The 144179-nt window shown below is 41.7% G+C and overlaps 1 protein-coding gene across 1 annotated transcript; it reads right to left on the bottom strand.

Annotated features, from left to right (window-relative positions):
• Positions 1-24622: 24622 nt before the first annotated feature.
• LOC111978170 (cilia- and flagella-associated protein 46) lies at positions 24623-127975 on the bottom strand. The gene is made up of 60 exons (XM_070448419.1): positions 127714-127975; positions 127519-127622; positions 117276-117407; positions 114883-114947; positions 113695-113859; positions 113391-113514; positions 113105-113199; positions 112019-112180; positions 111647-111746; positions 111027-111128; positions 108894-109084; positions 108569-108797; positions 108052-108172; positions 106704-106833; positions 106057-106181; positions 97237-97376; positions 94327-94439; positions 93532-93744; positions 90965-91190; positions 87639-87788; positions 84336-84446; positions 83840-84021; positions 83227-83358; positions 82846-83011; positions 82561-82627; positions 81902-82049; positions 80877-81060; positions 79992-80145; positions 79818-79880; positions 77665-77888; positions 77272-77409; positions 76859-77023; positions 75900-76048; positions 75166-75264; positions 74960-75035; positions 74222-74374; positions 73830-74030; positions 73613-73719; positions 73178-73360; positions 72913-73045; positions 70641-70838; positions 66880-67068; positions 66595-66717; positions 65087-65269; positions 60431-60604; positions 60004-60101; positions 59558-59634; positions 56780-56949; positions 55390-55496; positions 51986-52071; positions 48779-48946; positions 38854-38933; positions 38425-38485; positions 37986-38018; positions 32293-32395; positions 31992-32104; positions 27349-27430; positions 26979-27115; positions 26714-26815; positions 24623-24982 (listed from the first exon to the last, which is right to left on the bottom strand). The coding sequence occupies exons 1-60, from the start codon at positions 127760-127762 to the stop codon at positions 24855-24857; spliced, it is 7983 nt and encodes a 2660-aa protein (XP_070304520.1). The 5' UTR covers positions 127763-127975; the 3' UTR covers positions 24623-24854.
• Between the last annotated feature and the right edge of the window lie 16204 nt (positions 127976-144179).

The following is a 144179-nucleotide window of genomic DNA, read 5'->3' as shown; positions in this document are numbered from 1 at the left end:
TACCTCTGAACATAGCAAGTAAGGTCCTTGGACGAGGAGTAGGCTATGTTTATACCAGATATAAAGTTGTAAATTCATGCTATACACCACACTCCCAAAATAATGAAGCCATGGACCTCACCTACACTGTAGTTAACCCCTGAACAGCTGTGCTACTAGTGTGCATAAGTCACACAGCGACGGACCAAGGCTAACTCTGATGTGTTTTGGGGCTTCGTCGATGGCTTACTGGATGGATGGTCTCAGGGGACCAACAGAACTGTCTGGAGAGGAGATGTACACCAGCCTACAGGACAGGCTAAGAACCATAGCACCATATATTGTATAATCAGGTGTGACTGCAATACATTGTAAAGGAGATATTCTCCTTTTGGGAAAAAAATGACTTTCTTGATTAGACATTTACTGCAAGTATCCATTCATCTGATATATCTTGAAAACATGAGAACACTTACATTTGCAGATCACATAGAACATTTTCAAGGGAAGTGATGTACAGAGGTACTGTGTCATGTTTTGTCATTTATTTTCATGTCTTGTCCCTGTGCTTCCCTCTGCTGGTCTTATTAGGTTCTTTCCCTCTTTCTCTCTCTCTCTCTCCTCCTCCCTCTCTCCCTCTCCCGCTCTCTCTCTCTATCGTTCCGTTCCTGCTCCCAGCTGTTTCTCATTCTCCTAACGACCTCATTTACTCTTTCACACCTGTCCCCTATTTTGCCCTCTGATTAGAGTCCCTATTTCTCCCTCTGTTTTCCGCTCCTGTCCTTGTCGGATTCTTGTTTGATGTTTGCTGTCCTGCGTCCTTGTTCCGCCCTGTCGTGTTTTTGCCTGGAATAAAGACTCTGTTTCTTTAAGTCGCTTTTGGGTCCGCATTAATCAGCATAACATACTGCTAGTCCCGGCAGCCTGGGCCCAGCTCTTTATAAGTCATGATTTTTTATTGGGGCTTGTTCTTTGACCTGGCCTATCATTCTTGAACCTTTTATTTGTCCTACAATATAACAGTGTTCTGTTCGCAAAGTGGTGGTGATATATTTTTATATATATATACCTGTTTTGACCAGGCTCAGAATATTCTCCTACTTTTCAACATCTGTTTGGAATTTTCTGGCGACCTCCGTAGCCTGCTGACACTCTAGCTCCAGTTCTCTAGCCCTGTCTTGGTGTGAGCGTCGCCCAGCAAAGTCTGTCTCCTTCTGGAGCTCGACACTCCATTTGAGCTGCAACAGAGGCCCCAGCAGTGCCACCACCCAGGCCCATGCTTTATAACCACGTATTTTCAGCAGAGAATCAGCTAGCAGTATCAGTGCAGTGTTGTGCCTTATCGACAGCCAACTCTGTTTCTAAAGGGGCGGGAAGGTCTATAAAATCATTAAGCAACAAGCTTCTGTCAAAAGCTATCCAGCTTAGAGAAAGGTACAGGTAATAGCCAAAATAATGGAAACACCGTCATAAAGTGTCTTAATAGGGCGTTGGCTACCGCAGCTTCAATGCGCCTTCCAGATTCTACACGTGACTGGAACTCTATTGGAGGGATGCAACACCATTCTTCCACAATAAATGCCATCATTTGGTGTTTTGTTGATGGTGGTGGAAAACACTGTCTCAGGCGCCGCTCCAGAATCTCCCATAAGTGTTCAATCAGTTGAGATCTGGTGACTGGCCATTGTATATGGTTAACATCGTTTTCATGCTCATAAAACCATTCGGTAACCACTCATTTTCATCCACTCCCATCAGGATAGAAAAGATTAACCAAAGGTTGAAGGTGATCACTCAAAATGGCTGTGAATTGGTGTTTACCTTGCCCTCTAAGGGGTTGAGTGGACCTAAACTATGCCAGGGAAATGCACCCCACACCATAACAGATCCGCCAGAACCCTCATTTACTCGTGTTTCCAATATTTTGACAGTTACCTGTACATTAACACACTATTTTCAGAACCTCTCTTCAAAATGAGTCCTAAAACAGTGATGAATCCACTCAAATTGAGCCCTTTGATAGTGACACTAGAAGGCAAGGTTATATAGGCTTAATAAAAATAGTGACTACTTAAAGGTCTGTATGATTATCACAATAGATAAGAGTAAAGACTTTAGTCATCTTAATTGAGTTAAACCATCACTGTATCTCACTCTGTATCCAACTGTAGGTTTGGATTTCTGGATCATAACGAATAAGATTACATAGACAGGTGGGACCTGATCCTAGATCAGCACTCCTACTCTGAGACGCTTTATGGAAACAGGCCTGGAGCTGTGAGTAACCTCTCACCCTCTCAGTGTTCAGTACAGTACCTGTTCCAAGTCTTTGGTCGTCTCCTCTACTATTATGCTCTGCTCCAATACATAATTGAAGAGGGCAAAGTTCGGATCCTCTCCTGACAGGGAAAGACAAGAACAAGATACAGACGAACAAACAAGAATGAGTCCCTTCATTGACAAACAGCTGTTTGGCTGTTTATTTCATGCARAGACAATCAAGTCTTTCATTTTTTATAAAAGGTAGAAGTGTTTGTTCTAGTTGTTATTTTTGAAGAAATAAAAATACAGAACTCAACAAATCTCTACTCAGACTGTTATGTTGTTTCTGTCATAACAAACACATTTGGGGTATGGGTGGATAAGGGAATAACAGCCTGTAAATGACTTATATTTTTTGGTCACTATACTGTAGTGTATGATGATTTAACAACAACAAAAAATGTATAACTAAGACAATTTGGGTATATTGTATCTTTATGATCTACACATTTTCATTTTGCCATCTCTGAGGAAACAGAAGCAAGCGAAATCCTGTCTGCAACACTGTGGTTGGTATCTTGAGTACACAATTAATCAAATCTTTTAAGACATCGCCAGAGGAAGTCAGAACTAATAACATATCCATCATCAATTTGGCCTTTAAAAGCTTATCTGTTGCAGTCAAGAAAGCAGCTCTGCTGAATGCTGTTCCTGATTCCATTATATAAATGATACAGTACATTAGGCAGATATGACAGTGGGGTCTTTCTTCCAAAAATGGAAAGGGAATATAGAAAGACTTCAGTAATCTGCCACTTTACATGTATTTATTTATATGAATCTTTTTCAAAGATGGGGTGTTTGGGTGGCTTTGTTTAGTTCAGATGATGCTATAGAGCATCTTTCTCAGCATTTAGACAAGAGCTCAGTGTTGATGCCAGCTGGGTTCCTTCTCTTCCTGACCCCTCTGCTCCTCCAGAGCCTTCCTAGTCAGCTCCCTCAGTCTCTCCTGTTCCTCCGCTAACACTCCAAGCAGCAAGGTGGAGCTTCACCGGTGCTCTGTCAGCCTCCTGCCCCTCCGAAGCTCAGACTCACCTCCCCCATCCCCAGGACCTGCTACAACTGCTCGGAATATGGGCCCCACAAAAGTAGAGCGCCTCCTGCTGAGGAGGTAAAAAACATTTTTCAAACAAAGAGAGACCTAAGATATTATAAACATTATTATAAGACATTATAAAGGCCCATACGCTTATATCAAGCTATCAAGTATTACACTGGCAGGCTTTGATAAGTAAAGTGTTACCAATAACTTAAGTACAATCAGAACACAGAGAGAATAAGTTTGACACCACAAATGGCTAATTATACCTGATGTTGAAAGCTTAGTGAAGCCTTGTTCACACTGCAGGCCTTAATACTCAAATCAGTTTTGTTTTTTCAAATCCATTTTGGAATACTGACTGTCTAAACAGTGTTACAAGTGACCAAATCGGATTTGTACAGTGCATTCGGAAAGTATTCAGACCCCTTCACTTTTTCCACATTTTGTTAATTTACAGCCTTATTCTAAAATTGATCAAATATTTTAAAAATTCCCTCATCAATCTACACACAATACCCCATAATGACAAAGCAARAACAGGTGTTTAGAATTTTTGGCAAATGTATTAAAGATAAACAACTGAAATATCACATTTGCAGAAGTATTCAGATCCTTTACTCAGTACTTTGTCGAAACACCTTTGAAATCGGTTACAGCCTTGTGTCTTCTTGGGTATGATGCTACAAGCTTGGCACACCTGTATTTGGGGAGTTTCTCCCATTCTTCTCAGCAGATCCTCTCAAAGCTCCGTCAGGTTAGATGGGGAGCGTCGCTGCACAACTATTTTCAGGTCACTCCATATATGTTCGATCGGGTTCAACTCCGGGCTCTGGCTGGGCCACTCAAGGCAATTCAGAGACTTGTTCTGAAGCCACTCCTGCATTGTCTTGGCTGTGTGCATAGGGCTGTTGTCCTGTTGGAAGGTGAACCTTCGCCCCAGTCTGAGGTTCTGAGCGCTCTGGAGCAGGTTTTTATCATGCTCTCTCTGTACTTTGCTCAGTTCATCTTTCCCTTGATCCTGATTAGTCTCCCAGTCCCTGTCGCTAAAAAACATCCCCACAACACGATGCTGCCACCACCATGCTTCACCGTAGGGATGGTATTGACCAGGTGATAAGCGGTGTCTGGTTTCCTCCAGACGTGAAACTTGGCATTCAGGCCAAAGAGTTCAATCTTGGTTTCATCAGACCAGATAATCTTGTTTCTCATGGTCTGAGAGTCCTTTAGGTGCCTTTTGGCAAACTCCAAGTGGGCTATCATGTGCCTTTTACTGAGGAGTGGCTTCCGTCTGGCCACTATTTGATGGTTCGCCCTCCGACGAACCATTAAACAGGCAAAGTGTCAATACAGGACTAAGATCAAATCGTCTACACCGGCTCTGACGCTCGTCGGATGTGACAGGACTTGCAAACTATTACAGACTACAAAGGGAAGCACAGCCGAGAGCTGCCCAGTGACACAAGCCTACCAGATGAGCTAAATTACTTCTATGCTAGCTTCGAGGCAAGTAACTCTGAAACATGCATGAGAGCATCAGCTGTTCCGGACGACTGTGTCATCAAGCTATCCGCACCCGATGTGAGTAAGACCTTTAAACAGGTCAACATTCACAAGGCCGCAGGGCCAGACGGATTACCAGGACGTGTACTCCGAGCATGCGCTGACCAACTAGCAAGAGTCTTCACTGATATTTCAACCTCTCCCTGTCTGAGTCTGTAACACCAACATGTTTCAAGCAGACCACCATAGTCTCAGTGCCCAAGAACAGGTAACCTGCCTAAATGACTACAGACCCGTAGCACTTATGTCTGTAGCCATGACGTGCTTTRAAAGGCTGGTCATGGCTCACATCAACACCATTATCCCAGAAACCCTAGACCCACTCCAATTTGCATACCACCCCAACAGATCCATAGATGATGCAATCTCTATTGCACTCCACACTGCCCTTTCACACCTGAACAAAAGGAACACCTATGTGAGAATTCTATTCATTGACTACAGCGCAGCGTTCAACACCATAGTGCCCTCAAAGCTAATCACTAAGCTAAGAACCCTGGGACTAAACACCTCCCTCTGCAACTGGATCCTGGAATCCTGATGGGCCGCCCCCAGGTGGTAAGGGTAGGTAACAACACATCCGCCACTCTGATCCTCAACACTGGGGCCCCTCAGGGGTGCTTGCTCAGTCCCCTCCTGTACTCCCCGTTCACTCATGACTGCATGGGCCAGGCACGACTCCAACACCATCATGAAGTTTGCCGATGACACAACAGTGGTAGGCCTGATCACCGACAATGACGAGACAGCCTATAGGGAGGAGGTCAGAGACCTGACTGTGTGGTGCAAGGACGACAAACCTCTCCCTCAACGTGATCAAAACAACGTAGACGACTGTGGAATAAAGGAAAAGGAGGACCGAGCACGCCCCCATTCTCATCGACGGGGCTGTAGTGGAGCAGGTTGAGATTTTCAAGTTCCTTGGTGTCCAAATCACCAAMAAACTAACATGGTCCAAGCACACCAAGACAGTCGTGAAGAGGGCACGACAAAACCTATTCCCCCTCAGGAGACTGAAAAGATTTGGCATGGGTCCTCAGATCCTCAAAAGGTTCTACGGCTGCACCATCGAGAGCATCCTGACTGGTTGCATCACTGCCTGGTATGGCAACTGTTCGGCCTCCGACCGCAAGGCACTACAGAGGGTAGTGCGTACGGCCCAGTACATCACTGGGGCCAAGCTTCCTGCCATCCAGGACCTCTATACTAGACGGTGTCAGAGGAAGGCCCTAAAAATTGTCAAAGACTCCAGCCACCCTAGTCATAGATTGTTCTCTCACTACCGCATGTTAAGCGGTACCGGAGCGCCAAGTCTAGGTCCAAGAGGCTTCTAAACAGCTTCTTCCCCCAAGCCATAAGACTTCTGAACATCTATTGAAATGGCTACCCAGACTATTTGCATTGCCCCCCCTAATTTACGCTACTGCTACTCTCTGTTATTATGTAAGCATAGTCACTTTAATAACTCTACCTACATGTACCTCGACTAACCGGTGCCCCTGCACATTGACACCTGCACATTGTACCCCCTGTATATAGCCTCGCTGTTCTTATTTTACTGTTACTCTTTAATTATTTGTTCATTTCTTTCTTTTTTTTGTGGTATTTTTCTTAAAACTGCATTGTCGGTTAAGGGCTTGTAAGTAAGCATTTCACGGCAAGGTCTACATCTGTTGTATTCGGCGCATGTGACAAATAACATTTCTACCATAAAGGCTTGATTGGTGGAGTGCTGCAGAGATGGTTGTCATCCTCATCTCCACAGAGGAACTCTGGAGCTCCCTGACTGCTTAGTTTGGCTGGGCGGCCAGCTCTAGGAATCAAATCAAATCAAATCAAATGTATTTATATAGCCCTTCTTACATCAGCTGATATCTCAAAGTGCTGTACAGAAACCCAGAAAAGCACGGTGGCTAGGAAAAACTCCCTAGAAAGGCCAAAACCTAGGAAGAAACCTAGAGAGGAACCAGGCTATGAGGGGTGGCCAGTCCTCTTCTGGCTGTGCCGGGTGGAGATTATAACCGGGTGGCCGGGTGGAGATTATTATATGCTTTATCCGGGTAGCCGGAAAGTAGAGCATTGCAGTAGTCTAACCTAGAAGTAACAAAAGCATGGATTAATTTTTCTGTATCATTTTTGGACAGAAAGTTTCTGATTTTTGCAATGTTACGTAGATGGAAAAAAGCTGTCCTTGAAACAGTCTTGATATGTTCGTCAAAAGAGAGATCAGGGTCCAGAGTAACGCCGAGGTCCTTCACAGTTTTATTTGAGACGACTTTACAACCATCAAGATTAATTGTCAGATTCAACAGAAGATCTCTTTGTTTCTTGGGACCTAGACCAAGCATCTCTGTTTTGTCTGAGTTTAAAAGTAGAAGGTTTGCAGCCATCCACTTCCTTATGTCTGAAACACAGCCTTCTAGCGAGGGCAATTTTGGGGCTTCACCATGTTTCATTGAAATGTACAGCTGTGTGTCATCCGCATAGCAGGGAAAGTTAACATTATGTTTTCGAATGACATCCTCAAGAGGAAAAATATATAGTGAAAACAATAGTGGTACCAAAATGGGAATGCTGCTTTTTAGTTAGCTTTGCGATAGTATCAAAAATACATTTTGGATTGTTCTTATTTTCCTCAATTAAGTTGGAAAAATAGGATGATCGAGCAGCAGTGAGGGCTCTTCGATACGGCACTGTACTGTCACGGTACTGTTTGGTGGTTCCAAAGTTCTTCCAGTTAAAAATGATGTTCTTGGGAACCTTCAATGTTGCAGAAATGTGTTGGTACCCTTCCCCAGATCTGTGATTGACACAATCCTGTCTCGGAGCTCTACCGACAATCCTTCGACCTCATGGCTTGGTTTTTGCTCTGACATGCACTGTCAACTGTGGGACCTTACATAGACAGGTGTGTGCTTTTCCAAATCATGTCAAATCAATTGAATTTACCACAGGTGTACTCCAATCAAGTTGTAGAAACATCTCAAGGATGTTCAATGGAAACAACCTTATTTACATAAGTATTCAGACCCTTTGCTATGAGACTCGAAATTGAGTTCAGATGCATCCTGTTTTTGCTTTGTCATTGTGGGGTTTTGCTAAATACTTTCCCAATGCACTGTATGTGTTCAGACAGCAGTCATTTGCTGGCATGTCTAAGCTAATTGTCATCGTAAGCACGGGTGTGTGCGTACTAGTGTAAGCTGATCGGTTGTGGTGCACTTGTTTCCTTTCACTCAGAAGTTGTGTAGCAAGCTAAGGTGACAACAATGACTGCCATGGATGTTTCCCAGTTGCTTTGAATGTTCAAAATCATACCGTAAGAACACTTTTAAAGCCTCAAAGGATAAGATGATCCAACTTTCAAAACAAGTCCTTTATGGCTAGCCAGGACCTTTTTAGCTAGGTAGCTGTTTAGCTTTGTAGCACATTCACTAATTTGTCTGTAATCAATGAACATGCCAGTTAGCTACCACATGCATAAGGGATAACGTACACCAGGGTTCATCAACTAGATTCAGCCTCAAGCCTAATTTTTTAATGAGTGGGGGGCCCGGAATATAATTACAAATAATTTGTAGACAGCAAATTGACCGCAAGAAGCCCAAACAGATATAATACTTGACTAAAACAATCATTTCAAACCTTGCTTACATTTGTATATGATCATTTATATCTCTCTCTATTACGCGTGGGATTACTTTGGAACAGATCGAATCACTCAGAGCTGACTTGCTGGTGTTTTTACAATATTTATATATTTTTTGCTCAGAGAACTTGGGGGGCCAAATAGAATCCCCCAGGGGCCAAATTCGACCTGCGGGCCATCAGTAGGGGAACCCTGGCGTACACAGACGTTTCGGCTTTGCAGCCTTCTTCAGGGTGTAGATCACCTCAAACTGCCAATGGGAACAAGGCTTAAGTGTGAGATGTGAGGCCTGAAACCTCAAGTGTATTTGCTTTAAATGGCATCCAGGGGATAGAGTGTGAGCAGCTTTGTGTATCCTTACATTTATGTTCAATAGTCTATTGAAATGTCTATTAAAATCTTTGAACATGAGCACAATCCTTCATTTTAAGTTACTATGCATAGAGCACAGCTCCTTCTCAGTCTACCCACTAGAGGCTCATTAGAATAATGCCCTTAATTGACTGAAAGTGAAGTGTTTATTTGTCGACTGATCTAGCCCTTATTCTGTTAAAAGAAAGCTCAGGCAGAGAAAAAAGCAATCTAGTGCGCGTCGCCAGACATCCGGCATTACCGTGAATCGCTGAAAATTCCAAGTAATTTGCTGTGGTGGAAGGTAAAGGGAAAGTGGGAGCATTTAGACACACTGATGCTATCTGCCTACATTTCAAAACACACTGCAGGTGCACAGACAGATGGACGGACATGCAGGTGCACACTCCCTTCTACAGCTGCATTACAGTTACCTCCCACACTTAGCACAGGTCCCCGAGAACAACTTGGGGGGAAAAATGCACAGGTTACATTCACTATGTTAGTTATGAGAATGTACAGTCCATGGTAAATTGAAGGGAAGCACTGGAGAATTTACCCATTGTCCCTGAAATTGACTTTGGCTACATTTAGCTGCTCGGCACTTTGAGCTGTGACACTGAATTCTCCTTTGTAACATTTGTACAGTATCACAGCTCAATTACTCATTTGTTGTCCTTCATACCAATATTCTGTCACTGGTGTATTTCACAGAGGTTTCATGGTGCGAACAGTGAGACCATATATCTCCATAATACCGACCATCTGAACGCTAGCCCACTGGTATCCACCAGCCATGGTTCTGTCTCTGACCTAAATTCACAACTCTCCATAGACCTCCTTTATTCGAAATGCATGTACAGAACCTAGCTGTWTATCTCTCTTGAGTCAGCTATGTCCTTGCAGTGAGGTGATTGGTTAGGAGGAAGGTGGAAGGCTGAGAGGCACCTGGGCCGAGGAACCGTCTGCCTGCCTGCCAGCACCTGGAGTCTGAAGCCCCCGGGGACGCTGCAGGAACATTTATTTGCTTGAGGGACAGTCCMCCATCCAAATCATCCTCATTCTGTCAACCCCAATACGCCAGTGTGCTCCTCCACGGCTCCATGACTGACATGCAGGCCCAGTCAACGCCTGGGGTTGTCACGACAACACTGGCGCAATGCGATCGAGATGACCCCTCTGAATGCTCTCAGTCGCAGCACACTTTATTTGCACCGTATAACTTCATATTAAATACGGTGTGTTGATTTTCTCCACTGTCTCTTGATGTAATCGATGGTGAAGAGGATAATAGGCCTTTAAAATGCAGTTCAGGGAGGATCTCTTTATAATTGGGTATAGAGTGAGAAGCATAATGGAGCCACGAGGTAGTGTAGACAAACAGAGTGTTCGGTACTTATTTCCTTCTCTGTCTCTCCAATTACATTCCAGCTCTGTTTTTTGAAACACTTAGAATGCAGTTGTCGGCGGCTTTCTATCTAACGCATGGCTTTTCTTTACACAGGAAAAACGATGTCTCTTGTCAAGATTGGTCTAGTTATTGAATCCCAAGGCTTTTACATTATAGTGGTTGTCTTTCAATGTTTATCCCCCCCCTTGTGAATTAAAGTGTGTCCGTGTCCAATCTGTCATCTCACAGTTTCTCTACTTCTTCCTCTTGTTCATCAGAGAAAAAGGGCCAATTTTATATTCCCTGAGTGAGCCACAGGAGGCTGCTGAGGGGAGAACGGCTCATAATAATGGCTGGAACAGAGCAAATGAAATGGCATCAAACACATGGAAACCAATTAAGGTGCCACCAACCTCCTGTGCGTTTGGGAGAGCTGTTCTGTCCGACTCATTATTTTTTAATAACAAATGATGACATGTGTAACTGTATTCTGTGGCTATGACTTTGGGCTTACACAAAAAAAACACAGGAAGTGTTTTAATGGTACTGAATAGAATATTTCACTTGTGAGAGAACATTTTAACTAGCTATACTGTACTCACACACCATGTTATTTTTATATCATAATTTTTACATTTTGGTTCCAGAAACTGGTCATTGTTACTGTTAGAGCCATTTTGCATCTATCAAATGGAAGAAGCCATGTAGAGCTTCAGTTTTCTACCGTTTCATTTGGATGTAATTTGCCTGCTTCTTACATTTCTTTGTAACTTTGGATCCTACATTTCTGCTATCTTGTCTATTTAAATAGTTTTCTCACTGATTGAGACAGGTGGGTGTGTCCCCCCAAAAGTGCAGCATGTCATAAGCACGACTCAGAAATCAAGTGCTGCGTTGAAGGACACTCACCTGCCTCAATCAATGAGAAGATATGAAATATACAAGATGTTGGATATTTCATGGAGCAAAACATGGATTTAATTGAATAACGGAGCATTTTCTAAATTCAAACGGACCACCAAACGGACCACGGACCATTGGCATGTATTCGTGGACGCCAAAGGAACCCAGGCTTGCACAAATATTTGACCAATAAACACATTTCAATTATAAAATCATGTATCTTTCGTCTATGTGCGTTCATAATCTTTCTTCAATTTGCAAGTGGCTGAATCTCACCGGAAAATCATCCAAGCGAGGGAAGCGGAACCCCTCTGTCTATGAATGTGTAGCACATGTATCTGATGCTGTCTGCAACTAGTCATGGACGTTTAGAAGGCGTTGTCTTCCAAGTCGGAAATTGAGGATGTATCGCCAAGTAAAGCGGTCGAAAATTCTTTGTTGCTCTGCTTTACACTACTTGAGTAATACTGCCTATCAGCCAGCTGGAACAGTACTGTATTAATGGTCTGACTAGGCAGTCTTTTTAATAGTTACCCTTACTGTATATTTGTGGACAGCAGAGATACATTCATGCACATTTATGCACGTCTTCTATTGACATCCGTAGATTATATATATGAATGTCCAACCATATGTCAGGATATTGGCTGGATGGTACCCTTTTTTATACTATTGTCCCCTCCTGAACATTACTGTGCTGACAATGATATTTTCTTAACATGTTGTCCTTTTCAGCATGGGTCCAGCAACTAACGTGGATGCTTAAGCAGGCCAGTACAGTACAGCTTGGCTCGGTTTGGCTTGGTTCAGATCAGTAGTGTGAAAGGATCTACCTGATTCCCAGAGCCCGTCTCCTTTCCTCCACTCCCAGATCCTCTGTGGGGACGGTTTGGCCTGTAGCTCCTCCCCTTGGCTGGCTCCTCCTCTTGGTGTTATGCTCCACGATGTCACCCATCTTTTCCACGGCAAACTCATACTATTTCAGCTACATCTGCTGCTACACTTTGCTCTCCTTCTTTTGCAGTCCTGTAAAAGGACAGTTCCTTTGGAGTCTGAGGCATAGAAATAGAACGACTAGAATGGGAGAGCCTCTGACCACATCACTGGCTGCACCTTCATAGGTACACTCAGTAATGGCTGACAAGGCATTGTGAAGCATGCAGTTCTATTTCAAATCAAATCAAATCAAATGTTATTTGTCACATACACATGGTTAGCAGATGTTAATGCGAGTGTAGCGAAATGCTTGTGCTTCTAGTTCCGACAATGCAGTAATAACCAACGAGTAATCTAACCTAACAATTCCACAACTACTACCTTATACACACAAGTGTAAAGGGATAAAGAATATGTACATAAAGATATATGAATGAGTGATGGTACAGAACGGCATAGGCAANTTTCAAATCAAATCAAATCAAATTTTATTTGTCACATACACATGGTTAGCAGATGTTAATGCGAGTGTAGCGAAATGCTTGTGCTTCCAGTTCCCACAATGCAGTAATAACCAACAAGTAATCTAACCTAACAATTCCACAACTACTACCTTATACACACAAGTGTAAAGGGATAAAGAATATGTACATAAAGATATATGAATGAGTGATGGTACAGAACGGCATAGGCAAGATGCAGTAGATGGTATTGAGTACAGTATATACATATGAGATGAGTAATGTAGGGTATATAAACATAAAGTGGCATAGTTTAAAGTGGCTAGTGATACATGTATTACATAAAGATGGCAAGATGCAGTAGATGATATAGAGTCTGAGGACTACAACTGTAGCTACCAAAACGGAAGAACCATAGAGATCCTATTAATTATATGGGAAGCACACTGTGCCCTTGAAGCTACTCTCTCTATTCCATTATAGAAATGTTTCGGGCTTGCCTGGTAGGTCCAGGGGCTTGTGGTACAACTTAACAAGGGCCTGAAAAACCTTATCACAGGCCTCCGTGCTCTCTTTTGACTCACAATCGAGGAGGTGAGGAGCAGCAGCACAGTGTAATCTATATTCACACACCAGGCACAGTAACAAGTAACAGTCAGGGACTGTTGTTGAAGAGATACCCAAGCCCAACACCAAACAGATGCCAAGGCATAAGTAGGGCCAGGAGTTTTTCCCGACCACATGACCTGGCCAGAAATAGCTCTGAGCCTTAGTTATAGACTTGTCAGGTCACATGGTAAATAAAAACTCCTGGGCCACATTCATTGGACACCAAATGGAAGAAAGTGTGACTAAAAGAGGGAGGGACTACCTGAACTTGTCCAATAAGAACCATCGTTTTCGTTTTTTTTTGCAAAACAGTTTGTTACATTATGCCCTGATGAACACAACCCTTACCCTGCTTATGCCATCAGCTTTGGTGCTACGCCTAGGCATGTCTAGGTATGATGAATGAATCAACAGGTCACATGGAAAAATAGATAAAGAACAGAAAAGGCAAACAAGTTTGTAGAAAGAAATCKAATTCAAATGTTATTCTATGTTTTTAACGAGAGGTAGAGAAATATCACTTAGTTTTGCCCCTTCAATCAACAGGCTCGTCATTTTCAAATTCCATCAGTAATGACAAAACAGTAGCGAGCTGGAAGCATAGGGTGTCTGAAGGCCACACTGATAATGTTAATCGGGGAACTCTGATTTCAGCCTCTACAAATTTGACTGTGTCAGTTAGTGGCATTCAGACAAAGCATGAAAGACGCTGTTAAAGTAATATACGAGCACTCCATTTGCACTCTATTTACAATGTATGCATTATTTTGTAATGTGGACGAGGTGTATATACTGCCATATGGCATTGTATTGTATCAATGACCTTGTATTAAAGGAACAAAAGCCGGTTTTGCATATGGTGTAAAATGAAATATGAGCTATTTTGCTTTTGGGAGAGAGGGACAATGGCATTCCAAGAAATTACAGATAATGCTTATAGTATCTTTCAAGTAAAACACATMATTTTAACTTAAGTATATGATGTGATTACAGAATTTGAAACAAGTTTCTGGGGGATAGTAGAATTGAGTTAAAGTTAAAGGACGATCACCCCCAAGGATTGGGAACAACATGAATCAGCAGCACACCTCTGTTATCCTCAGCTTTGAGAAAACTCTTGTCATTTCGTCTGACTTTGGTCTTCTCCTGGTGGAACTGTTCTGTTTTGTGAGTGTGGCACAGCGCTCTGTGGAGCTCCCTCTCCTCTCCGCCTCTCCCTGTCCTTTAGCCGCTGATCCTGGGCTCTGAGGAGGCGGATCCAAACTTCCTCCCTGAACGAGGGGACAGAAAGATGTTAAAAAAATAACAAAAATAAATAAAATAAAAACTCCCCTTTCCACAGCAGTGCACCTCAACAACATCAAACATCCCTGTAAGAGGGACCAATATGAGTGATGCTACTTTGACATATTATCCTGATAGGGCCTGATCGGGGCTCTAGAGCACAGCGAGTCTGATGGAAGGAGGAAATGGTATCACATGATATTTCCATTCCCACTGTGGCGGAGCCTGCCCTAAATGACTGTAGGCCTACTTAAAGGCTGAATAAAGCACTACGCACAACTACAGAGAGAGCTGGAGGAAGGATGATTACTGTACCTCATGTTAATGTGTTCAATGGCCTCGTCCAAAACATTTCCCTTTTGCCGACAGGTCTCCGATAGTTTCTGTTGTGTCAAACCCAAACTCAGTAAAATTGTCAAAGAAACTGCATTGCAGACACAACTTTGGAAATCAACTCATGATTTGTAGAATGTAGAACTGTCTCCCTCAGAACTACATATTTCAACTCCTGGACCCCAGACTTGACCAAAAAACACATTTTCTAAATGTTGAAAATAGGTTTCTCCCCTTCCTACCCGTTGCAGCTTTCTGTGTAGCGGTTGAAACTTCTCCTTCTCTCCTATCATGGTCTCAATGTCCTGACGCAGGGTGGAGTTGGTTGATACCAAGGAGCTGAACTTGCCATTCACCTGGTGTATTCAGAGGGCAGAAATAAGGGCCTTGAGCAGATGAATGAATCTCTTTGCTTTGATCAAATCATTAAAAAGCTTGTTTTAAATAATGATGTGTGGGTTTGTGTGTTTGTACACAGTTGCATGTCATATTTTTGGCGATCCGCAAACTGATATGCACTGTGGATTATTGCATTGCTCCTTAATTGGAAAATGCTGTTATTTCAGTTTAACATGCAAGAAGACAGACATGGCCATGCGAAGGAAGCAAACAACATGAACACCATCAAGAGATCTGTAATCCTTTCACTCAATTACTGTGTGCACTGCTCTCCAGCACTAGAGTAAATGTACTATTCTGACTTCCTGCTTCTAAAGACTTGCAGACTGGAACCTGGTCTGAATATAAACTCTTTGGCTATGTTGACTACGCGAGTAAAAGACTATCAGAGTGTTAAAGCATGGCTGCATCTGAAAAGGCACCATATTCCCTATATAGTCCTGGTCAGAAGTAGTGCACTTTGTAGGGAATAGGGTGCCATTTCAGACTAAACCAATCTCTGCTATCCTTGGCTATTGTCTCATTTTAGTGGTTTGAAATATGTAAATAAGATTAAGAGTGCTTCTACTGAGAGTGTTGTTCTCTATTGCCAACCTGTGACACTCACATTGGACCTATTGTCAATGACACATGGAAGGTCGAGAGTGTTAATTGCAATGGAGCACCAATTGCGTCATTGCAATGCCTCAAGTCAAGGATGAGTCAAAGAGAATTGCTCTACTTCCATACTGCCTTGAACAACACAAACACTGCTATTCTACAAAGCCTTTTAGGTGGGATGTTGTTGCAATAGTGTCACCAGGCAAGCTTTAGATACTGGCCCAAACCAGCTCAGGAGATTCGAATCAAGTTTTGTTTCAAAACACTTGTGAAACGGCMGGAAAATGTGTTAGTAATGGATCCYTTTAACAGCCATTCACAAGGCTGCAATCAATGAGCTTTGTATGTGCAGAACGGTGTATTCTACAAAGCCTTTTAAGTGGAATATTGATTAAAGTGTCACCAGACAAGCTTTAGATACCAAACTGAATGGAGAATTCAGGGACATCAATTCAGGTAGAGAATGAGTGTGGGGTAGATTTAGCAAATTTACATTGACAGTTATGTTCCAAAGACTTTCGAAGTGGCTCAAAGTTCTTAAATGTTTTCTTTTTGAATTGATCCATTCAACAACAGTCACTGACAGTAAGCCGCAATCAATTTCCTGAACTACATTCAGTTTAGGACCATGATTCACATACTAGATACAATATGTAAGCAATTAATAAACAATGTCATAACATACTCGTTAAAGAATTAGACAAATATACATTTCTTATTATGTTAACATATTGGGAACAACACTGGAAGTTTGGGAGAAGGGCTGAAGATTAGGAGAAAACATTGAGAGTGAAAATAGTCAATAGAGGCCTGTAACAAAGCAGGCGCCATCACAGCACCGTCACGGCAAAATAGAGTGTGATGGCTTGTTAAGAGGAATCTAATTAAACTATGCAAAATCAATTATCTTATATCTGAAAGTGACGAAATTCCCCAAGCAGAAAACAGGTCACACCGTATAGTTACAGATATGTCACACGTATGAGTTTTGAGTGGGAAATGTTATGGGTTGCCTCTGAGAATAGTATTGACATATAAACTGACTCGGTGACTGAGTTCATCAGGAAGTGCATTTAGGATGGTGTTCCCTCTGTTATGATGAGAACTTATCCAAAACAAAAACCGTGGATAGAGGGCAGAATTCGCGCAAAACTGAAAGTGTGAACCATGGCATTTAACCACAGCAAGGTGGCTGGGAACATGGATGTATTAAACAGACCAGCTATGCCCTTCGTTAGGCAATCAAAGAGGCAAAGCAACAGTACAGGGACAAAGTGGAGTCACAATTCAACGGCGCAGGCAAGGGAAAGCCAGCCACGTGGCGGACACTGACGCTTCGCTCAAAGACAAGCTAAACACCTTCTTCGCCCGCTTCAAGGAAAACAGTGAGCCACAGACACGGGCCACCACCACTTACGAGGACTGTAAGCTCTCGCTCTCTGTGGCCGACTTGAGTAAGACATTTAAGCGTGTTAACCCTCGCTAGGCTACTGGCCTAGACGGCGTCCCAAGCCACGTCCTCAGAGCATGTGCAGACCAGCTTGGTGGAGTGTTTATGTACATATTCAATCTCTTCTTATCCCAGTCTGTTGTCCCCACTTACTTCACGATGTCCACCATTGTTCCTGTACCCAAGGAAGAGAAGTTAACTGAGCTAATGACTATTGTCCCATAGCACTCACTTAAGCCATCATGAAGTGCTTTGAGAGGCTAGTTAAGGATCATATTACCTTCACCTTACCCGACACCCTAGGCCCACTACAATTTGCATACCGCCCCATCGCACTGCACACTGCCCTATCCCATCTGGACAAGGGGAATACCTACAGTTGAAGTTGGAAGTTTACATACAGTTAGGTTGGAGTCATTAAAACTCGTTTTACAACCACTCCACAAATTTCTTGTTAACACACTATAGTTTTGGCAAGTCGGTTAGGACATCTACTTTATGCATGACACAAGTAATTTTTCCAACAATTGTTTACAGACAGATTATTTCACTGATAATTCACTGTATCACAATTCCAGTGGGTCAGAAGTTTACATACACTAAGTTGACTGTGCCTTTAAACAACTTGGAACATTCCAGAAAATGATGTCATGGCTTCAGAAGCTTCTTATAGGCTAATTGACATCATTTTAGTTAATTGGAGGTGTACCTGTGGATGTATTTCAAGGCCTACCATCAAACTCAGTGCCTCTTTGCTTGACATCATGGGAAAATCATAAGAAATCAGCCAAGACCTCAGAAAAACAATTGTAGACCTCCACAAGTCTGGTTCATCCTTGGGATCAATTTCCAAATGCCTGAAGGTATCATGTTCATCTGTACAAACAATAGTACGCAAGTATAAACCCCATGGGACCACGCAGCCGTCACACCGCTCAGGAAGGAGACGCGTTCTGTCTCTTAGAGATGAACGTACTTTGGTGTGAAAAGTGCAAATCAATTGGTGTGAAAAGTGCAAATCAATCCCAGAACAACAGCAAAGGACCTTGTGAAGATGCTGGAGGAAACAGGTACAAAAGTATCTATATCCATAGTAAAATGAGTCTTATATCGACTTAACCTGAAAGGCCGCTTATCAAGGAAGAAGCCACTGTTCCAAAACCGCCATAAAAAAGCCAGACTCCGGTTTGCAACTGCACATGGGGACAAAGATCGTACTTTTTGGAGAAATGTCCTCTGGTCTGATGAAACAAAAATAGAACTGTTTGGCCATAATGACCATCGTTATGTTTGGAGGAAAAAGGGGAGGCTTGCAAGCCGAAGAACACCATCCCAACCGTGAAGGACGGGGGTGGCAGCATCATGTTGTGGGGGTGCTTTGCTGCAGGAGGGACTGGTGCACTTCACAAAATAGATGGGATCATGAGGGAGGAAAATTATGTGGATATATTGAAGCAAAACATCTCAAGACATCAGTCAGGAAGTTAAAGCTTGGTCGCAAATGGGTCTTCAAAATGGACAATGACCCCAAGCATACCTCCAAAGTTGTGCCCAAATGGCTAATGGACAACAAAGTCAAGGTTTTGGAGTGGCCATCACAAAGCCCTGACCTCAATCCTATAGAAAATTTGTGGGCAGAACTGAAAAAGCGTGTGCGAGCAAGGAGGCCTACAAACCTGACTCAGTTATACCAGCTCTGTCAAGTTAAACAATTTAAAGGCAATGCTACCAAATACTAATTGAGTGTATGTAAACTTCTGACCCACTGGGAATGTGATGAAAGAAATAAAAGCTGAAATAAATCATTATCTCTACTATTATTCTGACATTTCACATAATAAGTGGTGACCTAAGACCTAAGACAGGGAATTTTTACTAGGATTAAATGTCAGGAATTTGGAAAAACTGAGTTTAAATGTATTTGGCTAAGGTGTATGTAAACTTCCGACTTCAACTGTATATCCCTTAAACAATGTAAACTATGCTTTGGTCCTATTATTGCTCACACTTTCTATTTGGCACAAAATTTTAAAACAATGTCACTGGGAATCAAAATGGTATGTCCATACTCCAATATTTCCCAATACTGCCTAGTGATCTGGAGGGCAGCCTTTTGCATCCCCCCAATTGTCCAAATGTGGAATCTGTACCCTTGCCGATATCATGGACAGTAATGGTTTTAGAACATTCCAAGATTTGAAAGAAGCATACATATTACCACTCAAATTCTTTTTACTATATTTACAACTGTCCCTTGGGAAACCCAACTACCGAACCATCCAATGATGGAATTTAAAAATAAATGATCTGGGCTCCCGAAAGGACTGATTGCTATAATATATAAACAACTTTTGGAAAGCTCAAATTCTGAGCTAGCCATTAAAAAAACATGATCAACAGAGCTAAGTGAATCTGAACAACACTTTAACTGGAACAGAATATAGAAAAATATGACCGTAATCCATACCATCAATTTATACATTTTCAATTTGTTCACAGACTGTATTTAACACCAAGGAAAAGTTTAACGATGAAATTGGCCCCAACTCCCAACTGTTCAATGTGTTCCCTAAATCAGGTAGGCACATTCCTTCATATGATGTGGAGGTGCCCTGCAGTTAATGCTTCTGRGACWAAGTTACTAAACCCATTTTGAAGCGCAAGAATCTTTAATATTCAATGCATTGCATCTACATACCATGGTACTTAACGATGATAGGTCCTTGAATCTCTCAATCAATCAGAGATGATTGATACTGGCAGGCAGCACTGCTGCAAAAAAATACGTAGGCTCTTAGATGGCAATCACCCCACTCTCTCTCCCATTTCGCCAGTGGATACAGTTACTATTAGAAGTTATGACATTGGAATTATTGAGAAAGAATGGTGCTACTCAAGGAACAATTGAGGAATGGGTAAATATACTTGACTCTGTAAAGAATAATCTCAGCTAAAGCCCAACACATACAAATAAACAAAGACCAACACACACATACAGTGCATTTGGAAAGTATTCAGACCCCTTGACTTTTTCCACTTTGTCACGTTACAGCCTTATTCTAACATTTATTAAATCGTTTCCCCCCTAATCAATCTACACACAATACCCCATAATGACAAAGCAAAATTAGGTTTTCAGATTTTWTTTTWTTTTTTAAATAAAAATGTAATACCATATTAACGTATATATTCAGACCCTTTACTCAGCGATTACAGCTTCGAGTCTTCTTGGGTATGACGCTGCAAGCTTGGCACACCTGGATTTGGGGAGTTTCTCCCATTCTTCTCTGCAGATCCTCTCAAGCTCTGTCAGGTTGGAAGGGGAGCGTCGCTGCACAGCAATTTTACGGTCTCTCCAGAGATGTTCGATCGTGTTCAAGGACATTCAGAGACTTGTCCCGAAGCTACTCCTGCGTTGTCTTGGCTGTGTGCTTAGGGTTGTTGTCCTGTTGGAAGGTGAACTGTCGCCCCGGTCTGAGGTCCTGAGTGCTCTTGAGCAGGTTTTCATCAAGGATCTCTTTGTACTTTGCTCCGTTCATCTTTCCCTCAATCCTAACTAGTCTCCCAGTCCCAACCGCTGAAAAACATCCCCATAGCATGATGCTGCCACCACCATGCTTCACCGTAGGGACGGTGCCAGGTTTCTGGCCAAAGAGTTCAATCTTAGTTTCATCAGACCAAATAATCTTGTTTCTCATGGTCTGAGTCCTTTTGGTGTCTTTTGGCAAACTCCAAGTGGGCTGTCATGTGCCTTACTGAGGAGTGACCATCAGGTTCTCGGTCACCTCCCTGACCAAGGCCCTTCTCCCCCGATTGCTCAGTTTGGCCGGGCAGCCAGCTCTAGGACGTCTTGGTGGTCCCAAACTTCCATTTAAAAATTATGGAGGTCAATGTGTTCTTGGGAACCTTCAGTGCTGCAGAAATGTTTTGGTACCCTTCCCCAGATCTGTGCCTCGATATAATCCTGTCTCGGAGCTCTACGGACAATTCCTTTGACCTCATAGCTTGGTTTTTGCTCTGATATGCACTATCAACTGTGGGACCTTATATAGACAGGTGTGTGCCTTTCCAAATMTTGTCCAATCAAATGAATTTACCACAGGTGGATAGATATAAAAGTATGTGGACATCCCTTCAAATTAGTAGATTTGGCTATTTCAGCCACAGTGGTTTATGACAGGTGTATAAAATCAAGCACACAGCCACGCAATCTCAATTGACAAACATTGGCAGTAGAATGAACATTCAATTCTCTGGCAACAGCTCTGGTGGACATTCCTGCAGTCAGCAATGCAATTGCATGATCCTTCAAAACTTGAGACATCTGTGGCATTGTGTTGTGTTACAAAACTGCACATTTTAGAGGGGCCTTTTATTGTCTCCAGCACAAGGTGCACCTGTGTAATGATCATGCTGTTTAATCAGCTTATTCATATTCCACACTTGTCAAGTGAATGGATTATGTTCGCAAAGGATACATTTTGTGCACAACATTTTTGATAAATAACCTTTTTGTGTGTATGGAAGATTTCTGTGATCTTTTATTTCAGCTCATGAAACATGGTACCAACACTTTATATGTTGCATTCTATTTTTGTTCAATGTATATTAAATGTAGAGTAGTGTAATACTTGCCTGACAACTTTGCATTACACTTTAAATATCTCAAATATAGAATAATTACAGTATTGTCCCCATTCTTCAAACCAAGAAATGCCCTTGATTTGGCATGTACACACATACTGTACTTGCAAAATACTTGACATTCAGTGATATGTTGACAATAGTCTATAGATTGAATGCAGTGCAATCATAAGCATCTGTGTATACTGGAAACTGGGAAGATGAAGAAAGATTGGACCCCTGGTACACAGTGTTTGCCTACAGTTACAGACCTTGAGCTGCTCATCTCAGGGCCTTATCTTAAACAAGGAATGTGTATGGCTCTAAATGTTGGTATGGAATGGGCACGTTTGTATGACCACAGTTACATCAATTGAGAGTTGTCTGATAAGCTAATGAGACAGCTCTTCATTTCACTCTTACCGAACATAGTATCAAAATGTATTACTCCAAACAGAGCTGTTCAGGGGTAATAATCTACAGATACCGGTTTGGGCCTGAGGCCATACAAACCATATACATATACAGTACGCTATATAGGAAGAAAATATGTTGCCTGCCCATTGAACTGATATTATCTGAACAAGGGAAAACAGGGAGAAATGAGAATGCCCATTCATCCCTCTATTGGAACCCAGCCTTTACTGTACCTTCATTATCACTGTACGCCTCCTTCTCTCCCACTTGTCTCCTGGATTCCCAGAACGCTCCTTGGAGTAACCTTCAACCACAATGACACACACACATACACACTCAGTGCTACGACCTAGTAGGGCCTTCTATTTTGATATAAAGTAATTGAGGACAGCTTCACATCCAGAGTTCATGGACCTCTTAAAGTATAAGACCATTATCCACCCAACACAAGACAAAGATGTTTGAGAGTGTCACGGCTTCCACCGAAGTCGGCTCCTCTCCTTGTTTGGGTGGCGACCGGCGGTCGACGTCACCGGCCTTCTAGCCATCGCCGCCCCATTTTTCATTGTTCCATTTGTTTTGTCTTGTTCCCTGCACACCTGGTTTACATTCCCTAATCACACTGCATATATATATTCCTCTGTTCCCCCCATGTCCTTGTGTGGAATTGTTTTTGTTACATGTTCAGTGTGCCGCGCCAGGCTGGTTATTTCCCCCCATGGGTATTCTTGTGTAACCCATAGGAGGTTGGATTATTACGTTTGTTTTGTGACGCTATTTTGCGCATTTCTCTTCTGCTTTTTGGCTGGAGGTTTGACGCTGTTGCGTCCGTTTGTTGTGCTTCCGCCCAAATAAAGAGTGCGCCTGATCACAACTCTCTGCTCTCCTGCACCTGACTTCAACACCAGTAGCGCATATGCTGACAGAGAGAGCAAACATTTTGACCAATTAACAACCATTTTTCAGCAGGATAAAAGTCAGCAGGACATAACAACAAATACTGGGAAACTGAGGATTACAAGCTTATGGTTAATATTCTGGATGCACTGCATAACCACATGTCCCTGAATTAGAATCAATAACCCTCACACAAAAAGCCCCATTTAATTGAAACAGTGAATCATGTTCTCTCAGCCACCATGTGAACTGACAAAGCCTCTGCTTTGTTCACGTCGACAGAATGTTGAATTACCGGTAAGTACAAAATCCCATTTTTATTCAAAGATTCTTGTGTGACATGCATGTTACAGAAATCAGAGAACATCGGAAAGAAAACAATTATCTGAGTTCAAACATCTCTACCGAGGGTGCTTACAGCTAAGACTAACCTTAATGTTAATTCAAAGATGGCTCGTGTTCCCTTTGCCTTGAGATTCAGGTGGTCATACTTAAAAATCCGCCTCGAGGCAAACATTCMCTGAATGTTATTGAAGCCTCTACAATAACACACAACATACCTGCTTTACGAGAAGTGGATTTTCTMGAGTTTTTGGACTTGCCCATGGCTCCTCTCAATTATGTTTGGTCAGATCAGTTTTTAACGCATTGATCATTCAGTCCTTTATGTTAATCTGAGTGATCTCCAAGAGATGGATAGAAAGCGACATAGAAATATGGATCGAAGAGTTTTACAGTGACTCTTGGATACCAGATAACAGCCAACATCCCACTTATCATCTAGAGTAGACTGTTAAGGTATATCTTGAGTAAACACACAACCAAAAGACAACACGGAAGCAAGCACTATAAACGACATGGTTGCTAACAAAGGTGTGATGTATCGACAGGGTGAAAGATCTCAAGAGCAACACACACAACTACTTCAGTTGCATCTGCTGGAACGTCAAGTGGCACAAATGTTATTTGTGACCAGGGGCCGTATATATATCAAGCGTGTCAAGAGTGCTAATTTAGGATAAGATTAGACTTTTAGATTACAATGAATAAGGTCACACAGACAGCATGGGGGGGGGGCCTGATCCTAGATCAACCCTTCTACTCTGAGACGCTTTATACATACAGCCCCAGGTGGTCCTGTGGCCTACTGTAGATCTAGTCCTCTCACAACCAACTCATGTGGTCCAAGTATTATGTACTATACATCCCTATGTTTTCATAGAGTTTTATTACATTATTGGTTTTGATAACAGTGTAATTCCAAAGCATGGCAGAGCTCCATAGGGGCGAACGCTTGGGGAGTGGACGATAATGCTTTAGAGATTTCCCTCTTACCCAACCCTGTCTATCCCACCACTGGCACCAGGTGCATTAGATGGCTTATTTCTGCTCGGCGCAATAAAACAGATGAAACAAGTGGAGGCAAACAAGATATTTATTTATTCACTGAGGCCAAGAAATGAACGGTGAACTGTCTCAGAGAAACTGAGGATTACTCTTGGCTAATGCATTTTTGGGATCTGTTTGTAATTGTACAGCCTTAGGAATAACTGTGTTATTAGATGACATTGTGTTGATGTTTTCTTTTAATAAAACAATTTTAATATTATCCTTAAATTTGAAGGAATGTCATGAGGGACTGAAGYGGCTCATGTAATAACTAAGTTAGGCAGTCCATAGATGACACAATTGAAGGCTGATGGTGAAGTGGTCAATCTTGGTTSAGCCTCATGTGCATTCCCATCTCTATTTACCGAATCCTCATGGCATATGGCATCTGTAGAGAAAAGAGAGAGGGAGTATGAGAGAGAGAGAGAGATGACTCATGAGGACTAAAAGGGAGTGAGAGTGACACAGGTAGCAATGTGCTCCGTCTTTTAAATCCTAATAATTGACAGAGTATTCAGTTTTAGGAACATTTTAATTCTAGGAATTGTGTCATGAATGGGATAAGCAAAAAAAAATCGAATTTTGCTTGGTGGCAAGACTAATTGACATCTGAATACATGCACTTAACCCTTTACACTCGTACCCGTATACGGGTTGAAAATGGCAGAWTCTGGGCACTAATAAGCACCTACATTGGAACGCAGTGGCTCTACAGTAACATGCTATACATGATGTAGAGTGCAGGTTCTCCGGTTCACAGTGCTGTATGAGTTTTGACTGAAAGCCGTACTGAACTTGAGCATCATGAACTTGAGCATCATGTGACAAAAAGTTGCCCTCGTCTATCCCGGTTAATTGGGCAACTTTTGTAAATGTTTTGTTATCTGACTTGGGGAAATGCTGTAAATGAAGAYGACTCGGTGTATTCTGAAAGATGAGACGTTGAGGATTATAATAAATACTGCTTTGATGCCATAAARGCAAGCCAAACACYCGTGAGTCCAAATGTGCACTTCAMATTTCCAAACTCATGTCATATACAGTGTCAATGTTCATGATCACTATGTTTGATGTACAGTTACAAGATTACACGGCGTCATACCCTGGGTTGTTCTGAACAYGAGCCTGTTTGTTAATTGTGAAGAAAATCCACAGCGTCATACGCACCTGAATAYACTCATGACTCATTTCTATTTTAATTGCCTTGTGAAAGCCTAACACTGTAAAATTACATGTTATATCGTCATATTAGCAATAGAACAAGCTTTCAAGTCATGCCGACCTGACCCAGATTGTGATTTATAATTGACCGTTTTTGGATTGTGTAAACAACAACAGTAAGTGTCTGATGGCAGGGAAGCAGGATTGTGTTCCAAATTAAACGACTACAAGTATGCTTACTCTAGTTCCTCGACGGCAGTTACGAAAGCTAAAAAAAAAGTACCTTATAGTTGAAATTGCTTAGGAACTGTGCACACTTTGGAGGTGTATTGCCACTTGGGGACACCAGTTAGTCAGTCTCACTCAAACCCTTGTAATTTCTATTGCACCTACCCCACGTTTTCCAGGAATATTCTTATTTTGTTACTGAATGTATCCAGAACATTTTCAGATTTCGTTATCAACAAATACGGCAAAAAAGTACAGCCAAAGTCAAATGCACATAAAATCAACAGYGTAATATTTGGATTCAGTCTTGTGTCAGGTGAACTGTTGTGTACTCACCTTTGGTCTAATAATTTCCCCATAATCTCCAAACTGTTCCCTTTCAATTGCTACCATGGTTATGCATATGCCATTCATATTTATTCTGTAAGAAACATTTCAATTTAGCCCTATCCATWTAGGCCAWTTCCCRCTAGTGTRAAGGATTAAAGGCTCACTTGATGAATGGCATTATTCCCGCATAGTGCCACCAACAAAAATGTAAACAACGGCGCAAATGCATCCCATGGSATTTTTGTAATGCAAAAAGCACTCAACATTCTTCCAAATGGGTATATTAAATTACATATCAATTTCAACATATTTGCTCACTTCCTTCACAGAATACTACCAGAYATGATTGAATATGGCCCAGCCCCAGAGTTGTAGTGATGGTATACAGTATATAGCCTACCATCTGATCCTGCAGTGTTTGTGTCTTTCTCTGTCCTCTGGACTTCTCCCTTCCTCAGTGCATGGACAGTCTGGCCAGAGGTCAGGCCCACCCTCAGGAGATCTACAACACATGAAAACACACAGTACACAACACATARTACGGCTATTCTTAGACTTCATATCACACCTTAAATTAAAGCCGTCATGTCCCAGTTTAGTTTTATATGAAACTGTGTTTAATTTACATACAGTAATGTGCATCAGTAACAGTGTATTGAACTCACTCTCCATGACGGAGTCCATGTTATTTATGTTCCTCTGGGGGCTGCTGTGCCACTGGTTGAGCAGAACACAACGGACGCCACTCAGAGTGAGTAGCAGGACTGTTTCCAGGGGCCTCTCCAGGGCCAGGTGCCCATCACTATAAGAGTGGGAGAAAGCGAGAGATAGAGAGTGAGAAAGAGAGAGAAAAAGAGATGGATAGAAAGAGAGAGAAATAGAGATAAAGGGGAGCGAGAGAGGGGGAGATAGAGAATATATAGATAAGAGGAAGAAAGAAGGATAGAAAGAGAGACGGAGACACATGAGGTCTAAAAAGGAACTGTCCAGCGTCTTCATTGGATAAAGTCATAGGAAGCACATGCAATGCTTTACCTCTTTTGCACATCTAGCTTGGATTGCCGTAGCATGCTGGCGCTGTTCTGGACGAGGTCGAAAAGGACAGCCATCTGGCACTCTGAGGACAAATAACAACACATTATCATCATCTGATCATGGGTCGTTCCACAAATAGTGACTTTTGTGTCCCTTTGATATTTTATGTAAAAATGGTGCACCAMTATTGCATTTTAAAAGCCTGTTATATTAAATGAAGTRCCCCTAACATAAACCACATGGACAATTCAATAAACTCYSATTTTTTATATGAATAAAGACTTGCTAAAGTGCATGTTTTTCCGACTTCTAGGAAGATTTCAACCCACTTCACCCCAAAATTCGGAAGATTATTATTTATTTCACATTATTAGTGATTCATTTACATTTTTCCCTTATTTGAAGTTAAGCCCTGTTTCTACTGAACTCTCATTTTAATATTGTCAAACTATTCCTTTAAGTTATATTTTCAAAAGATAATGTAAATCATAGTGTAAAAGCATGTCAGCTGGTTTTACTCTTTTTGACCTTTTTCTGGTGTTTTGTGGTGGAAMACTGAACGGGTCGAGCATAACACAYCAACCCTKTTACGCATTGATAGATAGGCTAGAAATGTTKAACTTTATRTATATWTTTTTAACTTACATTCAATTTAAGTAAATCATTCCATTCCCTGTCACAAGGGGAGTTATGGCTGATTTAAGATGAAATCGTCAGCCTTATTACGTCAATCCTGTTACTTTAAATGGCACTTCATTCTTAATTTAATCCTTTTGAGATGTGAAAACATGCTTTTTATCAAATAAAATGTTATTGGTCACATACACATATTTAGGAGATTGCGGGTGTAGCGAAATTCTTGACTACGTGCTCTTTATGACAACATTTAGAAATTAGGTGAAATAAATTGTTTTTTGGGACCAAATTACACTACCCAAAAAGCACTCTATGGGTGGAATGATACACTACTGTTCAAAAGTTTGGGGTCACTTAGAAAGGTCCTTATTTTTGAAAGAAAAGCAAATTTTTGGTCCATTAAAATAACATCAAACACCAGTCTCAACGTCAACAGTGAAGAGGTGACTCCGGGATGCTGGCCTTCTAGGCAAAGTTGTAAAAAAAAAGCCATATCTCAGACTGGCCAATTAAAAGAAAAGATTAAGATGGACAAAAGAACACAGACACTGGACAGAGGAACTCGACTCCGGCTCGTCACTGTTGACGTTGAGACTGGTGTTTTGAGGGTACTATTTAATGAAGCTGCCAGTTGAGGACTTGTGAGGCGTCTGTTTCTCAAACTATACACTCTAATGCACTTGTCCTCTTGCTCAGTTGTGCACCGGGGCCTCCCAGTCCTATTTCTATTCTGGTTAGAGCCAGTTTGCGCAGTTCTGTGAAGGGAGTAGCAAACAGCGTTGTACAAGATCTTCAGTTTCTTGGCAATTTCTCGCATGGAATAACCTTCATTTCTCAGAACAAGAATAGACTGACGAGCTTCAGAAGAAAGGTATTTTTTTCTGGCCATTTTGAGCCTGTAATCGAACCCACAAATGCTGATGCTCCAAATACTCAACTAGTCTAAAGAAGGCCAGTTTGATTGCTTCTTTAATCAGAACAGTTTTCAGCTGTGCTAACATAATTGCAAAATACTTTTCTAATGATCAATTAGCCTTTTAAAATGATAAACTTGGGTTAGTTAACGCAACGTGCCATTGGAACACAGGAGTGATGGTTGCTGATAATGGGCCTCTGTACGCCTATGTAGATACCCAGTTAAAAAAATCTACCGTTTCCGGATACAATAGTCATTTACAACATTAACAATGTCTACACTGTATTTCTGATCAATTTTATGTTATTTTAATGGACAACAAATGAGCTTTTCTTAAAAAAAAGAAGACATTTCTAAGTGACCGAAACCTTTGAACGGTAGTGTATCTATACTTGGAATTATTTATTTATGGGATTTATTTGACAGGGACCGTGCACATTAATGCACATTTCCTTGTTTACATCAATGTAAATGCACCAGAGTTTGTAAAAGGTCTAATTCTCGTCTGTAGCCCCTAGATAGGTTATGAAGGAAGGTCAATGAATTTAGGCCAGTGTGTGTAAACGAAAGGAAAAAGAGAAGAGAGCTGTTGATTCATGTTCATGACTCCAACAAGCACAGTTTGTCATGGTCAAAACTCTCTTCAGGCATTAGATTGAGTRCAGGAAGTAGAATATAACTCATCCTCCCTCCCTCTGCTCTAGATCAGTTCTGAACATCTCGGTCTGATGCAAGAAAATAAATTTCCCTGTACTTGTACTTGTGCATGACATTAMAACTCGAAACTATCTATAACATCTGCAAACACCTTGTACCTGCTGGCTTGTTAACTGGGTGGGGTTGGCTTGTTAGAGTAACAGCTGTTATTCAGACGAGGCAACATAGTCTGAACATTCCTCACCACTTTGTTGGGTTAGAAGTGCCAAAGCCCAGCCTGTCTGTGATAGTGGATGGTATTGTGAGGCCCAGGGTGATGTGTAAGGTCATCCTGACTTCCCCTGTCAATCAGATCAAATACACCCAGTGTCATCCACACCCAAAACGTGGAAGTAAAAAACGTTTTTAAAAAATCAAGCAAGGCCAAGAGCCATGCCTGTGAAAAGGGTTTGATTGTTGTGAAAAGGGTTTGAAAGGTGTGAAAAGTAAGTAGGCTTTTTGGGGTGTGTGATCAGTTATTTAAGGAAGATTAGTGAAAAAGTATCGTAATAAAGGAATCAAGACAGCAGCCACTGAGGAAAGAGTGGAGTCTCTGTCTGCAAAATACCAAAGGCATGCAATACGAACATGATGAGAATCAACCCCCCGACCCCCAAAAAACATTTGTTACTTCTATGAAGAGTGCCTTGTTCCTCCTTTCTTTTTGATGACCAATTTACCCCTTTTACCAAAGAGCACCTACCAAAGAGCACCTTGCCTTGTTCCTCCTTTCTTTTTGATGACCAATTTACCCCTTTTACCAAAGAGCACCTTCTGTCTACCAAAATCTACTATCGTRTACCTTAGCAGCGCTTCTCTTCCTCGTTGTTTTATACAGGCTGCTTTATGCTCTATTTAGACACCGGTATTTAATTTCACATAATGCAAATGAGAAGAAAAAACATGGCTATTCTTTTCACAACATACTGTACGTTCGACAAAAACATGCTATTATTTTTTGTCAATGAATGTGTTCGTCAAGTGTCTATTTCCATCTACTTCGTAGTACTACAGCACTACGACCTCAAAACAGATTTTTGAGTGGCAATTGGTGTAATCARTGTTTATAGACAAGGCCCCTAGTCAATATCAATTGCGGAGAGGTTTGTCAATGGATCTGCCAAAGTGTGACACACCCGGGTTAGGCCACAGGTGGGGCACTGTCAGCTCCAGACTCTGATCTGCTGGATTGGGAACGCCAGTGTTCCTGTCCAGGGAACAGTTCAATGTGAGATTAACGTTAATTGACAGCTTGCTCTCTAGTGCCTATAATAACTACTTCAACTCCGGGCGACAGATTCAGAACACTACATCTGATGAACATCTCCAATGCACACATTAAACCTACATCAAACAATCACTAGGCCTATATCATGTTAATAAATCATCTAAGCCTAGTGATTATCCCTAATCCATTCATTCTGAATCTCTGTATAATTTCTACAAGTGCTTGGTGAAACTTGGAAAATGTAACAGCAAAGGGCCTATAATGAAATCTAATTGATGTTACATTGCTGTCTTTCTAAATATAACCACTAGGAGAATTAAAGATTGATGTGTTTAAAGAGATTAAGTCTACTGCTCCATTTACGTACATAAGCTACACACAGTACTATTTAAAATGTATATCTGGGTTTTTGTTTCTCCATCACTGACTTTGGAAAATCCTTAATTTGATTAAATAAATCATATTATCATCACATAATATCCAAAGCCCCTCAGATCTTTGACATAACGTGGACATTTTTATATAATTCTTTACAAATATTCCCCGTCATAACGGAAGAGTTATGTTCTGTGTTCTGAACTTATAGCCTAATGCCTTTGAATACCAGTCTTTTGAGTTGGAGTTGGAGTTGAATGATGTTGTTTTCTACTAAGTTTCCTTAATTTTTTTTTTACATTCCAGTGGAATAGTAGATGGCAGACAATAAATCTCTGACACACAGGGTGCATCCTAAATGRCACCGTATTCCCTAAAGGTAGTGCTCTACTTTTAACAAGAGGCCCTGGTCAAAAGTAGTGCACTACATAGGGAATAGGGTGCCATTTGGGACGCCTTTTCAGCCGAATGGGTCACTTCAAAAGGTATGTTGTGCTATTTCTGCAGTGATGGCATATATACAACAGCAGCTTACTGGCAGGGAGGCATAGTTGGAATGTGGCAGGTTCTGGTTATTTATTTGTGTTCTGGTATTTGAGCTTTGGCTTTGGTTAAGGGCATGCTTGTTTTCTGATCAAAAAATTGAAACGGTCGGTATTCGATGGAAAAAGCTGATACTACAAAATAAAATCTACCTCAAAATCGTCCAACATCTTCACAAGAAGGTTCTTGAAACTCAGATCAAACAAACTCAAACCACAAAAAAATGTAGGTAGATATTGGATACAGTACCAGAAAGGTTGAGGGCAGCCAGCTTGRATGGTGGGATGTTAGCGAGAAAGCGCTCCATTCCATGGAAGATGAAAGCACTGCAGTTTGTCAGCAGCTGCTCCAGCTCTGCGAGACTGACACACACACATCAGTGTTAGTGGCTTAAGAGTGCAGCATGCCATGAAAAAACATCACGTAAAAACACATCTGCCATCAGATTGGTATGCCAGCGGACAGGAATACATGACATACATATGTGACTCTACTGGAGAACTTGTGTCATTACTGCTAATGAGTGTGTTGAGTGAAAGTGACTTCTGACCTGGGAGTGTGTTCACTTCCCAAAAAGCCCTCCCACAGTGGGGTGAACTGCTGGCTGTATGCCTCCAAAGTCCTCTTCATCCTCTCTGTCAGGCTGCTGCCTTCTGAAACATACCCCCCCGCAACGTACACACACGCACACGACACACACACACAGAATAAACAACAGTAAGAATTGCACTGACAAAATGTACAGTGTGAAGGGAGTTTGGGGACCCGATGGTGGAGGGAGGAGGACACGTCAAGGCCAGTCAATAGTCCATTGGATTTTGGCAAACAGCACATTAATCATTGCAAAATTCTCCTTGCTGAGAAGGAGTCTTAGTTCTAAACACAGAGGCTGTGTCCGAATACCCATACTAGCGTACTACATACTGTACTTAAACCGCATACTATGTATGCATCGTTGCATAGTATTTAGCACGTACTGTACTGTTTATTAAAAAGTATGCAGTATGCCATGGCCGCAACGCAGGCAGTGTGTGGGTGGATTTTTCCAAATTTAACAGGCATGCACCACATGAACCAGTCTGATAATAGCTCATTTTAATTTGATTAATTGCTCAAAACTCTGAATAGAATAGGAATGGAGTAATAGGCCTACTGAGGCTGGTTATAGGAACACTATCACATTCGACTTATACCATAGTAGACCATATAGCCCATCTATCCTATTTAAAAAGGACTGAAGACAGAAATGTATAATCTGGTTCCATTTCAACATATTTATTAGTGAAACCTAAGTGCTGTAACATATATACATTAAATCAAATAGCCTAGTACACACACCAAAACCTTTCAAATGCTCAAATCAAAAGGCTATTGCACAGAACAATTTGGACAGTTGGGTGCATCGCAAATTCAGAACCGTTGGACAGCAACGTAATAAACTAAAGCACTGATCATTGGGAACGAGATGAAAGTGACTGCTAAGGCTTGATCCATACATGTAATAATTCAATAGGTAACCTAGCCTACAAACTATAACAATCCATATGTTCAAATCATAAGGCCTGACTAACATGACATCAATAACGTAGCCACATCCCAAGTCCCCTGTGTCGACACGTTCAGAAATCAAAAGATGGTTTAATATTTCGTTTAAAAGCTCTGACGAAGGCCAAGAGAACAAGAAACACTTTTCAATGAGAAAGCAGAAATCCATCTTCCTAATTAACCTCTACGGCAGGGGTGTCAAACATACGGCCCGCGGGCCGGAACCGGCCCCCAAGGAGGTTCGATCAGGCCCGCAGGATAATTTGAAAGTGGAAAAAATGCATAAAAGACATGGAATTAATATTTWTAATTCGCTGCAATTCATGGATTATCCGCTAAGGGGCGCACTCTTTCCATCAGAGTAGAAGACAAGCTGCATCACTGAGACAGACTGAAAACAGCAGACGGTATCAATGCGCCATCTGCTGCTTGTTACGACGTTGTTAATACCTTGGTCTCTACCTCTCCGCTACACCCTCATTAGCCAAAATGTCGTTATCCAAACGGAGAAAAGTAGAAAGGAGTGTAGAATTTTTCAAAGAAAAATGGACCACGTCCTATTTATTTACAGAGATGCACGGAAAACCTTCGTGCTTGGAGTGTTTTGCAACAAGTTTCGGTATTGAAGGAATATAATATTCGACGCCACTACGAGACTCATCACAGCGAAAAATATGACGGCTTGCAAGGACAACTGAAGAGAGAATAAGATTAACGAATTGCTGGCGGTCTGAGGAAACAGCAGTCAACTTTCATCCAGAGCCGAGAAGTCAGTGAAGCAGCGGTAAAAGCCAGCTACCTAATTGCTAGCGAAATAGCATTAGCATCGAAGCCGTATTCCGACGGTGACTTTGTAAACGATGCATGATGAAGGCGGCTGAACTTGTATGTGCCGAGAAGCGACAAGCTTTGCCAATATTAGCCTGACGAGGAATACTATAGCAGAGAGGATTTCGGAACTATCGGCAGATTTAGACAGTCAATTGAAACAGAGAGTCAAGTCATTTATTGCATTTCCGTGGCAATTGACGGAGACACTGACATCACAGACGTGGCCCAACTGGCCATATTATTCGAGGAGTTGATGAGACATTGACTGTTACTGAAGAGTTTCTTGAGTTGGTGCCAAGATGGACACCACACAACAGCCGTGGACATTTTCGGCTCTGTCGTTGCTGCATTGGACAGAGTTGGAGTGGACTGGTCCCGCGCTGTCAGCCTGGCTACAGACGGCGCGCCATCCATGGTCGGAAAGAAAGCATGTGTTCGCGACAAAGTTCAAAGACAAAGTACAAGCCCTTAATGGAGGAGATCGTTTCTGGACATTTCACTGTATTTTGCACCAGGAGGCATTGTGTTGCAAGTCGCTGAAAATGGACCACGTCATGGAGTGGTTGTTCGCACTGTAAATTTATCCGGTCCAGAGGTCTGAACCATCGTCAGTTTGACAAACTTCTCAGCGACAGCAACATTACCCACAGCCTGCCATACCACACTAAGTGAGATGGTTAAGCCGAGGCGCTGTGCTGAGGCATTTCTTTGATCTACGAGAGGAAATCGGACATTCATGGAGAAAAAAGGAAAACCGGGGTTGGAATTACAATCTCAGGAATGGCTACGGGACCTTGCATTCTTGGTTGATATTACTGAACACTTGAACAATCTGAACAAAATGTTGCAAGGCCGCAAAAAAGTTGTCACACAGTTTTCTGACAACATACATGCATTTAAGTTGAAGCGACTTTGTGGGAGATGCAACTGGCAAATGGCAACCCTGCTCATTTCCCCTGTCTGAGAGATGTGTGGTGACCAGACCTGATGCGGACATGAAACGGTACAAAGACAAAATTGCAGGACTACTGCGGGAGTTTGAGAAACGTTTTCAGGTATTTGGTGAACTTGAGACAGAATTTTCAGTTTTTCGCTCACCTTTCACAGTTAAAGCTTCTGATCTGCCGGGTCGAAATTCAGCTAGAGATAATTGATTTGCAGTGGTGATGCAGATTTGAAGGGCAAATTGCCTCTGTAGGTCTGGACAGATTTTATCAGTATCTACTACCAGGGTACCCCAAATTAACAGCCCTGGCTGCTAAAATTTTGTGCATGTTTGGGACAACCTACCTTTGTGAACAAATTTTCTCAGTGATGAATATCAATAAAACAAAAATGCGTTCAAGGCTCACAAACAAGCACTTAAATGACATTCTGAAAGTGACAGCTAGTCAGGACATGACACCTGGTGTTGATGCACTTGTACAGGCCAAAAGATGCCAAGTTTCAGAACAAATACAAGTCCAGACTAGACTAACACCTTTAAAATGCTGCCTTAGATACTGTTTGCATTGAAAGAATACAGCTCTGTGAAGATGAATCCTTACTGTGGTGATTTAAAAAAATGTGCACTTTAATGTTAGTCAGCAGCTTCAAAAACAAAAGTTGTGGATGGAATTCTACTGTTCATACAACTCCATACATTTTCAGTATGTATTGTATGTGTATGTATGTTTCATGTATGAAGTTTACAGATTTACAGGACAGGCGAACACTTTCTTCATTACACATTTAAAATCACTCTCCTTAGTTTGTAAGGGTACGCAGGGATTACATTTAGATTTTATATGCGTATGTGTAAGTGGTTTAAAAATTCCTTTCTTTAAAAGTCTAATTTAATCTTAAAGTTCATACTATATTTTTCAGTACCAATTAAAGTTTTGTGCCTTTGTACAATCAGTGGGATCAGTTGCAATGCATTTTGTGGAGATGATAAAAGTAAATTGCACATTTGTCTAAGGAAATATGAGGTGTTTCATGAAATGTTTTGTAAAAGGATAGTTCATTAAATTTCAATATTTTCCTAATGTTCTTGTGCTTCTTTACACCAAAACAAAGGAAAGACATGATATTTTGGTTATTTATAGCAGAGTATGGTATAATTTTAATGGTCCGGCCCACTTGACATCTCCCTAGGCCGTATGTGGCCCACGATGCGAAATGAGTTTGACRCCCCTGCTCTACGGGATCGGTGCCCCCTTAAACTTGCACATACACTGAAGCCAGCTAGTGGCCAAAATCTAAATTGCGCCTGGGCTGGAATAATACATTTTGGCCTAACTCTTGCATTTCAAAGACGATGGTACAAAAAGAAAAACACGCTTTTTCTTTGTATTATCTTTTACCAGATCTAATGTGTTATATTCTCCTACATTCATTTCACATTTCCACAAACTTCAAAGTGTTTCCTTTCAAATGGTATCAAGAATATGCATATCCTTGCTTCAGGTCCTGAGCTACAGGCAGTTCGATTTGGGTATGTCATTTTAGGCGAAAATTGAAAAAAGGGGTCGGATCCTTTGCTTCTAATGCATTTTGGAAAAGTGTGCATCGAATTCTACTAGATGAAAATCAGAAATGAGTATAACATCCTGGCATTTAAACCATACTCGATTTTTTGAAAATGTACATACTATAAAGAGTTCTATTTTTGCATACTGAGAATGCGTCATGCACGATTGTGTTGTTTTGTGTTATTGTTTAATTTTGGTAGCACATCCCCATATCCATATCTGATTAACAGCTGTTGTAAAAGCCGAAATGAGAATGACATCCAGGCATTTAAAGCATACTATATTTTCATAATTTCACATACTATAAAACGTTCTTATTTCGCATCCTCAAACAGCCTACTATCTACGATGCAAGTATGGGTATTTGGACTGGTTAGTATGGGTATTTGGACACAGTAGGCCGTTTGAGTATGCGAAAAAATKACCTTTTATAGTATGTGAAATTTTGAAAATCAAGTATACTTTAAATGCCCGGATGTCATACTCATTTTGGCTTTTCATCTAGTAGAATTCGCTTCACAGAACTGAATAGTTTTTTCACACTCAAGTGTGTTCGACACCAGCTGATAATCAAAATAGGGGACGTGTTCTACAAAGATGTATGAACGTCGGGGGAAAAGCGCGATTGCGCATTCAATGAGGCCATCTCAATAAAGATGAGTAGTATATTGATATTTGTTGCTTACTGCATAGGATTTTACTAAACAGTACGTTCTATGTAGTATTTGGTATGATTAGTACACAGTATGCGGTTTAAGTAAGTAGCAGGCAAGACAGATTTCGTAAAACGGCCACTCACATACTTCACCCGCGCGTAGGGACATCAACATAAAAGTCGGCTAAAGGCTAAAAACTCTGACCATTACAACCACGTCTATTTGGCGCTGGCAACATTTTCATGCTTATTAAAACAAAATATCAAATCAATAAATGGGATTGGAAAACAGTGCTATCTTGAATCAACTACTTTTTGGGGGCATATTCTACACTAGATTGGATGCACCTCTTTATGGTATTCTTGGATGTTTCGTTCAGGAGAGCCATGCCCCTAGGTTCCTACTGCAACAAAACCCATCATAGCACAGCTTACAAAGATATCAGTCGAGATCAGGGTCTATACTCATAAAGTGTCTCAGAGTAGAAGTGCTGATAGGATCAGGTACCCCCTGTCCATATAATCTTATACATTATGATATAAAGTCAAATCTGATCCTAGACACCCATGAATATGGGCCGGGGCTGTCAGAACAACATAGCTTATCGTCTGGGGCCGTATCGTGATCAACGATTCTCTTAGGAAATTATTAGCAAAATCAGAAACATCATAATGACAACTGAGATCATGCTTACTTACCATATTCCTCTTCGTTGTAAGGGTCTATGATATCTTAGATGAGGTGTATTAAGGACAATTTTCTCCACATTATGTCACTGGTCTGGCATTACAAACAATCTTATTTCCTAAATCAAATTTCATAAAGCCATTTCTACATAAGCAGTTGTCACAAAGTGCTTTACAGATGCCCAGGGTTAAACCCCAAAGAGCAAGCAATACATAGATAGAAGCACAGTGGCGAGGAAAAACTCTAGAAAGCAGGGATATAGGAAAAAACCTAGAGAGGAACCAGGCACTGAGGGGTGGCCAGTCCTCTTCTGGCTGTACCGGGAAGATATTTAAGAAATACCTATCTAGGAAATTCCTAGAAATATAGATTATCTCACCACTGAAAATCAGTGAAATACTTATTGGAGGTGTTAAAGGTCATTATTAAAGTCAAACAAGTAAAATATACATTTGAAGTTGTGTGTGTCTACTGGGAGGGTGTTGGGAGGCAAGACACGACTGACCGGCACCTGGGTAACAAGAAACACAGATTAAATCCAGGTAGACTAATATTGGATAGAGACATCCAAACAAACATCTGTGACAGCAAGAGCGGAAGAGATAAATTTGACTTKGGAGTGAGAGAGTGGAGTAGTGAAAGGGAGATAGAGAGCGCGAGAGAGAGGGGGAGAAAGAGAGGCAGAGGAAGAGAGAGAGAGAAAGAGAGCAAGAGTGAAAGGGTGACAGGGAATAAATATGGTTTAGAAGCCAGACACAGGATCATTACAGAAACATTATGTAATTGATTGAGAAGTCACAAGCGGGCCAGGGGACTTAAATAATTTCCTGTGCTGAAGGCAGGTAAAAAGGCAGGCCTATATTTATTTACTGAACTCACCATTTTGATGGCTTTGCTTTGATCTACCTTCCCCTTGGCTCCCTTTCCACCTTTGGTCTCCTTTTTGTTGTCACTTTCAACTGCCACAAAGAGGATGCAGAAATAATAAAGGAAGCAGTTGTCTGGCGGTTTAAATTACACAGCATTTTGACAAATCCCTAATGACTTTACTTTACTTTCAGGTTTATTGTCAAAGCCAATGACATCATTGAAGACGCTGAAAGAATACAGAAACTCTGAAAGTTTTCCTACGACCCATAAATACTTCCTTCTGCAGTGACCACTAGCAAACTAGTAATCTCTAGCGGACAGACTACGTCTGACCAAATTAAGCAAGATTATAGTTCCATGTTAACCGAGATAGCAAACTAGAGAACTGCAAAGCATTGAACCTTTAAACGTCAGGCCTTGAAGAATTCCTTTTCAGTAAATGTACCCTATAATTAAATCCAGAAACAACAGACAGACACCTAAACAAAATAACCATTGCTTTCCCAAAGGAATTCTTTTGTATGCTCAAATTCATCCTGTGCATGTTTCATGCAAACTACTGCGTAGAATAACACATATCGCTTTCCAAAAGGTGCTTCAGGCACTACATCTTCTTGACACAGTGGTAAACTATAGATGTCAAAATGATGGTAATGTTTGTCCTAGGTGTGGAAAGTAAATGTCACTTTTTTTATATATACTCCAGCCAACCTCATCCACATACAATCTCTGCTCAGTACGACATGTGTGTGCCCGACACACACACACACACACACACACACACACACACACACACACAACACCACCAGATTCCAAATGCCCTAGTACGTCTCTGCTCATTTAAGTCTGTAACCTTTGAGCACCCACTGGTGTTATGCAAATTATTTAACCTTTTTAAAGTTAATTAAGCTTGCCCAAACATTACATGAACTACTTTTTCTTTTGTAAATTACAAATGTGCATATTTTCAGAAAGGTTAAGAAAACATCATCTTCAAAAGAACTACAATAAAACATTTAAATACAATTTACTTACTGTAATTTTACATGTGAAGACTATTTCAGAGGTTCAAAATGTTGAATGCATGTCTGATGTTTGTTACACTTGTTTACACCAGACAGGCTGCGGAGATACACTGCAAATGTTCATGTATAAATAAAACACAAAAATAAAACACAAGTCTTAAAATCCTTCTTTTACCTGTCTCCCCTTTATCTATACTCATTGAAGTGGATTTAACAAGTGACATCAATAAGGGATCATAGCTTTCAACTAGATTCACCTGGTCAATCTATGTCATGGAAAGAGCAGGTGTTCTTAATGTTTTGTATACTCAGTGTATGCCAAATATTCAGTCAGACAATAATCTAGTTTTGTATATGGCTAATTTATGTGGTAACAGGAACTTGCAGCTCGCTGGCGCTTCAATACCCCCTCTTTACAAAATAAGAGCTTCAAACATCAATTTGCATAAGATCTCAAAGAATTCATTAGCATTAATGAAGGATCGGTTGACGATCCAAGCATACTTCGGATGCAATTCAAGGCTTTATTAGAAGCAATGCAACTTTATTCTCTTCTAATTTACACAAGGCAAATATTAATGAAGCAAAACGATTGGAGGCAAAGTTAAATGTTTTACAACAGAGTGCAATCTGTCACCTCTTCAAAATATTTACACGACATAGAACTTGGTTAAGAAAGAACTGAATGTTTTATACAGATGTGCGGAATTTCTTATGTACAAAGCTCGTCAGAATTATTACTTCAACAGTGCAAGGCCCAGCCGGTTATTGGCTATGAAACTAAGGACCAATGAGGGCTTTGCAAATAATATTACAGTCAAATCAACAGAGGGGATAGTGCATACAGACCAAAAGTTAATTAACAATACTTTTCGCTCTTTTTATTCTAAATTGTAGGTTAAACATGACGATAATGATGGCACCAGTATTCTATCGCCCCATATCATTGTTCAATTTAGATGTTAAATGATATGCAAAAATTATTGGCTTACAGACTTGAACCTTGCATGACAAATTTAGTTCATCATGATCAAACTGGTTTTATAAAAACTTGTTTGGCCTCTGACAACATCTGCCGTCTGCTACACGTCATTTCTGCAGCTGCAGATGTGGAACTAGCTGATGCTGTTCATTTCACTTCATGCCGAAAAGGCCTTTGATCACTTTGAATGGCAGTACCTCTAAACAATTCCTCATTGTCAAAAGGACAAGGCAAGGATGTGCTCTCAGCAGCTTACTCTTTGTTTTATCACTAGAACCCCTGGCTCAGGCAGTCTGTCAGTCCACACATGTTCCTACCACTGCTCACATCTCTGACCACCATATGCAGATGATATATTACYATAGGTTGGAGACGTCCCTCGTTCTCTACCTGTCCTTCTCAATATCTTTAAAAACTTTAGTTAAATCTCAGGTTACACAATTAATTGGACCAAATCCACACTATTACCGCTTAATGAAGCGATACCTACATGTCCCCTGACATCCCAATAGTAAGCCATTTCAAATACCTAGGCATTGACATCTATCCGTCCTTACAGATCACTACCAAWTTTAATAGTGTTCATAAACAAGTAGAGTCAGACCTACAAAGATGGTCTCAATGCACAAATTCAAACTCTTTTCAAACTTGCATGTACATCATTAAGCTGAACATACTTCCTCGRATAAACTTTTACAGCTCTATGATTCCCCTTTCACAGCCACTGGGATATTGKAAGAAACTGCACCCTTTGATTTCCAAATGTATATGGAGGGGAAAGTGCCCTTGGATCAAAATGTCCACTTTACAAAGACGGAAGTGTTCTGGAGGCCAAAATCTCCCCAATCTTAAATTATATTTCTGGGTCTTTATTCTGTGCCCACAATGTGTGGTTTAATGCCAAAGTACAGTGGTTCCTCCTTTAAAAATTGTGAGCTTACACCACGGGATAATTTGTGGTTTAGTACGGTACCCTGCGTCACCACTTCATTGCTCCAGACCAGCGCAAGGGGGAGTTAGAACACTGATTATGCTTTTGGGTCCAAATGGGTCTCTGACAATGAATGGGYGACATAAACCTAAATAGAAACTGATAATTGTGCACGACTTCAGTATTACTTACTAAAACTGTTGTTACACTAAGGTTTTTATTATTTTATTTTGGTCTTACTGTAGTAGTGTAGKCCACTCCCGACCGGTCACATTATACAGCGCCTGAGTGGYGCAACAGTCTAAGACACTGCATAGCAGTGCAAGCTGTGTTGCTACAGATGCTGGTTCAATACCTGTGMCKSCCTCGACTGGGAGACCCATGAGATGATTGTAGGTTTTTGGTTTCTCTCCCTCTAAAAACAGAAATAAATCATTCTAAATAACAAATTGGAACRATGTCTCACCCCATGTTCAAGAATGGCCTTTTTCCTCGCTCATTTTACGTTATTTGAAAAWAGAATCTCCAAAATATTGTTATTTTTTAAACAAAGCGATTATTGTTAATATTAMTTTAGAATTATATAAAAGCCCGTTGGACATTCTCACAGTTATATTATTAACCCTGTTATTGGGGCGGCAAGTTCGAATCCCCGAGCTGAGGTACAAATCTGTCGTTCTTCCCCTGAACAAGGCAGTTAACCCACTGTTCCTAGGCTGTCATAGAAAATAAGAATTTGTTCTTAACTGAATTGCCTAGTTAAATAAAGGTAAAATAAAAAATWAAATAATTAGCAGGACAATATATATTGGTCACATTTTTTAATATGGTCTGGGAGTGCCCAGAGGTTCACTCCTTTTGGCAATCTGTGGCTTCATCAATGTCAGGCATTTTGTCTAAACCCATCCCATGTCTGGCCAATTGCATATTGTTTAACGATGAGTCTTCACCGAACTTAACATACAGGCAGAGAAGGATTTGGCTTGCCGGCCTAACAACAGCCAAGAGAATGGTTGCCTTACAATGCCAAGCCCCACTGTCACGTTCCTGACCTGTTTCTGTTGTTTTGTGTTGTGTTTAGTCGGTCAGGGCGTGAGTGGGTGGCATTCTATGTTATGTGTATCTATGTTGGTTAATGGGTTACCTTATATGGTTCTCAATTAGAGGCAGGTGGTTTACATTTCCTCTGATTGAGAACCAATTAAGGTAGGTTGTTTCACATTTGTTTGTGTGGTTGTCTTCCGTGTCTGTGTCTGTTTGCACCACACGGACTGTTTCGTTTGTTCGTCGTTTTTGGTAGTCTATTTTCCTGTTCGTGCGTTCTTCGTGTTATGTAAGTTCGTTTGTTCAGGTCTGTTGACTCCGTTATATATTTTGTAAATTCTCAAGTGTTTTTCGTGTTCGTCTATTCTTTAATAAACATCGTTATGTCAAATTACCACGCTGCATATTGGTCATCTGATCCTTCTCGCCTCTCCTCGTCCGAGGAGGAGGAAGACGACAGACGTTACACCCACACACTCTGCCACATTAGCAATGGATTTATTTATTCATGGGCATAGCTCAATTTGAACTGTCAATCTCTCTACTGCAAGTGCAAAACTACAACACTTGGCAGTATAAAATCATTACTGTAAATACATGTACTTAAGTAAGCAAGTCCTGTGAGTGAGATGGGAAGTTGGGTGGGGGGATAAATGTGTAATGTCTGTTGTGTGTTGTGTTTGTGTTTTATAGTTTGTCTTGTCAACCAATAAATTATAAAACCTCATGAAAAAAGTATTAAAAAAGTGTAATTACATTCAACAAGTCATTAGGCCTACACTCTTGTAGCCTGAAATAATTAATGAGTCTTGCTGACAAATGGACCTTTACATTTTTTTTTTTAAGTAAAAGTTATTTATACTTAAATAAGTATTTTCTTGTCCGTTATTACATTTTCGTGGTGAGTTGTGGATGCTTCAGGCTACAGTAAACATTGTCCTTCACTAAACAATGGCTGTCATTCAGGATCTATTTGTTCAAAATGCCTCTAAAACATTTCTTATTCCATTGAATTATTATACTCAAATCAATGACGTTAGAACGAAGCATCCACAGCTCAGTCTATGAATTTGAAATTGTTACATTTTTCCAGACAATCCCTTAGCTGTTTACCAAAAAAGTGGTGGGTGTAAGACATCATGATCTATAAGAGCATCATGATCTACAGAACCAATCAAAAGTTTAGACACACCTACTCATTCAAGGGTTTTTCTTTATTTTTACTATTTTCTACATTGTAGAATAATATTGAAGACCTCAAAAACGAGAAATAACACATATGTAATCATATAGTAACCAAATATTTTATATTTAGATTCTTCCAAGTAGCCACCCTTTGCCTTGATAACAGCTTTGCACACTCTTGGCATTATCTCAACCAACATCACGAGGTAGTCACCTGAATGCATTTCAATTAACAGGTGTGCCTTGTTAAAAGTGAATTTGTGGAATTTCTTTTCCTTCTAATGCGTTTGAGACAATCAGTTGTGTTGTGACAAAGGTAGGGTGGTATACAGAAAATGTATTTTACCAAATAGGGCTAATCCATATTATGGCAAAAACAGCTCAAATAAGCTAAGAGAAATGACAGATCATTACTTTAACAAATGAAGTCAGTCAATCTGGAAAATTTCAAGAACTTTGAAAGTTTCTTCAAGTGCAATCGTAAAAACATCAAGCACTACGATGAAACTGGCTCTCATGAGGGCTGCCACAGGAAAGGAAGACCTAGAGTTACCTATGCTGCAGAGGATAAGTTCATTAGAGTTACCAGCCTCAGAAATTGCAGCCCAAATAAGTACTTCACAGAGTTCAAGTAACAGACACATTTCAACATCAACTGTTCAGAGGAGACTACGTGAATCACTACTAAAGGACACCAATAAGAAGAAGAGACTTGCTTGGGCCAAGAAACACGCAATGGACATTAGACCGTGGAAATCTGTCCTTGGGTCTAATGAGTCCAAATTTGAGATTTTTGGTTCCAACCCCCGTGTCTTTGTGAGACGCAGAGTAGCTGAACAGATGATCTCCGCATGTGTGGTTCCCACCGTGAAGCATGGAGGAGGAGGTTGATGGTGTTTTGCTGGTGACACTGTCTGTGATTATTTAGAATTTAAAAGCACACTTAACCAGCATGGCTACCACAGCATTCTGCAGCGATACGCCAACCCATCAGGTTTAAGGGCTATTTGACCAGAAGGAAAGTGATGGACTGCTGCATCAGATGACCTGCCCCCACATCACCTAACCTCAACCCAATTGAATAGTTTGGAGATGATTGACCACAAGAGTGAACGAAAAGCAGCCAAGAAGTGCTCAGCATATGTGGGAACTCCTTCAAGACTGTTGGAAAATCATTCCTCATGAAGCTGGTTGAGAGAATCTGAAGAGTGTGCAAAGCTGTCATCAAGGCAAAGGGTGGCTACTTTGAAGAATCTCAAATATGTAATATAKTTGGATTTGTTTAGTACTTCTTTGGTTACAACATMGTTTTGATGTCTTCACTATTATTCTACAATGTAGAAAATAGTAAAAATAAAGAAAACCCTTGAATGAGTAGGTGTGTCTAAACTTTTGATTGGTACTCTATGTAAGAGCATCATGATCTATGTGCAGTACATAACTTATTGGATAGCAGCTTACTAATAAAATATATTGATTGAACACTATCTGAYACTTATTTTATTGTATCCTCAAGAATGTGAGGCTCACATTTCTCCGYGTCATTATCAGAATTACCTTCCCAGATATAAATGTAAAGTTCACTTGTCATGTGAATTTTACAACCAAATTACAAATTAATKTGGATACGCAGACCATATTGGGAAAGAATAGAGCAGAGGTACTCAAATRCTTTTTGAGAAGGTCCGGTSACACAAATTTCCTAGGCGACAAAGGTCCGGATGGATATTGTAATTTATCGACATCGTAACAATGACTACTGCCCTGTAGCACTCACATCTGTAATGTAGTGCTTTGAAAGGCTGGTCATGGCACACATAATCCTGGACCCACTCCAACTTGCATACCACCCCAACAGATCCACAGACGACGCAATCTCAACGGCACTCCACTCTGCCCTCTCCCACCAACAAAAGTGAGAGTGAGAAAGTTACAGACGCACACATATATCATAGCCCCCCCCAAAAATGCTAATCTCCCCTGTTATTGTAATGGTGAGAGGTTAGCATATCTTGGGGGTATGATATTTGTGCTTCYAACTTTGTCACTCATCATTATTCACGATTCAGTCAGAACTAAACGTAACCATGGTAGTATCCACAATAATGGAACAATAATGTAGAACGTTATTTACCATTCATTTCTATTGAGCACAAAATAATCTGAAACACAACCAAAACAAACAGCAAATGCATCCAACAAGTTTGTAGAGTCACAAGCTTGATGTAATCATTGCRCGCTAGGAATATGGGACCAAATACTAAACTTTGTACTACTTTAATACACATACAGTGCATTCGGAAAGTATTCAGACCCCTTGACTTTTTCCACATTTTGTTACGTTATAGCCTTATTCTAAAATGTATTGAAAAAAAAAATACAAAATACCTTATTTAGATAATATTCAGACCCTTTGCGATGAGACTCGAAATTGAGCTCAGGTGCATCCTGTTTCCATTGATCATCCTTGAGATGTTACTACAACTTGATTGGAGTCCACCTGTCGTGAATTCATTTGATTGGACATGATTTGGAAAGGCACACAGCTGTCTAAATAAGGTCCAACAGTTGACAGTGCATGTCAGATCAAAAACCAAGCCGCGAGGTCGAAGGAATTGTCCTTGGAGCTCCGAGACAGGATTGTGTCAAGGCACAGATCTGGGGAAGGGTACCGAAACATGAAGGTCCCCAAGAACACAGTGACCTCCATCATTCTTAAATGGAAGAAGTTTGGAACCACCAAGACTCTTCCAAGAGCAGGCCACCCGGCCAAACTGAGTAATCGGGGGAGAAGGGCCTCGGTCAGGGAGGTGACCAAGAACCCGAAAGTCACTCTGACAGAGCTCCAGAGTTCCTCTGTGGAGATGGGACAACCATATCTGCAGCACTCCACCGATCAGGCCTTTATGCTAGAGTGGCCAGACAGAAGCCACTCCTCAGTAAAAGGCACATGACAGCCCGTTTAGAGTTAGCAAAAAAACACCTAGAGGACTCTCAGACCATGAGAAACAAGATTCTCTGTTCTAATAAAACCAAGTTTGAAYTCTTTGGCCTCAATGCCAAGCGTCACGACTAGCRSAAACCTGGCACCATCCCTATGGTGAAGCATGGAGGTGCAGCATCATGCTGTGGGGATGTTTTTCAGAGACAGGGACTGGGAGACTAGTCAGGATCGAGGCAAAGATGAACGAAGCAAAGTACAGAGAGATCCTTGATGAAAACCTGCTGCAGAGCGCTCAGGACCTCAGACTGGGGCGAAGGTTCACCTTCCAACAGGACCACGACCCTAAGCACACAGCCAAGACAAYGCAGGAGTGGCTTCGGGGACAAGTCTCTGAATGTCCTTCTGTGGCCCAGCCAGAGCCCGGACTTAAACCCGATCGAACATCTCTAGAGAGACCTGAAAATAGCTGTGCAGCGATGCTCCACGTCCAACCTGACAGCACTTGAGTGGATCTGCAGAGAAGAATGGAAAAAACTCCCCAAATACAGGTGTGCCAAGCTTGTAGCGTTATACCCAAGAAGACTCAAGGCTGTAATCGCTGCCAAAGATGCTTCAACAAAGTACTGAGTAAGGGGTCTGAATACTTATGTAAATGTATATTTTTTTAACTAAAATGTCCCACCCTTAAGTTGCTGCCATACTGTTTACTATTATTGATCCTGCTACCCGCCACTTTCGCCTAATATTTATTTGTATTTGTATTAGTTATACTATTTTGACATTGATTACTGCACTTTGGGTAAAGTTTGCAAGGCATTTCACTGTACTTGTGCATGCGATAAAACTTCAACTTGACACATTGTTCACAACCCTCTTTTTGGCGGAGAGAACATTTTGCCRCTTTAAAGATTATTTCCTGCAATTCTACACATTTTGCCATGTCAATATGATATCTGAGTGACTCCGACATTACAACCAAATCAAATAGGGTCCTCAGGAGAGAATCTGGCCATGATAACTACAAGGTTTAGATAGCTGGTTAGCTTAACTAACCTAGCTAAAGAAATGGGCTAGTTGATTTCAAGAATTGCTTATTTTGCATTCTTTTATTACAGTAAGTTTCCCTCAACAGTAAGTTTAAAGCCCAACTGCGTTTATTAACACATTGTAGGTCTGGATCGGGACTATTATATTCTGCCTATTGAGTATGGCTGGAATGGAGTGTTGTAGCTATGCAAACACTGTCAAAGTCATTCCAACTGAGGTTTAAAGCGATTACAGTGTGGGCGAGGGTGTTAAATCCTGCCTGAACAAATTATGTCATGAAAACATCATTAGTATTCCAAAAAGTTTAATGAAGCTTTGCCAATTGGATGGAGGGGTAAGAATAGATTAAATGCTTGTAAAGTACAAAACCCTCTGGACGGACTTARACGCTAATTTGCACTTGCAAAGTTTGCAAGTTGCCTAATTTATGCATGTGTGATGAACTACCTTAAATAATGTTTTTGTTAAAGGTAGACTCAGCTAAATGACGTTGCCACGAGCAGCACCGGAGATATTGAAATGAGCTAGAGGCAACACGTCGCTCGCACACCGTCACACACAGTATCTGCGCATGTGCACAGATTTGTGTCACTCTGTTAACAGTGTGGAAGCCAGGGCACCAAAACTGCGGACAAGTTGAGCCTCGCGCTTCAATGCTCTCAGTTGTTGCAGAAACTGACTGACTATGCTGTTTACTTTCTGCCTCCACGTCATATTGCTGAGTCTTCCTTTAATACTACTAGTGTGGGCATGCTAATGTGTGTGTAACCCCTCACCTGGTTCCTCTCTCTGCAGGCGAGTGTGGAGGAGTTGCAGTGAGAAGTCACGAGATACAGAGCTCAGCCCCTCTTCTTGCAGGATTGCCAACGCTTCCAGTGGTAGTTCCATGAGCATCCAGTCAGCCAGGAGCACGACATACTCCCCGAGCTCTGCAGGAGACCCCACTGTTCATACAAACAGACACAGATAAATGTGAGCACACACACMCGCACACACAGTCTACACACGTCAATACAATATGCTAAGCTTGCTGTGAAAATGTTTATATTAGTGTATATATAGTCATTTTGTTGCCATTCACAAACTCTGATTAGGTAAACAGTGAAAATAAAATGTGATCACAAAAGCCATACAACATACTTTATACAGAGTACAAAACATTAGAAACACTTGCTCTTTCCATGACATAGACTGACCAGGTGAAACTATGTGAAAGCTATGATCCCTTATTGATGTCACTTGTTAAGTTCACTTCAAATCAGTGTAGATGAAGGGGAGGAGACGGGTTAAAGAAGTATTTTTAAGCCCTGAGACATTTGATTGTGTATGTGTGCCATTCAGAGGGTGAATGGGCAAGACAAAAAATGCAAGTGCCTTTGGACAGGTTATGGTAGTAGGTGCCAGGCGCATGGGTTTGAGTGTGTCAAGAACTGCAACGCTGCTGGGCTTTTCACACTCAACCGTTTCCCTTGTGTATCAAGAATGGTCCACCACCCGAAGGACATCCAGCCAACTTGGCACAACTGTGGGAAGCACTGGCGTCAACATGGGCCAGCATCCCTGTGGAACGCTTTCAACACCTTGTAGATGAATYGAGGCTGTTCTGAGGGCAAAAGGGGGTGCAACTARGGCTGCTACGGTGACTGTATTACCTCCAGACCGGCAGTCACGAGCCATGAAGGAAGTCAAATTCCATGTGACCATTTAGTCACTGTAATTAGGCTTCTCCAAGCACTGATGCTGCTGATGGTCGTTAGTAGCCTACCAAACTTGCTAACTCACTTGTGAATAATATAATTTATCACTTGTGAATCATGCCCAGGTTGTGTGCAGTAAGGCAAGAAACAGAGCATGCCTTTTTTTGCGAATTTTTCAAATTATAGTCACATACCTCATGTAGCCTAGCCCAAGGTTTATATCACAACAAAAGCGGCCAAATAACTTCTTAAATTTAAGCACATTAATCCACTTTACAACGGGTGTAGAGCCTAACTGGCATATATAAGCAGCGCATGAGTTTCAAGTTTGGGGAAGATAATTTTCACCATAAAAATGCACCTTTTTAATAAAAGCCTGACATGCATAATTACATTTGCGGTCACTTTTGAGAATGGTGTTTTTCCCGCTAATTGATTGCATTTTGGAACATTTGTGCTTGAGTCAGTTTCTGCCGTGTGCACATTCCTGTGCTTATAATGTGACGAAAAAGTCTAATAGTTTATCAACATTTTAAGCGAAACGTTCTGATCTGTTGCGTCAGCCTCATTGCTTAATAATTTTTTGGGGGATGCTAGTGGTTATACTGTATTCATTTGGGATCTATCGCATCCCACAACTGTCCCAGACTATGTTTGGAATATTTCTTTCTCGAACAGAATAGGTAAACTTTTGTACTATGAGGCATTGTAGATTGACATAGCAGCCTATGTCAATCTACTATCCCCCATAGTACAAAAGTTGATAGCCTAGTGCTTTTGCTGTTCGYTAGACCTACTCATCATGCTGGCCTCCGAAAAGCCTGAGAGAAAGACCTGATCACGTGACGGGCATTGGCTAATAAGAATTGAGCTGAGAGACCCATGTGAGTGAGAGGTGCTTCTTCGGAGCACGTAGCCGGGAGAAGGGAATTATAATTATTATATTCAGCCCAAGGGCATAACRACCCATTGGCCGCAAAAGGCATGGATTTATTTAGGGGGCATTACGGCCACACACAGGGGATGCCGTCGGGAAAATCGAGGCAATATCAAGTGTTGTGAATAAGAGACTGATGAAATGTGTACAACCTGCGCAAATAACAACAGAGCTCATGCCTTTCATGCGACTTTTTTCAAATCATCATTAGAGTCGTATCACGCAGCCTTAGAACGTTGGGCTATATGTTTTGATCACAASTAAAGTTGCCTAAATAACTCTAAATGAAGCATATAGGAGGACCTGTTTCTTTGTTAACCGCTCAACACAGAATAGCCACATGTGCGCACTCCCTCAGAAATAGCTGAGAAAATATCCTAACTATTTTATTCAGCTATGTTCAATTGTATTCTTCATTCTATAAAATAATGCCATGGAATTCTAAGCAAATCTTGTCTGCTAAATAAACTAGTGTAKCCCACACCCATATGGCATWGCCAGATCAGGATCTAACATAAGGGCAAGGAGTATGCTATTCTGTTCTTCTGAAATATACAACATTTTCTTCAAATCATGTTTCTTTAGACCTGTCTAAAATACATAATGGATTTATTGTGATTGTGTAAGGTATGGATTTATTAGACTTTTTTAAATGTAGCTGTCCCAAAAAGTCTGCATCAGTGGCTTGTAGTCTATACGTGGAAGCCAGGAGATGCTAAAATGTGTTTATGTTAATTAACAGTCAATTACCGTGAGACCGGCAGTTATTTGCTTGACAATCACCGGCTGATAAAATGTCATGACCGCCACAGCCCTAGGTGCAACTCAATATTAGGAAGGCGATCCCAATGTTTTCTACACTCAGCGTATACTTATTCATGTAATGGCGCGAGGGAAAATCCAAAGTACAAATCACCWTCTGAAATGGGTCTCTTAAGCCCTGGTCCAGTTAGCTATTTGGTAAGTTATATGTTCCATTACATACACTATAGCTGTACTGTATCTCGCACTAGAGTAAATATTTGAACAACATATATATTTCAGGTAGTATTGTGTTTAGGGAATTAAATACCATTTGCCTTTTGTGTAAAAACATGCTGATGTGGCTTCACTGTACATCGTTTGGTCAATAAACAAACTGGTATAACAAAAATCTAAAGAAATGGGAGATGGAGGGGGAATTAGTAAACTTAATCTAATCTAAGTAGATCCAGCTGTGGGGCTAATCACAAGCAATGAGCAGGTATAGTACAATACATTACAACACATCAAGCACTCTCCAGATTCTGAACATCAGTCCCCTGATCCATACACTGTATATATCAGTTATTGGGAAAAGCAATACGTACCCGCTAGACCTTTATCTAGGCCTGCTTTCTCCTCCTTTTCTTTGGGCCGGATGGACTCCGGGATGGAAATTGATGGCGTCTGGTGTCTAAGTGAAGTAGATAAGGACAGGGAGGATCAGGAGGGATACAGTGGGGACCTGGTCCAGACATGAGAAAATGAATGTACAAGGCCCAGAGAAGCTCGAGGAGGAGGAGAACACAGAGGAACGTCACAGCTGACACCTAACTCGACAAATAGACAGACTGATGCATACGGACACATACAGTTGAAGTCGGAAGTTTACATACACTTAGGTTGGAGTAATAAAAACTTGTTTTCAACCACTCCACAAATGTCTTGTTAACAAAATATAGTTTTGGCAAGTCGGTTAGGACATTTACTTTGTGCATGACACAAGTCATTTTTCCAACAAATGTTTACAGACAGATAATTTCACTAATAATTCACTGTATCACAATTCCAGTGGGTCAGACGTTTACATACACTAAGTTGACTGTGCCTTTAAACAGCTTGGAAAATTCCAGAAAATTATGTCATGGCTTTAGAAGCTTCTGATAGGCTAATTGACATCATTTGAGTCAATTGGAGGTGTGCCTGTGGATGTATTTCAAGGCCTACCTTCAAACTCAGTGCCTCTTTGCTTGACATCATGGTTAAATCAAAAAGAAATCATCCAAGACCTCAGAAAAAAAATAGTAGATTCCCACAAGTCTGGTTCATCTTTGGGATTTCCAAACACCTGAAGGTACCACGTTCATCTGTACAAACAATAGTACGCAAGTATAAACACCATGGGACCACGCAGCCGTCATACCGCTCAGGAGGRACTGGTGCACTTCACAAAATAGATGGCATCATGAGGCAGGAAAATTGTGGATATATTGAAGTAACATCTCAAGACATCAGTCAGGAATTTAAAGCTTGGTCGGAAATGGGTCTTCCAAATGGACAATGACTCCAAGCATACTTCCAAAGTTGTAGCAAAATGGCTTAAGAACAACAAAGTCAAGCTATTGGAGTGCCATCACAAAGCCCTGACCTCAATCCCACAGAGAATTTGTGGGCAGAACTGAAAAAGCGTGTGCGAGCAAGGAGGCCTACAAACCTGACTCAGTTACAACAGCTCTGTCAGGAGGAATGGGCCAAAATTCACTCAACTTATTGTGGGAAGCTTGTGGGAGGCTACCCGAAATGTTTGACCCAAGTTAAACAATTTAAAAGCAATGCTACCAAATACAAATTGAGTATATGTAAACTTCTGACCCACTGGGAATGTGATGAAAGAAATAAAAGCTGAAATAAATCATTCTCTCTACTATTATTCTGACATTTCACATTCTTAAAATAAAGTGGTGATCCTAACTGACCTAAAATGGGATTTTTACTAGGATTAAATGTCAGGAATTGTGAAAAACTGAGTTGAAATATATTTGGCTAAGGTGTATGTAAACTTCCGACTTCAACTGCACATGCACAAAGAAACCCACTCCCACGCACGCACAAACATACACACCAGTGGAGGCTGGTAGGAGGAGCTATAGGAGAGCTATAGTCCTTCCCCGGGTTAGGGTTTGTCCGGGGTAGGCCGTCATTGTAAATAAGAATTTGTTCTTAACCGACTTGCCTAGTTAAATAAAGGTTAAATAAAAATGTAATTAAATAAATACCTCAAGTGCGCCACACAAGACACTCGCAGATAGAAATAGAACGCTATGGACTCACCAGCTCCTGCTTTCTCCTGTTGTGCAATTTACAAACAAACACGTGACTGGCTCAACTGTTCTGGGGAACTACGGTAAGCTTCATAATGTCAAATAATGTGACAGGTGAAATTAAGAACGCAATCTGCTGTATCTCCTAACGCATTGCACAAGTTGAMTCCAGGTATTAACTTAAAGGTAAGTCCAGGTATTAATATAAAAATGTATTGAAAAACTTAAAATAAATAGTTTTGATGGTATTGAAAAACCATCCCRTGGCTTTTTCCAAATACCCTGGTATACGGTATACAGTTAAGCAATAAGACCCGGGGGGGTGTGGTATATGGCCAATATATCACGGCTAAGGGCTTGTTCTTTYGCACGACGCAACGCGGAGTGCCTGGATACAGCCCTTAGCCGTGGTATATTGGCCATATACCACAAACCCCCGAGGTGCCTTATTGCTAATGTAAACTGGTTACCAACGTAATTAGAGCAGTAAAAATAAATGCTWTGTCATACCCGTGGCATACGGTCTGATATACAATGGCTGTCAGCYTATCAGCATTCAGGGCTCGAACCACCCAGTTTATAATATACGATATACCGCCCCAGTCTAACCATTAACCTAACCCTATCCTTAACCCTAAACCCAACCCTAATTTTTTTAAATTACAATTTTGCATTTTTTCTCCACAATTTCGTAATAACGATCTTGTCTCATTGCTGCCACTCCCCAAACKGGCTCGGGAGATGCGAAGGTCGAGTCAAGCGTCCTCYGAAACATTACCCGCCAAGAAGCGCTTCTTAACACCAGCTCGCTTAACCCGGAAGCCTGCTGCACCAACGTGTCGGATGAAACACAGAATGTCCCTTGTTTTACTATCCTTGTGAGGACTTCTGGTCCCCACAAGGATAATAAAACCAAACAAACACAGAGAGAGAGAGAGAGAAAAAGATCACAGGCCACACTGACACAAAGTCTTGCAATGTGAATGTCTAGCTGATACAACACATGAATAAGTGAATGCACCAATTTGTAAGTCGCTCTGGATAAGAGCGTCTGCTAAATGACTTAAATGTAAATGTAAATAAGTCAGACATGATGAACTAGACCTGGGAAGGTAAACAGAAAATAATCAACACTGACCATACCGATCATAGCCTATACTAGAGAAGTTTGAAATGAAATAAGTTTGCTAATATGGGTGATGTTAATGGGAGAATTGAWGGCTACAACCATCGAATTGCTCGTAGTAGTTTAAAGGATAAACATTTAAAAAAATAAATGTGTTGCACATTAATGTTATAGTCTTATCATTCTATTTATTGTTAATGCATCAATTCAGGCAATTTATTGCAATATGGCTTTTTGCCCATATCTATGAGCAAAAAATCAACTGCATTGGAGTTTTCCTTATTCAATCTTTCCTTATTCAAGCTCTGCTTCAAGGGCAGAAACAATGTGATTGGTTGAGTGGTTCAGCCAAAAAAATAGGCTGGTCATGTTTAGGTCCAGTAAGTTCCCAATTGGTTAAGGTTAGTGTAAGGGGCTGGGTTTAGTTTAAGTTCTGCAATAAACAGAACTCAGTAGCAGAATGTTTTTGACCTCCCAGTACAGCTAAGAAAACGGTATAAAATTGTTTTACCCTAAAATGACCATTGTACAATACAGGACAATATCCGGACCTGTACTGACTTACCCGAAGCATGAGAAGTCAAACTGAGAGAGGATTGGACACAAATAGTCCTCCATTTCTTGTACAATGGCTTTGAAATGAGATTCCAATTTCTCTTCTGAGTTCGATTTCTATACAGGGACAAAAAGAAAAAGCCTAGCTGACATGTAAAATCAACACTTGTCTCGAGCACTGACAACGATTACACAGACCGACATTAAAATCCGATATCGTCAGGAAGTGAGGGARGAGAGAAATTCAGCTCCGGGATATTGTTGTAGACTGGTTTATTTATGAGGCCAGTCGATCATTTTAATAGAGAAAAAGAGAAGAAGGGGTTGTAGAGGGTTTGTGGAGGGGTAATAGAGCAGGGCCACTAACATTTTCAGTTGGTGGCACCAGGTCATGATTTGTTCGCACCATGTTGTTGAGGCGTCATGCAATATATATATTTTTTGCAATCATCTCATAAAGTAATTCACAGTGCTACCTAGATGGTATGTTTCAAGAAATACGTTGAATTGAACATGTCCAAGCAGGAATGCATGATCAAGATATTTTGTGTGCAATCTGAAAAAGTGATTGTCATGAATTTTGGGTTGACAATTAGGCTATTGTTGCTATATTTTACTCTCAAAATAGGGCTCCAGAATTGCAGATTCCTTTTGTTCAATAGAGATTMATTTGGTAAWTTTTTTGTGTACCAATATCATTATTCATTTGGTGCTAATTCACCATTGTGTAATTAATCAAACTAACAGTACATGTAATGTATTAAAAAAAGCAACAAAAAAAGAGAAAGAAAAGAGAAGCGCGCAAACTTCTCTTGCTCGTGTCACTGATTAAAGCTCAAAGCTCTGACGAAGACCAAGAGGCCGACACAAAAGCTTTAATAAAATGTATGATGCGGGTTTCTCTTTTCATTGAACCTGTTTCTAGATACAGTAACTCAGCTTTTTTGAATTAAGCATACTAGCCAATGAAATCACTGAAAATGGCAGATGCACACTTCCCGCGCTCCATATTTCTCAAACCCATATAGACGGTTAAAAAAGGTGCTAATACAGTCAATATTGAGAGACGAGAAATAAACGTAATACCTACAGGAAGCTGAGACCCTCCTCTCTCTAACAGTCACAACAGTATGTGTGTTCAAACCATTCATTCCCTGCGATTGCATTTTGAATGTTGTTCCAAAATCCAAAAGCACATCTGAGTTATCTTGTTTGAGCTACTGTTCGACCAAATCATGGTTTTAGCCACCCCCCAAATATGTTTTGACTGAAGTGACCAGCTAGAATATGCAGGTCGCATTGATGCGACCAATTAAAAATGTTACTTGCACAGCAAAGTCAAAGGGTCGCAAAGGGTCGTAGTGGCTTCATAAAGGGGTTGTAGAGGGTTCGTGACCTACTAGGTGAACGTGACGCTCGCTCCCCGCCCTGCCCTCATTGCCAAGCCAATGCGCCTCTTTCAATAAGTTGTGTTTGGTCTCGCGTTTGAAGGCTTGTGTTCTGTCCTGGAGATCAAGCAGAGCCCTGGGCTGGACAGCAACCTTGGCGACCCTGGTACAGACCAGCATACCTGCAACAAAAGAACAGCACAGCCTCTGTAACTGGTTCCCCCAAACCCACATCCTCCTTCTCTGCTCAGTACCTCCCATCTCTCTTTCCTTCTCCCTTCTATGTCTCTCCCTCCCTCTCTCTCTCCATACACATTTTGAAAGATAGAATTCCATGACTTTTCAATGAGTTCTCTGTGACTTTTAACCAAATTTCCATGACCAACAATTGGCAGCGTCTCTCTATGTACGTATAGAAAAGTAAGCATAATGTGGTATCGACACCATGGGTGGTACCATCTTCTGTCGTTGAGCAAGGCACTTAACCCCCCATAAAGTAGAATACCTGTTAGGCAACTGTATAAAACACGTGGTCAACCCTCAGTCTGGAGAGCTACTGGTTGTGCAAGCTTTTGATCAAGCCCTGCTCAAACACACCAGAGCTAGTTTATCAAGGTCCGATTGACCAGCTCATTTTTAAAATGTAGTTTGTTAGAGGGGGACTGGAACAAAAGCCTGCACACCCATTAGCTCTCCTGGAGGATGGTTGACCACCCTTGATGTAAAACATTGCAACAATACAATCAAATATGTTTAATGCCTTTTTAAATAATGTGCTCATTCAATATATCAAAGATCAAACGGCTCTGGTAAGCTACAAATCTTTTTATTCTGCTGAAGCAGGCACACACATTTTCTTCAGGAAATAAACCTTTTATTGTTTAGTCATGTTTATCTTAGACTATAGCCTGATGAAGACATATTGGCTGTCAAAACATTGTTATTGTTATGTGCCTCCTAAGAAGAGGTAGGCGCAGGAGTCAGGAGCAGGAGAGCAAGGAAGTCCCAGTAGCACAATGTTGATTTGAAAGTCCCAACACAACAACAACAGGTGGGGAAACACACTCAACGAAGTCGCCACACACAGGGAAGTAACGTCACACACGGAGGAGAAACCTCTACTCCTAATTACAGTCCAAACGGTACAACGACCGTGAGGGGAAAAAAACCCTGTGGCGCAAATACGCACCCCTAACAGAGCAAACAACAGCAAATAATCCCGCACAAAGCATAGCAGGCAGCGGAGGTTAATAAACCCACTAATAGGACACAGGTGTAAACAAAACAGACAGACACAAACGAAAAAGAAAAATGGATCGGTGGCAGCTAGTAGGCCGGCGACGACGACCGCCGAGCACCGCCCGAACAGGGAGGGGAGCCACCTTCGGTGGAAGTCGTGACAATTATAAAATGTTTGTATCTGAGCTCCTTACCTTTTCTTTTTCAAATATGTATCTTAGCTACTTTAGAAGTATTTACTTTGCAGGCTGACTAGCATCTATTGAGTTGCAATGTCCCATACATTGGATGCCCAATAAACCAGATAATCTAAAAGAAAGGCTAAATCTAATATTTTTCCCGAAAATTTATGTTCACGATTCCTTTTTATTATTTTGATTCACATGATTCGATTCACCACGATTGAACTGGATCCCAACTAATACAATGGTGAAGTGAATCATTTGTTTCATCAAGAATAATCATTTAAAATAATCAAATGAATCTTTCAAAAAATGTAATAAATTTTGTATGGGCTTATTCGCAAATGTCGGTGGAAAGTTTTTTAGGACATGACGAAAACATGAATACATGCTATCAATCGCTAAACAGTTAACCAGAGGGTACAAGTTTTGTTTTGAATTGCTGCCTAGCTAGTCTGTTCTCTATCATATTTTATAGGCTAGGCCTACCTGCTGCTGCATGTCCGACTGTCTCTCTCTCCTTGAGCAATGGCCCACTTGTCTCGCACACACGCAGGTGATGCTCGCAAACACAGTGTCGTTCCGATCCCGATTGATATGTTGATTTTTATTTGATTGATAAAATATTTAAAAACTGTGCCTAAATAAATTGAATTTAACAGAAATTATTAAATTAATTTCCATTACTTTTCCAGGCTTGGAAAACACAATTTTAAAATTCCATTACTTTTCCAGGATTTTCAAGACCGTACGAACTCTGTCTCTCCATCCCTTCCCCTCTCTTCTTTGTGATGAATGTATTTGATCTCAATCTCCCGAAACAAGCCCAGATGCTAGCCTGTGCCTTTTCGAACAGCAGAGTCTACAGAAAGGTAATTTGAGGAGGCAATATGCAAACGTTCCTTTGTTTTTTGGAATTAGAAAATCTGCTATTCCCATGCTTGGCTAGCAGCTGCAGACAAAAGGTGAAAGGGTCCGTGTCCAGGTATCTTACTATTCAGTGTTAATCTTTGCATGTGTCTCTGTCTAAATTAGCTCTCAACTTTTCATTGGCACTGTTGTTAGGGAGAGACCCGGCATACTAAATGTTACGCTGGAATGATTTATTTCTTTATAGTTTAATTCTGAATGCTGATAACACTTAAGTGCATTGCTGCTGCATATCAATGGAATATTTGCCTAGTCTTAAAAAACGAATTGCATATCATAGCAATGAAAATCCCACCCATACACAAAAATAAATAAAATAAATAATACAACTTTAAAGGTTGGCATCCATCTTCTTATTCCATAAATGCAAGCGTGCTACTGGTTACCACCTACTGAACATGTACTACATGAAAATATCCCAAAGTTTGAGAAGCCTCACCAGAAACCTGCATGGCCTTCCCTCTCTGACTCTCTGTAAGTTTGCTCCTCTCATAGAAAGCTCCATAGAGAGTTGACCTAAAAAAGAACACACATTTCACCTATTTGCCATGCAAACCGTGTCATGACAGAACTTTATATGTATGTTTGGCATTTCCAGTAAAGTATGTTTGGCATTTCCAGTAAAGTATGTTAAATGGTGTAGCAGGAGCCTGACTGTGCTGATTCTACAGAGGACATAGGATGAGACTATCCCTCTTGTGGCGTCATCAGATATTGCACCCAGCTCCAGAAAATGTATGTAAACTAACCCAATGTGAAATGTGACCACGCGGTCATAAAATGACAGACCGCGAGCCAGTGTAACAGATGGGGCCAGAGGAGACTCGTGGGCTTGTGTGTGTCTGACACACGGTAGACAGACTAAAAGCCCGCGTTGACATGTACCTGTCTTGTGTGTGCTGAAGCAGCAGGATCTTCAGGTTAGAGGGCAGCTCTCCCAGGAGACTCAGGTGACTTGGGTTGATGGTCAGGTGGCTGTAGGTCTGGGCACAGATTTGCTACATGTTGATACATTTTTTTTACCCATTTATACCGAGCACATTATTTATGTTGATACATAATTGAAATGGCAACTGCAAATAAATACTCTTTATCCAAAGCTTGTAATGAACACTCTCTAAAGGGCAATTAGCCAGCTAAGAAAGATAGACACACCACAGAGAGACCACATGGCGTTCAATGTGTGAAACAAAACAAGGCATAATTAATCTATTGCAATACATTCATGGGGAACCAGTAATGGGTGCTCAAGTGAATCTCTATGGTGCCTAGAAAACATCTGTTGTATTGAGGGTGTTTTGTGGGACAGTACCTTGGAGAGGCCATTGAGTGAGTCCTCTACTCCCTTCAGCAGACTAGTGGGGGTCTCCTCCTGTGAGGGGAGCAGGTTGCTGTGTAAGTTGAGTAGCGCAGAGAGCTGGGACACACCAGTGTCAGTGCAAGCAGATCTTAGAATGTCAGCCATCATAGCCGTGCAGGAGCAGCTCTGGGAATAGAGATTAACAGAGATTAGCAAAAGCACACAATATCTAAAATAAGAGGAGTAGGGACAGTAACACACAAACATTTAGACTGTGACACAATATCTTACAGTGACCAAGACAGTCTCTAACTACGCACACTTGCACAGCAAACATGCAAACATACACATGCATGTACACATGTACACAAACACCCCTCCCTACACACATACAGTTAAGGTCGGAAGTTTACATACACCTTAGCCAAATAAATTTAAACTCAGTTTTTCACAATTCCTGACATTTAATCCTAGTAAAAATTCCATGTCTTAGGTCAGTTAGGATCATCACTTTATTTTAAGAATGTGAAATGTCAGAATAATAGTGAGTGATTTATTTCAGCTTTTATTTCTTTCATCACATTCCCAGTGGGTCAGAAGTTTACATAAACTCAATTAGCCCATTCCTCCTGACAGCTGGTGTAACCGAGTCAGGTTTGTAGGCCTCCTGGCTCGCACACACTTTTTCAGTTCTGGCAAGAAATTTTCGATAGGATTGAGGTCAGGGCTTTTTGATGGCCACTCCAATACCTTGACTTTGTTGTCCTTAAGCCATTTTGCTACAACTTTGGAAGTATGCTTGGGGTCATTGTCCATATGGAAGACCCATTTGTGACCAAGCTTTAACTTCCTGACTGATGTCTTGAGATGTTGCTTCAATATATCCACATAATTTTCCTGCCTCATGATGCCATCTATTTTGTGAAGTGCACCAGTGCTGCCACCCCCGTGCTTCACGGTTGGGATGGTGTTCTACCCCCTTTTTCCTCCAAACATAACGATGGTCATTATGGCCAAACAGTTCTATTTTTGTTTCATCAGACCAGAGGACATTTCTCCAAAAAGTACAAGCTTTGTCCCCATGTGCAGTTGCAAACCGTAGTCTGGCTTTTTTATGGCGGATTTGGAGCAGTGGCTTCTTCCTTGGTGAGCGGCCTTTCAGGTTATGACAATATAGGACTCGTTTTACTGTGGATATAGATACTTTTGTACCTGTTTCCTCCAGCATCTTCACAAGATCCTTTGCTGTTGTTCTGGGATTGATTTGTATTTTTCGTACCAAAGTACGTTCCTTCCTGAAACGTATGACGGCTGTGTGGTCCCATGGTGTTTATACTTGCGTACTATTGTTTGTACAGATGAACGTGGTACCTTCAGGCATTTGGAAATTGCTCCCAAGGAAGAACCAGACTTGTGGAGGTCTACAATTTTTTTCTGTGGTCTTGGCTGATTTCTTTAAATTTTTCCATGATGTCAAGCAAAGAGGCACTGAGTTTCAAGGTAGGCCTTGAAATACATCCACAGGTATACCTCCAATTGACTCAAACTATGTCAATTAGCCTATCAGAAGCTTCTAAAGCCATGACATCGTTTTCTGGAATTTTCCAAGCTGTTTAAAGGCACAGTCAACTTAGTGTCATGACGTTGGCCTGTGGGTAAGGTTTATGACCCCCCCATAAATACCTTTCTCCCTTCCCTCTCTCTTGACTCTACAGAGGGACTCTTGAATAGCCTTTGTTAAACATAGAGAGTCTGGGAACATCAAACAAGTGGAGGGAAAGGAACCATATTTCGGTAATAGAACCAGTTGCAAATATGCGTTGGTACTTAACTTCTTATGGCTGGGGGCAGTATTGAGTAGCTTGGATGAATAAGGTGCCCAGAGTAAACTGCCTGCTACTCAGTCCCAGAAGCTAAGATATGCATATTATTAGATTTGGATAGAAAACACTCTGAAGTTTCTAAAACTGTTTGAATGATGTCTGTGAGTATAACAGAACTCATATGGCAGGCAAAAATCTGAGAAGAAATCCAACCAGGAAGTGGGAAATCTGAGGTTTGTAGGTTTGCCTATCCAATATACAGTGTCTATGGGGTCATATTGCACTTCCTAAGGCTTCCACTAGATGTCAACAGTCTTTAGAACCTTGTTTGATGCTTCTACTGTGAAGGATGAGGGAATAAGAGCTGATTGAGCCAGGGCTCTGGCAGAGTGCCACGAGCTCACTCAGGTGCGCCCCCGTGAGAGTTAGCTGCGTTCCATCACATTTCTACAGACAAAGGAATTCTCCAATTGAAACATTATTGAAGATTTATGTTAAAAACATCCTGAAGATTGATTCTATACATCGTTTGACATGTTTCTACGAACTGTAATGGATTTTTTTTACTTTTCGTCTGGTCTGCGCGTCATCAATTTGGATTTTGGAACTAAACGTGCGAACAAACAGGAGGTATTTGGACATAAATTATGGACATTATCGAACAAAACAAACATTTATTGTGGAACTGGGATTCCTGGGAGTGCATTCTGAGGAAGATCATCAAAGGTAAGAAATATTTATAATACTATTTCTGACTTCTGTTGACTCCACAACATGGCGGATATCTGTATGGCTTGTTTTGGTCTCTGAGCGCTGTACTCAGATTATAGCATGGTGTGCTTTTTCCGTAAAGTTTTTTTGAAATCTGACACGGTGGTTGCATTAAGGAGAAGTTTATCTAAAGTTCCATGTATAATACTTGTAACTTTTATCAATGTTTATTATTAAGATATTTGGATATAAATATGAACTTTATCGAACAAAACATACATGTATTGTGTAACATGAAGTCCTATGAGTGTCATCTGATGAAGATCATCAAAGGTTAGTGATTAATTTTATCTCTATTTCTGATTTTTGTGACTCCTCTCTTTGGCTGGAAAAATGGCTGTGTTTTTCTGTGACTAGGTACTGACCTAACATAATCAGATGGTGTGCTTTCGTCGTAAAGCCTTTTTGAAATCGGACACTGTGGTGGGATTAACAACAAGTTATCTTTAAAATGGTGTAAAATACTTGTCTGTTTGAGGAATTTTAATTATGAGATTTCTGTTGATGAATTTGACGCCCTGCACTTTCACTGGCTGTTGTCAAGTCCGTTAACGGGATCTCAGCCGTAAGAAGTTAATGAATATGATGTCAGTCCGGTTGTCATCTGAGACATTATGACTGATGACAGGACGACMTAAACTGTATCTGGGAAAGTCTACACATTATAGTTATCAGATTCACATGGAATTGTTGTGCAATTCAAATGTTTAAATATAAAATTATTTGTGAAAAGATTAAATGTCATTTTTGCTTCCAAATGAGAGATTTGGGTTTTCATAAGGTTAGGGCTCTGCTCAATCAGTGGCCCGCCCCTGTGAAGAGACATGAGTTATAAACTATGAAACACACCCTTCTCCCTCCACTATATAAGCCCTTGAAGAAAATGTAACCTCCTGTTCCGGGTACATTAGGATCACGGTCCGATGTCAGAAGAATTCAGATAATAACTACAGAACGAAGCCAACCTCAGCGTGAGCTTTGGTTGCGAATGGTATGTACTTTGAACTCTTATTCGCTACAGAAGTGATACCTCCTAGCCGTTGAGTTAGCAGGGGCCGCTGTACACATGGGCAAGGAGAGGACAGACAGAGTATCCCGTCTACCACACAACGACGACACTACAACGTATCCCGTTCACCACCACAGACACTCTTCAAAGGACCAAGGACTCTGTTGGGCAACACGGCCTTCCATCTACCACCAACCTATTGAAGCGCAGCTCAGAGTAAATATTTATTGCATTTTCCTTTTCCAAATGGGCGGTAATTTAGAATGCATAAGATTCTGTATTTACGATAGAGTAGCTGCCTACGGCCCGATAGAGACACAGCTTCTCCCTTTGTTCTTCAGTCTTCCCGCTCTTTCACTCAAACCCAACCCCCGTTCTATGTGTAACCAGCTGTCATATCTGTTCCGTCCTCTAGGGACATTTTCCTTTATGACATAATTTGTAATCAAGGTATGATTCATTCTGTGTATATGTAATTCTGTGTGATTAGTTAGGTATTTAGTAAATAAATAATTAAATCCAATTTTGTATTGCTGATTCAACTTGTTAGCCAGGGTTTGTGAAGATAACCAAGAATTTACAACTTTCAGATGAGACTGAAATAAGGTGACGATTAATATTGACTGCTATTGATGTAAAATATTACGAGGTCTTTAAGAGTTTATTCGGAAGATAACTACACTATAAATATTATTTTGTGGTGCCCCGACTTTCTAGTTAATTACATTTACATGATTAGCTCAATCAGGTAATATTAATTACAGAGAAAGGATTTTATAGAATAGCATGTCATATCACTTAATACGGCATAGCCAAAGACACGACATTGGTGTATGTAAACTTCTGACCCACTGGAATTGTGATACAGTGAATTATAAGTGAAATAATCTGTCTGTAAACAATAGTTGGAAAAATGACTTGTGTCATGCACAAAGTAGATGTCCTAACTGACTTGCCAAAACTATAGTTTGTTAACAAGAAATTTGTGGAGTGGTTGAAAAACAAGTTTTAATTTTTCCAACCTAAGTGTATGTAAACTTCCGACTTCAACTGTACATACTGTACCTGGAGCAGGGCCAGGTATTGACCAGTGGCACAGGGGTCAAACTGTCCGTGACACTCCAGCATATTGAGACAGGCTTCTGAGAGGATGGAGCTGGGGAGTTTGTGTTGGAGGCAGAGGCTGACGGCCTGTGCTAAAGTCTCACTGGCCTGAGCCAGAAGCTGCTGGGCAGAACGTCTTCTTCTCTGGAATACACACGCACACACAAACAGAGAGAGAAAACAAGTAGCTACAAGTTGTGCATGCCACCATGCTATCATAATGCCACCTGTTGCTATTAATCTATTGCACCAACTTCAGAGTAACATTTCTGGATGGACTTGACCTTCTTAGGTTACTTTTAATATACTCTCGTGGACAGATGAAATGGCAAGAATCTGTCAAAGCGCACATAGAATTTTGTGATTACGAGCAACAGTAGTTCCTGGTTTTGGGTTTTCGTCATTGATTATTTGGATGAATCAGGATTGGACGAAGGCGGTGCTTAAACTAGTGCGGTGATTTTCAAGCCTGTGTGCGGATGATAAACGGTTTCCACAGCCACAAAGTCAAAATCGGCTGTATCGTAAATATTCATTAAACAAAAACATTTCCTTTTTGGCCATGATAAACATGGGTGAAATTAGCGGAAGGGAGGGATTTGGCCGAGAGTTTTCTTTTGCGAGGGAGGAGACTTCGCTTCCTTCCTTTGCACGAGTGGTGTAAAGTACTTAAGTATAAATACTTTAACGTACTACTTAAGTAGTTTTTTAGGGTATCTGTACTTTACTATTTATATTACTTTTACTCCACTACGTTCCTAGAGAAAATAATGTACTTTTTAATCCTAAAACATTTTCCCTGAAACCCAAAAGTACTTGTTACATTTTGAATGCTTAGCAGGACAGGAAAATGTTCTAATTCACGCACTTATCAAGAAAACATCCCTGGTCATCCCTACTGCCTCTCATCTGGCGGACTCACTAAACAGAAATGCTTCCTTTGTAAATTATGTCTGAATGTTGAAGTGTGCACCTGGCTATCCGTGAATTTAAAAAAATTATAATAATTGTGCTGTCTGGTTTGCTTTAATATAAGGAAGTTGAAATGATTTATACTTTTACTTTTTCTTTTGATACTTAAGTATATTTTAGCGATTACATTTACTTTTCATACTTAAGTACATTTAAAAGCAAATACTTTTAGACTTTAACTGAAGTAGTATTTTACTGGGTAACTTTCTTTACTTTTACGCAAGTATGACAATTTGGTACATTTTCCATCACTGCTTTGCACAAAGATAATCACAATTGCTAATGGCATTCCCCCAGAAGTAAAACAGGAAACGACAAACTTTCACGAGAGAATTTTACTTCTGGGTAACCAAGATTACTTTAAAAATAAAGACGGCCTTTTACAGTATATCAAGACTAGCCAAGAAAGTGACTTCCGTTGAAGATAAGAACAATTCGATTTGTCTAAAGACACCAGATTAAAGTGGAGGAAAGGTTCCAGGTAGACTATACAGTACCTGCAACTCAGCATATTTGGCTGCGTACTGTCTGGGCTCCGTTCTGCTTGACTCTAGGCCATTCTCTCCAGTTAACTCCTCCTCCTCCTCAGGGCTGGCTTTAGACTCTGACCGGTCCTCCTCCTGTTCATAGAATCAAGATTAGTTTACAATCTGGTCATGAACGCTGACAATTTTTGAGCTCTTAGATTTTTATGAAGAGCAATGACATCTCTAAAAGAGCCCCCCTAAAAGTTATTTTAGTCCATGTTTTATGTTTTTGGTATTGTCTGTCAGTGTCTGTACCAGGTTGTGTCCATCCCAGAGGGTGAAGGGGTAGAGCGGGTCTCTCTGCATGGCTAGCAGCCTCAGGCATTTCCCCATCAGGCTCAGAGAGCTGGCTCTGGTCTCCAAACAGTCAAGGGACAGGGAGTTGACTGTGGCCAGCTGGCTCAAAGCCACCTGCCCCAGGGTCCTCCCTGTAGTTATCCACTCCTACAAAGGGAACAAAGGGGATGGGGTGGTTAATGGGGGACACAGAGGAAATGGAGGGATGTATAAAGGAAGAAGGGAGGGAGATGGAATACAAAATTCTGCAGCACACCTAAAATGTCCCTATTCATTTTTTTTTGTGGTAATGACCATCTCATCTGATCCAACACTGCAAATCATCTATTTTCTGTGACTAAAGTTTAGACATTAAATAGGGTTTATTTGAAATATTTTCATCGTTTTGATAGTTTGATAGTTCCTTACTCATGTTAATTTGTGTGTACCCCTGTAAGCGCGTTCCGCGAATCTGCACCAGGAAGAAAATGTAGCTCTGGTAAAATAGGTCTTTAGTTTTGAACAGTTTGAGCTACAGACGAGCGGTTTTAGGCATTATAAAGGCGCAACCGCAGACACAATGGCATGCTCCGTTTGTTTCTATGGCAGAGGCTGTGGTAGAGCTAAGCCCAGAGCCATGTATTAAGAAATAAATGACTGACTAAACCTAAATCAGATTTGCCTTTGCTAATGGTTTTCACAGATGAAGAAAAATTCTTCAAATTACTGCACTCCACTCAAATGATAGCCTGAGCGCACTGGACTTGAAACAATGATACAGTTGGAACCATGTGCCATTTAATGTATTATCTGACCGGCACTAATGCCCCCAAGTCAAAATTCATTTACATTACATTTACATTTAAGTCATTTAGCAGACGCTCTTATCCAGAGCGACTTACAAATTGGTGCATTCACCTTATGACATCCAGTGGAACAGCCACTTTACAATAGTGCATCTAAATCTTTTAAGGGGGGGGGGGGTGAGAAGGATTACTTTATCCTATCCTAGGTATTCCTTAAAGAGGTGGGGTTTCAGGTGTCTCCGGAAGGTGGTGATTGACTCCGCTGTCCTGGCGTCGTGAGGGAGTTTGTTCCACCATTGGGGGGCCAGAGCGGCGAACAGTTTTGACTGGGCTGAGCGGGAACTGTACTTCCTCAGTGGTAGGGAGGCGAGCAGGCCAGAGGTGGATGAACGCAGTGCCCTTGTTTGGGTGTAGGGCCTGATCAGAGCCTGGAGGTACTGAGGTGCCGTTCCCCTCACAGCTCCGTAGGCAAGCACCATGGTCTTGTAGCGGATGCGAGCTTCAACTGGAAGCCAGTGGAGAGAGCGGAGGAGCGGGGTGACGTGAGAGAACTTGGGAAGGTTGAACACCAGACGGGCTGCGGCGTTCTGGATGAGTTGTAGGGGTTTAATGGCACAGGCAGGGAGCCCAGCCAACAGCGAGTTGCAGTAATCCAGACGGGAGATGACAAGTGCCTGGATTAGGACCTGCGCCGCTTCCTGTGTGAGGCAGGGTCGTACTCTGCGGATGTTGTAGAGCATGAACCTACAGGAACGGGCCACCGCCTTGATGTTAGTTGAGAACGACAGGGTGTTGTCCAGGATCACGCCAAGGTTCTTAGCGCTCTGGGAGGAGGACACAATGGAGTTGTCAACCGTGATGGCGAGATCATGGAACGGGCAGTCCTTCCCCGGGAGGAAGAGCAGCTCCGTCTTGCCGAGGTTCAGCTTGAGGTGGTGATGGTGAAATTGGTGAAATTCCATGTGCATTCCACAGGTCACTTTTATAAGTGAGTGTACACTGGTTGGAAACCACTGCACTATGCTCCAGCTCTTCCCCCCTGGCACTCGAGGGCGCCAGGCTCCCCAGCATTGCACACTCCTGCCATCATCATTACGCACACCTGCCTTCCCCCCGTCACGCGCATCAGCAATTATTGGACTGACCTGGACTCAATCACCTCTGTCCTTACCTTCCCTATATCTATCTGGTTCCCCGCTCTGTTCCCAGCTTCAACATGAATGTTCGTATGTCTTTGTATACCCGTGTGCTGACGCTGTTCCTGTCCTGTTACCTGTCTGTTCCGCATTAAATGTTCAACTCCCCGTACCTGCTTCTCATCCCCGGCGTCGGTCATTACCCAATAGGTAGGCCTAATCCTTATTCCAAAACCAACTTGGACTTCCTCTAATAGAGGAGGTTCTCCCTCCCGTGTACCAACTTCGGGAATTTCAAGACAAACACAAACTTCTCCAAATCGAAAGCACATTGGTTTAATGAATCGTCTTGGTTGCAGAAGACGGGCCATTTCTCAACAAAGAAAAACCCTTAAAGGTTGTAGCTACAGACCAGATCTTACTAATAGTGAGATCTCACTTAGTTTTTTTCATGCGGGAGCTGATATGACGGGGAGCAGCAACAGAGAGAAACAACATGAAGCGAGTCATCAAGCAATAAGCTTAATCACTGCCAGTATTGATCAGATCAGACCATTATAGCGGTGGAGATTTCACTTTGGGAGAAAAGCCCTTTACTATCAGACAGACATGATTGCGGTCCTCTCACAGAACTACTGAAGATTGACCAGAGGAGTGCGTGTGCTCTGCAGTCTGCATGCCCATATCCTACGAGCCCATCCCTGTCTGAGCCTAATCATTAGCTTCACACATAAATATTAGATAGACCATTTGCAACTCAAAGCGCTAGTTGATGAAATCGGCAATCTCCTCTCCCGCTCTCACAAGTCGGGCATTGACTTGTAATAAGCCTCCCAGAATTGAGGAAATAGTTTTGTTTGTAACTTGTCCAATAACTGTGTAGGCTAGTAGTTTTCTTTCGCTATGTCTATCCACCAGTCTCAAATGTCTCCCTATCCCTCCCCCTTGGCACTAATCCCTTGATGTTAGCATGTCTGAAGAGGCTGTATAGGTGTAAGAAGTGTAGTGGTAAAGCTTCCACCATATTGCTTTCACCGTACAGATCTGCAAACATTGAAGGGGTAATTAGGGCCAAGGGGAGGGGTACCGATCACATTGGAACTGGCTTAATCCCCGTTTCCATTGGGACTTTGAAGTCAACCCAGGTTGGGATGGCCTTGGTGGACTAACACAAATTGTGTTTACACTGCCTCCAGAAATGATGTCATGTTGCTAGGCAGCCAATATATAACTGCAGCTAGCTTTGCTAATGTTGCTAGCTAGCAAGATGTTGAAGAATTGAATTCACCCTCACCATGCTGTAACTAACGTTACCCCATACTCCTGCCAGTGCCAGCCAGACTCAGAGCTATGTATTTAGCTTGTTGACGTTAGTTAGCTAAACGGTAAGCGTCGTCGCTAGCATAATAGGCTAGCTAGCTAGCTAGCTTAGATCCTATCTTGCTTGCCATGGCATTGACTACTAGCTAGCTAGCTATCCAAGCAAACCAAACAGGTTTGAAAATCACGCTTGTTCGCTGCTATTCGTAAAAAAAAAAATGAGGGCATCCCCTATTCTGATTATCAACTGTTGTCAAACAGTCAAAAAGTGTGAAAATATGATTCTCTTCCTCAACAGTGTGCAGCGAATTCTACTTGATGAAAAGCGAAATGAGTATGACATCCTGGTATTTAAAGCATAAAACATTTCAGAAATGTCACATACTATAAAACGTTCAATTTCTTCGCATACCCAAAAAGCCTACTATTTAGAACGCAAGTATGTGTATTTGGACACGACCTCTGTCTATGCCCTTACCTGCTCTACAGAGCCGAGGTCTGGTGTAATGCGTACAAACTCCTCCACGGTTCTCTCCACAGAGGCTTTCCTGTCCTGGGCCAGGGCAAGTCTGTTCTCCTCAGCACACACCTGTTCCAGCATGGCTAAGGACAGCTCAGCCAGAGCCAGTCTGACCCGCAACAGCCTCCTCGTGGCTGGGAGAGACAAGGGCTGACACTGTGGAAGGTACAGAGGGCAGAAAGAGAGAGTGAGAAAAAGACAAAGATTATGACAGACACATTACAACAAGAACACACGCACAGACACCACTGTAAATGCAAATGCAGGAAGTTAAAATGTCTTATCGTGCCCAGCTCCTTTTTCAACCCAGTGCAAGATAGCTTTAAAAGGCTTAGATCTGAATTTGATTTCCTTTGTAATGGAAAAGTTCATGAAGAAGATAAACGTATATCGACGTACATCTTCAGACTGAACAAAAGTGACACCTTCATTTACAACGTAACGAAAGGGAAGTAACCAAGAAACAAAACGTAGATTGGGTCAAATAAACTCAAATCTTGCGTGACAGACTTCATATGCAATTTTCAGACACTCGTCTGGTTCCATGAGAGTAAGTGAATTCATATACACTGCTGTTTTCATATTTGGTATGTCATTTCAATGTAACTTATTGGGGCAGCAGTACCATCTGCTGAAAGCACAGGGCTATAGACTGTTAATCCTAAATGCAGAATTGGACCGTCAAAGTAGATTGTATCTAGCTAACTGGATTCTTCCGGATTTCAGCAGGTGGTTTAATAATGAAGCAAGATGCAATTTCAATGTCCTTTCATGATTAGATCAAGATGCACTTCAAAATGGCAGTGTGCAAGTCGTGTCTGCTCCATATTTGACATTGACTTTTGGAATGCTTTTTCTACATAAGGCAGTTTGGATGTTGGCCTGTTTGAAAGTTGGCTTTTAACCATCAGGTGTTTCTGAAAAAAACAACTCAAAACGGGTGTGTGTCTGTTTGTCTGTTTACTCTGTAGGCTATATCGGATATTAACTGAGGTCTGGAGCAAATAGGTGGATCCACCAGAGTCCACACACATTCAGTAATGATTTGGCTGAGATATCATGTTCAGTAAAAAAAAATGATTATGCCATTTTTATTGAGCGAGTATTAACAGGCAGGTCAGGTTTATCTTGTTTATAGGTATATTTATCTGCTTTATAATGGATGGTTCTCTCCTTTTCAGGAATTCCTTGTTCTATAATTAAATCATCCATTTGGAAAATGTAACAATGTAGATCCCTAGTGAAACAAAGGGCAAAATGAATTCAATAAATAATTTAGCAGCACTGGCTTGGACTTGGCAGCCCTGAGTCGACTTGAGTCCAAGCAGCGAATCAGGCTTTCTGACAAGCCATATATGGACTTTTCACAAGCAAATCTAATATCTCAACCCTGTCAACATGTTCAGTTACTCTCTAAATAGAGTGTAATTTGTTTGCAAATGCTTTCAGTTCCAGGACAGACAGCCAGAACTCTGTTTTGAGGAACTGTAACAGCTGAGCAAAATAGGATTTGCACGCTTATTAAGACAAATTCCTTCACAATGAAGAACACTGCTGAGATATGGTTCCAATAAATGCGTTCTGGCCTCCCGAGTGGCGCAGCGGTCTAAGGTACTGCATCGCAGTGTTGCGGCGTCACTACAGCCTGGGGTTCGATCCCAGGAGTCCCATTCGTGACCAGGAGTCCCATAGGGCGTCGCACAATTGGTCCAGTGTCGTCTGGGTTAGGAGAGGGTTTGGCCGGGGTGGCTTTACTTGGCTCATCGCGCTCTAGCGCATCCTTGTGGCGGGCCAGGCACCTGCAGGCTGACTTTGGTCATCAGTTGAACGGTGTTTCCTCCGACACATTGGTGCAGCCGGCTTCCGTGTTAAGTGAGCGGGTAATAAAAAGCGCAGTTTGGCAGGTCATGTTTCAGAGGACGCATGACTCGACCTTCGCCTCTCCCAAGCCCGTTGGGGAGTTGCAGCAATGAGACAAGATCGTAATCCCGAAATTGGGGAGAAAAAGGGGGTAAAAATGATAAAATAAATGTGTTCTGTTTTCTGTTTCATACACACGTCATCCTTAGATCAGAATCTAACCGAATAACTTGACTCAACCTGGTGGTGATGATTAGTAAAATTACAACATGTTTTAAAATAGGTCCAAATTATTACCTAAGAGTTTGAACTGTATGGTATGTTCTGACTTGAAGGCTGATATTGGGAAGGTATACAGTATGTGCTTTACCTCTTGTGATGGGAACAGGCTTTGGGCGTTCAGAACCACATGTTCCTGTACGGAGACGGCCTGCTGCATGAAGGAGTAGGCATCCAGCAGGTGGCGCAGTTTTCCCTCATCATCAGTGTGTTTAGCCAGTATCCTGCAAAGTAGAACATGCTGTGAATGATTTGAAGCGGACCAACAGAGGAATTGTAGACAAAAGTGAATGAATGAACGTTATTGATCCCAAATTGGATAGATCATACTATGATGTGTTGTGTTGATGTCTGACCTCAATGCCTGTGCGTGCTCCAGGAGAGCTTCAGCAGCTTGCTCTCTGTGGCCCAGTCGGAGGAACTCACTGGTGCTCGCTCTCAGGGAGTCACAGGCAGCCATGAGATTCTGTACTGACTGGGTGGACAGAGCCTCACCTGGCTCGACAGGGCTGGCTGCATGCAGACGCTCCACCGCCCCTCTGAAAGACAGACTCACAGTGAGTCAATGACATCTAGAGGTCTGTTTTGGTCACAGAACAGGGGAGAACACTGTACACCAGGGCTTTTGATCCAACCCTGCAGTACCACACCTGATTCAAATATCAAACTAATCAAGGTGGTGAGTCTGACTCTGGACCATAAGGTGATTTACAGCGGGGCTGGATCGACAGCCTGCACAACCCAGCTTTCCAGGACTGAATTTGGAGAACACAGACATCAAAGAGCCTTACCTGCTCTCCAGAGACGTGATCAGGAACCTGAGCACGGGAGCTCGGTTCCGCCTCTTTTCCAGCATCGATTTCAGGGCTACACAGCCTTGCTTTACTATTTGATCTGTCTGTAACGGGAGAGAGTGGTCACATTGAAAAGGACAACATTTGCTTCAGAGGAGACAATTGAGCAGAGGCTTGTAGGAGCTTCAATAGAATAAAATAGAATAGTTTTGACCTTGGTGTCTGTATCCTGGCCCCTCTGGGTCACCGTAGCTGTCAGCAGGGCCAGGGTGAGCTTGTACCAGAAGTCCTCATCACCTCCCATGTCTTGGGCCTTCTCCAGCAGTGCCAAGGCCTGAGAGTGGTTCTGTTCCTTATTGGCCAGGACGGCAAGAGAGAGCAGACTCCTCCCTGCTGCAGCCTGATCTCCCAGCTCCTGAGCACACAATAGAAGAGACCACAAAAATATAATACAAGTGAATTGCTAAACTGTTATGACTTCACATACACATACATAGGAGTCACATTTCAACCAAAACAGAGAAACACTTCACAAATATGCAGTGGACTACTTAAGAGAAATATTGAAAACCAAACTATTGACAAAATTACTCAAAATGAAATAACCTTAGCCACCAGATGGGCTTCTGCCAGTAGCTGTCTGGTGGGTTGGTACAGTCCCATACCAAGGCATATCTCAGCCTTATCAAGCCAGATATCCTGACTCCACAGATCCCCACACTGCTTCCCAGACAGACAGATGTGGTCAACCTTAGACTTCTGTAAACAGAGAAATGGATAAAGGCAGCAATGTCAGAATTCTGATCCCTAAATTCTATTCAATCCTCTGGCCCTGCACCAGCTGGAAAATATGGAATTATGGAATGAACTCAGTAGGTTAAATCTGAACATACTGTAAATCTAAAGGATTGTTCACGGGCTGCAGAACTCTGGGTAAGGCAATGAAAAAGTACAACCATTAATAATGCTCGTTAAAAAAAAAATGTGGATAATCGTCATGCCAGATTGACATGAGCGACGGCCATTTGAAATTTAACAAGCAACTAATTAAACTCTCATGAACCTGTGATAATGATGTGTTATGGGTTTCACATTATGAAAAGTGCAGTTTGGACTTATATCCCTGTCTCTGCGTTTGACTGTAATCAACCTGTGCTGCTTGCCAATCAGGCTTTAAACTATAATAAAAGTAGAATCAAACTAATAACTACAGGAGTACAGTTATTCATTTCAGGGGTCATTTCGCTTTCTTTCTCTTCAATTCTAGGTCTATAAACCCTTACGGTGATAATACACCTTGTATGGTATGCTTGTTCATTTCAGCTATGACACTTTGAAACTAACCTCATTGTCCGTTTTGCCATTATAATCCATATACAGGCTGTTTCTCTCTCTTTGTAAAGCTATAGCTTTGCGACACCTGCAATGAAATAATGCATGGACAGGAGATCAAAACACCAGTAACAGAATCAGGGCAAACACTACAAATCCAATACAAATGAGTATTCAGTATGTACAGGAGCTGATGGAAAAGAGTGAGGCACACATACTCCATTTGTTCCTGCTCATGGATACCAGTCAGGCTCAGGAGCTTCTCGTGGTACACTGTAGAAGTCTCCATATCCAGCTGAGAACAGCTCCTCACAATTCTAAAACGTTAGGAAGGAAATAAACGGGAAAGGAAATAAACGGGAAAACTATTAGGTAATATTTCACAATAAATCAATGATTCTGAAATGGGCAAGACTTTGGACCACACATGTGGAAAACCTACACTGTTTTTCAATAATTGACAAGCCAAAAGTAAAAGCAGTAGCCTTAACTAACATACCCTGAGTATACCAAACATTAGGACCACCTTCCTAATATTGAGTTGAACATTTTTTTGTCTTGCCCATTCACCCTCTGAATGGCACACATACTGTACACAATCCATGCCTCAATTGTCTCAAGGCTTAGAAATCCTTCTTTAACCCGTCTCCTCCCCTTCATCTACAATGATTGAAGTGGATTTAACAAATAACATCAATAAGGGATCATAGCTTTCGCCTGGATTCACCTGGTCAGTCTGTCAAGGAAAGAGCATGACAGACTGTGTTCTTCATGGTTTTGTATACTCAGTGTATATGCACAATTTCCCGGACACATTAAGTCTAGCAAGATAAATGGAGAATCTCCATTGAAAATGCTTTTTAGTCCCGTATTAGCCTGGTGTCTGGTAAAATGCCCCATAGACTATTTCCAGTGAAAGTAGCAGTGTTGCACAGAAAGAATAAACTCTCACCTGAGACGGTAGAGGTCAGAGAGGCTCCTTCTGTCCAGCAGGTCATGGGCAATGACCTCCGCCAGGTGCAGAATGGGAAGAGTCAGGTGGGTGAGAGAAAGAGACTGCAGCTCTTTCACCAGCAGGTCCAGGAAGAACAAGCTCTGAGTCTGTAGCCCCCCAGACACAGGGAGAAAAGGAAGTAAATACATGACTTGATCATTACTATTTTGTTTCATTAACATCCTGCGTTTGTAATTAGTCATTTAATAAGTAGTTCAGGACAGTGGTTAAATTGTGCAGGACAGTGGTTCAATTTGATGTGTAGAACGTGTAAACTTTGAGCCATAGACAATAAGACTTTATCCACCTGTATCATGTGTTGATACAGCTTGTGGAACAGGACAGAGAAGAAAAAAAAACACTACAGTACAGCCTGATATCATGAAGTGTTGGACTGGTCATCGATCAGCATATTTTTGACACTGTGTAGGACTGCACCATCTGAGCATGTTCTCATTTAACTTGTATGATTACCAAGCATAATTGTGTCACCTAATACTGTCACACTGGAGTGGCATAAGATAAATTAATCACTACACGTCTTTAATTTAAAATAAGCTTCTTTTTTTTCTCTCTCCGCCAACATTCTGATTTGCTCCCAAAATCAATGAGTAGACATCCTCTTCCAACAAACAAATTATGACTTGTCAAGACGAGGATCAATATCGAGTCAATGTTTCCGGCTTTCAAGCCTTCGACCCTGAGCCGCCACGGCCAATTGAAACAGTCCCTGTTCCGATAATGACTCAATAATTTATATTCACTAGGGACCAAAAGGACGAAAACAGACTGAAATAGGGAGACTACCTGAACTTGTCAACTATTGTTGCAAAACATTTGCCATGGTGTGCCCTAATGAACATGACCCTATCGGGCTCTATAACAGAGGCAGTCAGAGAGAGCGTAGTGGTGCCTGCCTGTTTGCTGAGGCTGTGTCTGTTGATGCAGTGGGGGCTGGTGTCATATCTGAAGGCCTGGCGGACATCCTCGGGACAGTCGTACTGTGCCCACTCCTCTGGGCTGGAGGGCAACACGTCATCCTGTGGCCTCCGGGCTTTGGGCTTCTCCTCAGTAGGGGGTGGCTGTTTAAACACAGAAGAGCTCTGGTATTCCTTGGCCAAATATTCATTCCTAATTGCTTTCAGCTGGCAAAAGTGTACAATTGAACTGTACAAATACTCTAAACTGCACATTGGCAAGAATGTACAATGGTAAAATAACATATCGTATCATTCATTACTTGTCATTTGCAATGCTATACAATGGGAAAACAACAAAAAATAGCCATGGACTTCTCTGAAGGTGATCAGGCCTGGGTGGTCAGGTCTACCTCTTTAGATTTTTTGCCTTTGTCCTTCTCCTTATCTTTGTCTTTTTGGGCTGTTGCAGAGGGACATGGCCGGGACGGTGGGACTAGAGGATTCTTCATCATCTCCCTGATTACCTCACGTGCAGTTGCCATGGACACCTGCAATGGGAGTGCACTGCTATCACTCGTCTTTTTGTTACCCGTAAATCAATTTTGTTTTTAAATGGAGAAACCGTTTTGTGGCTTATACTGTATGCATCTGCTGGTATAAAACATTGTGAAATTACTGGGTCATGTTCAGTAGACATGAAACGTAAAGGTACTATCTGAACCTGTTGTCCATTACAAAATGTTTTGCTACGGTGTGCCCTCATGAACACAACTTAGGTGTGGTAGTTTTAAAGGAGTCCCTACCTGCCAGATCTGCAGCACTAGGCTATAGGCCCTGAGTAGGTTCTGTTGGTGCTGGGGGGATGCCCTGTCCCCCATGGCAGCCAGCAGAGTGTGTGCTCTGACCAGGCTGTCCAGACGCCTCACCTCCCTGAGGTCAGAGAGACAAGGCCCAGACACTGCCCCCTGCACCCCGATGTGGGACTGAACCTTCACTGGTATCAGCCCTGTCCCTTCTCCCGACTCATCTGTAAGGGAGGAGGAAAAACACATAGGGCCTGTTTCAGACTTAAGAAATGTACGCCGCCTTGCGCACGCCTTTCCTACGCACTAGTCAGTAGTTGGTATTCAGACTTACCTTATGCAGATGCGTAAAGGGCTTTGCAGGCGTGGTTCTCTTGCACGCGCTGAATAAAAGTAATTCAACTGCTGAAAACCCTCCCACTTGCTAACAGATTTTCTGGTGGAGTTTTCATTCAATAGAGGTTTCAGTACATTTATCTGAAGCAACCCCTTTAAATGTGGGTACCTTTAGTTTGAATTTTCTCGACAGACTCACTAGAATATATGGAGAGAACGGTTCAGAATATTAGGGATCAATTCAAGAAAGCCATGTAGGCCTAAATACACACATATTTGTCTCCTTTTCAGCATCAATTGGTAGATTTAAAAATATTCTGATCTTGTATATTATTTAGGGTTAGAAGGTATTCATGAATGATTAAAAATATATATTTGGAGAGCTTTTACACACTAAATATATTGGCGATATTCATCCTGAAGTTGCCATATTCAATTGTTCAATAGTTGAAATATTGGAAGGTGAGTGTACAACAGGTGAGTGAACAGTAGTCATATGAATCTACCCTAATAATACTCACTCACCATGGATCTGTGATGACAACGGTCATCGTGAACCATGCGCTATGCTCCAGGTTTAAACTGCTACGTATGGCCTGCGTTCCATAATGACACAAATAGGCTACCCGTCCCCTATTATTGCACAACTTGTAATAAGTTAGCCTAATATGATCCACTATTGCTAGCAATCCTAAGGAACAACCACACAAACGTGACAGAGGAAATAAAGGTAAGCTAACGATATAATGGAATCCAGCAAAAAATAATAATAATAAAATAACAAAAGTGACAGTAATACATGAATGTAGGGATAATTGACAATGGCTACCGATAGTGGCTAATATTTAACACCATACCATTTTTTGTTGTTGTTAGATACAGTGAAAAGTCTGGGCATAATTAAAACATTTTAGAAATCATAAATCAACTCGGTAGGTTTGGCGCTATAGGCCTGTCATTTGCGCTATAGGCCTGTCATTTGCGCTATAGGCCTGTCATTTGCGCTATAGGCCTGTCATTTGCGCATGGCTACAGAAGCCTATATATAGCGTTGATCTCCAAATGTCATCCTTACATGTTATAAGGCCAGCATTTCATAAACGTCACTGTGGTGATAAAAGGTGACCTGTTGACATGCGTCAGTTTGCTGCCATATGACTGGTTTCACATTTGTCTACAAGCGATCCTAAGATCGAAAACGATTGTCATTTATATTTACAATCCCCTTACCCAAACGGCTTACTCCATTTACCTAGCTCTTATCAATTTGTAAATTACAGTGCACGGAGAACGGTGTTATTTCAGAAAAATTAAGTAGATGTTGTTCCACTTGGGACCGACAGGTTGCTCGACCTTAATCATAATTTCATTGTGAGTAAAGGTGGTGGAATTATGAGGGAATTAAGTCAGAATGCGGCTTATCTGTAGACACACCTCTTAGATCTCAAATGGTGAATAGGATGCTGTTCTCATGCTTAAGTTCAAGGTCAGAATACGCATAGAGAGAAAACTGCATAAAAAGGGAATTGCGTTCCAGTTACGCGTGCTTAACTCTGGTCGGATTTCCCCACATACTGTCCACCTGGGTTTAAATCTTTAAAATACTTTCCCATTCGCTCTGGCCTGTCTGTAGTGCTAGTTGCAGGGTTGCAGTTTTGAAAATATTCTCTTGGGTCCAGGCAAGCTCAATCAACCCCTGCTAAAATATTTGAAAACATCTGAAATAGTATTCGAACCCAAGGCTGGCGTACATGTACAAGCACACACGCACAGCATTCAACATAAATGAGTAGACTCATCCCAAGAGAAAGCAGTACCTCCTTGGGAATTTTCTCTCCTCTCCAGTTCTTTCAGTTTGCTTCCCTTGGAACCGGTCTTCTCTACTAATTAAAATGAAAAGAAAAAAAGGAAATGGTTTACGATTCTTCAGTAACTAAACAGACCTTTACATAGCAATCACACAAAACACATAGCAATGACAAGAAACATACCATTGCTCTCTTCCTGGTCAGTGATCATGTGCAGGAGGATGTCGATAGCCCACTGTATCTGGTGCTGGGCATCAGCAAGGGGAAAGTTCTGACAGTACAGCCACTCCCCAAACTCCAACAGGAAATCCGCCTTCTGCCACTGACTCTTCACACTCTACACAAACACAACAAACTCATAAGGTTCACCCATACAAAGCTACAACGTAAGCGATGCACAGAGCCTGGCTGCAATAGCACTAAGCTTCCACTAGATGCTGCTAGAGTCCCTTAGCTCAATAGGGCCACTTGGATTCAGACCTGGCAAGGAACTGCGGCAATATAAGAGCACACTGAAGAACTGTATGTATGTAAAGTAATCAAAAGTGAAAATGCAAAAGTGTATGTGTATGTGTGTGGTGTAGGTGTGTGTGTGTGTGTGTTTGCTCAAGAATGTGTCTTCGTGTGTATATGTTTGTGCATGTGCAGTGGTATAAAGTACTTAAGTGAAAATACTTAAGTCGTTTTTTTTGGTATCTTTACTTACTTTACTCATTTATATTTTTGACAACTTTTACTCCACTACATTCCTAAAGAAAATAATGTACTTTTTACTCCATACAGTTTCCCTGACACCCAAAAGTACTCATTCGATTTTGAATACTTAGCAGGACAGGAAAATTGTCCAATTCACGCACTTATCAAGAGAACAAGCCTGGTCATCCCTACTACATGATCTGTTGGATTCACTAAACACAAACGCTCTACGCCCACGCCGATGACGTGGACGTAGATTAAGGCAGCCCTCCGCACCTCTCTGATTCAGAGGGGTTGGGTTAAATGCGGAAGACACATTTCGGGTTGAATGTATTCAGTTGTACAACTGACTGGGTGTCCCCCTTTCCTTACCAGTAAAGAAGTAATGGCATTCTGGTAGCAGGCCAACTGCTGTAGCATCTCCCCAGAACACAGCGCCACTCGGTGCCACATGTGGGAGCAGTAGAGCTCCCCTTCATCCCGGAACTTCTGCATGTCTATCACCACACTCTCCCCCAGCCGAGCTTTCACCAGCACCCGGTGCTTGAACAGGAGCCTAGGGCACAGTAAAGGGGAAGACAACACAGTTTCACATTCTCATGCCCTTTTCCCACCATCGTGCCAACCCAAACCATCCTGTGCTGGCTCAGACATTTTCTTTTCATATTGTCATTTCCAGCAACTATGTGGATGTGTAACCAGGCCAGCACAGTACGGCTTATCTTGGCTCAGTAGTGTGAAAAGGGTATCACGTTCTCACACATGGGTAACACCACAGAAATATGATTGTGATAATCGCCATGAAAAAGTTACGTTTTATATATGTCCTTTTCAAACACTGAAAAACGTGTGTGATGCTTTATTAAGGGCATAATTTCCTCCGGCTAAACTATCAAGACCTAATGTTTTCATTACTAAGGATTTGACACTCTGAAAAGCCCTCGCAAAAGCTGAACCCCCCCCCCCAAAAAACGAATTCTTTAAGCAAAAGATTTTACAAATCAAACATATTTTATGCTTATTCACCCAATAAGGGTCAGGCTTTTTTGCTGAGGCCTCCATAATGATGGAATTTCCCATATCCAAAATATGACATTTCATAAAACACACATACTTATTTATAGCGTCATATTCATATCGAGGCATATTAACATGCGTACAAATAAGCACACAGAAATGTGATGACGCCAGTGATAGGAGTCCGCAGTCCTGTATTCCCTCTCTCTCTCCCTCCCCCTCTCCTCTCCTTTCACCATTTCTATCCCCCGTTTTCTCCTAGTGTCAGTGTAGTACTCATGGCCTTTAAAACCTCTTCCATCTCTCTCCTCTCTCCCTTTCCTCCTGGCCTTCCCCATTATTTCCCCTTATTCCCCGCATCATTTCTCTCCAGCACTCACAGCCTGTGTCTGGTGCGGGGCATGTCTCTGATAGCCTGCTCCAGCAACGTCAGAGCTCCTGTCCAATCTGAGCTGTCCGCGTGGATGTGGAACAGCAGGCCGTACATGGCTGCTCTCAGGGTCAGGTCATCCTCAGGGCTCCCCATGCCTACACACGCACACACAGACAGAGGCGCACACACAAAAATGTATAGATAAACACACGCACGCACACACGCAAACACAAATGCAGAGACACAAACAGACACAGAAAGAAAGGAATAGAGAATGAGAATCACAAATATTTTGGATTCGCACACCAGTAGGCTATTAGATCTGTTGCATCCTGAAGTTCTCTGTAGAGAGTGAATAGGTTGGGTGACGGACCTTAACAGAACTTCAGGAAAAAGCACTACTCTATGTGACTGCTTGGATGTAAATGCCACAGATCTAATGGCCTACTGGTGTGCGTGGGAATGTGACTTCATCGATCACGTCTACTAGTGGTGTTTGAGAACGATACAGCACAAGACAGGCCGTTTTGGAAATAAATAAACAAGCAGGCTTATGGAATTAAAGTCATAAACAAGATTATAGAATAAAAAAGTAGTAGTTAGCTGTGAAACAGCAGTCAAAAGGTTTGTGCGGTATGAACATTTGAAGTTTGTGTGGGGACTCACTTGAGGCTTCCAGCGATGAGGTCACAGAGGGCATCAGAGTCAGGGAAGCCCCTCCCTTCTCCTCCCCCTGCTTAAACCACCAGAGAAAATGAATCATACACATGAACACTTCAAACCCCACTTGATTGAATAGGAGTATTTTTTACAGTGACAGCACCAATGATACACATACTGTACAGAAGCCAATGTGGGGAAGGGCTCGTACCAGAGAAACATGACAAATACGACAGGAGTTCGCTATAAAACTAGATCTGCGACCAGGCAAGTTCGAGATGGGGTTCTTACAGTTGGGTATTTCTTGCTGGTGTGGACCAGGGCTTTCAGGATCTTCTCCAGAGGCTGTCGGAGCTGCTGTCTCTCCAGTGAGGTCTCAGTCAAGGGCAGGCAGTTGTTCCAGTAGTGGCGCGCTGTAGCCATACACAGGACAGAGTTACCTGCCCGCTCCGCATAGCTGAAGAAGAGAGAAAGCATTGGTTGCTATGGCACGGATGGATATGAAGATGGTTGAAATGGAGAGAGAAAATTAAGACAGATCGAAAACGAGAGAGAGAAAGAGACAGAGAGAAAAAGAGAGAGATACTGTAGTCAAAGCAACAAAGTGAAATAAAGGTAGAACAAAGTAATGAGCAGTCTATTGTTTAGGAATGACAGAAAACAGAAACTAACCTGACACTGGACTGGAGCATCTGCAAGGCATCTCTGTAACTGTGAGGATGTCCATTTGACTTGTGGACCATGCTCAATCCTCTTAGACATGCAGCATTGCTCAACATCTCCTGCACGGCCGACTGGCTATAACTTGAAAAGGTCCAATTTTTTTTTTTAAATAAGCGGACAAATATGCCGTTCAGAGAATCAATTCAGCCAGTCAGGAATTTGACAAAATGTCACTGCTACAGTAACGTAGATACTGACAGTCACCATTTTTTAGAATGACTGACTGTCAGAATCCTACAAAGAGTGGGACCTTAAAGCCTTGAAGATAACCCTTAACTGAAGTCATTCGATGATAGTATATTGCACATTGTTGTAACATAAAAGTATTACTGCATATATGGCCCTGAGTATATTGTAATGTTCTCTTGTGGACACTACTGTAGGTGTCATTTGCACCTCAACGTCCTATGTAAAAAAAACACTTGATCACATCCCATATTTTGATTTAAAGGCAAATTGACCAAAATGGGTATATATCAGGTAAAACATACAGGGAAGATCTGACCATTTCAGCCTTGGTAAAACAGATGGAATCAAAGTCACCATAGTGACCAACACCTACAGAGCATAGGCCATGACCTTCAACCTCTGAGCTGCAGCGGCCTCCAGCTGCAGTGCATTGTGGCTGCAGGTCATGACCAGGTTGTGGTCCTGGGCCTGGAGAGAGAAGCAAGCCAGGTGTGTCCACACCTGCAGCTCGACCACAGGGTCACTCCACTTGCAGTCTGACGTCATGCGGACCAGCTAGAGGAGAGGATGGAGAGAGGAGAGGAAAATAGTAGGGAAGGAGGAGAAGAGGAGGGAGATGAGGGAGAAAGAGGCAATGAGTGCTCTGTCCTCTGGATCCATAGAACTGGGGTTTAATGATGGAATAATGCAGGGCGGAAATGCATACAGTCCTACAGGGCTAGGAAATGAAAACAAACAAATCAAATAAGATGTTCATTTGAGGAAGCATTTTTTGACCAAATTCACAGACATAGACATGAACAAACGCTCTGATTACCAGTACGGTCTCAAAGCATCTGTTGCCTCCTGGCTAAGAAAGCAAGACCTACCGTAGAGAGACTAGGGACAGAGAACTCTATCTGCCTGGGGTGACTGTTGCATAACAGCATTTCCACTCCTACCAGCACACGTGTCATGGCTGACACTGCCTCATTCTTACACTGGAAAGACAAAAAGAGATAAAGATAAAGAAACTGAATATTTCATCACAATGGTACCGTGGCTTACCAGTCAAAACAATAGAGATGAATTAACAACTCTATCTCTGACAGGCACAATCATACATGTACAGTATATCAATGAGACTGACATTTGCAATTAATAAATGACTCACTATCCCCTTGTGATACTGTACAGTCGTGGCCAAAAGTTTTGAGAATGACACAAATATTAATTTTCACAAAGTCTGCTGCCTCAGTTTGTATGATGGCAATTTGCATATACTCCAGAATGTTAAGAAGAGTGATCAGATGAATTGCAATTAATTGCAAAATCCCTCTTTGCCATGCAAATGAACTGAATCCCCAAAAAACATTTCCACTGCATTTCAGCCCTGCCACAAAAGGACCAGCTGACACCATGTCAGTGATTCTCTCGTTAATACAGGTGTGAGTGTTGACGAGTACATGGCTGGAGATCACGCTGTCATGCTGATTGAGTTCAAATAACAGACTGGAAGCTTCAAAAGGAGGGTGGTGCTTGGAAACATTGTTCTTCCTCGGTCAATCATGGTTACCTGCAAGGAAACACGTGCTGTCATCATTGCTTTGCACAAAAAGGGCTTCACAGGCAAGGATATTGCTGCCAGTAAGATTGCACCTAAATCAACCATTTATCGGATCATCAAGAACTTCAAGGAGAGCGGTTTAATTGTTGTGAAGAAGGCTTCAGGGCGCCCAAGAAAGTCCAGGAAGCGCCAGGACCGTCTCCTAAATTTGATTCAGCTGCGGGATCGGGGCACCACCAGTAAAGAGCTTGCTCAGGAATGGCAGCAGGCAGGTGTGAGTGCATCTGCACGCACAGTGAGGCAAAGACTTTTGGAGGATGGCCTGGTGTCAAGAAGGGCAGCAAAGAAGCCACTTCTCTCCAGGAAAAACATCAGGGACAGACTGATATTCTGCAAAAGGTACAGGGATTGGACTGCTGAGGACTGGGGTAAAGTCATTTTCTCTGATGAATCCCCTTTCCGATTGTTTGGGACATCCGGAAAAAAGCTTGTCCGGAGAAGACAAGGTGAGCACTATCATCAGTCCTGTGTCATGCCAACAGTAAAGCATCCTGAGACAATTCATGTGTTTTTGGTTGCTTCTCAGACAAGGGAGTGGGCTCACTCACAATTTTGCCTTAGAACACAGCCACGAATATAGAATGGTACCAACACATCCTCTGAGAGCAACATCTCCCAACGATCCAGGAACAGTTTGGTGACGAACAATGACTTTTCCAGCATGATGGAGCACCTTGTCATAAGGCAAAAGTGATAACTAAGTGGCTCGGGGAACAAAACATCAATATTTTGGGTCCATGGCCAGGAAACTCCCCAGACCTTAATCCAATTGAGAACTTGTGGTCAATCCTCAAGGGGCGGTTGGACAAACAAACCCCCACAAATTCTGACAAACTCCAAGCATAGATTATGCAAGAATGGGCTGCCATCAGTCAGGATGTGGCCCAGAATTTAATTGACAGCATGCCAGGGCGGATTGCAGAGGTCTTGAAAAAGAAGGGTCAACACGGCAAATATTGACTCTTTGCATCAACTTCATGTAATTGTCAATAAAAGCATTTGACACTTATGAAATGCTTGTAATTATACTTCAGTATTCCATAGTAACATCTGACAAAAATATCTAAAGACACTGAGGCAGCAGACTTTGTGAAAATTAATATTTGTGTCATTCTCAAAACTTTTGGCCACGACTGTAATTTGAGCTAAAACAATGATTTACTATATACAGACGGTTGGGTGATGGATCATATTTCTTCTCACATTAACACTGCACTGACTCAGAGTCTGGGGGAATAACCACATTTTGTAATTTAGTCATTTAGCAGACGCGCTTATCCAGAGCGACTTACAGTTAGTGCATTCATCTTAAGATAGCTAGGTGAGACAACTACATCTCAGTTATAGTTTCCTCAAAGTAGCTATTAACAAAGCCAGTGCTAGTAGAAAAAAGTAAAGTACAAGTTTTAGTTTACAAAAGGCAAGGGTGTTAGTTAGTTGTGGGTTTTTGGGGGGGGGGGGTTCAGACGTTTTCAAAAGATGGGCAGGTACTCTGTCCTTCAGATTCAGATCAACTTTATTATCCCACCAGGGGAAATTAATTTGGTAATGTGCTTAAAAAGACAGTACATAAAACAGGAAACACAGAAACTACACAATAGAATTCATTCAAAGTGCTATAGCTACACATTTAAAGTGAAAACGCAATTTGCTGTATACTCGATGGAACAACAAACTATCTATTATACAGCCTAATGGCTGTTGGAATAAAAGAGTCCCCATACTTGAAGAAGTCCCCTTGTCTGGCAGCTGCTGTGACTGACTTTTGAGTGAAGGGGATGAGAGTCAGGGGGAAGCTAGTTCCTCCATTGGGGTGCCGGGACAGAGAAAAGCTTTGACTGGGCTAAGCAGGAGCTGGCCTCCCGTAGGGGTGGGAGGGCAAAGAGACCTGAGGTTGCAGAACGGAGTGCTTGGGTTGAGGTGTAGGGTTTGAGCATAGCCTGAAGTTAGGGAGGGGCAGTTCCCCTTGCTGCTCCGTAGGTAAGCACCAGGGTCTTGAAGCAGATGCGAGCTTCAACTGGAAGCCAGTGGCGTGTGCGGAGAACTGGGGTGAGATGTGATAACTTGGGAAGGTTGAACACCAGGCGGGCTGCACCGTTGTAGGGGTTTGATGGCACAAGCGGGGAGCCCAGCCAACAGAGAGTTGCAGTAGTCCAGAAGGGAGATGACAAGTGCCTGGATTAGGACATGTGCCGCTTCCTGTGCGAGGTAGGGTTGTACTCTGGATGTTGTAGAGCATGAACCTGGAGAACGACAGGGCTGTCCAGGGTAAGGCAAGGTTATTTGCACTCTGGGAGGGAGACACCATGGAGTTGTCAACCGTGATGGAGGTCTTGGAACGGGCAGGCCTTCCACAGGAGGAAGAGCAGCTCCGTCTTGTCGAGGTTGAGCTTGAGGTGCTGGGCTGACAGCCAGGCAGATTCATGAACAGCTCATCATACTGACTAACTTGACTGGGTGAGCATGTTTTTATTTGATTTTATCTAACCTATATTTAACCAGAAAGTCCCATTGAGGTCAGAAAACATATTTCCCAAGGGAGACTTGGACTGTTATGTTACTGTACCTCATCATCAATGTCCAGCTTCTGTCCAATCTGCTGCTGGAGGAGCCTCTTGGTCCACACCCACGTAGAAATGACCTGTTTCCTCGCTGCGATAGGGACGCTCTCTCCCGGCACATTGCCATTAGACAGGTGCAGTGCATAGTCACACAGCTAAAAGTTCATAAAGTGGGGGAAATAAAAGTTAGCATAGTAACCATAGCAGCATAAGGATTACATTTACATTTTAGTCATTTAGCAGACGCTATTATCCAGAGCGACTTAGAGCAGCAATTAGGTTTACGTGCCTTGCTGAAGGACACAGACAGATTTTTCACTTAGTCGGCTCGGGGATTCGAACTAGCGACCTTTCGGTTACTGGCACGACACTCTTAACAGCTAGGCTGTCTGCTTTGCAAAAGCGTTAAAACTGTTTGCATAACCATAGCAGTTAGCAAAGTAACTAGCCTAACCAGGTGAATCTGCACAATACTCTTTTCGAATCCACATACACTCATAACCTTGGGACTCCATAGTGGGGGCTTTGCAGCTCTGAGTTCCACATATGACAGTATTTAGAGAAAATCCATTGCGTAATCTGAGTTTGTTTAAGTCAGCTATCTAACTTATCTGATATATAGGCCTATATGTTGAAAATGGAGAACCATTATTATCTTCAGTTCTGAAAGAGAACGCTTAGTTAATAATTCACTAATAAAGTTACTTCTATCCAGAGTATGTGCTGACGATACAGCAGACCCTTTGGAGAATAGCAGAATAGGAACAAATGCACTTCATTCACATGAAATAGTTCAAACAAAGCAGTCTTTAGAACCTTGTCTGATACTTCTACTGTGAAGTGGGGCCGAATGAGAGGGGAGTGAGTCAGAGGTCTGGCACAATGCTTTGAGCTCGTGACGCTCGTTCACGTGAGAGCGAGCTCTGTTCCATAGCTTTTCTACAGACAAAGGAATTCTCCGGTTGGAACATTATTGAAGATTTATGTTAAAAACATCCTAAAGATTGATTATATACTTCGTTTGACATGTTTCTACGGACTGTAATATGACTTTTCGTCTGAACTTTTGCCTGGACCTGCCCGCGTCGTGAGTTTAGATTGTACTGAATGCGCGAACAACAAGGAGGAATTTGGACATAAATGATCGACTTTATGGAACAAATCAAACATTTATTGTGGAACTGGGATTCCTGGGAGTGCATTCTGACGAAGATCAAAGGTAAGTGAATATTTATAATGCTATTTCTGACTTATGTTGACTCCAACATGGCAGATATCTTCTTGGGTTGTGTTGGTCTCTGAGCGCCGTACTCAGATTATTGCATGGTTTGCTTTTTCCGTAAAGTTTTTTTGAAATCTGACACAGCGGTTGCATTAAGGAGAAGTATATCTTTAAATCTGTGAATAACACTTGTATCTATTATTAATGTTTATTATGAGTATTTCTGTGATTTCATGTGGCTCTGTGCAAATTCACGGGATGTTTTGGAGGCAAAGCCAAATGTAAACTGAGGTTTTTGGATATAAATATGAACTTGATCGAACAAAACATACATRTATTGTGTAACATGTTGTCCCRGGAGTGTCATCTGATGARGAATATCAAAGGTTAGTGATTCATTTGATCAATATTTCAGCTTTTTGTGACTCCTCTCTTTGGTTGGAAAATCGCTGTATGCTTTCTGTGACTAGTTGCTGACCTAACATAATGATATGTTCTGCTTTCGCCGAAAAGCTTTTTTGAAATCGGACACTGTGGTTAGATTAACGAGAATTGTATCTTTAAAATGGTGTCTAATACTTGTATGTTTGAGAAAATTGAATTATGAGATTTCTGTTGATTGAATTTGCCGCCCTGCAATTTCATTGGCTGTTGGCGAGGACCCCAGTCCTAGACAGGTAAAAAAAAAAAAAAAAAAAAATGTATATGTCCATATGCCCATCATGGAACGAAAGATTTGAATATGTCGGTGACCCTCATATTTAGAAATATTTAAGTTATTTTCCTGTCCAATTCCTTGTTTTCGATTTTATTTGATTAAAAACCAAGCCCGCAGTAGGCTACCCTACTATAAGTCTTGTTCAACAGCAATGTGTCTTCGCATCTTTTTTGTTTATTCTGGCCATACATTAGCCAAGTAGCCTATCAATGAAATGTTACAAAATATTCTACTCGTGAGAGTGCCTTGAAATATTTGAGGTTTTTGCCCTCATGCTTTTGCTTAATTCACAATGTTTGGGGGCTAATATTTTTTTCTTTCTGGAGAAGTGAATATGTGATGCGTAAAGACACTTAGGCCTACATGTTGAAGCCAAATAGAACAATGTAGACCGCAAATATGCCAAACATTAAACAAAGCAATGTATTTTACTGTTACTGCTATTATTTGTGGCTGTACACTATTTAATAAACAGTATCAATCCACAAAGGACTAGGACGAGAATATTACATTCCCATTCCCTCCAGACGAATTGGAGCTGATGATATCGCAAAGACTGCCAATAGCCTAAACAACTTGAGACAACCACATGCAGTATTAAGCCATGGAGAACATTTATTAGCCAGTGAGTGGTCAAGCCCTCGCCACACCTACAACTTATTTATTCATCAAAACCCAGCCTTTCCTTGCCACCGCCAGCTATTGCGCCCATGATTCCCGCTGTGAAAATATAATAAATATTTCAAAACAACCACAACTCAACAGCGGCTGCGCTAAGATTTACCATAGCGCTAGGTTAGAAATATTGATTTGTTAAAATAGAGCCCTAGTTGTAGAAAAATGTATTTGTTAAAATTGAGCCCTAGTTGTATTTAGAGTATTTCTGAAAAGCATAATGTATCAAAGTGCCTTGATTCTTTCATTTTTTGTGCCCCCCCCCCCCTTTTCAACAAAATAAAATATAGGAGAAAGATACTGGAGATACTAAGATGTAAGACATAAAGAGTTTCAACAGCCCTCCGGGAACTTATTTAGAGATCACTTATTCAGAGAAACTTGTGAAACCTGAAGACCAGAGGCTGCCCTTCAGGAATACACAGGCACAGCTCTCTGATCCCTCAAACTGCCCAGCAGTAATACAGTCCAGGTCTCTATGCAGGTCCACCTCTGCCCTCTGCCTATCCCAATAAGCTCAGAGTGGGAGAGAGGGTGTTTGTTTTTGCAGAGCCCAAATTTAGACCTCTTCAGGGGAGGGAGTACCCTTGACAGCACATTGAAGGATAATAGAACCTGACTCTCTGCCAAACCTAATTAGCAAGTCACCTTTAAAATCTCCCATGGCCCCGTCTCCTGGCTAGCTCACTACTTGACCCACACACACACTTACACACCTCCAGAGCCTTCCGCATGTCCTGGAGGGCCGCATGGTCGAGGGGGAGGCTGTGGATGCTGCCTGTCCTCTCGGCTCCCTTCCCGGCTCCTTTCTTCCTCAGCTCCCCCCTGCCTCCGCTGTCCTCCCTTCCCTGGCCAGTTCCCGACCCAGCAGCCGACACAAACCAGGGCTGGATCAGCCCCTGGGCCACCGCATCACACAGCATAACCAACAGCACCGGCTCCCTGGAAACACAGAAGAGCGTCATACTCTGTACATACAATCTGATGTGTGGAGACATTTCACTGCAGCTAATGTAGAAGGAAAAGCTGTGTACATTTACAAATACTGTGCCAAATCATATGTGAAGAATGCAACAAAGATGCAGAATCATCTGGCCAAGTGCATAAAGTTCCCTCAGTGCTCACAACAAGCAACCTCTGACAAAAGTTCCTCTACGTCTATTCAAGGTGAAAGTGATGAATCAGACACCCTATCGATAGCAACAGCTTCTTTTGACCCAAATGGAGGAACATACTGAGAGAAATGCTGATGAATGTCTTGCCCGAGCAGTGTATGCAACTGGTTCACCTCTGATGTTCACAGGCAATGTGTATTGGAAGAGATTTCTAAATGTTCTTCGCCCAGCATACACCCCTCCAACCAGACATGCTTTATCTATTAATTTGCTGGATGCAGAGTTCAACAGAGTTCAAGTGAAGGTCAAGCAAATCATAGAGAAAGCAGACTGTATTGCAATCATCTCTGATGGGTGGTCGAATGTTCGTGGGCAAGGAATAATTAACGACATCATCTCCACCCCTCAACCAGTATTCTATAAGAGCACAGACACAAGGGACAACAGACACACTGGTCTCTACATTGCAGATGAGCTGAAGGCAGGCATCAATGACCTTGAACCACAGAAGGTATTTGCACTGGTGACAAACAATGCTGCGAATATGAAGGCTGCTAAAGTGGAGGAGTCCTACCCTCACATCACACCTATTGGCTGCGCTGCTCATGCATTGAATCTGCTCCTCAGGGACTTCATGGCACTGAAAACAATGGATACACTCTACAAGAGAGCCAAGGAAATGGTTAGGTATGTGAAGGGCCATCAAGCTATAGCAGCAATCTACCTCACCAAGCAGTGAGAAGAATAAGAGCACCACATTGAAGCTGCCCAGCAACACCCGTTGGGGTAGTGTTGTCATCATGTTTGACAGTCTCCTGGAGGGGAAGCAGTCTCTCCAAGAAATGGCCATATCGCAGTCTGCCGATATGGACAGCCCCATCAAGAGGATCCTCCTGGATTATGTATTTTGGGAGAGAGTGGTCTGCTTGCAGATGTAAGAGAAGAAATCCATACTGCCCTGCCCACTACATTGTTGCTCCAAGCAGAGGAAACTTCAGTTCTGAAATCAATTAAAAAGCGTGAAGACTTCTGCCTGAAGCCCATACACACCGCAGTGTACATGTTGGACCCCAAGTGTGCTGGCAAGAGCATCCTGTTAGGTGCAGAGTTCAACAAGGCCTATGGTGCCAACATATCTCATCAGCCACCTGGTGGAAGGGACTTTGTGGATCTGAGGCTCTTTCCCCTGTTGCTTCCATCATCCTCCAAATCCCACCAACATCAGCCGCCTCAGAGCGCAACTGGTCCTTGTTTGGGAACACACACACCAAGCACACAACAGGCTGACCAAGCACACAACAATAAAAGGGTTGAAAAATTGGTGGCCATCCGGGAAAATGTCAGTTTTTTTGAGCCTGACAATGAGCCATTGTCCACAAGGTTGGAAAGTGACAGTGAAGATGAGGCCTCAGAGTCTGATGTTCAAGAGGTGGACATTGAGGAGGTCCAGGGAGAAGACATGGAAGCTTGAGAAGAAGACAACCAAAGCTTTAGTTTCTAGACTATCATTTTACAGATGTATGCTGAAAACAGTTTTGGGAGATGCGATGGATCATTGGGGATCATTCAATATTCACTTTCTTTTGTTGTTCAGTGAAATCATCCCATGTGAAGAGTCAACTAATTTAATTAAAGTTCAATTCATAACTAAATAGTTTTTTTGTATTTCTATTGAAAGAATTGAATAATTTGCAATTATGTCTACTGTACTTATGATAAGGTAAAAGGTTATGTCTCCATATGATATGGTAAATATATCCAATGCAAAAAACATCTACATTTAAATGGTATTAATATTAATTTGCATATATTTCCGTTAATTACCATATATTCCCGTTATTTCCCACGGAAAGTTTCCACCTCTGAATATTACCCAAATTGTGCAACCCTACATGCAAGTTTGATATTAAGGCAGATGAAAGTTCACATGTTCGAGAAGGCATTTCTGCTAAAAAATGCATTTTGATAAAAAAATATTTTTTTACGTTCAAACAGCTCTCCTGTGAAGTTGTGACTTGCGACATACGCCTAGTTTCCTGAATCGGGTCACATATGTACTATGTCACGAAAAGGCTGATGAGCATGAAGTGCGTGACAGCAACAAGCAAATGTTACAATATGTAGTGTTTAAGTGTTACCGTCCAGTGAGATGTTCCTCTTAAACTTACCCAGCGTGTCCGGTCTGTCTCAGCAGCTCCACGGCTCTCTGGAAGGTGGGCAGGAGGCGTCGCTGCTCCCCAGCTTCCACCAGGTGGCTGTTGTAGTTCCATAAGTACACGGCTGCGTTGACCACCACCCAGGCCTCGCGAATCTCTACTCCCAGCTCGGCTGCCCGCAGGAAGTTGGAGGTGGCGTAGGCAGATAAGTCCTGGATCCAATCTCTGGGAGTGGGAAGGAGGGGAACAATAGTTATGTTGTCTGCAGCGCATAATATATGAGATAACAAAGGAAGTCACACTATATTTTTAATATACAGTATAACACACTACATATTACATATAACAACCTGGTGAACCAAGCTCCGTAACTACACATACACACTTGACTGGTCATATTGAGAACCACAAATAAGTTATAATAGTGTTTAAATTTCATGTAAAATGATATGCTGTGCTTTGTCCGTTTATCTGCATGTTTTGTTTGTGTTTGTGTGTGTGCGTGTGCGTGTGTGTTGATTCATCCAGCCTTGTGGGGACCTAAAATCCCCCAAAGTCCCCACAAGGATAGGAAAACAAGGAAAATGTTCCACATACCCATGAGGACAAAAGCAATTGTAAGCTTAGGGGTTAGGTTTAGAGTTACAATTAGGGTTATGGTTCGAATTGGGGTTAAGGTAAGGGTTTAATGGTTAGGTTTAGGGTTTGGGTTAAAGGTTAAGCTTAGGGTAAGAAAAATAGGATTTTGAATGGAAATACATTTTAGGACAGAAGAAAAAAAACATGAGTGTGTGCATGTGTCCTCACCTGTAGACAGCCCACTGTGGATTGTCCTCAGGGAGGCGGAGTCCTCTCTCCTCAGGAGGGGCGGCTGGGGTGTTGAGCTGTACCCCCTCAGAGCGGAGCTTGTGTATGGTGGCCTGTAAGGGACAACCTCGAATGATATTGATGATGACTTGCCCTCCCCATAACTCTGCCTCAAAAGGAGCAAATAACACCACTCAGCAAATAGCAAAGAGACAAACGGGCAGCCACACAGCCATAGTCATCGAAGGCAGCAAATATAACTGGTGAACTCAGAGAACAATGATTTTAACTCCTGTGGCTGTCTGACAACTGAGTTGAAACTCTTAAAACGTTTTGTGTAACGTCACTTGGGGCACCTTTTTTTGTCTCTAAGAACAAAGTAAAATAAGACAGATCCTGCTTCTGTTGTGTGTTTGAGTGTTTGGGTGATAGCCGACTGATTCCGTGAGCACCAAGCCTCCTTCTACAGACTCTCTGGTACACTTATCATTTATTTTGTGTAGTTTACATTGTTCCAAACTGTTAGAAAAATTATATTGTAATTTAACAGCACCTCTTTGGTACACATAGGCCTACTATGCACACAGCGCTTGCTCCATACCTTATTTTCCACAACTAGTGAAATTTATTCCACACACCCGACTTCCCCTTTACCTCATGCGCAACCAATAAAGCTTCCCCCGTTTCGAGTTTATTTGTCACGTCCTCTGCATCCATTTTGCTGTCACATGTGTTACAGTGTTCATAGTTTGATATAACCAGTTTATTGATGTGATCATGCTATAGGTCAGGCCCTATTGGTCACGTGCATGCAAAGAATACACGTGTCACGTAAAGAGAGCAAGGGTTGAGGGAATATGTCATCTATTTCCTAAACAAATGAGGGATTTTGGTAACATAACTTTTCAGTCAGAAATGGATGTAATTATGTTGCAGCTTCAGCAACACAGACAGCGCTAAACACACACTGATGTTCTGTGGTGGTTGCTGCAGCAGGGAGGAGAGAGAGGCAACGGGTGCTAGTCAGCGCATCAAGTCTGAGCCAGGCGGCACAATCATATCAACTGCGGTCGGACTCCCTCTAGTCATGTGTGTCTTAATTATTTCATCAAACAGGTCGCGTAAAACATCAGAAAAGCTCAGTGCATATAGTTGATTTGATTAAAACATGTGTCTATGTATGGAAATATACAAATTTAAAAAAATTGACCAATAGATTTTTGGGGGTCGGGGACAGCCCTAATCATTACACAGGTCCACCTTGTGCTGGAGATAATAACAGTTTTGTCACACAACACAACGCCACAGATGTCTCAAGTTTTGAGGGAGAGTGCAATTGGCATGCTGACTGCAGGAATGTCCACCAGAGCTGTTGCCAGAGAATTGAATGTTCCGGCATAAGCTACGGACAATGAGCACAATTGCATTTTATCGATGCCAATTTGTATGCACAGAAATACCGTGACGAGATCCTGAGGCCCATTGTGAGGTCATTTTTTGAAGGTATCTGCGACCAAAAGATGCATATTTGTACATTTGTATTTAACCTTTATTTAACTAGGCAAGTCAGTTAAGAACAAATTGTTATTTACAATGACGGCCTACCCCAGCCGAACCCTAACCCTGGCGATGCTGGGCCAATTGTGCACCGTTCTACGGGACTCCCAATCACAGCCGGTTGTGATACAGCCAGGAATATCTATATTCCCAGTCATGTGAAATTCATAGATTAGGGCCTAATTTATTTAAATTGACTGATTTCCTTATATGAAATGTAACTCAATAAAATATTTTAAATTGTTGCATGTTGCGTTTATATTTCTGTTAAATAAACATCATATTGCTGACTCTACATTTACTCAGTTGTTTTCCTCAAATGAAGGGGATGATGACGCCATCTTCGCGAGAGGGGGAGAATCTGATTTCATTCAGGATAAGTGGAGTTGGCCTTGAGTTAGTCTGCACCCGGAGCAGGTAAGTTCTGAAGGATTCGTTGCAATAAAAGGTGAGCCACTTTCTTGTGCCCGGTTATCCCGAGTTGAACTCAGAGTTGACCAAAGTTAGCTCACTAACTGTTCTATCTCGCATCATCTCTGTACCTCTGGGCTCAATCTGATTAAATCTCACAGCGCCACTCTAATATTGGTCTTTCATCTTTACTTTGCATTAATTGCATCAATAGAATCAATCAATGTCTATAAAGAAAAGTCACAGTGACTATAGTGTGTGGTCAGGAGAACTGAGGATTGGGGGGGGGGTTCTACTAAGCTAACATATATAATTGTTTTAAGATGGTCATACCAACAATAATTTAGCAATTTGATTTTGGATTTTAGAATTAACATTATTTGATGAAACACTGTATTTGGCCTTACTGCTATTAGCCAATAGAAACGCATTAACTAACAGATTCATAAATAAAAAAACAGTCAAAAAATAAATCAAAATTAAGTTTGTTTTAAAGTGTCTGTCCAATATCAGAGATATAAGATCATGAAATTATTTATATTTTTTGGGATCCATATTTACCCCCCAAAAATTGGCCACTAAACTACTTCCGAATACACTTCCATTCATTTTTTTAAGTGGTACCGGGCAACCTCCAGATGAGCCTTAAGGCTTGTGGGTGTCCTAGAGAAAAACAACCGACATGTATGTGTTCGTGTGTAGCCAAAACTGTTTGGACGCTACGGACAGAACTTGGCAGATCGGCGGTACCGACATCAGATGAGTCCCGTGATGCTTGTCGAGAAAAACGGAGAACAACATCGTGTTCGTTAGTCTTACCATGGAGTGGTCATAGTAGTTTGTAGGCCAAACCGTTCGAATACTACAGACGTTTTCGTGAGAAGACCGATTTTCTAAGCATATTAAGGGACAGGGGTCAAGGGTCAAAGGTGGTCATCTGACCTCAGCATTGATGAAGCAGACTTCAGCCAGCAGACGGAGCAGGTCCTTCTCCGCACTCTGGGCCAGTCGTCCTGCCGATGGACGCCGGTCACCATGGAGTCCACCCTCCACTGGGCTCTCATCCCCCGCCTTGCGCTCACCTGGGGACCAGAGGGTATCGAGCGAGCCAGAGTGAGCATGTGCAGTTATGCGTCAGTGGTTCTGTTAAAACCCAGTCTCTCCTCCCTCCTACACTAATCTCCATTACTGCTGGCACTAACCAGTGAGCCACATGCTAGTTATCAATATAATTGGTTGATAACTAACTAATTTGCACCCAAATAAATATTTAAGATGATTTAATGATTTCAATGAAGTAGTTGAGCGCTGTGGATAGACTGACTTAGTGAAATCAATTAGGCTGTGAAAACATTTTTTACATGTAAATGTAAACTCAAAGAGTATCGGACACTACAATCCTCCAGAGATACCCGCAACTTAAGTTTCAATCAGTTACTAGTCTAGGAGTCATAATCAATTCCTCTTGATACAATTAGTTAATATTTAAATATATTGATATATATATATATATATATATATTGATATATATATATATATATATATATATATATATATATATATATATATATATATATACACACACACACACACACACCACACACAATATAATATACACACACACACATGTTCAAAAGTTTGTCCTTGTTTTTGAAATAAACTACTTTTTTTCATTAAAATAACATAATATTGAACAGAAATACAGTGTAGACATTGTTAATGTTGTAAATGACTATGTAGCGGAAATGGCAGATTTTTTTATGGAAAATCTACATAGGCGTACAGAGGCTCATTATCAGGACTTCCGCCGAAGTTGGCTCCCCTGCCTGTTCGGGCGGTGCTCGGCGGTCGTCGTCACCGTCCTACTAGCCGCCACCGATCCCTTTTTCGTTTGTCTGTTTGTTTTGTCTTATTAGTTTCACCTGTGATTCTGTTTTCGGTTAATGAGCTTCCCTATATTTAGTAGGTAGACCCGCCCTTGTTTTGTGCGGGATTGTCTTTATGTTACGTGTGTGTGTTTTAGGTAGAGGTATATTATTTTGCTATTTACTTGGCACCCTGTGTTTTGGGTTGTCAAGTTATTCTCTACGCCCTGTATGTTTGGGCTTATCATTTTTTGTGTGCAATAGTAAAAGGAGCACTTTTCCCAAGTGGAACTCTCTGCGTCTGATTCCTTCACCCACCTAGTCCCGCGTGACACAGCAACCATCACTCCTGTGTTCCAATGGCACGTTGTGTTAGCTAATCCAAGTTTATCATTTTAAAAGAATTTGATCATTAGAAAACCCTATTGCAATTATGTTAGCACAGCTGAAAACTGTCGTCCTGATTAAAGAAGCAATAAAACTGGCCTTCTTTAGACTAGTTGAGTATCTGGAGCATCAGCATTTGTGGGTTCGATTACAGGCTCAAAATGGCCAGAAACAAAGAACTTCCTTCTGAAACTCAGTCTATTACTGTTCTGGGAAATGAAGGCTATTCCATGCGAGAAATTGCCAAGAAACTGAAGATCTCGTACAACGCTGTGTACTAATCCCTTCACAGTACAGCGCAAACTGGCTCTAACCAGAATAGAAAGAGGAGTGGGAGGCCCTGGTGCACAACTGAGCAAGAGGACAAGTACATTAGAGTGTCTAGTTTGAGAAACAGATGCCTCACAAGTCCTCAACTGGCAACTTCAGTAAATACTACCCGCAAAACACCAGTCTCAAAATCAACAGTGAAGAGGTGACTCCGGGATGCTGGCCTTCTAGGCAGAGTTGCAAAGAAAAGTCATATCTCATATCATATTTCTCAGTGAGGCCAAACTTTTGAACGGTGATGTTTATAAACTCAGCAACAACAAAAAAACATCCCTTTTCATGATCCTGTCTTTCAAAGACCATTCGTAAAAATCCAAATAACTTCACAAATCTTCATTGTAAAGGGTTTAAACACTGTTTCCCATGCTTGTTCAATGAACCATAAACAATTCATGAGCATGCACCTGTGGAACAGTCGTTAAGACACTAACAGCTTACAGATGGTAGGCAATTAAGGTCACAGTTATGAAAACTTAGGACACTAAAGAGGCCTTTCTTTGTAAAACACCAAAAGAAAAACACCAAAAGAAAGAAGCCCAGGGTCCCTGCTCATCTGCGTGAAAGTGCCTTAGGCATGCTGCAAGGAGGCTTGAGGACTGCAGATGTGGCCAGGGCAATAAATTGCAATGTCCGTACTGTGAGATGCCTAAGACAGCGCTACAGGGAGACAGGACGGACAGCTGATCATCTTCGCAGTGGTAGACCACGTGTAACAACACCTGCACAGGATCTGTGCATTCGAACATCACACCTGCGGGACAGGTACAGGATGGCAACAACAACTGCCCGAGTTACACCAGGAACGCAAAATCCCTCCATCAGTGCTCAGACTGTCCGCAATAGGCTGAGAGAGGCTGGACTGAGGGCTTGTAGGCCTGTTGTAAGGTAGGTCCTCACCAGACATCACCGGCAACAACATCGCCTATGGGCACAAACCCACCGTCGTTGGACCAGACAGGACTGGCAAAAAGTGATCTTCACTGACGAGTCGCGGTTTTGTCTCACATGGGGTGATGGTCGGATTCGCGTTTGTCGTCGAAGGAATGAGCGTTACACTGAGGCCTGTACTCTGGAGCAGGATCAATTTGGAAGAGGAGGGTCTGTCATGGTCTGGGGCGGTGTGTCACAGCATCATCGGACTGAGCTTGTTGTCATTGCAGTCAATCTCAACGCTGTGCGTTACAGGGAAGACATCCTCTTCCCTCATGTGGAACCCTTCCTGCAGGCTTATCCTGACATTACCCTCCAGCATGACAATGCCACCAGCCATACTGCTCGTTCTGTGCGTGATTTCCTGCAAGACAGGAATGTCAGTGTTCTGCCATGGCCGGCGAAGAGCCCGGATCTCAATCCCATTGAGCACGTCTGGGATCTGTTGGATCGGAGGGTGAGGGCTAGGGCCATTCCCCCCAGAAATGTCTGGGAACTTGAAGGTGCCTTGGTGGAAGAGTGGGGTATCTCACATCAAGAACTGGCAAATCTGGTGCAGTCCATGAGGAGGAGATGCACTACAGTACTTAAAGCAGCTGGTGGCCACACCAGATCTGTGGGACTTGCTCCGTTTATGTCTCAGTTGTTGAATCTTGTTATGTTCATACAAATATTTACACATGTTAAGTTTGCTGAAAATAAACACAGTTGACAGTGAGAGAACGTTTATTTTTTTGCTGAATTTATATCATACACACACACACACACACACACGCACACACGCACACTACCAGTCAAAAGTTTGGACACACCTACTCACTCAAGGGGTTTTCTTTATATTTTCTACATTATAGAATAATGGTGAAGACATCAAAACTATGAAATAACACATATGGAATCATGTAGAAACCCCAAAAAGTGTTAAACAAAACAAAATATTTTTTTATTTGAGATTCTTCAAAGTAGCCACCCTTTGCCTTGATGACAGCTTTGCACACTCTTGGCATTTTCTCAACCAGCTTCATGAGGTAGTCACCTGGAATGCATTTCAATTAACAGAAGTGCCTTTTAAAAAGTTAAATTGTGTAATTTTTCCAACATTTGTTTACAGACAGCTTATTTCACTTATAATTCACTTTATCACAATTCCAGTGGGTCAGAAGTTTACATACACTATGTACTATAGTTTTGCCCAACCTGTACAACCTAGGTTGGGCAAAACTAAACATGGCGGTGTTCGCCTTAGCAATCTCACTAGAATAAAGACGTCCTCCATTCCTGCCATTTTTGAAAGAGATCGTGATACATCACATCTCAAAATAGGGCTACTTAATGTTCGATCCCTCACTTCAAAGGCAGTTATAGTCAATGAACTTATCACTGATCATAATCTTGATGTGATTGGCCTGACTGAAACATGGCTTAAGCCTGATGAATAAATGAGGCCTAACCCCTGTGTTAAATGAGGCCTAACCCCTGGTTACACTAGTGACCATATCCCCCGTGCATCCCGCAAAGGCGGAGGTGTTGCTAACATTTACGATAGCAAATTTCAATTTCCCCAAAAAATTAAATACGTTTTCGTCTTTGAGCTTCTAGTCATGAAATCTATGCAACCTACTCAATCACTTTTTATAGCTACTGTTTACAGTAGCTCTGCATCTGTCCTCGTGCTCCTAGACCTTAGTGCTGCTTTTGATACCATCGATCACCACATTCTTTTGGAGAGATTGGAAACCCAAATTGGTCTACACGGACAAGTTCTGGCCTGGTTTAGATCTTATCTGTCGGAAAGATATCAGTTTGTCTCTGTGAATGGTTTGTCCTCTGACAAATCAACTGTACATTTCGGTGTTCCTCAAGGTTCCGTTTTAGGACCACTATTGTTTTCACTATATATTTTACCTCTTGGGGATGTCATTCGAAAATATAATGTTAACTTTCACTGCTATGCGGATGACACACAGCTGTACATTTCAATGAAACATGTTGAAGCCATAAAATTGCCCTCGCTAGAAGCCTGTGTTTCAGACATAAGGAAGTGGATGGCTGCAAACGTTCTACTTTTAAACTCGGACAAAACAGAGATGCTTGTTCTAGGTCCCAAGAAACAAAGAGATCTTCTGTTGAATCTGACAATTAATCTTGATGGTTGTACAGTCGTCTCAAATAAAACTGTGAAGGACCTCAGCGTTACTCTGGACCCTGATCTCTCTTTTGACGAACATATCAAGACTGTTTCAAGGACAGCTTTTTTCAATCTACGTAACATTGCAAAAATCAGAAACTTTCTGTCCAAAAATTATGCAGAAAAATGTATCCATGCTTTTGTTACTTCTAGGTTAGACTACTGCAATGCTCTACTTTCCGGCTACCCGGATAAAGCACTAAATAAACTTCAGTTAGTGCTAAATACGGCTGCTAGAATCCTGACTAGAACCCCAAAATTTGATCATATTACTCCAGTGCTAGCCTCCCTACACTGGCTTCCTGTTAAGGCAAGGGCTGATTTCAAGGTTTTACTGCTAATCTAAAAAGCATTACATGGGCTTGCTCCTACCTATCTTTCGCGATTTGGTCCTGCCGTACATACCTACACGTACGCTACGGTCACAAGACGCAGGCCTCCTAATTGTCCCTAGAATTTCTAAGCAAACAGCTGGAGGCATGGCTTTCTCCTATAGAGCTCCATTTTTATGAATGGTCTGCCTACCCATGTGAGAGACGCAGACTCGTCTCAACCTTTAAGTCTTACTGAAGACTCATCTCTTCAGTAGTCATATGATTGAGTGTAGTCTGGCCCAGGAGTGTGAAGGTGAACGGAAAGGCTCTGGAGCAACGAACCGCCCTTGCTGTTCTGCCTGGCGGTTCCCTCTCTCCACTGGGATTCTCTGCCTCTAACCCTATTACATGGCTGAGTCACTGGCTTACTGGTGCTCTTCCATGCAGTCCCTAGGGGGGTGCGTCACTTGAGTGGGTTGAGTCATGACGTAATCTTCCTGTCTGGTGTTGGCGCCCCCTCTTGGGTTGTGCCGTGGCGGAGATCTTTCTCTCTCTCGGAAGACCTGAGCCCTAGGACCATGCCTCAGGACTACCTGGCATGATGACTCCTTGCTGTCCCCAGTCCACCTGGCCGTGCTGCTGCTCCAGTTTCAACTGTTCTGCCTGCGGCTATGGAACCCGACCTGTTCACCGGACGTGCTACCTGTCCCAGACCTGCTGTTTTCAATCTCTAGAGACAGCAGGAGCGGTAGAGATACTCTTAATGATCGGCTACGAAAAGCCAACTGACATTGACTCCTGAGGTGCTGACTTGTTGCACCCTCGACAACTACTGTGATTATTATTATTTGACCATGCTGGTCATTTATGAACTTTTGAACATCTTGGCCATGTTCTGTTATAATTCTCCACCCGGCACAGCAGGAGGACTGGCCACCCCTCATAGCCTGGTTCCTCTCTAGGTTTCTTCCTAGGTTTGGCCTTTCTAGGGAGTTTTTCCTGCACTGTGCTTCTACACCTGCATTGCTTGCTGTTTGGGGTTTAAGGCTGGGTTTCTGTACAGCACTTTGAGATATCAGCTGATGTAAGAAGGGCTATATAAATAAATGTGATTTGATTTGATTTGTAAAGACTGTGCCTTTAAACAGCTTGAAAAATTCCAGAAAATGATGTCATGGCTTCAGAAGCTTCTGAAAGGCTAATTGACATCATTTGAGTCAATTGGAGGTGTAACTGTGGATGTATTTCAAGGTCTACCTTCAAACTCAGTGCCACTTTGCTTGACATCATGGGAAATTCAAAAGAATAGCCAAGACATCATAAAAAAATTGTAGACCTCCACAAGTCTGGTTCATCCTTGGGAGCAATTCCAAACGCCTGAAGGTACCACATTCATCTGTACAAACAATAGTACGCAAGTATAAACACCATGGAACCACGCAGCCGTCATATCGCTCAGGAAGGAGACGCGTTCTGTCTCCTAGAGATGAACGTACTTTGGTGTGAAAAGTCCAAATCAATCCCAGAACAACAGCAAAGGCCCTTCTGAAGATGCTGGAGGAAACAGGTACAAAAGTATCTACATCCACAGTAAAACGAGTCCTATATCGACATAACCTGAAAGGCCGCTCAGCAAGGAAGAAGCTCCTGCTCCAAAACCGCCATAAAAAAGTCAGACTACAGTTTGCAACTGCACATGGGGACAAAAATCGTACTTTTTGGAGAAATGTCCTCTGGTCTGATGAAACAAAAATAGAACTGTTTGGCCATAATGAGCATCGTTATGTTTGGAGGAAAAAGGGGGAGGCTTGCAAGCCAAAGAACACCATCCCAACTTTGAAGCACGGGGGTGGCAGCATCATGTTGTGGGGGTGCTTTCCTGCAGGAGGGACTAGTGCACTAGTTCACAAAATAAATGGCATCATGAGGTAGGACAATTATGTGGATATATTGAAGTAACATCTCAAGACATCAGTCAGGAAGTTAAAGCTTGGTCAGAAATGGGTCTTCCAAATGGACAATGACCCCAAGCATACTTCCAAAGTTGTGGGAAAATGGCTTAAGGACAACAAAGTCAAGGTATTGGAGTGGCCATCACAAAGCCCTGACCTCAATCCTATAGAAAATGTGTGGGCATAACTGAAAAAGCGTGTGAGAGCAAGGATAACTTACAAACCTGACTCAGTTACACCAGCTCTGTCAGGAGGAATGGGCCAAAATTCACCCAACTTTATTGTGGGAAGCTTGTGGAAGGCTACCCGAAACGTTTCACCCAAGTAAAAAAATGTAAAGGCAATGCTACCAAATACTAATTGAGTGTATGTACACTTCTGACCCACTGGGAATGTGATGAAAGAAATAAAAGCTGAAATAAATCATTATCTGGTGATCCTAACTGACCTAAGACAGGGAATTTTTACTAGGATTAAATGTATTTGGCTAAGGTGTATATAAACTTCCGACTTCAACTGTAATGGTAAGAACAGCCCAAATAAGCAAAGAGAAACGACAGTTCATCATCAAGTTTCTTCAAGTGCAGGCAACAACTGTTGGCGCAATTATTAGAAAATTGAAGAAATTCAAGATGACGGTCAATCACCCTCGGTCTGGGGCTCCATGCAAGATCTCACCTCGTGGGGCATCAATRATCATGAGGAAGGTGAGGGATCAGCCCAGAACTACACGGCAGGACCTGGTCAATGACCTGAAGAGAGCTGGGACCAYAGTCTCAAAGAAAACCATTAGTAACACACTACGCCGTCATGGATTAAAATCCTGCAGCGCACGCAAGGTCCCCTGCTCAGCCAGCGCATGTCAGGCCGTCTGAAGTTTGCCAATGACCATCTGGATGATCCAGAGGAGGAATGAGAGAAGGTCATGTGGTTCGATGAGACAAAAATAGAGCTTTTGGTCTAACTCCACTCGCCGTGTTTGGAGGAAGAAGAAGGATGAGTACAACCCCAAAAACACCATCCCAACCGTGAAACATGGAGGTGGAAACATAATTCTTTGGGGATGCTTTTCTGCAAAGGGACAAGACGACTGCACCGTATTGAGGGAGGATGGATAGGGCCATGTATCGCGAGATCTTGGCCAACAACCTCCTTCCCTCAGTAAGAGCATTGAAGATGGGTCGTGGCTGGTTCTTCCAGCATGACAACGACCCGAAACACACAGCCAGGGCAACTAAGGAGTGGCTCCGTAAGAAGCATCTCAAGGTCCTGGAGTGGCCTAGCCAGTCTCCAGAACTGAACCCAATAGAAAATCTTTGGAGGGAGCTGAAAGTCTGTATTGCCCAGCGACAGCCCCGAAACCTGAAGGATCTGGAGAAGGTCTGTATGGAGGAGTGGGCCAAAATCCCTGCTGCAGTGTGTGCAACATGTGTCAGAACTACAGGAAAGTAATGATTCTCTGTAATTGCAAACAAAGGTTTCTGTACCAAATATTAAGTTCTGCTTTTCTGATGTATCAAATACTATGTCATGCAATAAAATGCAAATTAATTACTTAAAATCATACAATGTGATTTTCTGGATTTTTGTTTTAGATTCCGTCTCTCAAAGTTGAGTACCTATGATAAAAAATTACAGACCTACATGCCTTTGTAAGTAGGAAAACCTGCAAAATCGGCAGTGTATCAAATACTTGTTCTCCCCACTGTTTATATATATATATATATATATATATATATATATATATATATATATATATATATATCCCTTCTGTGGTCAAATGGAAATTTCCTCACAGTCTGATTTAGGAGCTTTCCATCGTCCATCCTCGTAGAGCAGACAGAAACGACAGGCAGCTCGACACACATCCCAAACCTCCTGCTCCCTAGCTGTCTTTGCCAGGGCTGCCCACAATTTCACCCTGAAAAAAATGTATACAATTATCCACACTTTGTTTGGGGATGGTTAAATAATAAATGTTTCCTTTGGCTAGTTTGACCGCCCTGGTTGTATGTTCTTCCCCCACTGTGATTCCAGATCTTTTTTATGTGTTTATTCTTCAGGGTGTTACTGAAGCCTGGTGGAAGGCTGGCTGTGCTGCTACACATTATCCCATATCCTCACCCTGAAAAACCTCCTACTATTGATATTCAGTACCAGTAGTATGCACAAAAACTAAATAAGCCACATAGTTCAGCTTGGCCTCACAGTGTCCTAGCACATAGAAAAGTACTTAAAGTTGCTAGCTACCAAATGGTTCATGTTCGTTAAATGTTGATTACGCACCATGTGCATTCATTTGTGTTAACGCCGGTTAAGATATCAAGACAAGAGCACATGTTTGTAGAAAACCTTGATATATTCTCTCTCACTCACTCACTCACTTACTCACTCACAAACACGCATGCACACACACATTCACTCATATTTACATGATACACACCTCTCCCTGTCATTCTTGCCAGCTCCCTGTCTGGTCAGGTGTCCCTGTACCTTCTCAACACATGCAGAGTGGTGCTGAGCCTTAGCAGAGAGATGAGCCACACCGCCAGGTCCACTGGTGCCTGAGGGGACTAAACACATTTGAATACACATTTACATGAAGAAACCAACTGCATTGGAATAGTGATAAATAGTCCATCATATTGGTGCCGTACACACAAACAAATACAAAAATACGTCATATGACAATGATGGACAATCACTTTGAAATTGGAACGAATCCAAGGAGCCTGCAATTTGCCACAGACTCTTCCCAGCCCTGACAAACAGCGTCGTGTTTGGCATAAAATATATATTTTTAAAGCTATCGGCTGCTAAAGAGAAAATGAACTCCGATAATCCAGGAATCGGTGATTAATCAGAAATCAAGAAATGACATCCCTGAACAAAGGATCCACACAACTGTGTCTGCAACAGCGAGAGGCACATAGTGTTCCTGCTTGAATAATGTAAATGAGGCCTGTGCCTCCATCTGATTGCAGCGTTTTAAAAAGGCAGAGTGCTCCAAGGTTAGGCCCTTGCTCTCGCTTACGGAGTTCGCAGACAGCCAGACACGTCTCACTACAGCACATTGCTGATGACAGTCTGGGGACCAATAACAGCATGGTACAAACACTACATCCTATTATTCATTGGTTCATCTTCAGCACATGCTCAGCATATTTCTCCAATCTCCGGGGTCACTCGGGTTGCTTGGATGTTCAAACGGCTTCATCATCCGGTTTCTTTGTCTTATGCCTCGAAAGCCAGCTGGTGCTTGAGGTGTTAGTGTTGTAACACAGGAGGTATCGCTAGGTAAAAGTAGTCATGACCTGCACACCTGACCCGTGTCTGTATAAGCAGCTAGTCTGCTCCAGTCTCATGGCCTGGCTGTCAGATGTAGGGCCCTGGCTGGGTCGTTAGGCAACTGAGGGTTCATTTGATCCTGGGCACAAGGGGGCCAAAGAGGGGAGATATCAAAGTGCCAGCCCCTTAGCCCCAGGGCTCCATAGGCTCTATGATCCAGTGCATAGGAGCTATAGGGTTTTTGTCATGCAGACGTATCGAACCAAGGAGTCAGTCAAATCCTCCAAGAAATGGTTCTAGTACTTGGATGCTGGGCTGTGAAGTAAGTAAGCCTCTCTTTCCAACTAAGCCCCCTCGAAACTCGGTCTTAATTTTGAGGGTACCTTTATCACCAATAGTGAGCTTTACATAGCAGGATTAGGCAATCTTATAGATGGCTGGTGAAAGACACTACACCAAAGTCATTCTAAAATGAAATGGTTATTCAAAAAGATAGTTTGTACTTTTTGCAGTGCTATCCGCGTCGAGCACCACCTGGAAAGCGTCGGGGGCCAGGGTGAGGCCTGCGTTGACCAGCATGGGCCGTCTTTTTCTCACCTCCTCCTGCGGCTGACCATTCTTAGCCTTTAACGAAGAGAGAGAGAGAGAGAGAGAGACGAAGAGAGAGAGAGAGAGAGAGAGAGAGAGAGACGAAGAGAGAGAGACAGACAGAGAAATACAGAGAGAAAGACAGAGACTGACACCCATGCTGTTTTCACCTACTATGATCTCTCTTCTCTGCAGGCCGACTGATGTCTACTCAAAGCATTTTACCAATTGACTGACCATCTCACAGTTTGACATATCATCACAGTTTGACTTTTCATCACACAGTCGGGCAACAACAAACATGCCTATCAGGAACATCACAAACTATATTTCACCCTACTGCCGGGTTTCATCTTACAGTAGGATAAGTCAGGCCAAGTCTCCCCAGTCTCCCCAGTCCTGCTTTGTATTTAGTGTAAGGGGTCCACAGACCTGCTGGATGAGCATGGCAGCCTGGTCCTCTGTGCTGCTGGGGGTCTGATATAGGGTGCCGCGAAGCTGCAGGAGGTTAAGGGCTGAGGTGAGCCGCTCGTGGTGCACCCCCCTCTCGTCCAGCAGCAGGGCCTTCTGAAGGTGAAGCAGAGCGGGCTCCAGCCTCCCCTCTTCCTCCTCGATCACTGCCAGCTCACTGTGGACCTGACAGCGCATCTCCAGCTGCACACTGAGAGAGAACAAAGTTAACACTTTAGATTGGACACACATGCAGGCATGAAAGTGCACAAACACACATAATGGCCTCTGTGTGTGTGTTAGTCACCTGTATGTGTCCTCCAGGACTTGGGCCACTTTGAGGAGCGCTCCCTTGACATTCCTCCTGAGGTTGTGCTGAAGGAGGGGCAGACAGGTGTTCCACTGTGAGGCACACACCGCCTGCATCACTTTGGCATCCCCCTCTCTTACTGCACTCTGCAGCACCTTGTCCAGTCTGCCTATCACCTTCAGCTGGGCCTAAGGGACCAGGCAACAACTACAGCAAGGACTGCCTAATGCATCAACAGATTCTACAAAGTATGGTGGCAACACTGTTGCGCAGGACAAGCAAATATATTAAATCGCGCTAACAGTATAATAATTAGATAATACTGTAACATCATGATACTACTACTAGAGGTCGACCGATTAATCGGAATGACCGATTTCAAGTTTTCATAACAATCGGAAATCGGTATTTTTGCACATCGATTTATTTATTTTTATACACCTTTATTTAACTAGGCAAGTCAGTTAAGAACACGTTCTTATTTTCAATGACGGCCTAGGAACGGTGGGTTAACTGCCTTGTTCAGGGGCAGAACAACAGATTTTTACCTTGTCAGCTCGGGGATTCAATCTTGCAACCTTACAGTTAACTAGTCCAACGCTCTAACCACCTGCCTCTCATTGCACTCCACGAGGAGCCTGCCTGTTACGCGAATGCAGTAAGAAGCCAAGGTAAGTTGCTAGCTAGCATTAAACTTATCTCATAAAAAACAATCAATCAATCAATCATAATCACTAGTTAACTACACATGGTTGATGATATTACTAGTTTTTCTAGCATGTCCTGCGTTGCATATAATCGATGCGGTGCGCATTCGCGGAAAAAGGACTGTCGTTGCTCCAACATGTACCTAACCATAAACATCAATGCCTTTCTTAAAATCAATACACAGAAGTATATATTTTTAAACCTGCATATTTAGCTAAAAGAAATTCAGGTTAGCAGGCAATATTAACCAGGTGAAATTGTGTCACTTCTCTTGCATTCATTGCACGCAGTGTCAGGGTATATGCGATAATAATAAACGTTTTGTTTTCGAGATGATAGTTTCCGGATTCGACCATATTAATGACCAAAGGCTCGTATTTCTGTGTGTTATTATGTTATAATTAAGTCTATGATTTGATATTTGATAGAGCAGTCCGACTGAGCGATGGTAGGCACCAGCAGGCTCATAAGCATTCATTCAAACAGCACTTTCGTGCATTTTGCCAGCAGCTCTTCACTGTGCTTCAAGCATTGCGCTGTTTATGACTTCAAGCCTATCAACTCCCGAGATTAGGCTGGTGTAACCGATGTGAAATGGCTAGCGCGCTAATAGCGTTTCAAACGTCACTCGCTCTGAGACTTGGAGTAGTTGTTCCCCTTGCTCTGCATGGGTAACGCTGCTTCGAGGGTGGCTGTTGTCGATGTGTTCCTCGTTCGAGCCCAGGTAGGAGCGAGGAGAGGGACGGAAGCTATACTGTTACACTGGCAATACTAAAGTGCCTATAAGAACATCCAATAGTCAAAGGTATATGGAATACAAATGGTATAGAGAGAAATAGTCCTATAAATACTATATTAACTACAACCTAAAACCTCTTACCTTGGAATATTGAAGTCTCATGTTAAAAGGAACCACCAGCTTTCATATGTTCTCATGTTCTGAGCAAGGAACTTAAACGTTAGCTTTTTTACATGGCACATATTGCACTTTTACTTTCTTCTCCAACACTTTGTTTTTGCATTATTTAAACCAAATTGTACATGTTTCATTATTATTTTTGAGGCTAAATAGATTTTTATTTATGTATTATATTAAGTTAAAATAAGTGTTCATTCAGTATTGTTGTAATTGTCATTATCACAAATAAATTTTTTAAATCGTCCAATTAATCGGTATCGGCTTTTTTTGGGCCTCCAATAATCGGTATCGGTATCGGCGTTGAAAAATCATAATCGGTCAACCTCTAACTACAACACACATTCCCAATGACATCCACAGCTTGGTTTGCAGTAAAAAGAACGAATGCGTAAAAGGCGCTAGGCTCTTCTGAGCTCAGTTAACACTGTATTGATGTACTGTAATGTGTTCTGGGTGGCAAACTGGCACATTAACGCTGCTAACTCATGCACAGGAGAGGGCACCTCCACATTGGCTTTGGAGTAGTCCTTCATCCCCCCCTCCTGCTTCTTCTGGAGGTCCAGGTCACACTGGACACACTCCATCATGATGCACTGGCCAACACTCTACAAATAGAGAATTTCAAAACATGTAAGGAGCATGGCATTTCTACTGCTAAATTATAGTGAGACCAGCCATGTGTATCCACCGTGTCTCAGAGTAGAGCGCTGATTCAGGATCAGGCCCCCCCATGTCCATAATCGTATTCATTATGATACATTTTTTATAATAATGATCCTTGATCAGCATTATTTCTTTGAGATGCTCTGTGAAAAGGGGCCCTGATGGCTCAAGTTGAATCACAGTATAGAAGTGAGAGTGTAGATGACGTTGTACGTCTAACTTTTATCTTTACCCAATACCCATTTCCACCCACACATGTAATGTAGAATTATTGAGTGCATTAGAAATACAACTGATGGTAAAGGGAATATGTGGGCCTCTTCTAGCTAATCAAGTCTCTTGTCGAGACCTCGACTGAGAAATTGGGTCAATTTGCGTGCATGTGTTTGCATAATTGCATCACTCTATATGGAATATAGAGACATGATAATAGAGTTATCTGTGATTGGCCGCCACTCACAGTGACTCCCGCTGTCTTCAGCTCTCTCAGACAGTCCGCTGCCATCTGGTGATGTTTCAACTGCAAGGCCAGAAAGGCTAGCTCCAGGAGGAAGGCAACTCTTTAGAAACAATGTATAAGATTAACATGGTTAGTGAGACAATCATAAGATATTCACAATACTTTGATCATCTGTAAGAGTAAAAACTATTTAGCCATGTAATATTCAGACTGATGCTACTGAGATGTGAAGCCACTGTATTGGTGTTGAAGATAGACTATCAATTCACATGAATTCAACGACAGGTGAATAGAGTCCAACGAAATATGGGCAATTACTAGGCCAATTGTAGTGATGATAGTAAGTATTGCAACAGGAGAGGAGATGTCGACCTGTCAGCTGGAGGGATGGGTGAGGGGCTCTCTGCAAGACAAGGGCTGGAGCCACGCGCTATAACAGGGGATTGGGCTGCAGCAGAATGCATAAGGAGCAGGAAAATCTCCTTAATCCTGGCAGCGTCCTCTTTTCTGGCCTCGCAAACGTCATCAACCTTACTGTGGAACGCAGAATGAACACACACATGCACATTAGTGCGCGCAAACACACGCATGCACACACACACACACACACACACTGAACCCAGGGCATGTTAACCTACTGTTTATAATTCTCATGATGATGGTAGGGTCTGGGTGATGGTATGAGTCATGCTGCCCATGTCTATAGCTCAGCTTGTTAACCGTGAGATAGTCTGACATGTAGAGTACACGCCTGCGGGGAGGGCGCTGGTCTTCCTCTCAGTAGTACCAAAAGCCATACTAACGGGCAATAAATATCAGTGGTCTAATAACCTTGTCACCTCTGAGATGCTCCGGGTCTAGCTGAGAGACAGCATATCACTAACCCAATGACCTAGGTCCAGCGGGTACAGAGGGTCCAAATCAACTTGAGCAATGTGATCTTTAGAACCACTAATAAAGAACTGCCCACTCTCAACTCATTAAACCATGGCAAACAAATAAACAGACATACCACAGCAAACAATAACCTTTTAGTCTTTAAAAAGCACAATGTGTATGGCTGCAAAAAACGAGATCAAAGCCTTTTGCTTCTTGCAAAAAACTTTGGGAAAAAATAACAATGGCTGCAGTATGATTCTTCAGATGGATTTTCAAAGGGAAAGATTATCAATATGCACATCACAACCTAATCCCAAAAGCACTTTCAAAATATTTCGCTTCAACTTGTTAACGGTTATTGTGGTTACTGCTTTACAGTCTCATAAATGAAGATACAGAATACATCCATAGGTGGAAAAGAAACATACTCTGATGCGTAATCTCTTGGGATGTCTTGCCGCAAAAAAACATTGAGCCTACGAAGACGCTCAACGGGGCATGGAAAAGTTAAGTGACAAAGAACTCTTAAGTTGATTAAACAAAATAATATCATGTTAGACAAAGGGGGGAAACACTTACTGTTTGAGCTTCTGCATTTTGTAGATGACTGATAAAACAGGACTTGCTTCAGTTTTTTGGGGGGTTTTAGTGAAGTCAAACAGCTTGTGTCGTACCTAGGAGTAACGTAATTGTATTAGTAGATAAATAGAACGACCCAGTTTAACCCCACATGTAACCATGCTCTACCCAAAGACAGTCAAAACAAGGGAGACGCTAGTTGTGTCTTTCCAGACCCTGACACCACATCCGAAAAGGAGTTCATGACTTTAGTCAGCACATAACAACAACAAAAAAGAGGCTTTACCTGTAGGGAAAATATCTTTGGATACAGGTCAGGGATATGTGACTCTATGAAGTCTGAGGTGGCCTTGGCAAAACTAGAAGCTTCTTTCCCTTTCCCAGCATCCACAAGGCATTCAACAAGGTGTCTGCATGTAGAGACAATGGATACAACAATCACTTTACTCTGCACCTCAATACAAATCGTTGTACTGAAATATATATTTTAATCTTGATTCATAAATGTTCAGTGTCATAATTGAGGGACATTTGGCATTACTGATTGTTACTGTATGATGAGACAAAGCATGACAGTTAGAGCCACCTACAGCATGAGCTGAGCCCTCCAACTGTAGTCTTGTTCCCCAACCTCCTCCAGTGCCTTGACCACCTGAGTGAGGGTGGGCACCAGGTGCTGGCGTGGCCCGGACCGCAGGAGCGGCCGGACCATCTGGAAGTAGAGCACTGAAGCATTGAACACCAAAAAGTGGTATCTACCCGAAAGTAAAGAGTATGAGAGAAAGAAGAAAACCTGTTGTTGAGATCAATCATTTACACAGCAGAAAAACACTATCTGATCTTTTTAGTGCAGTTATACAGTACATTTTAATTTAGGCCAAGTGTTGACTTTGGGATGAAAATTCCTATAAATTGAAAATGTATGTACACAGTACAGTATAACAGTCTTTCAATGAGTGACTGGAGACTTTAGCCCTATGGTAAATCTCCATTTGGAGTACAGCCATTACTGACTTACAGGCTACGAGGGTGGAATTTATCAACTAAAAAGGATGCAGAGATTACTGCAGTTTTTCTAACATAATTGAAACTAATTTATCCTCCAGGGATGAAGGAGTACTTTAGTCTGGACTGTGTTAAAGTCATTCCCTTTGGTCTTAATTGGGATTGTTCCGGCAGCCCTTCATTGACACATATATTTTACATATTAGATCTGTAATTTAATAAGATCTCTGTGGGCCCTATATGATGACTTAATAATGCACCTCTTACTGTCTGTAGAGCATTTTTGCATAAATCTCATAACATATCTGTGTACAGTCACAAGGCATATAAGCCAGTAGATAATTACGTTTGATATTCTTATTGCTTTGCTATTTGCTTATGGCTAGCCTTTTCACCCTTAAGGTGAAACAAATATGAATCTTAAGAGCAACTTCATATTTGTATCATATGTTTGTGCAACAAGAGATTAATTATATTGAAAAAAGGCCTACATTTTCACTAAGTCTCCCACTCCTGGATATTTCTGTGCCCCAGCAACAGAGTAAACCTTCATCCCCCATACTTCCCACCTAAGCCTGTCGTCATCCTGTGAATATTTCCCCTCTATGATCTATTTTAACATAGACTGACATGATGCAACTTTGTGCTAGACAATATGAAAGACGGACCACATATCAAATAAATAATTCAACTTTTCTGTCACAAAGAGTGTGGGTACGGCCGACTTTGGTCAACGATGAAGACAGGAAAATGACTCATGTTAGATTGCATACCTTGGTTTGACCTTTGAAATCTCAATAGCCTTCAGAAAATAAATCACAGCCTTTTCAATCTCCTCCTAAGAGTGAAATAATGAGTATGAAAGAGGGGGGTCACAATAACAGACAGGTAGAGGAGGAATAACATAATAAACACTATAGATGTATGTTATATGAGTCATTCATCGTATTTATATCAAGGCTTGGGATCTGGGCCTGGTTGCATAACATATTTTAAGTTAATTTCCCCCTTAAAGTTGCACAAAACATTTCAAGGTGCATTTCCCCCTTAAATGAAGTGAATAAGTTAAGGGTGCCCATGAGGTAGGTCCCTTACGTGCTTCATTCATTACGGATCTCAATGTAAACACCTTTGTGGAGGTGAATGTTGCTTCCCTTTGCCCTGGTTTCAAAAGGAAAACATTCACCAGCTAAATAGATATCTAGCTAGCTACATAGCTAAACAATGGAAGGTGCACAATCCACGGCTACAAAGCTAGCTGGCTAGCTAGCTACCTACTCTGTAAATTAGCTTTGCTTGCTAGAAAGTCATAGAAACAAGTTGAGAAAATGCGTTATTATTATCATCATCTGAATCAATTTGTTTCTCCTGTCTTGAACGTAGAACTTCTATTTTGCAATCATCCAAAATAAATGTGATCTCTTTCAAGAGACATTCAGTCAGTGAATTAGGTCGTCTCTATGGTAACCAGATACTCTTTCTGCTTTACTACGTGCCTTCAAACTACCGTAAAACCCGTAAAAAATAATGCCCTTGCGTGAGGAAATGTTTGAGGGGCTTTATGCAACACCCTTACACAATTCCCTTAGGTAAGGGAAAATTATTTATTAAAGGTAAACCCTGAAGAGAAACACTTTTGTGTAAGGGTGTTGCATAGAGGCACACAAACATTTCCTTAAGGGCATAATTTAAGGGGGAAATTTGCCTTAAAATGTTTTGTGCAACTGACTTAAAGTTAATGAAACTTTTTAGGGAAAAGATGATGGAAAAATAACCTAAGATGTTTTATGATGTTGCACAATGTTCCCTTACCTAAGGGAATTGCTTAAGGGCGTTGCATAGAGCCCCTCAAATATTTCCTTAGTCAAGGGCATATTTAAGGGGTTTTATGGTAGTTTGAAGGCATGTATGGCAGAAAGAGTTTCTGTTTTCCATGGAGACGGCCTGATTTCACGGACTAAACTTCTCTCAAATAGATTGCTTTCATTTTGTTAGCTAGCAAAATAGAACTTCTACAATCAAGACAGGATAACCAAATTGATTCAGACAATAATAAACCACGTTTCTTGTAGTTACTTTTTTCTCAACTTGTTTATATTACTTTCTAGTACCTCAAGCTAGCTTACAGAGTAGCTATAGCGAACTAGCCAGCTACAGTAGCTTTGTAGCCATGCACCTTCCATTGTTTAGCTAAGTAGGTAGCTGGTTGATGTTTTCCTTTTGCAACCAGAGCAAATGAAAGCAACATTCACCTCAACAAATGCTGTTAACTAGTGGTGGAAAGTGGTGGGAAAAGTACCCAATTGTCATACTTGAGTAAAAGTAAAGAAAAATGACTCAAGTAAAAGTGAAATTCACCCAGTAAAATTCTATTTGAGTAAAAGTCAAAAAGTATTTGGTTTTAAATATACTTAAGTATCAAAAGTAAATGTAAATGATCAAATATACATAAGTATCAAAAGTAAAAATAATTTCAAATGTCTTATATTAAGCAAACCAGATGGCACAATTGTTCTTGTTTTTTAAATTTACGGATAGCCAGGGGGGCACCCTCCAACACTCACATAATTTACAAAAAAAGCATTTGTGTATAGTGAGTCCGCCAGATCAGAGGCAGTAGGGATGACCAGGCATGTTCTCTTGATAAGTGTGTGAATTGGACCATTTTCCTGTCCTGCTAAGCATTCAAAATGTAATGAGTACTTTTGGTGTCAGGGAAACATGTATGGAGTAAAAAAGTGTGCCAGGACTGTCAGTATTTTCCCATAGAACCAGCAGCTTAGCACTGGTTCCTCTGCTCTGACCTCTGCATACTTCCATATGAGGCACTGGGCCCTCTAGAAATTCACCTTAAAATGTTTTGTGCAACGGACTTAAAGTTAGGGAAACTTTAAGGAAAAGATAAGGGGGATATTAACTTCAGGTGTTTTATGCAACCGAGCCCAGAGCCTCATATGGAAGTATGCAGAGGTCAGAGCAGAGGAACCAGTGCTAAGCTGCTGGTTCTATGGGGAAATAATGACAGTCCTGCTAGAGTCACAAAGGTTGTCTCTGTTCATCCATTATAAAATGTCAAACCAATGGTAATCAGACAAGATACGCTTAGACGATCAAACATCGCTGAACAACCACAAACTAGTAGACTTTTAGTCGTGTTTGTCCTCACCACACTCCCAAAGCTCTGTGGAGACTCCAGCTGGCCCTGACAGAGGTACGCTCGGCACAGGAATTGATTGGCTGGGGGTTTCCCTTCAAAGTACATCATTAGGCAGTCTCGGCTGATATCTGCACATCCCAGCTAAAAACACAAAACAGACCCTGAAATACGCTGTTTTCAAACAGTATTCTACTTTTAATCTGTAATTCAACAAGTTGACTGAAATCGGAGTTCGATGTTGATTTATTTCGTTGTATGCATGTGTTTTCCCATTAAACAAAGTTGACTGTGCAATGGAAGCCAGTGTTTCACTGGCTAAAGCTATGTAGACCAGCCATACTCAACAGGCTGACCGCAATCCAGATCCAGAACAGGGTCAAATTAAATATAAAGTGCATTCAGAAAGTATTCAGACCCCTTTCCACATGTTGTTACGTTACAGCCAGATTCAAAAATGAATTAATAATGACAAAGTGGAGATTGGAAAACCTTCCAAAACCTTCCCACCATCTCTGCAGCACTCCATCAATCAGGCCTTTATGGTAGAGTGGCCAGACAGAAGCCAATCTTCAGTAAAAGGCACATGACAGCCCGCTTGGACTTTGCCAAAAGTCCCCTAAAGGACTCTCAGACGATGAGAAACAAGATTCTCTGGTCTGGTGAAGCCAAGATTGAACTCTTGGCATCACGTCTGGAGGAAACCTAGTCAGGATCGAGGGAAAGATGAACGGAGCAAAGTACAGAGATCCTTGATGAAAACCTGCTCCAGAGCGCTCAGGACCTCAGACTGGGGGCGAAGGTTAACCTTCGAACAGGACAACAACCCTAAGCACACAGCCAAGACAATGCAGGGGTGGTTTCGGGACAAGTCTCTGAATGTCCTTGAGTGGCTCAGCCAGAGACCGGACCAGAACCCGATCGAACATCTCTGGAGAGACCTGAAAATGGCTGTGCAGCAACGCTCCCCCTCCAACCTGTCAGAGCTTAAGAGGATCTGCAGAGAATAATGGGAGAAACTCCCCAAATACAGGTGTGCCAAGCTCATACCCAAGAAGACTTGATGCTGTAATAGCTGTCAAATGTGCTTCTATAGTACTGAGTAAAGGGTCTGAATACTTGTGTAAATGTCATCGTTTTTTTCAATTTTTATTATAAATTAGCAAAAATATTTTTTTTTATACATTTTGCTTTGTCATTATGGGGTATTGTTTGTAGATTGAGGAGGACAAAAAAACGTTTAATCCATTTTAGAATAAGGCTGTGATGTAACAAAATGTGGAAAAAGTCAAGGGGTCTGAATACTTTCCGAAGGTACTGTAAATATTCAGTTTGGTATTTTCAACAATTCTTATGGCACGTGTTACTCTGGGGAAAAGCATACAATCATGATGAGTCTTTGTTGGGATTTCCCGTAAGTCTTCTGAAAGGGTTCATATGAATAATGCTTAATCTTGTGAAGCATGTAGGCTACATGCCTAAGATTTGCCCCATGTGAGCTCATATTGCTGCCGGCAAGAATTAAGCATTATTCAACCATTCTTTATGGCCCATGGATCTCTGAGCAAAAGACAAATGTGCTTCTTACTCACACTGACTTCTTCTGTGCTATCCACCCTGACCCATATATAAACAACATACATCTCAGCTCATTTTAACCACAACATATTTGTCATTAGCCTGAGTCTCTAATTGCTGTAAACAAGGATGGCTCATTAGGAATTAAACAGTATTTTGATGTGTTAACTTTTTATTTACTAAACAACATAGGCTATTCCCTTCTGCATCATATAACACTCTAATGGCTGTTGTTGAGATTACGTAAGAGAGGAATGGGGCTTGGTAGAAACTAAAGGCACATTAAGATCTGCCAGGCAGGATTAGTTTACAGGCTAGGATGAAAATATACAGATTAAGACAAGAGGATTGTAATATCCCGTAAACATTTGCATAAATGTGGAATAATTAGAAACAATAGGACTAGCAATGCGAGCAAAAATTATTGGAAGTGAATGTTAGCAGTACAGAAATTTCGCCATCGAAGTGGAAAATAAACATAATTGTAGTGAATTTCAGTCAATTACTCAGCAAACTGTGATTCTATTCATTTAAACGTTTTTCAAATTATGTACAGCCACTTCATTACTCAGTCCCTCGGGAGATTCATGAAATGGGTTTCCATGGCCCAGCAGCCGCACACAAGCCTAAGATCACCATGCGCAATGCCAAGCTGGAGTGTAAAGATTGCCGTCATTGGACTCTGGAGCAGTGGAAACAGGTTCTCTGGAGTGATGACTCACGCTTCACCATCTGGCAGTCTAACGGACTAATCTGCGTTTGGCGGATGCCAGGAGAACGCCAACTACCTCAATGCATAGTACCAACTATAACATTTTGGTGGAGGAATAATGGTCTGGAGCAGTTTATGGTTCGAGCTAGGCCCCTTAGTTCCAGTGAAGGGAAATCTTAAAACTACAGCATACAATGAAATTCTAGACGATTCTGTGCTTCCAACTTTGTGGCAACAGTTTGGGGAAGGCCATTTTCTATTTCAGAATGACAATGCCCTCGTGCACAAAGCGAGGTCCATACAGAAATGGTTTGTCGAGATTGGTGTGGAAGAACTTGACTGGCCTGCACAGAGCCCTGACCTCAATCCCATCTAACACCTTGGGGTGAATTGGAACGCCGACTGCGAGCCAGGCCTAATCACCCAACATCAGTGCCCGACTTCACTAATGCTTGTGGCTGAATAGAAGCAAGCCCCTGCAGCAATGTTCCAACATCTAGTAGAAAGCCTTCCCAGAAGAGTGGTGACTATTATAGCAACATGGGTGGGACCAACTCCATATTAATGCAGATGACTTTGGAATGATATGTACGACGAGCAGGTGTCCAAATACTTTTGGTCATGTAGTGTATTTCTCACCTGATTTACCTACTCGGTCAGTGTAAGAACACAGTCAGATCAAATAAAATCTGATGTTTTGAACACTTCAATGTCCTATTTCGGGTATACCAGGACTGTACACAGTAAGTGCGATATTCAGAGACTTGACATCTGACAAGTCTCCCTTTGACATCAATGAATGATTCACTTGAAAGTCTGAGTTACGCTCAAAGTCAAGTCGGAATACTGCCCTAAATAATGTGGACATGGTTATTTCTGGACCAACAATACACTCCTGTGAACCAAAGGAAATGGCTAGTAGAGTAGCCTAAATGTAGGGTAGAGAGTAGAGGGATATTGTTATCCACGTTGGCACCAACGGTGTTAGGATGAAACAGTCAGAGGTCACCAAGCGCAACATAGCTTCAGTGTGTAAATCAGCTAGAAAGATGTCGGCATCGAGTAATTGTCTCTGGCACCCTCCCAGTTAGGGGAGTGATGAGCTCTACAGCAGTCTCAAAACTCAATCGCTGGTTGAAAACTGTTTTCTGCACCTCCCAAAAGATAGAATTTGTAGATAATTGGCCCTCTTTCTGGGACTCACCCACAAACAGGACCAAGCCTGGCCTGCTGAGGTGTGATGGACTCCATCCTAGCTGGAGGGGTGCTCTCATCTTCTCTACAAACATTGACAGAGCTCTAACTCCCCTAGCTCCACAATGAGATAGCCAGCCTGCAAGCTTAGTGGAGTCTGCAACTAGCACAGTCAGTGTAGTCAGCTCAGCTATCCCCATTGAGACAGTGTCTGTGCCTCGACCTAGGTTGGGCAAAACGAAACATGGCAGTGTTTGCCTTTGCAATCTCACTGGAATAAAGACCTCCTCCATTCCTGTCATTATTGAAAGAGATTGTGATATCTCACATCTGGCTACTTAATGTTAGATGCCTCACTCCCAAAGCAGTTAACTAATTAACTAATCACTGATCATAATCTTGATGTGATTGGCCTGACTGAAACATGGGTTAAGCCTGATAAATTTAGTGTGTTAAATGAGGCCTCACCTCCTGGTTACACTAGTGACCATATCCACCGCGCATCCTGCAAAAGCGGAGGTGTTGCTAACATTCACGATAGCAAATTTCAATTTACAATTTTCGTCTTTTGAGCTTCTAGTCATGAAATCTATGCAGCCTACTCAATCACTTTTTATAGCTACTGTTTACAGGCCTCCTGGGCCATATACAGCATTCCTCACTGAGTTCCCTGAATTCCTATCGGACCTTGTAGTCATGGCAGATAATATTCACATTTTTGGTGACTTTAATATTCACATGGAAAAGTCCACAGACCCACTCCAAAAGGCTTTCGGAGCGATCATCGACTCAGTGGGTTTTGTTCAACATGTCTCCAGACCTACTCACTGCCACAGTCATACTCTGGACCTAGTTTTGTCCCGTGGAATAAATGTTGTGGATCTTAATGTTTTTCCTCATAATCTTGGACAATCGGACCACCATTTTATTAAATTTGCAATCGCAACAAATAATCTGCTCAGACCCCAACCAAGGATCATCAAAAGCTGTGCTATAAATTCTCAGACAACCCAAAGATTCCAAGATGCCCTTCCAGACTCCCTCCACCTACCCAAGGACGTCAGAGTACAAAAATCAGTTAACCACCTAACTGAGGAACTCAATTTAACCTTGCGTAATACCCTAGAAACTAGCTCCCTGGTATACAGAAAATACCCGAGCTCTGAAGCAAGCTTACAGAAAATTGGAATGGAAATGGTGCTACAGTCTTCCGACTAGCTTGGAAAGACAGTACCGTGATGTATCGAAGAGCCCTCACTGTTGCTCGATCATCTTATTTTTCCAACTTAATTGAGAAAAGAAAAAAAAATCCAAAATGTATTTTTGATATTGTCGCAAAGTTAACTAAAAAGCAGCATTCCCCAAGAGAGGATGGCTTTCACTTCAGCAGTGAAAAATTCATGAACTTCTTTGACGAAAAGATCATGATCATTAGAAAGCATATTACGGACTCCTCTTTAAATCTGCGTATTCCTCCAAAGCTCAGTTGTTCTGAGTCTGCACAACACTGCCAGGACCTAGGATCAAGGGAGACACTCAACTTTTTTTTTTTTATATATATATCTCTTGCCACATTGATGAAAATAATCATGGCCTCTAAACCTTCAAGCTGCATACTGGACCCTATTCCAACTAAACTACTGAAAGAGCTTGGCCCTCCTATGTTGAACATAATAAACGTCTCTCTATCCACCGGATGTGTACCAAACTCACTAAAAGTGGCAGTAATAAAGCCTCTCTTGAAAAAGCCAAACCTTGACCCAGAAAATATAAAAAACTCATCGGCCTATATCGAATCTCCCATTCCTTTAAAAAAAATGAAAAAGCTGTTGTGCAGCAACTCACTGCCTTCCTGAAAACAAACAATGTATACAAAACGCTTCAGTCTGGTTTCAGACCCCATCATAGCACTGAGACTGCACTTGTGAAGGTGGTAAATTACCTTTTAATGGCGTCAGACCGAGGCTATGCATCTGTCCTCGTGCTCCTAGACCTTAGTGCTGCTTTTGATACCATCGATCACCACATTCTTTTGGAGAGATTGGAAACCCAAATTGGTTTACACGGACAAGTTCTGGCCTGGTTTAGATCTTATCTGTCGGAAAGATATCAGTTTGTCTCTGTGAATGGTTTGTCCTCTGACAAATCAACTGTAAATTTCGGTGTTCCTCAAGGTTCCATTTTAGGACCACTATTGTTTTCACTATATATTTCGAAAATATAATGTTAACTTTCACTGCTATGCGGATGACACACAGCTGTACATTTCAATTCCCTCACCAACTTTAAACATCTGCTATCTGAGCAGCTAACCGATCGCTGCAGCTGTACATAGTCCATCTGTAAACAGCCCACCCAATTTACCGACCTCATCCCCTTACTGTTTTTATTTATTTACTTTTCTGCTCTTTTGCACACCAGTATCTCTACTGCACATGATCATCTGATGATTTATCACCCCAGTGTTAATCTGCTAAATTGTAATTATTCGCTCCTATGGCCTATTTATTGCCTACCTCCTCATGCCTTTTGCACACAATGTATATAGACTCATTTTTTTTTTTCTTACTGTGTTATTGACTTGTTTATTGTTTACTCCATGTGTAACTTTGTGTTATTGTCTGTTCACACTGCTATGCTTTATCTTGGCCAGATCGAAGTTGTAAATGAGAACTTGTTCTCAACTAGCCTACTGGTTAAATAAGGTGAAATTAAATTAATTAAATAAAAATGAACATGGTGAGCCACAAATTGCCCTCGCTAGAAGCCTGTGTTTCAGACATAAGAGAGGATGGCTGCAAACTTTTCTACTTTTAAACTCGGACAAAACAGAGATGCTTGTTCTAGGTCCAAGAAACAAAGAGATCTTCTGTTGAATCTGACAATTAATCTTGATGTTTGTACGGACCTCAGCGTTACTCTGGACCCCATTCTCTCTTTTGACGAACATATCAAGACTGTTTCAAGTACAGCTTTTTTCCATCTACGTAACATTGCAAAAATCAGAAACTTTCTGTCCAAAAATGATGCAGAAAAATGTATCCATGCTTTTGTTACTTCTAGGTTAGACTACTGCAATGCTCTACTTTCCGGCTACCCGGATAAAGCACTAAATAAACTTCAGTTAGTGCTAAATACGGCTGCTAGAATCCTGACTAGAACCAAAAAATGTGATCATATTACTCCAGTGCTAGCCTCCCTACACTGGCTTCCTGTTAAGGCAAGGGCTGATTTCAAAGTTTTACTGCTAATCTAAAAAGCATTACATGGGCTTACTCCTACCTATCTTTACGATTTGGTCCTGCCGTACATACCTACACGTACGCTACGGTCAAAGACGCAGGCCTCCTAATTGTCATTAGAATTTCTAAGCAAACAGCTGGAGGCAGGGCTTCCTCCTATAGAGCTCCATTTTTATGGAATGGTCTGCCTACCCATGTGAGAGACGCAGACTCGGTCTCAACTTTAAGTCTTTACTGAAGACTCATCTCTTCAGTGGGTCATATGATGTGAGTGTAGTCTGGCCCAGGAGTGTGAAGGTGAACGGAAAGGCTCTGGAGCAATGAACCGCGCTTGCTGTCTCTGCCTGGCCGGTTCCTCTCTCTCAACTGGGATTCTCTGCCTCTAACCCTATTACAGGGGCTGAGTCACTGGCTTACTGGTGCTCTTCCATGCCGTCCCTAGGAGGGGCGTCACTTGAGTGGGTTGAGTCACTGACGTAATCTTACTGTCTGGGTTGGCGCCCCGCTTGGGTTGTGCCGTGGCGGAGATCTTTTCTCTCTCTCGGAGGACCTGAGCCCTAGGACCATGCCTCAGGACTACTGGCATGATGACTCCTTGCTGTCCCAGTCCACCTGGCCGTGCTGCTGCTCCAGTTTCAACTGTTCTGCCTGCGGCTATGGAACCCTGACTGTTCACAGGAAACGTACTACCTGTCCCAGACCTGCTGTTTTCAACTCTCTAGAGACAGCAAGAGCGGTAGAGATACTCTTCATGATCGGCTATGAAAAGCCAACTGACATTTAATCCTGAGGTGCTGACCTGTTGCACCCTCTACAACCACTGTGATTATTATTATTTGACCATGCTGGTCATTTATGAACATTTGAACATCTTGGCCATGTTCTGTTATAATCTCCCCACGGCACAGCCAGAAGAGGACTGGCCACCCCTCATAGCCTGGTTCCTCTCTAGGTTTCTTCCTAGGTTTTGGCCTTTCTAGGGAGTTTTACCTAGCCATCGTGCTTATACACCTGCATTGCTTGCTGTTTGGGGTTTTAGGCTGGGTTTCTGTACAGAACTTTGAGATATCAGCTGATGTAAGAAGGGCTATATAAATACATTTGATTGATTGGTTGATGTACAGCAATTCAACAGAAAACTGCTGCCGACATCTTTCTCAATGCTATCAGTCTCAAGCACAGACTAAATCCTTGATCAAGTGAGCATATGACAGTTCCATCATTATTATATCGAAAGAGAGCCCTTACAACACGCACTCTATTGAATTTAGATTCCAAGATGTTGCATTTAATGTAACAGGCGTGCGGATCAATTCTATATTCTGCACAGCCAGATAGAGCTTATCCCCCTTTCCAGTGGTTGACAAACTTTTTTTTTTTTAAGGAACTCAGTCCGGCTTTTAACTGACTCTTGAAAGTTAGTAGAATAGTAGAATGCACAAGGTGCAATTTCGAAATTGGGTAGTGCATCATCAGTTTTTGCATCATTGGGTAGTGCATCATCAGTCATTGTTTGCTGTATATGTCATTGTTGAGTATTCAATCTTGTTCAAAGTAAATAGTCTACTTCCTGATCTTAAATAGAAACGTTTTATAGAGAAGCCTACACTTAACTATATCATTTTAATACCAACAACCATGACATGACTGCGCTAAGCACAGAAAGAAAAGTTAGACGCATATGGAATGTGGGATTAGGGACATGATTGCAGTGGCGACCCATCATTCAGGGCAGCTGGGGCTAAACCCCACCTCTTCTGAGACACCTGTTCAGCAAAAAATATATATACAGTACCAGTCAAAAGTTTGGACACACCTACACACTCAAAGGGTTTTCCTTATTTTTACTATTTTCTACAATGTAGAATAATAGTGAAGACATCTAAACTATGAAATAACACATATGGAATCATGTTGTGACCCAAAAAGTGTAAAACAAATCTAAATATATTTATATTTTAGATTCTTCAAAGTAGCAACCCTTTGCCTTGATGACAGCTTTGCACACTCTTGGCATTTTACGTAAACCCTGTTTCTTGTCGGCATCGAATTAGCAGTCCTTCTACCTAGCATTGAGTATGGTGGCGACACAGTAAAGAGACTCAGGGAATGCCACCAAATCGCTTGTACATGTAGCCTATAGCCTGTTTTAGAGAAATGTCATAATTGAATATTGTAAGAGCTTTCATTGTCTGCTTATATGCCCCTTTATTTATCCTACGGTTTTGACTTGGTGTACAGGGAGAATAGTGTAAGAATGGCCCATTGAAATTACAGATTGCCTCTTATCCGCTCATCATTCCCTTATGCCATAGTTTGTACATCCCAATTGTTTAAGCAAGTCAGCCATATCAACTGAACTGTTTCCGAACTGTTTCGCTGCCAGACAAGGCACCGCTGATAGCCAGGTGGTAGCGGTGGTATGGATTCACTCCATGGTGCTGCAAAGAAAGCTCTGAGGTTGGGACAGCTTTATGTAGGCCCTATTACTTTGTGGGCAACGTTTGTCACCATTATAGTGAAATTCACTAGTGTTGTGTGGTGGCTTTGCTGGCATGCATCTAAAAAACATTGGGGGGTTGCCCCAACAAGACTAACATCACCACTGCATGATTGTAGCGAACACTAGCTAACTAACGTAAACTCACCCCCTTCCGTACTAATGTGCGCAACCACAACATTCAAACAAGGCTACAAAGAAAACTAATGGGACTGTAGCGACTGTGTTGACTTCAAAATCAGGGGTGTGAACTAGGTTTCTATTCAAGCGTTGATCGACATGGTAATGGCTCTATAGTATTGGAGAAAAGTTGAAAAAACGGACCCTCCTTTACATCGGGACATGTCATGTCGTAACGTACAGCACGCATAAAGCAACTATTTCTGTCTTACAATCTCTCTCCACCAGGTGTAGCACTACTCACAGTGACAGGGTAAGGGGGGATACCTAGTCATTTTTTGCATCATCATTGCATGTGATCATCATTCTCAAAGCCGCTGTTTAATTCTAAGATCACTTTAGCATCGCTCTAAAAACCTGATTCAAATTCGACACAAACCTTCAAATAGGTATGTAATGACACATTATATAAACTCTTTATAGTGTTTTATTTACATTTTAGAGGCGATAAGGTGATCAGTTGGACAGATCGAGTGAAAAAAAGCAATTTTCCCACACAACATATCTCGTCTCACTATCACGCATTAGTTTCGCTTCCCCACCCGCCATTTTTAAAAAGACCAGATGGGGCTCATGCCTGCTTGAATTATGCAGAAACGGGCAGTGTTTAGGTCATGTAATTGATTATTGATGGAAAGGGGATAAATTGTGCTTTACAATGGTATTGACATTACAGTTGATCTGGAAGTATTACGTTTTGGGGGCACTAAAATAAGGGCAATTGTATGTACGAGTTTACTTGAGTTTACGTTACCTGGCTTACAATGGTAACAATGCAACATTGTAACAACAATGTAACACTGTAGCTAATAGAATTGTTTGCAACGTTATAGCACATCATAGGCCTACCTGTAGGGCTTGTTCTGCGCACAGAACGTACAACTCCGGGCAGAAGCATCGCGTATCTGACCCCTCTCTGATCATGTCATAGGCTGCATTCAGCGCATCAGTGTCTAAAGACAAAACCAGACGATATGAAACGTGTTCAACAACACTGTCAGTCAACTATTTAGCTAGCTAAGAAACTAGCTAGTAGTGTGTTACCTTTTTGTTGGCGTGCCTTGGTCAAATACTGGCGAATGTGAAGATCCATAATGCTCAGTCTTGACAGGTGGTTGCTGTGCTAGAATTAGGCGGGCCCGGCTAGCTTTAGCAAATAACTAGCTTGCTAGCTAACATAACATTAATTAACCTGGTAAGTTATTTATATGTCACTAGTACTACTTTAATAGATACTACTAGCTAAATACTTAGCCTTACTGACAAGTTTTTGCGTCTCCTGTCGCACCACTACTAAGCTTGCTGCTTGTTGTTGTTAGGAAATTGGGAGTGTATCTTAGCAACAAGTAACGGCGGAAGCGACTCTAAGTGATCCGGTTCATTTGGCTCCATTCGTTTCAAAAAGATGGTCATTTGGCTCACAAATCGCTCTTCGTTCAGTAGCGCTTAAAAATGTAGACTACCTAAAACCATGTAAAAATTGCAAATATCTAATGTAAGCCAACAAATTTGACTGCCATCATGTCAGATTGTGACATGTGAGTTCAAATAAAGTTTTACCTCAACAAATAATTAGATGGGCTGCAAAAAAAAAAAATTAAAAGAGGAACACACTACAAAATTACTGTGGACCAGAAAAAGTCTCTCCCCAATTTGTAAGTCGCTCTGGATAAGAGCGTCTGCTAAATGACTTAAATGTAATGTAAATGTAAGTCGCTAGTGCCTTCAGAAAGTAATCAGACCCCTTGACTTTTTCCACATTTTGTTATGTTACAGCCTTATTGTAAAATGGATTAAATAGATGTAAAAAATATATATATATATCTCAGCAACCTACACACAATACCCCATAATGACAAAGCAAAAAAAAAGGTTTTGGGGGAAAGGCACACACCTGTCTATATAATGTCACACAGTTGATAGTGCATGTCAGAGCAAAAACTAAGGCATGAGGTCGAAGGAATTGTCGGTAGATCTCTGAGACAGGATTGTGTCGAGGCACAGATCTGGTGAAGGGTACCAAAACATTTCTGCAGCATTGAAGGTCACAAAGAACACAGTGGCCTCCATCATTCTGTTCATTTGCTAATGACTCGGCTACCACTGCCTACCAAGCCACTCTCAACCTTTGACCGGAGACAAGACCATCTGCTTTGACCATAGTAGCCTAGTGTTGTTCACCGACCCAAGCAACCACTCTTGACAGATCTTGACATCCAAGAGGTAGGGCCTAAGCATTTAACGTAGACCTAACGTCCCACGGTCATCATGACACAGCAGAGGGTGTAACGGTTGTCTAAGTCGTCCTCCTCATCTGACGAGGAGAGGCGAGAAGGATCGGACCAAAACGCAGCGAGGTATGAAGACATTATGATTTTAATAATAATAACGAAGACGAAAATACACTTGAACAAACTATACAAAACAATAAACGACGTCAACAGACCTGGACATGAGAACTTACATAACACGAAGAACGCACGAACAGACTAAACAAACGAAACAGTCCCGTGTGGTACATACACAGACACGGAAGACAATCACCCACAAACAAACGGTGTGAACAGCCTACCTTAATATGGTTCTCAATCAGAGGAAACGTCAAACACCTGCCCCTAATTGAGAACCATATCAGGCAACACATTGAACCCAACATAGAAACACATAACATAGACTACCCACCCAGTTCACGTCCTGACCAACTAAACAAAGTTAAACAACGGAAAATAAGGTCAGGAACGTGACAGAGGGAAAAAAACAGGTTTACTGTAGCTTCCTAGAGTTATTAAATAATAGGTACTACAACTAAGGTCGGCAAAATATAGACTGTTTTAAACAAACAAAGCTCAGAAACCGTACAATCACAAAATGACTACTATAGGCATGTCTGATAATTTGGCACGGGTGATCTACCAGGCATTTACCAGTTTCTGCAGGCTTGAGCCATGCCCACATGGAGGTATAAAAACCTACCCCATGGCCAGTGGCCACACCTTGGAGCGTACCATGAGGCCCATCTAAGAGGAGAAAGTCTAATTAACCTCATTAAAAATATAAACAGGCACTACACAACATTCTCATAATCACTTGATTGAAGCAGACTTAAACTAGGATACAAATATTTTTTGAATGCCTTTGAATACTCATAACAACATAATATTTGCCAGAGGTGGCAAATGTTTTTCCGTGTGGCCCATAGTTTTTCCTGATGTGCTAACCTTACCAGTTAAAACTCTGGACCCTATAGGTTATGACATTGATTCATCCGTTTTAAAAAGGTTTTATATGAGCTATGATGGGACCATAATAATCAGGTGACATGTTTTTTACTCCTGGAAAAACTCCTGGCCCTGGGGAAGATGAGCTGCGCTTGCTTATGCATGTTTGCAATGTGTAGTGCAGGCCTATGCAGCAGTAGGCTTAATAAAAAATGTATGTCATAACTTGATTAATTCCATGTAATAATTTGAATATAAACCAAATTTGATCACGTTCATATTTTCTCCTAAAACAAACAAATGGACCATAATTAGCCTACATAACGTTACCAATTAATTTAACCTGGCCAGATGGATACTGAACAGGGTGCATAGGCTGCTGTATGCAACTGCTGTTGTAGCCAGGGCAGCCGTTAGTGGGCACAAAGGTTCTATTGTCTGGGCTTAATGTGCCAAGCAGGTAATACACTAGTCCTTAACTCGATTTAATTGTGAGAAGTTGGAAAAATATGCCTACTTATTTTATGAAACACTTTTTTCCACAATCATGCTAGAGCAAATAAATACTAGTCCTGGATGTTGCATATCGCATTCAGCCAATCGGGTTGCAGCAGTTAGTTTTTTCACCCCTAACCGAGCATAGAGGGTTTTATAACAAACAGAATCCCTGGTCTGATGCCTCGATCACAGTGTTTGTGCAAAATGCAAGGCAAATGCAGCGTTCAATTGGAAATTAATATACTTCTGGTGTACCAAAATGCAAGGCACTATCAGTGTGATCGAAAGTGCAGCAATATCTAACAAGTAATCTAACAATTCCACAACAACTACCTAATACACACAAATCTAAGTAAAGGAATGGAATAAGAATATATAAATATATGGATGAGCATTGACAGAGCGGCATTGGCAAGATGCAATAGATGGTACAAAATAATATACAGTATATACATATGAGATGTGTAATGCAAGATATGTAAACATTATTAAAGTGGCATTATTAAAGTGACTAGTGATCAATTTATTAAAGTGGCCAATAATTTCAAGTCTGTATGTAGGCAGCAGCCTCTCTGTGTTAGTGATGGCTGTTTAACAGCCTGATGGCCTTGAGATAGAAGCTGTTTTTCAGTCTCCCGGTCCCAGCTTTGATGCACCTGTACCGACCTCGCCTTCTGGGTGGTAACGGGGTGAACAGGCAGTGGCTCGGGTTGTTGTTGTCCTTGATGATCTTTTTGACCTTCCTGTGACATCGGCTGCTGTAGGTGTCCTGGAGGGGAGGTAGTTTGCCCTCGGTGATGCGTTGTGCAGACCGCACCACCCTCTGGAGAGCCTTGCGGTCGAGGGCGGTGCAGTTGCCGTACCAGGCGGTGATACAGCCCGACAGGATGCTCTCAATTGTGCATCTGTAAAAGTGTGTGAGAGTTTTAGGTGACAAGCCAAATTTCTTCAGCCTCCTGAGGTTGAAGAGGCGCTGTTGCGCCTTCTTCACCACATTGTCTGTGTGGGTGGACCATTTCAGTTTGTCCATGATGTGTACTCTGAGGAACATGAAACTTTCCACCTTCTCCACTGCTGTCCCGTCGATGTGGATAGGGGTGTGCTCCCTCTGCTGTTTCATTTACATTACATTTACATTTAAGTCATTTAGCAGACGCTCTTATCCAGAGCGACTTACAAATTGGTGCATTCACCTTATGATATCCAGTGGAACAACCACTTTACAATAGTGCATCTAACTCTTTTAAGGGGGGGGGGGGGTTAGAAGGATTACTTTATCCTATCCTAGGTATTCCTTAAAGAGGTGGGGTTTCAGGTGTCTCCGGAAGGTGGTGATTGACTCCGCTGACCTGGCGTCGTGAGGGAGTTTGTTCCACCATTGGGGTGCCAGAGCAGCGAACAGTTTTGACTGGGCTGAGCGGGAACTGTACTTCCTCAGAGGTAGGGAGGCGAGCAGGCCAGAGGTGGATGATGATGATGATGATGTTTCCTGAAGTCCACGATCATCTCCTTTGTTTTGTTGATGTTGAGTGAGAAGTTGTTTTCCTGACACCACACTCCGAGTTCCCTCACCTCCTCCCTGTAGGCTGTCTCGTCGTTGTTGGTAATCAAGCCTACTACTGTTGTGTCGTCTGCAAACTTGATGATTGAGTTGGAGGCATGCATGGCCACGTAGTCATGGGTGAACAGGGAGTACAGGAGGGGGCTGAGCACGCACCCTTGTGGGGCCCCAGTGTTGAGGTTCAGCGAAGTGGAGATGTTGTTTCCTTCACCACCTGGGGGCGGCCTGTCAGGAAATCCAGGACCCAATTGCACAGGGCGGGGTTGAGGCCTCAAGCTTAATGATGAGCTTGGAGGGTACTATGGTGTTGAATGCTGAGCTATAGTCAATAAACAGCATTCGTACATAGGTATTTCTCTTATCCAGATCGGATTTGTTGGCATGAACTCGTTTACAGAACATTATTTATAGTTTTGATACGAATTGTAAAAAAATTGAATTGACATTATAAAGTTAAAACAAGATTTAGAGTAGAATCCATTTACCCCAGATGTCATAGGAAATGTAGTACCGCTTAAATCAACTTTATGGCAGTATAATGCACAACATCTCCCTTACAAAAAAATATTTCCGTTTTGAAACTGCAGTAAAAGTGCCAAAACTGCAGACGACTGTGGTATTCTAGAGCAGTAATTGCAGAATAACTGCAGTTACACTGCAAAATTAAAGAAAAAGGTGTAATTTTGGACGCAGTATTTGCCGCATACTGCAGTTATATTGCACTCTCACTGCAGTTAAACCATTACGCCTCGATCACACCGATAGCGTCATTGCATTTTGGTACAGCAGAAGTACATTCATTTCAAATGGAAGGCTAATAGCCTTGCAGCATTGCGTTGCAGAGGCAGTTGCAGTGCCTTCAGTGTGGTGCATACATATGCGTCAAACTGTATTCGTAGAAGGCTTAACAGAAATGATAGCAAAAGGTTAATTTTGAACTTTTATTGCACACACATCCAGATGCTGCTGCTTACCATTTTGCACAATGACGCCATCGGTGTGATCGAGGCGTTAGTGTACTGCAGTTACACTGCACTCAGACTGCACTCTTTTTTCGTAAGGGTGGAAACAAGGCGATGAGCTGATATGTCATACTTATGTCAGACTTATATTTAAAAAAAAATCTTTAAACAGACTAGTATCTGATTTCGTCCAAAATCAGTCAAAATTTGGCCAAAACAGTACTTGGCCAAAACATAAACGTCTATAATGTGCTATACTGTACTGTAATGCACTGTATTTTAGTCTACTGTGCTCTTCTCTACTGTACTGTAGTCTACTGTCAGGGGGGGAAATAACCCAATTGTCATAATTGCGTAAAAATAAAAGTGAGTCACCCAGTAAAATACTACTTGAGTATAAAAGTATTTGGTTTTAAATATATGTTAGTATCGAAACTAAATGCAATTGCTCAAATATACTTAAGTGGCAAAAGTAAAAGTATGAATCATTTAAAATTCCGTATATTAAGCAAACCAGACAGCATCATTTTCTTTTTTTCTTTTTATTTACGGATAGACAGGAGCACACTTTAACATTCAGACATCATCGACAAACTAAGGTTGTGTGTTTAGTGAGTCTGTCAGATCAAAGGCAGTAGGGATGACCAGGGATTTTCTCTTGATAAGTGAGTGAATTGGACCATTTTCCTGTCCTGCTAAGCATTCAAAATGTAACGAGTACTTTTGGGTGTCAGGGAAAATGTATTATTTAGGAATGTAGTGAAGTAAAAGTTGTCAAAAATATAAATAGTAAAGTACAGACATTAAAAACAACTTATGTAGTACTTAAAAGTATTTTTACTTAAGTGCTTTATACCACTGTCTACTGTACTGTGCTCTACTGTACTCTACTGTACTGTGCTCTACTGTACAGTAATGTACTGTTCCCTACTCTACTGTATTCTACTGTACTGGATATAGTGATCTCGGTTTTGAGACTACTCAAGACCTCATACATTTGGTCTTTAACTTGTCATGGTGTCAACTCACTGAGTCTGGGTCTGGATCTTGGGACCAATGTCCTGGCAGAAATCTTGGTCTTGGCTCCTGGATATTACCTTAGTCTTTGGTTTACAAACCATAGCCAACCCAATTTGAAGAAGACAATGCTCTCTGATCATTGGCTGATCACTCCCAACCCATAGGAATTCCCACTCAGTTGACTACTTTTAAATGGTGGAATGTCTATACTGTCTATACTAAAATTAGTTACATCCATCAATAGTCTTCCATTTATCTCTATGATTGACACTTGACACCACAACGCCTCTTATTTTGCCAAAATAAAGATAGGTAAATTGACCATTTAAAAATCAAACAACATAATTAATTTGATGCATAAGCAATTAAAACAATCAAGTTTCAGGTTCATACAATCAACATTGAACATTTTACAGAAAACAATACAGATTATATTTCTCAAAAATGTAAAGGTTTTGAAAATCAGAGTAAAATTCATATTTTTACTATTTTGTTAATTTGGTATGAAAATACAATTTCTAAAATTAATGTTTAATAGAAGGTTAATCAAAATGATCATTGCTGTGCATGGTTCTCCCTTTATTGTAACTATTTCACTCTTTTCGGTAGTGACACATTTTGTGAGGTGGTAAGGAATTCAGGTAAATAGTTAAAATACGCAAAACATACAAAGTGTGTGAGTAGTATATACACTGAGTGTACAAAACATTAGAAACACCTGGTCTTTCCATCACTGACTGACCAGATGAATCCAGGTGAAAGCTATGATCCCTAATTGATGTCACTGGTTAAATCTACTTCAATCAGTGTAGATGAAGGGGAGGAGACAGGTTAAAGAAGGATTTTTAAGCCTTGAGACATGGATTGTAAAGTGTGCCCAAAGGACATCCAACCAACTTGACGCAACTGTAGGAAGCATTGGAGTCAACATGGGCCAGCATCCCGGTGGAACGCTTTCGACACCTTGTCCATGCCCGACGAATTGAGGCTGTTTAAAGGGCAAAATGGGGTGCAACTTAATAGTAGGAAGGTGTTCCTAATGATTTGTGCACTCAGTGTACAGTATGTCTACCTACATACAGTATGCACACTGAAAGTTTGGGAAAAATAGGATACAAAAAGAAGTAAAATGACCCATTTAGCATCAATAAACGATTTGGAGATGCTATGAACAAATACATTTTAATGTATTTTAGAATATCTAATGAAGGAAATTACATATAAATTGCCTAAGCTTAACTAGTTCTGACTAGAGGACTAATTATGCTTTGCATAATTTTTTTTGTTGTGTTCGTGTTTGTTTGCACTCACATCCAGGTTTATCCTTGGTGCAGGAGATGCATATTAAGTTACCACAGGAGAGCATGTATTGCAAATTAGATCCTCGTCTCAGCTCTCTATGTCAGACCTTTGCCCGCCATTTTTTAATAAAGTGGTGTTACCTAAAGATACACAAATACTGTATCTACTACTGAAACCTGCACACAGCAGGGATTGTGCCTGCCTGACCCATTTACACATGATTTGGGGATTTGGTACATGGCCCAGTTTTGAATTTAGGAATTGTCAATATCGTCAATCCTCTTGTGGCACAATGAACACACAGCCTACTTTTTCTCCAAGCAGGAAGGCTGTAAGCCTGTAGTGTTGGCCTATAGAAATTAACAAAACATTTGATTCGATAGAAATGACATATTATTAACCATTATTGAATGGTATGTCTCAGGAAGCTCTCAGGATGAGGACAGTAAGACAAGAAGAAGCAAAAACAATGAAATTAATACACCGTGAATGATATGTTCCTTGCGAAGATACAGTTTCTTCGTTATCTACTTAACAGTGGCCAGATCAAAGCCATGTCTGGTGAATAATCCACTTGGCATGTTTGTCACCACCACTGATTTCCACCAAGGTGGCAAACAAAGATAAACAATGCAGTAAATTACATTAATCACAAAAGCATTTCCAAACAACGAAGAGGGGATAACCAAAAAGCTCCTGTGTCGAGCGTCACATTTGGAGGCTTCATTATCTTTCATAAACACACGCATTCAGATGAAAGCAAAGGAGTGAAGAGATTCATAAGGTATTTTTTATTTTTTTATTATGGCACTAAGAAGCTGTGATTTAACTGTTAGCTTAGAAATCTGGTAATTAGCAGGACCCTGCTAGCGAGGCTAATCCTGTTAGCAGCCTGTTCCTCAAGGGCATACTGCCTGGCAGTCAGTCTCACTCCGTTCTGGATGGAGAGATCCCACGGGACAAACTTATTATAAGAATGAGTGGCAAGATAAAAACAAACTTTCTGTAAGTTAGGAGGTTTTAAACTAGCAATAATGATTGTCTCTGGCTGATTCTGCAATCAATGACACAATATGAGGGATGCTGCCGTGTTCATAGGAATGAGAATTGTTACAGCTTCTTGTGTGAATTACAAGAAGAGCCTTAAGGAGGAGATTTACTAAAGCCCTGAAGCTATGAGCAATATAAATGAATCATTATCTGTTTAAACACTCAAACCTAGGAAAAAGTGTCCAAATAACTTCTTAAAATTAAGCACATTAATCCGCTTTACAAGGGGTGTAGAGCATAACTTGCATACACATATGCAGCGCATGAGTTTCAAGTTTGGGGAAGATAATTTTCACCATAAAAATGCACCTTTATATTAAAAGCATGACATGCATAATCGTGTTTGTGGTCACTTTTGAGAATGGTGTTTTCCTGCTAATGGAACATTTGTGCTTATAGCCTACTGCCCTGTGCACATTGCTGTGCTTATGTGAAGAAATAACCTCATAGTTTATCAACATTTTAAGCTAAACGTTCTCATCTGTTGCGTCAGGCTAATTGCTTAAAAAAGTTTTTTTGATACTAGTGATTGTATTAATTTGGAATCTATCGCATCCCACAACTGTCCAAGACTATGTTTGGAATATTTATTTCTCACACAAAATAGGACAACTTTTGTACTGTGGGGAATAGTAGATTTACATGGGCTAGTGCTTTTGCTGTTTGTTAGGCCTACTCATCTTGTTGACTGACGAAAAGTAAATGTGGGCAGTTCTTCCGATATCTTCATTATGCGCCTCGGAATTGGATAAGGACCCGCGCAGTTGCATCCCCGATGTGTCTGTCTTCACTTGTAGCTTGTGAGAAAGACCCGATCACGTGACGGAGAGCCATGTGAGTGAGAGGTGCTTCGGAGCATGTAGCCGGGAGAAGGGAATTATAATTATTATATTCAGTCACTGGCCACAAAAGGCATGGATTTTTATAGGGGGCATTAAAGCCACACAAAGGGGATGCCTCTGGAAAACGTTTAAACATTATCAAGTGCTTGTCAAATTATGAATGAGAGACTGATGAAGTGTGTACAGTCTGCGCAAAAGACACAGCAGAGCTTATGCCTTTCATGCAACTTTTTTCAAATCATCATTAGAGTCGCATCATGCAGCCTTAGAATGGAATACAAATCAAAACATATAGTCCAACATTTGTATCACAACTAAAGTGACATAAATAACTCTAGATTAAGCATATAGGAGTACCTGTTTCTTTGTTAACCGCTCATCACAGAATAGCTATGTGGCATAGCCAGATCAGGGCCTAACATAAGAACAACTCAGAGTATGCTATACTGTTCTTCATATCATGTTTCTTTAGACCTGTCTAAAATAAATTATGGATTTATTGTGATGGTGTAGGCTATATTACATGGATTTATTAGACTTTTTAAAATGTAGATGTTCCAAAGGTCTTTTTCAGTAGGCTATGCGTGGAAGCCAGGAGATGCTAAATGTGTTTATGTATTTATATTTATTTGCTTGACAATCACCGGCTGACAAAATTTCATGACCGCCACAGCCCTAGGAAAGACTTACATTTTGGGGCAAATCAATAAACGTTATCTTTTCAGTGTGAAAACTAGATTATTACTGGTGGACCCAATGGACTGTAGCCTACATGTTGGTAAGGAAGAATGCAGGTATAAACTAACCCAGTGGGGGTGAGAGATTTTGAACTGCTATATGCCCCCGATATTCACATGCACAATTCACCTCTTATTCAATGTTGGATTAAAGGTATTGTGGGGAGTACAACTCTTATGCATTCTCTCACCCTCTGCTGAGATAACTTTCAACATCTTAGGAAGATTCCCACAACACATTATCAGCACATCCCTGAGATGTTAAATGAGCTCGATCAAATCCATTATTGATCAACTCCAATAAATTATCATCAATAATGTAGTGCATTTATTGGTGCACATATACAGCACACACACACACACACACACACACACACACACACACATATTTAGGCTAGAAGTACTGTACACGCTTAGAGAAAAGGTGCTATCTGGAACCTAAAACGGTTCTTTGGCTGTCCCCATAGGAGATGGGTTCCAGGTAGAACCCTTTTGTGTTTCATGTAAAACCCTTTTTTACAGAGGGTTCTACATGGAACCAAAAAGGGTATTCCTGTAGGGACAGCCAAAGAACCCTTTTGGAACCCCTTTTTCTAAGAGTGTAGACTGACAGTAATCCCAACTGCTTGTAAACACAAGGCTGAGTCTGCACACACACACTTTAGTCCCATCACACTGAAACACACAGACATGAGTGTGCAGTCTAAACTACCTAACCTATTCCCTAACATTTGGCATTGGTGTCCTGCTTTCAAAATATTTTACAGCATAAGCTAGTGCTAACTTAGAGCCTAGGCATTTGAATAATAAGCTGTCTTTGGATTGCTGTATAAAGTATTGTCATCCTAGTTTCTGTAAAAGTGTTTCCTAAACAAATGGATATAGAACTTTTTGCAACGGCAAAATCTACAGCATGAGATATATCACACAGGTTATGTTATGATAACACCTACGATCACATAATCTCTGTTGTGTTACGAAACCCATAGCTATCTTACAGACATTGTTGCCTCACTTTGTCTAAAGGTTTTAGGCATAGTCACATGGTCTGTAACCTGAATGAATGTGTGCATTTATGTGAGAAAGTGTTTGAGGACTGTGTTAGATGCACATATGCCCAGGGAGACAGCAACCTTACCTTAGGTCCAGGGCCAGCTCTGTCTTGACTCCTTTGGGTCGGCGAGCCCAAGCGGGTTATTATGTTCAGAGGGTGACGGAAACAAATATATACGAAAAGGAAAACTACCAACAGCCTAAACTAAAGATTGAAGACCAAAACAAAGGCCTCATGGCCACCAAACAAAGCCACAGGCTCTCCAAGCTGGCACTCTGACTGACCCTAAGTGCTTATCAACCAGGCACAGCATTTGGACAAGGTGGCTGCTGCCCTCTGGGGGGATGTGGTAGTGAGATGTGGTGTGGTTTACACTAGAGAGACTTGGCTGCTGATTCCATCTCATTTCATCCAATCAAGCAAAGAGCAATATAGGCTCATTAATATGATTTACACATGCAATGTGTAATGGCAGGAGATCATATCACTCTATGCCAGCTAGCGTGGCGTTAACTGATTGCAATTAACAGTGCCCTGGCATACCACACAACAATCAGGCCATCAATATCCCATAACACACACACACACACACACACACACAACACACACACGACACACACACACACACACACACACACACCACACACACACACACACACACACACACACCACACACACACACACAACACACACCACACACACACACACAGTATAAATAAGTCCTAAGGAAAAACATACACGAACATTTGCCTTCATACATCTAAGATCACTTTTCACAGAAGTACATCAAAAATGTGAAATAACACATATGGAATCGTGTAGTAAACCAAAGTGTTAAACAAATCAAAATATATTTTATATAGAGATTCTTCAAATAGCCACCCTTTGCCTTGATGACAGCTTTTGCACAGGCTTGGCATTCTCTTAACCATCTTCATGAGGTAGTCACCTGGAATGCATTTCAATGAACAGGTGTGCCTTGTTAAAAGTTTATTTGTGGAAATTCTTTCCTTCTTTAATGCATTTGAGCCAATCAGTTGTGTTGTGACAAGGTAGGGGGTAACAGAAGATAGCCCTATTTGGTAAAAGACCAAGTCCATATTATGGCAAGAACAGCTCAAATAGCAAAGAGAAACAACAGTCCATCATTACCTTAAGACATGAAGGTCAGTCAATGCGGAAAATTTCAAAGAACTTTGAAAGTTTCTTCAAGTGCAGTTGCAAAAACCATCAAGCGCTATGATGAAACTGGCTTTCACGAGGAACCGCCAACAGGAAAAGGAAGACCCAGAGTTACCTCTGCTGCAGAGGATAAATTCATTAGAATTACCAGCCTCAGAAATTGCAGCCCAAATAAATGCTTCATAGAGTTCAAGTAACAGACACATCTCAACATCAACTGTTCAGAGGAGACTGTGTGAATCAGGCCTTCATGGTCGAATTGCTGCAAAGAAACCACTACTAAAGGACACCAATAAGAAGAGACTTAATTGGGCCAAGAAACACGAGCAATGAACATTAGAGCGTTGGAAATTTGTCATTTGGTCAGGAGTTGAAATGTGAGATTTTTGGTTCCATCTGCCCAGGCTTTGTGAGACGCAGTGTGGGTGAACGGATGATCTCCACGTTTTCCCCACCGTAAATCAAATCAAATTACTTACATCGGCCCCTTTTTTTCAATTTTCGACCAAAATGACATACCCAAATCKAACTGCCTGTAGCTCAGGCCCTGAAGCAAAGATATGCATATTCTTGGTACCATTTGAAAGGAAACACTTTGATGTTTGTGGAAATATGAAAGGAATGTCAGAGAATATAACACATTAGATCTGGTAAAAGCTAATACAAAGAAAAATCCAACCGTTTTTCTTTGCATTTTCTTTGTACCATCATCTTTGAAATGCAAGAGAAAGGCAATAATGTATTATTCCAGCCCAGGTGCAATTTAATTTTGGCCACTAGATGGCAGCAGTGTATGTGCAAAGTTGTAGACTGATCCAATGAACCATTGCATTTCTGTTCAAAATATTGTGTCAAGACTGCCCAAATGTGCCTAATTTGTTTATTAATAACTTTATGTTCAAAACTGTGCACTCACTTCAAACAGAAGCATGGTATTATTTCACTATAATAGCTACTGTAAATTGGACAGTGCAGTTAGATTAACAAGAATTTAAGCTTTCTGTCAATATCAGATATGTCTATGTCCTGGGAAATGGTCTTGTTACTTACCATCTCATGCTAATCGCATTAGCTTACGTTAGCTCAACCGCCCCGCAGGGGACACACCAATCCTGAATAACTTTTCTAACAATGCAGTTTTAAGAAAAATACCCCCCAAAAATACAAAATAAAAGTAACAAATAATTGAAGAGCAGCAGTAAAATAACAATAGTGAGGCTATGTACAGGGGGTTCCGGTACAAGATCAATGTGCGGGGCCACCGGTTAGTCGAGGTAATATGTACATGTTGAGTTATTAAAGTGAATATGCATAGATGAACAGAGAGTAGCAGCAGCATAAAAGAGGTGGGGGCAATGCAAATAGTCTGGGTAGCCGTTTGATTAGAAAAGCATGGAGGAGGAGGTGTTTTGGTGTGGGGGTGCTTTGCTAGTGACACTGTCTGTGATTTATTTAGAATTCAAGGCACACTTAACCAGCATGGCTAGCACAGCATTCTACAGCGATATGCCATCCCAACTGGTTTGCGCTTAGTGGGACTATCATTTGTTTTTCAACAGGACAATGACCCAACACACCTCCAGGCTGTGTAAGGGCTATTTTACCAAGAAGGACAGTGATGGAGTGCTGCATCAGATGACCTGGCCTCCACAATCCCAACCTCAATCAAATTGAGATGGACTGCAGAGTGAAGGAAAAGCAGCCAACAAGTGCTCAGCATATGTGGGAACTCCTTCAAAACTGTTGGAAAAGCATTCCAGGTGAAGCTGGTTGAGAGAATTCCAACAGTGTGCAAAGCTGTCATCAAGGCAAGGGGTGGCTATTTGAAGAATCTCAAAAACAATTGACAGGGATAAATACACTTGGGAAAACAAGCGACACCTGGAGGGTGTGGAGACAATAACAAGGACAGGTGAAACAGATCAGGGTGTGACAATTTCATAGTTTTGATGTCTTCACTATTATTCTACAATGTAGAAAATATCCTCTACATGAATGTGGATGCTACCATGATTATGGATAATCATGAATTAATCCTGAATAATGTGAGTGAGAACATTACAGAGGAACAAAGATCATACTGTCATGGCCGATGCTGTAAGAAGACCAAGGTGCAGCGTGGTAAGCGTACATTTTCCTTTTATTTTAGAAATGTTGCCAACAAAACAACAAACGAAAAACAACCGTGAAGCTTACAGGGCATTAGTGCCACAAACAAAGTTAACTACCCACACTGAAAGGAGGGAAAAAGGGCTACCTAAATATGGTTCCCAATCAGAGACAACAATAGACAGCTGTCCCTGATTGAGAACCATACCCGGCCAAAACATAGAAATAAAGAAACATRRAAWMVAAAACATAGAATGCCYACCCCAAATCACACYCTGACCAAACCAAMTAGAGACATAAAAAGGCTCTCTAAGGTCAGGGCGTGACAGTACCCCCCCCCCCCCCAAAGGCGCGGACTCCGGCCGCAAAACCTGAACCTATAACCTATGATGTAAGTCGCTCTGGATAAGGGCCCCGGACTGGGAACCCTCGTTGTGGGACCCGGACTGGGCACCCTCGTTGCGGGCCCCGGACTGGGCACCCTCGTGACACATACCCCCGAAAAAATGCTTACCTCCCCTGTTAATTGGTAACGCTGAGAGGTTAACATGTCTTAGGGGTATGATCATTGTGCCTCTTAACTTTTTCACTCATCATTATTCATGATTCACTAATGATTATCCGTAATCATGGTAACATCCACATTAATGTAGAAGTGTTCCGAAATATATTCCATTCTTATTTACAATAAAAGTGACTCCAAAATGACACAATACATTATTTACGATTAATTTCTGTTGGGCACAACATAATCAGAAACAGAACTAAAACAAACTGCAAATGCATCCAACAAGTTTGTAGAGTCATAATTTGTCCAAATGCTTATGACACCTTCAAATGGGGGGACTAGATACATAAAGTGCTTTAATGTCTAAACAATAAAAAAATATATGTATGAAAATACTCTCAAATAAAAGGTGATATTCACTACTGTCACCTCATATGAAACATTTGATCTCAAATCCAAAATACTGGAGTATAGAGCCAAATTAAAGGTTTTAGCTTCACTGTCCAAATAAACACATAGGGGAGTGTAGGTTATGTGCCTTAAATTAATTCCTCTAACTCTATTTTTGCTCTGAGCTCAATGTCCTTCCCATTGTTTCATGAGCGAATCCACATGAGGACCATGTCTCTGGCTGCCTGTATGCCCTGGTTTTGATGGGCATGATTAGGTTGACCACACACTCTGGCTTTTTTCACTTGAAAACATTATAACAGGCTATCTGCTCCAGTACACTCAGCTCTTTTTGACAAATGAGCCAGCGCCTGAGTTCCAGGCAGTTTATATGGTTCTCTCTCTCAATCTCTTCCCAGTCATTAATAATTAATAATTTCCGTTCGGTAATAACTCCAAATCATTCGGGGACTACCATCAAACATGATGTTCGCATAACATGATGCTCGCATGATTGTAAATCTGTACATTAAAACTCTATCCTAGATAATAATGTGCTGCTACCAGGGGAGGAGCAGTTAGTGGTGTGAATCCATCTCCTCCCACTGGGCACAAACTGGTTGAATCAACATTGTTTCAATGTAATTTGTCAACATATTGTGAATTGGAATCTATGTGGAAAATACATTGGATTTGAAAAAATGTGCTAAGTCATCAACAGCTATTGTTTCAACTCCACTGTGAATTCAACTAAAAATAGACAACAGGCCTAGCGTTTCAAGCTCTGGTTGATTTCAAATGTAATGATATTCAGTGATATCGAATTGTGTTTGGTTGTCAACCCAACTAAATATCAACATTGGAAGGAGATGTATCTTCTGCTTGGATAGTTCCATCTGTGCCACTGAATTTGTCCAGTTTGTCTACTTTTATTCCAGTTTGTCTACAAATTAATAATTGATATGGTCGATTTACGTCTTCATCTCAACCAAAAATCTAAGTTAAAGAATAGCCGTGTCTCCCGCTCGCCTAGCGTAGTAATTGACTACCGAACAGCTCCCTGTTTCATCTATTGCT

The sequence above is a fragment of the Salvelinus sp. IW2-2015 genome, linkage group LG18 (genome assembly GCF_002910315.2).
Source record: "Salvelinus sp. IW2-2015 linkage group LG18, ASM291031v2, whole genome shotgun sequence".
Classification (NCBI taxonomy): domain Eukaryota; kingdom Metazoa; phylum Chordata; class Actinopteri; order Salmoniformes; family Salmonidae; genus Salvelinus; species Salvelinus sp. IW2-2015.
The sequence above is the reverse complement of the archived record's forward strand: the minus strand, read 5'-3'. Positions and strand labels throughout refer to the sequence as shown.